Source organism: Trachurus japonicus, chromosome 17 (genome assembly GCF_045865225.1).
Source record: "Trachurus japonicus isolate A0001 chromosome 17, Traja_1.0".
NCBI classification, from domain to species: domain Eukaryota; kingdom Metazoa; phylum Chordata; class Actinopteri; order Carangiformes; family Carangidae; genus Trachurus; species Trachurus japonicus.
In genome coordinates, this window is record NC_140923.1 from 15,513,108 (window position 1) to 15,657,286 (window position 144,179).

The 144,179-nt window shown below is 41.7% G+C and overlaps 3 protein-coding genes across 3 annotated transcripts in view; all 3 read left to right on the top strand.

Annotated features, from left to right (window-relative positions):
* Window positions 1–3,108: 3,108 nt before the first annotated feature.
* Window positions 3,109–38,185, top strand: myo9b (myosin IXb). The gene is made up of 41 exons (XM_085805915.1): window positions 3,109–3,219; window positions 4,271–4,969; window positions 13,014–13,108; window positions 13,311–13,373; window positions 13,622–13,721; window positions 14,825–14,925; window positions 16,320–16,443; window positions 17,378–17,467; window positions 17,672–17,788; window positions 17,909–18,043; window positions 18,481–18,602; window positions 20,510–20,651; window positions 21,007–21,196; window positions 21,822–21,897; window positions 22,348–22,440; window positions 22,575–22,614; window positions 22,733–22,855; window positions 23,056–23,136; window positions 23,232–23,342; window positions 24,021–24,143; window positions 24,530–24,679; window positions 24,889–25,034; window positions 25,543–25,887; window positions 26,851–26,932; window positions 27,204–27,401; window positions 28,440–28,543; window positions 28,664–28,737; window positions 29,117–29,301; window positions 30,209–30,316; window positions 30,433–30,603; window positions 30,694–30,735; window positions 30,833–30,944; window positions 31,032–31,105; window positions 31,214–31,406; window positions 32,102–32,230; window positions 32,818–32,923; window positions 33,013–33,144; window positions 34,476–34,599; window positions 35,913–36,007; window positions 36,095–36,219; window positions 37,838–38,185. Exons 1-41 carry the CDS (start codon window positions 3,109–3,111, stop codon window positions 38,125–38,127), a joined length of 5,721 nt encoding a protein of 1,906 aa, XP_085662041.1. The 3' UTR covers window positions 38,128–38,185.
* A 1,508-nt stretch (window positions 38,186–39,693) lies between these two features.
* Window positions 39,694–61,045, top strand: slc71a1-2 (solute carrier family 71 member 1-2). The gene is made up of 12 exons (XM_085803897.1): window positions 39,694–39,954; window positions 43,699–43,794; window positions 46,693–46,755; window positions 48,073–48,200; window positions 49,497–49,611; window positions 49,774–49,992; window positions 51,779–51,892; window positions 54,474–54,545; window positions 54,806–54,918; window positions 56,756–56,853; window positions 57,677–57,834; window positions 59,775–61,045. The coding sequence occupies exons 1-12, from the start codon at window positions 39,871–39,873 to the stop codon at window positions 59,985–59,987; spliced, it is 1,473 nt and encodes a 490-aa protein (XP_085660023.1). The 5' UTR covers window positions 39,694–39,870; the 3' UTR covers window positions 59,988–61,045.
* Window positions 61,046–78,278: 17,233 nt separating this feature from the next.
* Window positions 78,279–144,179, top strand: part of insra (insulin receptor a) — a 78,517-nt gene continuing 12,616 nt past the window's right edge. Inside the window, exons 1-11 of the mRNA XM_085806002.1 lie at window positions 78,279–80,020; window positions 89,600–90,148; window positions 121,358–121,694; window positions 126,150–126,289; window positions 127,270–127,414; window positions 127,795–128,009; window positions 129,967–130,093; window positions 131,340–131,593; window positions 136,172–136,339; window positions 141,828–142,026; window positions 143,549–143,835. Coding sequence (XP_085662128.1) covers window positions 79,921–80,020; window positions 89,600–90,148; window positions 121,358–121,694; window positions 126,150–126,289; window positions 127,270–127,414; window positions 127,795–128,009; window positions 129,967–130,093; window positions 131,340–131,593; window positions 136,172–136,339; window positions 141,828–142,026; window positions 143,549–143,835 — 2,521 coding nt within the window. The 5' untranslated portion in view covers window positions 78,279–79,920. The remainder of the gene's footprint in view (window positions 80,021–89,599; window positions 90,149–121,357; window positions 121,695–126,149; window positions 126,290–127,269; window positions 127,415–127,794; window positions 128,010–129,966; window positions 130,094–131,339; window positions 131,594–136,171; window positions 136,340–141,827; window positions 142,027–143,548; window positions 143,836–144,179) is intronic.

The following is a 144,179-nucleotide window of genomic DNA, read 5'->3' on the forward strand; positions in this document are numbered from 1 at the left end:
ATGTTTAAAATAAAAATGTCAATTTGTATAGCTTGTCTTCATGATTATCATGTAATTGACCGACATAGTTGATATCAGCATTGGTTTCAGTTACCAAGGTCTGTTTATAAATGGTAGAGGCACGGCCGCCCTATAGGCCTACAGTACTCACATGTTTAAAATAAAAGCATCAATATATGATCATGAGTATTATTTGAATAGTGTAGTATTGAATGCACAAAAACAAGGTACGTTTATACATGGCACTACAGTAGGCCCAGTTGATGTTACAGGTGTAAAATTATGGCATTCACAAAGCAAGGAATTAAAAAGTTGTACAAGTATGTCTCAGTTTAAGAAAATGTTTAAAAAAGAAAAGATAAGCGTCTACAAAAAAGAAGAAGGAGAAAGAGAAAAAAAGAAAAGATAGATAGACAAGTGGTGTCCGCTGCTATTTTGTTTGTTTTCCTGTCACTACTATGTTTCATCGTCTTTAATATTTTGAAATAGAGTATAACATCGGTGTTGAAGTAAGCCAATGTAATTATAGTGACAGAGAGGGGCAGGTACTACAAGTTTTCTTCATCCTGCTCCTTTTCATTCATGGTGACTACAGTATGTGTACATTATGTAAATATGTGCAACCATGTGTAGAATGTATACCATGAATGGAATAAATCAAAATGAATGAATGAATGAATGAATAGTGTAGTATTGAATGCACAATAACAAGGTACGTTTATACATGGCACTAGGCCCAGTTAACAGTTAACACAGTCCCTGATCCATGTCTGTACTGTATGCAGAGCCGGCCCAAGGCATAAGCGAACTAAGCACCTGCTTGGGGGCCCGTGACTATTGGGGGGCCCCCAAAGGCAAGTCACTTTTTAAAATTGTAGTGCGTAACTTTTGTCGATCCTTAGAGAAACACTGCATATTACAAAAAACTTTTATTATCGTTGCATTTCAAATTGTTGTTGCACTTTTCTGTTGCAGTAATTTAAAACCAAATCTTTTAAAAAGCAGATGATGTGTTTACAGTAAATGCATTGTCTGTTGGTTTATTTTGTTACTTTTTGTGGACCTTTAGGTGACATTCAGTATATCAATTTGAAGATTAAATGTAAATCAACCCCATGGCATGCGCTTTTAGTTGAATTTGGTGCCATTTCAGAATAAAAACCATAGATGGGTAAAAACCTGCCAGGATATGATGATTGATGAAATAGTATTATTGGCAGTAATAGAGGGCACCAAAATAAAGATTTTGCTTAGGGCCCCATGGAGGCTTGGGCCGGCCCTGACTGTATCAATCAATCAATTTGTTTATTTCGGGCATGTCAATTTAAATCATCATCATCACACTTCATCTTAGTTCAAATAATACAATACACATGGCCGAAAGGGAAAGCGGGAGAAGCAAAAGCTTATCTAGTCCCGCCCCCATTACCCACAGAATAAAAAATCTTTATCATAATCTTTTCTTTTCTTTTTTCTTTTTTTTTTCTTTCTTTTTTTTTACATTTTGATATGTGCTGGGTTTGGGGGTGTTGGCTGTAATACCTCCTGCATGCATCCAGCAGGGGGCGCCCCCTCACCTCCTCACACAGGTAACAACCATAGACTGTAAAAAGAGGAATCCGAGGGGATTGCAGTTTTTTGAACGCGGAAGTGAGCTTCACTTCTCAGACCGACAACTGCCCCCTTGGTAACAACCAGAACCAATGAGGTCAATTAGAAACTATCGGCTCGTGACCGACGCTGCTGCTGCTGCGGTGTTTTAACTCAACGCCTCTCGGTGTCAAAGTGTCTTCGTCTCTCTCCGGTGGTGAAAACTGTTTTATATCTGCAGCTGTTTCATGCAACTCCCGTTAACTTACCGACAGGGTGACATCTTTACAGTCAGAGGAGGGAGCACTATCACTTTATTTCCCCTCCGTCGACGTGTGTGTGTGTGTGTGTGTGTGTGTGTGTGTGTGTGTGTGTGTGTGTGTGTGTGTGTGTGTGTGTGTGTGTGTGTGTGTGTGTGTGTGTGTGTGTGTGTGTGTATGTGTGTGAAGAAATCTAGGAAGTAACGTGCGCCTTAACTTTTCGACCGGGACGACGAGGAGGGGACGTCAACTCAAAACCTCAATATCTCTAAAAGAAACCGTGATTTCCTGGAGGAAAAGACGACGACGAAATGCAGGGAATTAACTTTTTCAACATTTAAAACCGTCGGCGTGTATGTGTGTGTGTGTGTGTATGTGTGAACAGTTTGTTGACTCACCTTTATCTGGGAAGCTCAGGTGAAGAAAGTTTTTTTTTTTTTTTTTTTTGCCTTTTCCTCTTGAAGTTGTGTGACTGGAGTTGGTTGACGCTGAGAAAGAAAAAACAAACTACTTCTGCCTTCTCTCTCTTTTCGCTGTCAGGAATATTTTTTGGGACTTGTAAAGATGAAATGAGTGTCTTTTCTCGAAAGGTAAGATTTAATTTGACTTTTTTTATTTATTCAGTTTCCCTCTTGTTACTACTGTTTGACATGTTTCACCTGCTGGGCGGAGGTGAATTGTTATGTGGACTGTTGTTGTTGTTGCAGTAGCCACTGTATATAATGAAGGGTGGAACCAAAAGTCTTGTTTCTGTGTCTCAAATGTTAGTTCTTAGTTCTTTTATTTTGCACAATTTAAAAGAATACAACATAAAACATAATAGATAATAATGAAACAGTGCAGGGAGAGGTAAAAAAAACAAAAACACGGTGGGCTCATCTGAAGCCTCCACCTTATAATAATATTAATGTTAGAGTTTAATGTACAAAAAGCACAAGATAGATAACATGATTGGAAAAAATAAATAAAAATAATAGTGACTAACAACAATAATATAGAAAAGTCAGTTTTCACAGTAAAAAAAACAACTAATTTTTTGAATGTAAAATTAAATTTGACTCAGTTATTTGTACTTGAACTGAATTTTCACTCTCTGTCTCTTCATAAATTGGTCTTTGGTTACATTATGTGTTTATGTGTGTGTGTGTTTGTGTGTGTTTATGTGTTTGTGTGTGTGTGTGTGTGTGTGTCCAGTGGGAGCTGACAGAGTTGGGGCAGTGAGTTATGCTGAAGCCTGCCTCTGCCTCTGTGAATCAAGATGAGCAGCAGCAGCAGCAGCACTACCCTCGGTGATCAGGATGAGGAGGCCCGCGTCGTGCAGATCTACCCCCGGGTGTCCCAGGACACGGCCGCCTACTGTCCCCTGCAGGTAGGGGTGGGCGATATGGCGATATTAGAGCGTGTAGACGATCTGCCAAAGTGCAGAGATCGTAGGATCGTCTGGGGCTCATTCTATAAACTGCAGTTCTATGCTGCAAAGCGCAAACAAAGGACATTTGCAAAGAAATAACAACAGTTACTTTAGTTTGTATTTTTATTTGACACTTTTCAATCAGCTATTTAGTGTTTTGATATAGCCTACTTAAAGCAGAAGTAAGCGATCCGGTGGTTTTGGCTAATGCTGCGTTCCAGGCAGGCTTTTGAAACCGTAAATTACAGCTTCAAGTCACAACTTACGACTTTGTAGCGTTCCAGGCAACCCACTCGTGTTTTTCCGACCTGTTTTACCTGTGAAAGTCACTATAACGGCCACTCGTAACTTCCGACCAGCTTCCGACCCGTGAACTCGTACCAGATCGAACTGGTCCTACGACTTCACAGGTCGGAAAAACACGAGTTACGAGTTTCCTTGAACGCACCATAACAGTCCTCGTCCCTACGTCGCCACATTCACAGCGTCCCTTGGCTGCACACACAGCCCTGCATGCCGTTCTCTCTCCTCATTGGATAAAAACTGTAGGATACGAGAAATGTTTTCTCTTCGGCTCAGAGCAGAGCAGAGGGACTGACAGACCCGTGTTTCCGTCCAAACACTCTATGTAAGTGATTGCTGTCGGAAGATACAACTATTTAAGACTTATATTAACACAAATATATCACTTACTTCTGCTTTAAAATCCTGTTAAAATGACTGTGTTGAATAAAACAAACAGTAATGTCTTCATTAATATTTTACTTTCATGTTTATTGAAAGCTACCTTTTATGTTGCAAGAGTGCACTTTATCAGAGTGTTGTTGTTTACCTTTTACTATGTTTACGTTGTTTGCACATGTTGGCAAAACTGCAACTATTTAGATTAAAATCTGTTCAGAAAGGTTCTTTGGCCTAAATTGTCTGTTTTTCTTTTTTCGATTTAAGATCGTGATGAAATCGAAATCGTGACTTCATTTTTTTAAAAATCGTGATATGATATTTTTGCCATATCGCCCACCCCTACCTGCAGGTCAGCGCCACGGACACGGTGCGGTCGGTCATCAGCAACGCCGTGGTCACTCTGGGGCTCGACTCCAGCAGCACGTCGTCGTCCTACCGGCTGCTGGAGGTCAGGCACATCAGCGGAGAGGAGAGGCTGCTGGGCGACGGCGACCGCCCGCTGGAGCGCGTCCTGCTGTGGCCGCCCGAGGCCCAGCGGTGGCACCCGCAGAGCAAAGGCTACCACTTCATCCTGCAGCAGCAGCAGCACGGCGGCGGCAAGGAGGAAGAGAGCAAGGTGGACTACGACGACCTCTGCGACCTCCAGGCTGTGACGGAGGAGAACATCCTGGAGGCTTTGCGCCAACGCTTCTACAAGTTCAAAATCTACACCTACGCCAGCAACATCCTCGTCGCCATCAACCCCAACAAGTTCCTCCCGGTTTACTACAACCCCAACTACGTCAAGATGTACGAGAACCAGCCGCTGGGGAAGCTGAGCCCTCACATTTTCGCCGTGGCGGACGCGGCCTTTCGCGCGATGCTGAACAGGCAGTCGAACCAGTGCATCGTCATATCCGGGGAGAGCGGCTCGGGGAAGACGGAGAGCAGCAGCTATCTCATCCACTGCCTCACCGCGCTCAGCCAGAACATGTACTCCGGCGGGCTGGAGCGGGCCATCCTCGGAGCGGGGCCGGTGCTGGAGGTACGTAGGTCCTCCAACGACGCCCCCTTCCCCCCCTCCAAACGATTTCACATATCAAAAAGTTAAAAAAAAAAGATATAACATATAGAATCCAAGACAATGTGAAGGAGAAATGCCAAAAGAAATCCCTCCAGGGGCTTGTAGGGTGGCATTCTCCGACTGCAGCTCTAAGCTACTGCGCATACATTTGTGAAGTACAAAAACAGTTTATACATAATAAATACAAACATGGTTCAACATTGTACAATGCAATACAAAAGCTTGACAAAAATATCCTGTGAACTTCTGTAGAAGCCAAAAAGAATAGAAAGAGTTAGTAATTTCAGTTCTGTGTCACCATCCGAGTGTGAAATCAAACACACACACACGATTATCATTATTATTATTATTTCATAACACTTAGATCCTGAGGTAAAAAAAACTAATGGTCAGTGGAAAATTCTGACCATCACTGAGTTATCGAACATTTCAGTCATTTATCAAACATGTATTCTCCCCAAATCCTCTCAGCCCAACGACTGCTGCAGCAGTTTGTTTGTTAATTTCACATATCAAAAAGTAAAAAAAAAATGATATAACATATAGAATCCAAGACAATGTGAAGGAGAAATGCCAAAAAAAAAACCTCCAGGGGCTTGTAGGGTGGCATTCTCCGACTACAGCTCTAAGCTACTGCGCATACATTTGTGAAGTACAAAAAACCGTTTATACATAATGAATACAAACATGGTTTAACATGATTTAACATTGTACAATGCAATACAAAAGCTTGACAAAAATATCCTGTGAACCTCTGTAGAAGCCAAAAAGAAGAGAAAGAGTTAGTCATTTCTGTTCTGTGTCACCATCCGAGTGTGTAATCAAACACGATTACACACGATAATTACTATTATTTCATAACACTTAGATCCTGAGGTAAAAAACTAATGAGTCAGTGGGAAATTCTGACCGTCACTGAGTTATCAAACATTTCAGTCATTTATCAAACATTAATTCTTCCCAAATCCTCTCACCTGTTAAGATTTAATGCACAATGTGAATATAGTTTCAACACATTTGATTAGACGAAACAATTTAAGAAGATATTTTAAAAGAAATTGCGATGGCTGTGGGAAATTTAGAAACTTCCTTTGACCTATTTCAAGCAATAAACCCCTTAAAATTGGAGCTGCAACTGATGACTGCTTTCATTGACACCGTTTCCTGTTACACGCATCATCATTTCCCCAGAGCCAAACATGACGTATGTTGTGTTGTTTCCAACTAACAGTACAAAAAAAAAACAGTGAGAATGTTTGACATTTTTATTGGTTTAACAATTAATCCGTTTATTCATAAAAATATTGCACCTTTTCCTGGATTTTCAGAAACTAAAACATAAAGTGAATGTTTCTTGGGTATAATTCACAAGTTTCAAGATCCATCCGTTGACTGTTTATCAAAAATAACAGATATTTCAGCTCTAAATTGTCTTTACCCGTCAGTTCACTATAAACTAAAATGCTTGTGCTGACGTTTCCAGTTTAAACTCAACACTCGTCTGCTGAACATAGCCAATATGAAGTTCCTGCTCTCGTTTTTAGATATGATAATCACTTCTGTGCTAAAAATCCAAGAAATTATGACCTTTATACAGGAAATGCAAACTAGAACCATATGTTTTGCACTTCCTGTGACAAAAAAAAGTTGTGTAATCAATAATGACCAGGAAAGGCTGAGAAGGACAGTGGTCTTTTGTACGTTTTATATCTCTGAGGTAAACTGCATCATAAAGGGTCGTAAACGTGTCCGTGTTCAACAAACACGGCGGCGGCAAACCTGTGCTCGCCAAGTTACAAATACGAGCGTTTTGATAGTTTGTCTTTGCTCTGCTCCTCTCACATTTTTGATTTTCCTCAGATTTAAAAGCACCAAAGTGCAAAACAGCGACTGTCAAGTGGGAAATCACACATGGGTTTTTTCTTCTTTACCACAAAGCATCAGTTTCACTCTCACACATTACGTTAAATTATGTCTCCGTTAGTTTCTGCGGCTGTCACAGTAGCTCTGCCAGTGAGTAACGCAACGACACATTTGCCCACATGTTGCTGTGATCTCTTGCTTTCTGTTTCACTTGTCTGTGCAATTATATGATGCATGTTTTAAAAAAAAAACAACTGTCATGAAACTAGGCCGCAAGCTTGTCTGCGGAAATACCCTCCTCCTTAGCAAAGATTGTATTTTATAAGGGTTAAGAAGATGCATGTGCCAAGTGGGATCAGCAAGTGGCTTTAGTTGGTTTCACTTCATTTAAAATATGGTGGTCAGACACTAAAGCAGAGCGTTCATGCTTGTTTATCAAAGTTGTGCTTTTAAATCTTGGTTTAATCTGCTCTGGCTGCGGGTTCATAGTAACTGTACCTGTTGAACCTGAGTATTTCAGTGCATTCCCTGTCTATCAGTAGACAATCTGAACTTTTACACAACAATCCGGGTCCGCTTGTTACAAATCACACTCCCACACATGATCCGATGAGGCCAGCCCCTAATTAGACAGTGACTAAATATGGATTCCTCCTCCTCCTCCTCCGTCCAAACAAGTCCAACAAGTCTTTCCTTGACATAAGCAACAGCTTAAGTATTTGTTTCTGTTAAATGAATGATCTCAGTGGCATTTTTGTAACTCTGTGTATGCTACTGGAAGAGAAAGAGGCTTTTGACGCGAGGAGGAGTGAGAGTGGCCTGTTGTCTGTGTTGGTTTTAAGTCGGGGAAATGAGGAACAAGCTTTTCTGTGCACAGAGATATCATGCTACATCAGTTAGTCTGAGGTTTAACCAGAGGAAACTCTGTGCAGGCGTTAACACCAAAGCTGAATATCAATGGAGGTTGATCGGAGGCCTGTTTCCAAGATTGCTTCTGTACTAATGAGGATCAGTCGGTCGGTGTGTTTAATCAGCAATGAGGGGTTTTTATAGATTTGTAATTCACTTTACTTGTTTTTGTCATCTTGGGATTTCCTCATGAATCACACCCTGTGATACTGGTTCCTTTTTTTTTTTAAAATCTGAAATCAAGAAGCGTGGCGACTTTTTCTTTTGCTGTAACTTCTCATCAAACGTTATCTCACGGAAACGGCAAATGATTTTGATCTCCCTGGTGCCAGAAAGCCACCACTGACTCATCTTATTGAGCGCTAAAATGCAAGTAATGAAGGTATTAATGCGTGTAGAAAAGAGAAAAAAAAAAAGAAAGAAGATTTACAGTTTATTGCCCAGCATGTGATGGCACGACGGCGCTCTCATTAGGTACAGTTTTAGGTTTTGCCCCATTGATCTGATTGAGTGGTTGTTGCAGCAGCTTTTTTTTTTTTCTCGGTGCCGCTGATCAGGAAGCAAAGTGTTGCGCTCCACAGGGGGAATGTGCAGGGCGTTGCCTCCTGAGGGAACACCAGAAAGAGAGGAGAAACAGGAACGTGTCAGAACAGGCTCGTCCAGTCTGCTGGCAACCCAACACAACAGAGTAGAAATCACCTCCTCTCTCTCTCTCCCTCCCCTCCTCCTCCTCACCCTTTGTCCAGCTGTGTCTCAATTCAGGGATCATAAATTCTTTCTGGTCTGAATTTGAGGATATTTGTTTCCATTTTCCGCGTCGAGAGCCGTATTCGGTTCCCGTTTACAGTAAAACGCCTCTCTCTCTCTCTCTCTCCTCCACATTCGTTCCATCGTGCATCATTTGCATCTGTTGATTCTGGTTGTGTTGCTCGGTAACAACAAGAACAACAGCAACAACAACAAAGCCAGAGACTATCACATCATGATCATGTCACTTAGCTGATCATTGATAAGTGGGAAATAGAAATACTCCCTACCTGTTGTTTTAAATCCCCCCCCCCCGAGACCTTGTGAGATTAGATCGCAAAATATGTTTTCAGTTTCTTTTTTTCATTTAATCAACATTTATGTCTCGTTATAATTGTTGGATATTTTACACCTGTGGCAAACTTTTTATTGAACAATTTTAACACTATGTTACAAACATTGTGGCTTGCCATTAAAGACTTTTTAAAGAAGAATATTGTAGGCTACAGATAAGTAAATAGAGAGAGTAGAAGTCGAGGACAGGAGATGAGCTGACCTACAAAGATAAAGTAAGCAAAAAAAGTCCAGACATTTTCCAGACCCAGCAGCGGGAGCTCATTGCATTAGATGACATATGTGAGGAGAGTCTTGCAGTCGGAAAACATAATTCACAGTAACACCTTGTATGCGAGCAAGCAAAGTTATGTCAGAAAGAAAACCGATAAATAGATGCTCGCACTTTATGTGTGACGGCTCATAAAAGAGCAATGTCTCTAAAAATGATTCAGCCATTCTTTTGCACCTTCAAGGATTTTGAAAGTTATTTAAATGTAACAAGGTGAAAAACTCAACCATTGCTAATGGGACACGTGCAGACGTTGGATGAAAGAGTGACTGCAAGGCATTTGTTTGTGTTATTCATCCGTTTCTCATGTTAGTCACAGGGCATCACAGATTAACAGGCAGCCAGAGATGTTGCCCACGAGGGATGTGAATGTTGCACTGCTGCTAAAACCCCAGGGTTATACTGACGACTGCTGCTGCTTCATCCTTCTTCTAGACAAACTAAATAGAGGGAAAAGGCCAGAAAAAACATGAGTGTGACCAACTGGGACTGATCGTCGTCCCCACATTTCCCTCCAGCAGCATAGCTGAGGAGCAGCTTGTTTAGACTTCTGTTTGGGAGTGATTAAAAAAGGAAATCAAGTTTTTCCAGCAGAAGTCTCTCCAGGTCCGGAGGTTACTGAAGGAAGGCTTTATTTCCCAGGCATGCAGCCACATGTCTTCACTTATGTCATTGTCCAGCTCTAGTTTTTTTTTCCCACTGTTGTTTCACACAGTCCTGTGCAGTTTCCTTATTCAGTGGTGTGATGTAATGGCATAATTTTCCTTTATGACTTTTATTGTTTCCTCAGTCATAACATAAATAAATAAATGAATAGATACGTGAACAACAGTTGGTGGCTGTCTTGGATAATAACCTTTTGCTGAATTTGTTTTTGAAACAAATAGTTAACCAGTCGGCCATCACCTGTTGATGAGAAAAAAATTAGAAAAAGGTATCGTCGTACTTCGTCCCAGTTTACCTCTGGTATTTCCCTCCTTGCTGGTAGTTTCTGAAGCCAGATTCCTGGTAATAAATAAACCCCTGGAGCTTTTTTTTTGGCCTGTGAGTGGTCTGTGCACATCTGCCTGAATGCATTATTTGTTTAGATCTCTGTGAAGGAGCGACAGTGAGTTATTCTGAGCTGGTACATCGAGGGATAAAGAGAGAAACGGGTGTTTATCCATGTCACACTTCAGAGGCTGAAGGATGTGATTATAAAGGTGGATTCAACTCCTAAACTGGGAGATGGCAAACACCTGTTTCTCTCTCTCTACTGCATGCCATCTTTAGTTTTTTCTCTCTCCGCATTCCTTTCATTTTTCTCCTGCCGCATGTACATCTTGCTGTAGATAACTTTGATCGATCTGGTTGAAATGAAAAGGCCATGCATGAGTTAGGGGAATCCCACACTTTTTGAGTATTTACAAAGGTTTTAAATAGAGAGGAGCATTCCTGTCTCTCAGGGCCGTACCTGCCAGCGTGTGCTGCTTGCTCGGTACAGTATGCAGAGGCCGTCCTCTCTCTCCACTCTCTGCAGATGCGTCGGTCTGGCGTGTTAAGACACGGCTCTCAGCATAGCTCGCATAGGAATGAAGCACACGCGGTTACATATAGAAGCAGACATCGCCTCAGTTTGCGGTTTTTTTTTCTTTTCCCTAGAGAGCTCTGAAACTTAATCACTCATAATCCTGTATGTGTCATTTCACCCATTGACTTTGCCTGGGTGGAGTCTGCTGTGCTGTTGGTAGTGAACCTTAGACACTGTCTCTGTTGTGGCACTGACTGAATAACAAATGCAACAATGCAACGTCCCTGCAAAGTCCAGGACGAGCGATTATCTTATTTATGGATTATTCTGTCAAGTGCAAGAAAATAATCACAAAAGTTTTTCAGGCTCCAACCTGACATGATAAGGTAACGTTGTTTGTCCGAACAACTGATAAGGCCTTTGCTTTACAATAACAGGGCTGAAACAAATTGGGTGATTCATGCATTAGTTGATCGAGGTCGAGTAATTTCAAATCAACCATCTTTACTGTTGTGTTTTTTCTTTATTGTGAACTATTTCATAACTGGACTTTGGTCTGTTGTTGTTAAGTTTTTGGACTGAGCCATTAGTCAATAAATTGAGAAAATTATCTATTGATTGATTAAGACACAGACTAATGCTTAAAATCGTCACATTTTAAGATGTGGGAACCAGCTAATGTTTGGTATTTTCACCTGATAAATACCTCATAATGAGTCAGCTATTAGGACAGTGCTCTTTATCTGGTGTTGGACGAAACAACTCAGATTTCCTTGTCAACAGCTGGTGCATTTCCCATATATTATCCAGTGTTAACAGGACCTGCAGTAATTGGGTTGTTCACACAGAACAGACACTGAAATGTTTAAGACTAGACAGCGATCAGGTTCATTACTGACACACTGTTATCCGAGCAGACATCCAACGACTTGAAAAGGAACTGTGGAAGTGTAATGTTCAGCTCCTTTGTGTTTATTCATTAGCTCTATGTCACTCGACAAAAGGCTGCCTCATTAAACTTCTGTTTTCAGTGCTTGTGGCCACTTAATCGTGTGCATGTTTAGATGTGAGTCTCCTGGTTTGACTGCATTGCTGATTGTAACGCTGAGAATGCAGCAGCACGTCGTCTGCTGATCGAGACCACAAACCGTGCACATATTTTACCTGCCGCTTTGCTCCATCTGCTCTGTGCCTGTCCTGCTTTAGAAGAGATTTTAAGATCGTTTTATTGTTTTGTTTTTTTTAAATCACTCGGGAGACACGCACTTGAATACATGTCAAATATGCTTTTAAAGTGAAGTCCTGCTTGACAGTTCAGGTGCTCAGAGACTGACCTGCTGCAGGACCTGAGGATGGCACAGTCTCTACTTACCTTTAAAGGGACTACGAGGAATTTCGGAAAGCAAAGTGTTTTCACACTACATTTCCCATGAGCCTCCGTGCACATGGTGAAATTCGGACGCAAGCGAAAACATTTGCCAAGAATGTTTTCATTAATCAAGAATGAAAGTCGTAGTTCCGACCATAAACGGCAGCGTCTGGGAAACCGAAACTAGGAAATGCTGGGTGAGCCGACCACTAAATAATAATATCAAAATAACTATAAAGACAAAACAATATATTTATTGAAAATGGACCCGTTAACAAGTGTGCGTAACGTAGATTTAGAAAAAGAAAAAATGTCTGCACACTGCTAAATAAAGCTCCCAATTTTTTTTTTTATTAATCGACAACGTTTCGACCACCTATGGGTCTTCTTCAGGTCATGACCTGCTTTATTTAGCAGTGTGCTGACATTTTTTCTTTTTCTTTCACTACTTTTTTTGTCCTGCACCTGCCTACTAGTTGGATGCGCGTGCACTTTCCTCCTTTGCTTAACGTAGATTCATCCACATTAATATGAGACTCTTTTATAACCAAAGCCAAACTCCTCGGGGTCTCTTTAAAAGAAATATAAAGACATATTGTTTTTATTTATCCATATATTCCCTTCTGTTTCACTGATTTTACTGCTTCTGCTTTATAAATGAAACTTGATTTGATTTGCACTCATTGACCATAAACCATCATTGTATTGTCTCATTAGTCTCGATGCTGATCGGTCTCCGTGTTTTGCTGCAGACTACGCTCAGTACAACATAAGCTCACACTTAGACCAGCTTGATTTTTTTTACTGTTACATAAGATACATAAGCTCTGCCATCCACAGACCGAGCTGCTTTACTCGATAGCTCCTCTGTGCAGCAGACACTCACACTGTTTAGGTCCGGGTGCCAGCGTCTGTGACAAACTTGCCTACAAATTTGTCTGTTTATTTTAGTGAAAACTTGTGCTCCCTGCGTCTCCAACAGGCCTTTGGCAGCGCAAAGACGGCAGAGAATAACAACTCCAGTCGCTTTGGGAAGTTCATCCAGCTCAACTACCTGGAGAGCGGTGTCATCAGAGGGTGAGGAGCAGTGTATATATATATATATTTTTTTTTCTGTACTCCTTTAAGGCTTCTGCACAGTTCAGTTTATCTTGGTTGATATATTTGTTTAGTTTCACAGTTCATTTTTCTTCTTATGTCATATTTGGATAATGTTGGCAACCTCAGCGGAGCTCCTCATGTTTTGTTGACATTCCCTTCTTGTTCTTGTCTCTTACAGGGCCGTTATTGAGAAGTACCTGCTCGAAAAGTGCCGCCTGGTGTCCAGAGATAAGACAGAGAGGTATAATGAAGACTCAACTTAAACTGCATTTCATATCCTTTGAGAAACATTCATAATTCACAATTAAATTCGAACATGGAAATTTGTCTCCACTGATACAAACCTTCACCGTCACACCATCGCAATTTTTGCACCTGCAGTAAAAGAGGTCACACACAAAACACACGACTTCACATGCGGCGAGTTAAAATGAAACCGGCATGAGACCTAATTGTCTGTATCTGCACTCTGCAACCTCTGATCCGCAGGAACTACCACGTCTTCTACTATCTGCTGGTGGGCGCGTCCAAAGACGAGCAGGGGGAATTTCATCTGTTGAAGCCGCAAGATTATCACTACCTCAAGCAGGTACCTTTGATCCGCGCTCTTTACAGCAGCTGTGATAGAGGACAGGGAGTAAAACATGATGTGTCATTACTGTAGGTGTTTTTATAGAAAGAGAACCAACATATCCTGAAACTCACCACAGTAAATTATAGTATGTCAAAGCCCATCCCTGTGTAGTGAATAAACAGACACAAAAAAGTGAAACTGCTTTTCAGAGCACAGTGCACCTGTTTTTAGTGTTTATTAACCAGTTTACATACTAGAGCTGCAACAATTAATCGAACAATAATCGATTATTAAATTAATCGTCAACTATTTTGATAATTGAATAATCGGTTTGAGTAATTTTTTAAGAAAAAAAGTCGAAACTCTCTGATTTCAGCTTCTTAAATGTGAATATTTCTGGTTTCTTTGTTCCTTTATGATAATAAACTGAGTATCTCTTTGGTTTGTGGACAAAACAAGACATTTGAAGACGTCATCTTGTGGTTTGGGAAACACTGATTGACATTTTTCAACATTTTTTAACATTTTATTGACCAAAACAACTAATCAATTTAATCAACAGATTAATCGATAAAGAAAATAATCGTTAGTTGCAGCACTAGTACATACTGACTCTTGTATGCATTTACACCTGTTTATTTTTGTCCTTTTGAAAACGTTTTTCCCTATTGGTCTCCATCTGGTTTCTGGTTTGTTTAACTTAGCGTGACAATACAATGTGGTCCCTTACCATTCCAGCTGAGGACCTGTTGTTTGCATTTTTGTCATTTGTAGCATTATTCATAGACGTATCCGTTCCAGCTGAATTCAAGGGTCATGGCTAATGTGCATAATAACCTGTTTTTCTTTATGCTTTGCCTTTGCTCAGACACATAAAATGTAAAGAAAGTGCAAACTTGAAGCTGAATGACATGCCAACACCTTGCAAATGTAAACTAATGAAATCAAGTCAGTGCATGCATACATACTGTAGAATAATAACAAAGAGGTTTACAGAGAGAGAAAGTACAGTACAAACGTGAAAATCCCTTTAGATTAACATGCATAGACCTCTGTGGCGGATGCTCAACATTTACCCCCCCCTGTCTCCCCCTGTATCGTCTCTCATTCCTCTGCAGCAAGACCTCCAAATAGACGATGAGCAAGAATTTAGGAAGGAGTACAAGAGGCTGCATCAAGCTATGGAAATGGTCGGCTTCCTGAGCTCCACCAAGAAACAGTACGTACAAACAACACGACTGAAATGCTGCAGGCAACTGGAGCAGTGTGTGTATATAGTTTTGAAGAATGGTCAACAAAAGAGTTATTGCACCCTTTTAGGAGGTGCTTGTATAACCACAAATGTCACTTGGAAATGTCCAGAATAAAAACAAAGTGTTTCCAGAAAATAATTACCTCATCAAGGGGCAGAGCTGCACATGCCAGAGGGTTAAGAGCAAATATTACTGCAATACTTCTCACTAACTTGCTCCTCTAACTAAAAGGGTGAAGAAAGCTAAGACATTTCATTCTGTTTCACTTGTCCGTCAGACTTGTGTTCAGCGGTTTACATTGACAGTTATGAGCTGGCTGCACCGATCTATCTAAAAGTCGCTGGAGTGCACTGTTACTGAACAATGTCTAAAAAGTTTCTTGCTGTCAGTAACAGGTCAGAGCTTGTCAAGGCAAGCAGGAGAAAAATGCACCAAGCATGTCGGCAAGTGCCTGACAGCCTGGGGACACGGCGTACACGTAACAGCGCTCGCAGCATGATTTGTAACCTGTTCAGCTTGGTGCCTCGATCTGCTGCTGAATCACCACTCTGAGGCCGTAGCTGTTCATGTCAGGATGAACTAACGAACTGAACTACTTGTTCCCCAAAGGAGCTGATGATGAGATAAATCATTGAAGAAAAGTAGAGACAGTAAAACGTTGATGTCATCAATTATTCACTACTCATCGCTTCTATCTGCACCTCTAGAGGAACTTGCTCACTGTCAGAACTGATGTTTGTATCAACAGAGAAAAGTCTGGTGGAGCAGACGCTGTTGTTATTTTGGCTATAAATGCACGAGTTTCACAACAGCTCAGAGTTATTTCCAGCCGACTGATACTCATACTCATACTGAACTCACAGCAAGGTAAACAACAGAAAAAGAGATAGAAACAAGATTATAAAAGACACAATAGTCTGTAAAAAAGTAGATATGAGAATGTAAGGAGAAAAAGTCAGTCATAATAAAGTTACACTGGAGTCTTAACCAGAAATCAAATCTGAAATAAGGTTGAAACTGGATTTTTTAATCTTATCCTTTCAAAAAAAAAACTTCCCTGAGTAATAACTGTGTATTTGAGAAGTTCACTGCGACCCTGTGAAGCTATTTCAGGGAGAAACCTTCAGTTATTTTAACCTTACTTCATTCTAGTAACCAAGAAACAAACACAAAATCAGTCTGACTGACCAGTGATCAAATGTTGAGTCAAAAAATAAACTCTCCACGCTCCATTTGATTCTTGTTGATATCATATCATCGCATTCGACTGTCTTCCTCGCCCTCATCGTGCTACGACTGAGAGAGAGAGAGCCTCCAGCCACTTAAGCCATGTGTTTGTGTGTGTCTTTGTACCATGCAGCATATTTTCCATCCTCTCTGCCATCCTCCACCTTGGAAATGTGACGTTCACCGCAGCCGAGGACACTCAGGACCTGGAGGTCGGACCTGCTGAAGTCTTGACGACGCTATCTGATCTGCTCAAGGTTTGTTCCTGCAGCCGGAGTTAACTATCGACACTTCACTTCCAAGTGTTGTGTTTTTACGTGTTATGTCAACAAAACTCAATGCACAGTCACTTATTTAAAACTTATATAAAATATTCTCAGTGAGCAGTGAGCAGAGCCACTTCCCTTAAAGCGATAGTTCACCCAAAATTCAAATTTCACTCATTATCTACTCACCCTCATGTCGACTAAGGGCTGGGAGAAGTTTCCTCCGTGGCTTCTCTGAGTTACAGCGGGGCTCGGCGCAGCACTGCATGTCCATATGACGGTTGCGAACAGAGCTCACTTTTCTTCGTCTAAAAAGACACACCAAAAAACATCCAAATACCTCCATAGTCCTCGTCTGTAATGTCCCTCTTGTATTGAAGCCCCGACATGAGAAATTGTTCCGAAAAAAATTAAATAAATCTATGTTTTAAGCTTGTTTGTAGCGGAAGCTCCCAGCACTGCTCTTCTTGGTCCGTCCAAATCTTGCGCGATTTGCACTGATGCCGGTGCAAATCGCGCCATTACAGGGACATTACAGACGAGCACTATGGAGGTATTTGGATGTTTTTTGGTGTGTCTTTTTGGACGAAGAAAATCGAGCCCCGTTCGCGACTGTCATATGGACATGCAGTGCTGCACGGAGCCCCACTGTAACTCAAAGAAGCCACGGAGGACTCTGAAACTTCTCCCAGCCCTTAGTCGACATGAGGGTGAGTAGATAATGAGTGAAATTTGAATTTTGGGTGAACTATCCCTTTAAAGAAGAGCAGTTTTATCAACACACCTAAAATAACTTTCTCTGTTGTTTAAAAACAGGTGTCACTCTGCAGATTAATAATGTATTATTTTCCACATTAATAATGCATTATTGTATTTTTGAATCCTCTCCCTCAACAGTTTTGTTTCTGCTCTTGTTCATCACCAGGTGAAGAAGGAGCTGCTGGTGAAGGCTTTGACCACGAGGAGAGTAGTGACCGCCAAGGCCTCTGCTGTTGCACAGTACACACTACAAGAGGTATACAGTTTAAATTCTCCACTATTTAATAATTAAATATAATGATATACTCAAATCATCAGATCTCAAGCAGCAAATTTGTTTTATTAAACTTTTTTTAATTTCAGTTGAGAAAATTGTGTTTTGTATTTTGATCTCATTGTGTTTTTAATATGAAACTGAGTCGATTTTAATTTGCTCTGTTGGATGTTTTTGCGTATTCAGGCCTTTAAAGCGCGAGACTCCATGGCCAAGTCTTTATACAGCGCTCTGTTCGACTGGATCATCCTTCACATCAACCATGCCATGTTCAACAGACGAGACATGGAGGAGTCGGTCTCTGTAAGTCGCTGATTAGCACTGATGAAATTCATTATCACATTGCCAGGAGAAGACTGTCTCTTTTCTTGTTGTGCTGGTTATGAATTTTCCTTTTCCTGTCATTTTTCAACTTTTTTTTAGTGTTTGTCCCTCGGCGTGTTGGATATGTTTGGATTCGAGAACCTCCAGACAAACAGCTTCGAGCAGCTGTGCATCAACTACACCAACGAGAAACTGAAGTATTACATCAACCACAACATCTTCAAGCTTGAGCAAGTGGGTAGAGATATTTTCAGCTTTTCTGTTTTTCTGTTTTGACTTGCATTACATTTGCATGGACTTACCAGAACTGAAACTTTTTATCCACTCGTCAGTGCCTGAAAATACTTTAAATATCCAACAATATCTTAGATTATACTGTATATTAATAAATTTGACTTACATCGCCTTAGAGACAGACATAATATACTGCTCCACCATTTTAGTTGTATTTCCTTTTCTTAGATCCAGTTGGCAATATGGAGTCTTAAAACCTGTGGGAAATATCATACTGTGTTAACTCTGCTCTCTATGTTTCTCTGTGTTTCTATTCCAGTACGGGCCGATTGGCTTTCGCTACTGCTATATTATGCTTTATCAGATGCCACAGACTAAAATTAATTAATATAAACTTCACCTGATGATAAGACTGTCTTTAACAATTCTTCTTTCAGGAGGATTACGTGTCCGAGGGCATCACTTGGCAAAACGTCGACTGCACCGACAACAGCGGCTGCATTCAGCTGATCAGCATGAAAACAACCGGACTCTTTGACCTGCTGGATGAGGAGAGCAGGTATGTGAACACAAACATTTAATATGGTGAAGTGACCGATAAACATTTAAGGCGAGACACCCCAGGCAAAAACACTGTTTTTTCATGCACTGATCAATTTTGAGATTTTTGGCTATTTTTTTTCCTTAACATGTATTCTTTCATAAAAGTCAAACAAAATGGTAGAAAATCCACATTAAGGTGGTTATTTTACATCATTTTGTCTCTTTTGTTGGTAGATTTCTCCTAAATTCGCCAAAAGTTAACATGCTACTGTGACATACTGTGCTGTGCTTGTTGTCTGACCCATGTCATGTCAGGTATCACTGTAAAGCTCTTTCTCTCCTGAACAATGATGTAGGCTTCAAAAATTGTCATCTCCTCCATATCCGCAACCAATCGTAAAAGTACAATTTACATTAACAACCTATGGAATTTTACAGTACAAGTCTTTAAAGGCTGTTTTCTCAAAATGAGTTTTTCCTCAGACTCTGAACCCGAAATCTCAACTTCAGCAGCACTTACAGACACCAAACCTTCCAGTTTTATTCCTGTCTATATTCTGAAGGTTTTTACAGAGGGGATTGTTGATATATCATTCAGAGCCTGATTTATACAACATTTTATTCCTAAAAACATGGCGAAATTGGATTTTTTAGGGCTGGTGACAGTATTTTCTCATTTACACTACATTTATGAGCCTCCGCGCACCGTGAAATTCTTCGACCGGCGCAAGACAGACTCGTGTTTTCATTCCTCAAGAATTAAAGTCAGAGGTTCGAAGACGATCAGATACCGTCATAGTTCCGACCATAAACAGCGATTCGGCGGCGTTATTCTCATGACTCGCCACGAAACCGAAAGTAAAGAAAGCTGGTCGGCTCGCCCAGCATTTCCGCCACCACTAATAATAACAAAATAACGATAGAGACAAAACAATATATTTATCTAAAATGGGCCCATTAACAAGTGTGGGTAGCGTAGATTCATCCACATTAACGTGAGACTTTTTTATAACCAAATAGAAACTCCTCGTTGTCCCTTTAAACAGATGGAAGAATCATGGATATTGTATTGTTTACACTACCTGTCAAAAAAAAAAAAGTCACCGCTTGGATTTAACTAAATAGGTCAAAGCCTCCCATTGGATAATTACTGCATGGATGATTATGTTTCAGCTGGCAACAACTTATTTTAACCCTGACTGATGCAGTCTCATTTCTTAAACAACCATGTCAGAAGACACATCCTGTGGTCGTGGAAAATACAGTATGTTAATCTGTTTCAGAAGGGTCAAATTATTGGCATCAAGCAAATAAAACATCTAAGGAGATTGATGAGACTAAAATTGGGTTACGCAAGGATAGTATAGAACCATCATCTTCAAGGAAGTAATGTGGTCCAATGTGACCACAGAGTCCAGACCTGAACCCTGTTGGGAATCTTTGAAAAATTAATACAACTCTGGATGGAAATAAATGTTGTGACATTGCAGAAGCTTATCGAAATGATGCCACAGCGAATGCGTGCCGTCAAATTTAAAGGCGGTCTAACGAAATATTAGAGTGTGTGACTTTTTTTTGGACGGGCAGTGTATTATTACAGCAGTGTTTGACATTATTGTCTCAGGCTCTTTTGTGAAAGAGTCACAGTTATTATATTGTTATGTAACATATGCTGTCAAATAATATTATTTATTACATCCAATCACTAATATTTATTATATTACCGTATCTTCAAATTAATAACTTCAAATTTCATCATCAGTTTAGTTGTCAGAAGCTCATAACCCAGTCAGTCTGTTCAGTTGAACTTCTGTTGCTGTTCACATGCTCTGTTTTTCTTTTCTCTTTCTTTTTTCTTTCCCCAGATATCAAATGTTGAAATCAATATTTAGTTCTTCTCTCTCTCTCTCTGTGTGTCCTCAGCCTCCCTCAGGGCACAGATGAAACCCTGCTGGACAAGCTGAAGCAGCAGCATCAGGACAACCCACTCTTTGTAACCTCTCCTAATACAACGCTGACTTTTTCCATCCAACACTTTGCTGGGAGCGTTGAATATCACATCAAGGTGGAGTTATTTGCCCCACACTGGAAACATTGCATACATATACACACAATATTCTTCAGTGTAAATCACAATTTCCCCGGCTACATTTAAATTCAGTAAACATACGTTCGATCATTCCTCTGTATCAGAGTGTTGGTCTGCGGCGGCCTTGATAGATAAACCAGTGTGGGAAAACCCTGAAGAATCTGTGTGAACCAAGTGAATGATTAACGCTGCTCCCTCCTCTGCAGAGACTGTGGATTTATTGTGAAGTTTCTAACGCTGAATGATGAACGTGGAAGCGCCGTGGATTCGCAAGCAACAGTAAAAACTATTGCATTGCATATTGATGATGATGATTGTTGTCGTTTTGCAGGACTTCAAGGAGAAAAACACGGAGCACATGCGTCCTGAAGTCGTCTCTCTGCTACGGAGCAGCGAGCGAGCCGTCCTGCATCACCTGGTCGCATCGAGCCCGGACGCTCTGTTCAGATGGGGCGTCCTCCGAGCCACCATCCGCATCCTCACCGTATTCAAATACCTGGGACGCCAGCGGGCAGAACAATGTAGGTTACCTTTTTTTTAATTTATTTTTTTAACCTTTATTTAACCAGGAATAATCCCATTGAGATTCAGAATCTCCTTTGCAAGGGGGTCCTGGCCAAGAAAGCAGCACAGTACATCCACATCAAGTACACATTTGGACAACATCAACAAAACAAACATAAAAACAGCTAAAACAGTAACAGCAAATCACATCAATACATTATAATCACCAGCTGCGTTCGGTGAGAGAACATGTGCATTCAGTAGTCAAATGATCCTAGCTTTAAAATCTTCCATACTTGGGAGATAATCCAATTTAAGATGACTCTGTAATTTATACCAGGACGAGGGTGCGAATGCTTTGAAGGCACTTTCCCCAAAGACAGTCCGTGTACGAGGAATAGTTATTAGTTATTAACTGATTCTCATTTACAAAATGACTTGGGTTTTTTTGTCAGTGTAACAAATTACAACTCGACTGTGGATATGTAAAGCTGATTACAGCTAGCTTATCAGGAGTGACATGTTTGTTTAGCTTGACCTTTTCTGAATGACTCAACTCTACACCATCAACTTTATTTTTTCTTATTTATTCTTTTGAGTAATTGATTATGTACAATGGACTTGTTGTATTGTCACAAACAGTAGCTGCCAGACGAAGCTCCCGCAAAACCCTCAGAGAGTTGAAACAGCGCAACAGTACTATGGACCGACTGTCCAGGTAAAAACTACAATACTGTCACCTTCTTTTTGTTTTCATTCTTCTCCAACCAAATGTGTTCTCGGGTTTCCCAGGTTTAATTATAAAAATGCACAAATACAAATACAAATCTCATCAGAAATAGAGATAGGTGAGTCTTTCTTCAAGCTGTATGGTAGTTCATCCCAGCAGTCTGGTGTGAGCACTGGAAACCAGTCTGAGTTGGACATTAGCCAATCTTTTCCCCGATGGGGCGACTCTGTTATCAACTCACCTAAGGAGGTTAAACATCTCAGGAGCTTTGACATCATGACCTTGTAGATGAAGACACAAGTATGCTGATAGTGTGTCATTGAAATGTTTGTTTACGTTTTTCAGAGAGAAAACGATGAACCAGAGTAAAAAATGTTGTAACTTACCATTTCTTACCCTTTGCTATCAAAGTTAAAATACTTCTCTTTACATTTACAGCACCAGTCTGACTCTAGATTTCTCCTTTGATCACGCTGACGAACATCCCCTTGAAGTGTTCGAAGACCTCTTTGCCAATTTTGAAAAGAGAAAGTAAGTGGGCCAAATGCGTTTAATTTAAGCACATTGATTTTGACCTGTCATGCTGCTTTAAACTTTTTTCCCTCATTATATTTCCAGAACCATTTGGTTTTCACAGAAACTCATTTTGTCTGTATTTTCTGCAGGAAGAGCAGAGGTGGTCGACAGAAGCAGGTCATCCCAAAGGTAAAGCGTTAACGGTGCAGCGTCAGTGAAGCTCAGTGCTTTAAAAAAATCATCTCAGAAGTAGAACTGGCTCTCAGATGTATCTCATTTCTGTTTCTGTTTTTGTTTTATCAAACAGAACCTCATGGATGTGCGTTCGCTGCAACATGTTGTTGGTCTCACTGCACATGACCGAACCAGCAAATCCATCTTCCACCCTCACCAGAGAAAAAACCTGCCCACAGTTGGCGCTCAGTTTCAGGTTTGTCACTTTTGCTGATTATTATCAATCTGAAAGGAAAGAAAAGTGTCCTGATATTCATTTTCATTCATAAAAGTAAAGGTCTACCTATATATAAAATACATCGCCCTCAAAAAAGTCCCAACTATGCATTTATGGTTGAACAAAATTGAGCTTTTAGGTGCTAATTATTATTACCATTATTCTCATGTATCCCACAGGCCTCGGTCAGAAAGCTGATGGAGACGATTGAAAAAGCCGAGCCTTTCTTCATTTTCTGTATTCGCTCCAATGCCGAAATGGTAATGTCATGTATGAATCTGTCCTGGTAAACTTTAAGTCCCTCATCCTGGACAGGTAAACATGTTTGATCCCTGTGGAAATGTTGTGTTTACAGAAGGAGCTGCACTTTGATGATGAGCTTGTGCTGCAGCAAATCAGGTACACGGGCATGCTGCAGATGGTTCACATCCAGAAGTCTGGCTACAGCGCCAAATACACGTTCACGGTGAGATGAACATAAATATCCAGATATGTTAGATATTTAAAGGAATTTGATATTAAAGCAGATATCAGTGGAATGTTTTTGTTAATATAAGTCCTAAATAGTCCTATTTTCCGTCAGCAATCACTTACATGAAGTATTTCAGCCTAAACACGAGTCTCTCCGTCACTCTGCTCTGCTGTAACCCGAGGAGAAAATTTTCCTTGTGGGATACAAGTGTTATCCAATGAGGGGAGAGAACGGCATGAAGGGCTGTGTGTGCAGCCAAGGGATGCGCGTGAATGTGGTGACGTAGCACGAGGACCAATTGATGCCTGACAAGGGCGGGGGCTGCTAACTCATGGTGCGTTCAAGGAAACTCGTACTTTGTGTTTTTCCTTCCTGTGAAGTCATACCAGTTCGATCTGGTACGAGTTCACGGGTCGGAAGTTACGAGTGGCCGTTATAGGGAACTTTCACAGACAACAGGACGGTAAAAACACGAGCTACGGGTTACCTGGAACGCTACCAAGTCGTAGTTGTGACTTGAAGCTGTAACTTACGGTTTCAAAAGCCTGCCTTGAACACAGCATTAGCCGAAACGGCCGTGCCGCTGTTATCTGCTTTAAATGAACAAGTAAGACTTTATGTCTGTCATGTCAGTTATTTGCATTCCTGATGCTGTTTTTCTCTTGATAACAGGAGTTTGTCGACAAGTTCAGGGTGCTGCTGCCAAAAGGAGCGACTGCAACTCCCGAGGACATAACTCAACTGTTTGAGAGGATGAAACTGGATAAGTCGGCCTACCAAATAGGAAAAACCAAGGTTAATCATGTCGCTGTCTGTGATTTATGATTATCATTATAACATGGCGCTGTGAGGATAAAAGTGGTGTTGATGAACAGGACACGTGGGTCATTTATCCGTGTCTCTGTAATGGTGTTTGGATTTGAAAATGTTAAAATGACATGCGGTTCTTTTGTGAACATTAAAACGTCTCTTAAGCTAAACTGCTTTACTCTCACATAGCCATGAATCAGAGAGCGCTGTCGGCTACTAAAAACAGCCTGGTAGATTTCATGCTTTAGTCATAAAAACACAGTCACATCAGTGATGTACATAATAAAATATTACACCGACTCGACGGGACAGCCGGGCCTCGTGCTTTGATCTCGCCTCACGCCTCGTGTGCCTCCCTTTCATCTACTCAGGTGTTCCTCAAGCAGAAGGAGAAGCAGCTGCTCCAAGAAACTCATAACAAAGAAGTGATGCGTCGAATCATCACACTGCAACGCTGGTTCCGTACCTGTCTGATACGAGTGCACTTTCTGCAAAAGAGAGACGCCACAGTCCTCATACAGGTACGTTTTATATAAGAACAACAGCACATTTAAAAAGGTACTGTAGGAATCTCTTCAGGGAAACCAATTTCACCCACACATGCATGAAAGTTCATTAAATAAATGAGAGCAACAAAACCACACAGTCCTCATCTTCAGAGTGAATAAAGTGGATAAAGTAAAACAAAAAACAAATAAAGACTTTGACACTAGGATTTCTGTTGCTTCAGAGGTGCTGGCGTCAGTTTTATGAAGATCAAAACCGAGCTGCCACGGTGATCCAGACGGCCTGGAGGACTTCCCTGAAGAGGCCAAACGACCAGCATGAGGAGGGGGGAGACGAGAAAACATCGAGCACCCGGTCTGGACGGGACAGGTATAGTACACACACGCCACAGGACTGTAGGAGGACCAGCTGCTGCTGCTGCTGCTGCACACGAGATTAATACACAGATTTAAAGTCACTCTGTTAATTGATTTTCCACCAACACTCCTGCATTTGATGTTTAATGTGTAGCAGGATATTATTCTGAGAAAATATCGCATATCACTATTTTTTTAACATGTTTTACACAGACAAGTGTTTAATCCAGTACTTTTATGAGATTATTCTTTAATCTAGATGGATGGATGGATGGATGGATGGATGGATGGATGGATGGATGGATGGATGGATGGATGGATGGATAGATAGATACTACTAGATAGATAGATACTACTAGATAGATAGATAGATAGATAGATAGATAGACTTTATTGATCCCAAGCTGGGAAATTACGTAAGTGCATTTCAGTAACCATATAACAGATTTTTTTTTTTACCATTTACATTATGGATGCAGTTTCTGTGATCTCAGTCTAATGTAATAGTTCTTTCATTACAGCTTGACAAAAAAAGAGTTAAGGCGGCAGCACAACTTGGACCCCAGCCCCAGCAGGACGCAGCAGGTCGACCCAGTCAATGGCCAGACGGCGCAGAGGGACCAGAGCAGGGAGAGACGAGGATCCCCTCCGCCTCTCAACAGACCCCTCTCTCTCCCTTCGGACACGAAAGTTAGCGGCGGCGATCGGTCCCCCAGCCCTAAGAGCAGCTCGCTCCAGCGTTACAAAGACATGGGGGGCATCAAGGAGAAGGCCGTGAGGTGGAGGGAGCGACAGAGCGAGGGCGAACCGACAGACGAGTCCAGCCCAGAAATCAACCGGCGAGGAAACAAGAAAGATGAGTTTCAGTAAGTTTCCATTGTGTTTCATTAATCTTAAAGGGATAGTTCAACATTTTGGCAAATTCACCTATTGCCATAATCCCTACAGTCATAGCAGTAGGTTCATGACCTTTAATTATCGGTGCATGTTGTTGTGAGATCAGCGGGGCAGAGACGCGAGCTGCTCAGCAACAATGGAGGTGAACAGTACAGGTCCCCTGTCCCTCATCAAACTCATCAAATACACAATCCAACAGCTCCAGAACACTCTGGTGGACAAGTTGTGACCTGCACATTCACCACACTATGAGATAATCATGTAACATTATATAACATTACGACACATGAAGCAAATATTCTACTTATGCTTTTGAAATCACTCCGCCGAGCAGCCGTGTCTGGGAATGTAGTTTCGGCCGCATTTGCCTCGAAAACAACTCTGTCTCGTAATGTTACATTATTATTTCATAGTGGATTGTGTATTTGATGAGTTTTGAGGGACAGGGGACCTGTACCGTTCACCTCCATTGTGTTCACTGAGCAGCTCACGTCTCTGCCCCGCGGATCTCAAAACAACATGTGTAACGGAGGTCCGCAGGTGTGCCACAGTCACGAGGTACCAGTAAGGAGAAGTGACAGGTTGTACTGGAAGTAAACTCACTCACCCATAAAAGACGTGCTAACCAATTTGCCAAGCGGTTGTCAACCTCTTGGCGAAACGGTTAGCATCGTCGCCTGTGGTGCGGGAGGCTGCGGGTTCGATCCTCGCTCAGGGCAGGTCGCAGAGTACACACACACACACACCGGTTACACATGCACCGATAATTAAAGGTAATGAACCTACTAATATGACTATAGGGAAATGGCAATAGGTGAATTTGCCAAAATGTTTAACTATCCCTTTAACACGTGTTTCTATGTTTCTGTGTAGAGTCTTATCTTAGTCCGGCAGTAATCCACAGCTCTGCTCTTGTTTCCATCTGAAAACAGACTCAAAGGGAAGTCCATGTCGGTAGATGAACTGTCCAAGATCAGCTCATCAGGCTCCGACAGTTCACCTTCTGCCAATGAGGTAACCTTTGTCCAAGTGTTAGGACACAACCCACGGCTGTGTGACTGCATATTTAACTTCAACATTCAATCCTTTTTCTTGTTCCTTTGCTACGAAGTTGTTGGTTTCCTTTACAAGAACAAATGTGGGATTTGGCTTCTCAAAGTGCTGTAGTTGTTTGTACTTGTTGGTCTATGTGAAGCAGACAAACCCACGACAGAAGGTCTGCACACATGAATCTAGAAAAAAGGCCTCCCAGTCTGTGCCTCATCACCTCTCCTGGCCCAATTAGGTCAGAGTGCGCCTCCGCAAGCAGCCCAAACGCAAGCGGCGCTTAGCCTACGCCCGCAGCGGTTTGGTGATTAACTTTGGGGGCTCCAAGGAGAAAGAGTACTGGAGCTTTCCGCTGCCTCCGATCAGCCCCAATGTGGTCGGCATGAAGAGCTCGGCCAGTAGCGTGGACGTCCGGGGCCTCCAATCCCAGGTCAAGGTACTGACCAAAGGGACATGTTGACCGACAATGACCCTCCTGTGCATGTGCAAGGCCCTGCATGTGTATGTCCCACATGGTCTCAAGGTTTCATTGTTGCGAAACTTCACGTTTCTCTTCCGCAATGCAGCACGATGAAAAAAAAGAGAGCTTTCAAAAGGAGGGAAATACTGAAGCCGTTTCTAAAGCTCATTTCTGATCTTTTTTTTTGTCCCCTCAAAGAAATGAGCCGCAGGTCAGCAGGTACAGATGAAGTTGCTCTTGAGTTAGTGTGTTTGTAGGTTTTTTGTTAAGTTTTTTTGTCGTTGTTGTCTTACAGTTAAGAATCCTTTAATCACAGAGGATTTAACAATGATTATGTATATAGTACGCACACGCCAGAAATCAAGCATGAATTTGATTAATAAGGAAACTATTGTTGAAATCAATGTTAAATTAATAAACGTTTGTTGCGTCTATTGATTTATCAGGCCGCACTGTCTTTTCAACCATATGTGGCAACTTATGTCAAATGACATTAAATAAATATACAGATCAGTTATTGTACTTTAAATAATGTAAACAGCACTGGAGCAGACTTGTAAGGTTTATATTATTGGGGACAATAACATCTAATAATATAATTATGGTTGTATACCTTTGTCTTACTAACCAGTTCAGTAGAGTAGAGGATCTGAAAGAGGGAAGTGATATAGCTGTTAAAATGTGAACTAATTTTTGCTCGTACTAATTAAAGAAAAAAGGTGAAAGTTGAGGTGACAGCAAGAAATAACGTAGCTTTGCATGATCAATAAATATGGTGACGGACTATCACTGTCATGGTAACATTTTATCATGCTCATGGGGGTGTGGTGTGGTGGTGGGAGTCTCTCTGAAGACACGGGTGTGGCCACTGCAGGGGAACATGGTGGAGAAAAAACACTAACACTGTGACCTGACACATCTGATTTTACAGTGTTTTTTTTAGATTTTTACATTCACAGGAGTTGATTATGTTTCAAGTTGAAGCATGTTGCTCATGTTCTGATACTTTTGCAGATGAAACTACAAACCGATGGCGCCCGGTTCAGCCTCCAACCGAGGTCGAACAACGAGGACTCTAGACAACGGGGGTCGACCCAATCACTCGTATCCCCTGAGAAGTAAAACGCTTCTTTCAGTTGAATAATGAGTGTTTCAGAAGCAAATTTATTGTCATTGATATTACTAAATATAATGCAGAGTGAGTGGAGTTAACACATTTTTCACTCTTTTCTCTGCAGGGTTTGGTTTCTCAGTAAATTCCTGCGGAAACGGGGGCCCAAAACTCCCCCAAGCAACGATTCAGACAAAACCAGTAAGTTAAAGATTTCAAACCCTGGTCTCAAAAAGTAGTGCATTTTAATTGTACACTTATAATGGGCTGTAATATAAACATGTGTGTAGTATAAGGAGGAAACAGTGACATGGTTACAGCTTTTTGCATGTAAATGTTATTTTTTCTTTGTCTATCCACTAGCCTATTATATCATATATCATATACCACTGGTATTCAGACTTCCTCTGTTGCCATCTGGAGGTTATTTACTCAACAGCAACAACTACTGTCAAACTTAGTTCTTAAATTAAATGGCAGTTTTTCAGTGTCCTGTACAGTACATCACTAGTAGATATAATGTTTAAATCTCACATCAGACTAATGATGATGGTGTTGTCTCTTCCTGTGTGACCCACAGTCACTCTGCCCAGCTACTCTCCACATCCCTACCACATGCCCAACCAAAGCAGCGGGAGGGTGAGTCGGACCCCGACCATCCGAATCAGCCGAGCCACGAGGGCGATCGAGTGGAACACGTCTCTGGACCGAGAGATCACCGACCCCAAGGAGCTACGAAACCTGGACGAGTTCCTCGGAAACCAGGTGAGAGGAAGTAGAAGTACTGTCTATTAATAGCATTAATAACTTACAAATGCTGCACAGGAACTGCAGACTTCCCTAGTCTGAGTCTATTTATACAATTTTAAGTTTATATTCATGTGATTTGTTTTATAATGACCTATTTATGTACTGTATCTCTTCTTCTCCTAGTGTCAGTGTTGGGGAGACTTAAACTACATGTACATAGCTACATAGAACTACAATTTGCTACATTCACTACATTCATATTTTGTGCTGCGTCAAGTATTTCAACTACTTTTTGGGTCATTTTTTGTAGTTTAACTGCTCAATTTACAAATAACATGAACCAGAACCGACTGTCTGATAAAAACTTTGAGAGATGCTCATGTGTCGTGTCAACAAGCGATTCTGCCCTGGCATCTAGTGCTAGTGCCGTAGTGTTAGAGCCTCTGAAGTTCCTGTCATGGTTTTAAACATTGTTATTCAAGAATATGGTGTAGAATATGTCTATTGTCTACCTCTTTGTATTTTTTATTACATTTTTTGTTGACTGATTTACATTTCTGATTTACAAGTGGGTGTTGGGGTTAGGATTTTCATTTTCTCTTTATATTAACCCACATGTTTATGGTGAACCTACAGTATGTTGACCAAAAATGTCAGCTTTTTTTCTTTAAAAGAATAAAACTGAGTTGAGAGGCATATTTCTGCTGGCATGTGAATTTTTTGTAGGCTATTATATTTTGTTGATTTATTTATCGCTGAGTTAAATGAGTATAAGTAGCTTCCCCAACACTGCCTAGTGTTTTCCTGTGTTCTTCTGCTATATTATTATTATTCATTTGTCTCCAACTTAGACATATTTCTGGCATTTTGTAAAATATTTCCACCTGGCTTTGCTCACTATTTTCCTCACCTTTTTTATCAGGTGAATGACCTGCGATCAAGAGTAAAAGAGCTGTCGCAAACAGAGGGCATCTTCCTCACAGCCACCATGCAGTTCAGAGAGACCATCAAGGGCATGTACTCCGTCCAGGTGAGTCGGCGTCTTTCACTGTACAGGGAAATAAATCAAAGCTGCATCTAGTTTTTTTTTTTTGGAAAGTAAAAATGGTGACTCACTGAAATGATCCGGTTTGTTTTGATCAACAGAAGCCACAAATCGCCTACAAAGATCTGATGAAAGGCTACCACAACAAAGTGACCACGCTTGCTGCACCCAAGAAGAAGGCAGAGGTCTCGCTGGTGGTCAACCTCTTCCAGTCGGTGCTGGACGGCTTCATCAGGGGCGAAATGAAACGAGTGGAGTCTGAACCATCCAAGGTAAATCTGTGAATTCAATCAATCACCACTCTGAGAATGAAATTTATCACTTTCCTCACTCTCGTCTCTCACTTCTGGCTTCTCTCTCAGGCGACCAAGACGACAAAGACAAGGAGGAAAAAGGACAAATGTGTAAGTTTAATATTATATGCACTATAAGGTTTCCTCATTATGAAGCTAAGATTTAAAAAAAATCCCAATGTAACGTCTGCACACCATGTGTCTCCAGTTTGATAGTCCTCTGGATCACCTGTTCAGCACGTACCAGGTGAACATCATGCAGTCGTGCGACTTGTGTGGCTCCTACATCTGGGGGATGGAGAAAGCCTACATGTGCAGTGGTGAGTTCAAGCAGCTGCACGACACAAATATAATGGAATTTAAAAACGTACAATTCATTTTTTTTCTCTCTTATTTTTCCATTTTAGCGTGCAAGTTAATCTGTCACAAAAAGTGCCTGGACAAAATCATCACAGACTGCTCAACACGATGCGCCAGGAAGGTACGACAAACGGACATTTGTTGGGATCTTACCGCCAATCGTCTCAAAATATCCCAATATCCACAAATCTCTCACGTTTACTTCTCTCGTCTCTCCGCATGATGACAGGATGACAGTGTGCCGGGCTCGCTTCACTTCGGTGTGCAGGTGTGTGTCCTCACCAGTAAAGCCAACCCTGTGCCCTTGGTGGTGGAGCTGCTGCTGATGCACATAGAGTTAAACGGCCTCTACACCGAGGGCATTTACCGCAAGTCGGGCTCTGCCTGTCGAGCGAGGGAGCTCCACCAGATTCTGGAGACGGGTAAGAAATTTCTCGATCTTTTTTTCTTAATACGGTAATACAGAATAACTGGCTCAACTTGGTATGGTTTTCTGTTTATTATTAAGAGCCAAGATTTCCTTAGTCTTATCTATCACTATAACGGCCACTCGTAACTTCCGACCCGTGAAGTCGTACCAGATCGAACTGGTACGACTTCACAGGTCGGAAAAACACAAGTTACGGGCTGCCCCGAACGCACCATAACTTCTTGTCAGCCGATGGAGTTAGCAGCCCTCGCCCTCGTCATGGATCTATTGGTCCTCGTCCCTACGTCACCACATTCACGCGCATCCCTTGGCTGCACACACAGCCCTTCATGCCGTTCTCTCTCCTCATTGGATAAAACTTGTAGGATACGAGAAAAGTTTTCTCCTCGGCTCAGAGCAGAGGGACTGAGAGACCCGTGTTTCGGTCCAAACACTCTATGTAAGTGATTTCTGTCGGAAGATATAACTATTTAAGACTTATATTAACACAAATATATCGCTTACTTCTGCTTTAACCATTGCAAATTCTATATTTGAATCGTTTATGATAGTGAAATTCAACTCTGTAGACTTAGAAATAATTTCAAAGACAACTGATTGCCCTCTGGGATATAAAAAGATCTGTTCTTTTCTATTAACTTAGGTAATGCTACATTTTGTTGTGTGTTTGATGTGTTGTGGTGCCAGATCCAGAGTCGGCGTGCCTGGAGAATTACCCCATCCACACCATCACGGGGATGATGAAGCGATGGCTCCGTGAGCTGCCTGACCCCCTCATGACCTTTTCCCTCTACAACGATTTTCTTCATGCTGTGGGTGTGTAAATGTTGACAGTGTTTTCATTTTTCAAAGTTGAACCGTGACAAGTACGGCCCCTGATGGATGACTGGTTTATGAATCTGTTAGAAGGGGAGATGGTAACATATGCAAACAGAATCAGGCGGTTAGATGTGTTAGATGTGTGTGATATCTTAGCTGATGACTTTTATGGAGCTGTGATCAGTGTTGTGGAGGGAAACACTGTGTAAATTGTTTTATATAATACAAGATGTCTACAAGTTTTAGAAATCCACTTTGCTCCTCATACACAACAAACATAACCGTGTAGGAGCTGTCCACTCCTCTTCTTATCATGTCAGGTGCTACATGAAGTTGGCTGTCATTGTGATTATGGCTGTAATTTATTATTTATACTATTAATTACTCTACTGATTATTCTATTTTTGTAAAGAAAGTCAGAAAGTAGTGGATAGAATTGCACCACACTGATGTATTTAGTTTTGTCCAACCAGCAGTCTAAAACCCAAACATATTATGATAATCAATATGAATATGAATTGTCTGATATGAACATTTATTTTAAAAAGTTGACAAAATCATTCATGTCTGTTTTTTTCCTCCAGAGCTGCCAGAGAAAGCTGAGAGAATAAGAGCTGTGTACCAAAAGGTTGATGAGCTGCCTCCTGCTAATTACAACACATTAGAGAGGCTCATCTTTCACCTTGTCAGGTAGGAAAATTGTTTTTAATTATTATTTTATTTCAGTGTATTTGTGTGTGAGCAACATCCTTAGAGACTTTGACCTCTATGTCGTTTAGGGTTGCTAAGGAAGAAGAGCACAATAAGATGTCACCGAGCTCTCTTGCTATTGTGTTTGCTCCGTGTATCCTTCGCTCTCCTGATGCTGACGACCCTTTCCTTGGTATGAGGGACGTGTCCAAAACTACAACGTGAGTCATCGTCATGCACATTCTCCACATTCTCCACAGAGGTTTTGCAGTGCAGCTTTAACCTCCTGAGACCCGGCAATGCATTTTTGTACACTGTAGTGCACATCATATTCAAACCCATTTCTCTCATACTAAACATATCACCTTATTAAGTCCTGTTGTTCACTACAGAGGACAACTGGCCCTTTCCAATGATATCTTGTGTGGGGGGGTGTGACCTTGCAAACTTCCTGTGCATCTCTTTTAAAAATGGCCGACATCGCAACAAGCAGATTTTATGGGAAAGAGTACAAGTGAGCATGAAATTTACAATTTTAAGTATTTTGAGTCCTATATGTTGATTGTTTATTATAAATAAGCATCTCAGCAACACTGAAGTCAATTTTCAGAACTGAATTGTTTACTTTTCATATGAAAAAAAGCAAATTTTACTAATGTACACTGTAGTGGACATCGGGACTCTGTACTTGTGTTTCCGTCACATTTCTTTGGGAACAGCTCATTGACAGAGGCTGAGTAAATTCTTATATTCTTAAATAGTTGAGGGGGATTCAGAAATTGATTTATCAGAGGATAACAGTCCATGGTAAAATGATAACCCTGTAGGAGAGTGTAAAAGTTCAGATGAGGAAGAGCCAGATGAGGGAGATCAAGACACAGAGCTGACGTGGTGCACCATTGGTTTCTATGGGCCGAAACCAAAACAAAGGGTTTTGAGGTTTTAAATCAGTGCAAAATTAATGCCCATGGAAATATGCTCCAGAAAACAGGTACCTTGATTTTGTTCTTGACTCTAAATAATGATTAAGCAATGAAAACTGTTCATGGATGGACAACAAGCCTTTTGTTGAGGCATTAATCAAAATAGCATAAGATGCAACCTGTTTGTCTTTTGCTCTAAAACGTCTGAATGGTCAATGAAATACCATCTCTAATGATGAAATCACAAAGATAAATAGTGTAGTTGATGAAAAAGAATGAAAACCCTATAATTGACATTAGTTTTTATAATATATTACTGTATTTTACATGATAATTCTAGTCTTTCCATGTACATTATAAGCATCAAAATATTACACGTTTGAGAACAATATAGTCCTGTTGTACACTACAGTGCACAGGTTATAAAATTAAAATAAAATTAAAATTTCAGATTTTTTTCTTTGCAATTTGTTCTTTACCATCCCAACACTTAATTTATGTAAAAAAAAATCAAAATCAAAAAACTTTTTTTTCCTGGGTCTCAGGAGGATATAGCACTCTGCTGCTGCTGCTGCTCTGTAATTATTATGGAGATGTGTGTATGTGTGATTTGTTTCTGTCGTCTGCAGGTGTGTGGAGATCCTGATCTCTGAGCAGTTCAGACGCTACAAAGAGAAGATGCAGAATATCCAGGAGCTGGAGTACGCAGAGGCCTTGGCGGTCAATCAACTCAAATTAAGAAGGCAAAACACGGTGAGAGGACATTACAACACTGATCTGATGTCTGTGGTCTCGGATCGAAGATCAGCTTCACTCTGACAGCATAAAACTCTCTGACCAGATACCTGAGAGACATTGTGACCACATTTCCTGCAATTAATCTAGCAGATGCATTGAATTGCAATACGTTTGTCAGTATATGACTGAAACATTACAAGGATACATATTAAGTCAAGACAACATCGACCTAATGGGATAAGAGAGAGGATTTAAAGCCCCTGTACAGACTTTTCATTTAGTGTTGATTTTGGCGGCCCCTGTGGACGAAAGCGGTGGTGTTTTGCCAGAATGAAGACAGCATTTCCCACTGTTGTGAAGACGTTTGTCTTGTGTAGATTTGTTTTGGAAATGTCGGAAAGAAGACGGGACTTGCTTTTTTTTTTGTTAGCAGCGTAATGTATCTATTTGTATCGTTTCGTCAGTGGTCCGACCCGACCATGCCTTCCAGAGGTATAGAATTAGACTACTTAGAAATAGCGTATCTTCACACTGATGGGCTCAGACTTTTGCGTATCCAGTTAAAAGCTCCGTACAGGGGCTTTAAGTATAACTGCTCACAGAAATGTAAATTAAAGCAGAAGTAAGCGATATTTTTGTGTTAATATAAGTCTTAAATAGTTATATCTTCCGACAGCAATCACTTACATAGAGTGTTTGGACCGAAACACGGGTCTCTCAGTCACTCTGCTCTGCTCTGAGCCCAGGAGAAAACTTTTCTCGTATCCTACAAGTTTTATCCAATGAGGAGAGAGAACGGCATAAAGGGCTGTGTGTGCAGCCAGAGCCAGTCTGGTGCAGCCAAGGGATGCGCCTGAATGTGGTGACGTAGGGACGAGGGCGGGGGCTGCTAACTCCATCGGCTGACAAGACGTTATGATGCCTTCAAGGCAACCCATAACTCATGTTTTTCCGACCTGTGAAGTCGTACCAGTTCGATCTGGTACGAGTTCACGGGTCGGAAGTTACGAGTGGCCGTTATAGTGACTTTCACAGGTAAAACAGGTCGGAAAAACACGAGTGGGTTGCCTGGAACGCTACAAAGTCGTAAGTCGTGACTTGAAGCTGTAATTTACGGTTTCAAAAGCCTGCCTGGAACGCAGCATTAGCCAAAACGACCGGATCGCTTACTTCTGCTTTAACTACTGTCACTTCAAACTAAATGCTCAGAATAAACTAAACTAAATCTGTAACTTGTTTGCAATTAGACCAGTTATTCTAAATGAATATAACTTATAGTAGAAAGTGTGACAGCTCTCACTCAGCTTCCACTACTGATCTGTGTGCAGGTTGTTGAAAAGCCTTCGGATGTTCCAGAGGAAACACACGATGATGAAACAGAAAAGACGCTCATCGAAAGAATCAAGTCCATTAAGCAAGAAAAGTGAGTTGAGGATTCTTTTTTTTTTGGTTAAATGCTCTTCAACGTGACTTGAGTTTGAATTAAAATATCTTGTGCTGTCTCTTCCAGGGTGGACCTGGCCTGCAGGTTACCTGACCTGGAGCAGGAAAACTCTGACAACGACAACCTGGACTCGTCGTCGTCGATGAGCACAGAGAGTTTAGAGGACCGACTGCGGAGCCTGGATTCGGAAGGTCAGTAGGGAGGTAAGGTATTTTCACCTTCCTCTGGGTTTGAGAAAATACCGCAGTGATAAACCTAATGTAGTTAGGTTGTATTTTATGTTACAACACTAGTAGTTCACAGTAGATAGTACTGTAGCTCAGCAGAAGCAGATAGCAGCTTCTCCCTCTGCATGTGCTGACAGTAGATCTAAACCAATGCATGACAGAAATAACAGGTTGTTTTGCATCAGAAGTGTTTATACCTGATCATAGTGGCCACACTTAAAGGTTGGGAATAGAAAGGTCATCCTGCAGAGCTCCACGGTTCCTTGTAGTCTCAGTACAATTAATCAAACAAGTGAAGAAAAAGGCCAATACTGTCTTCTTGTGAACACTGCACGGTGTTGCACTAAGGTATAGAAGGTAAAATGAAACAATCCTGCACAATTTGTCCTCTCAATTTCTCATTCTTCAGTTATGACAGCAGAGAAACACTCTGAATCCTCCCCTGGCAATGTTGTTCAAAAGTGTGCACAACTATCGCCATGTTGCATGCTGCATGTGCATCTTCTGGGTATCTGTAACATCTGGGTTTTAGCAAAACCTTAATCATGGCCATTCATAAAAAACATAAACATCTTATTCATCATGCCAGGTTGGAAAACACATTTTGAAAATCCAAAGGCACTTTTTGTGTTTCAAGCATACTGAGGCCATGAGGAAGTTGTCATAGGACAGTAGATGTTCGGCCTCTCCATATTCCCTTATATATATCTATATAGAATAACTGGCCGCATATGCATAGTTCCTTTTTGTTTTCTGTTTCTGTAATTAAGCTTTGTGGTGAAACCAGCACAGGAACTTGTGGTTGACAGCCCTGCGTACTACAAATCTCATAGCTACATTTAAAGCTACAACAACACACCCACTCAACTACATCCACCCACATACTCCACCAATCGGCTTCTGCCTGTTCTCAGCTCGCAGCTGCACATCTCGCATTCATTGTATTGTTGTATACTCTGCTCTCATCAACACTATACTGCTACATGCATACATTTGTCAATATTTCATGCTTAAAAGTTGTTTTAATGTGTATTTCATTATTATTATTAGCCGTTTAATGTATTGTATTCAAACTGGGATAAACAGTGCATACATTTCAAAACAACACAAGCCGCACAATTGTAGGCAAGAGCTTTTGCTCCGGTTCATAGAGGGTTGAATTAATTAGAAAACATGTAGCTGAGCCGCTCATCATCTGCTGTCATGATAAATCTGCTAACATAATCAACAACAATGACATTTTTTGATATTATAGGAATGTTACCTGTCCAGAAGAAGTGCAGTAATCAGAGAGGTTGTCTACCTGTATGTGCATTAGTAGAAATGCCAACAGGAAAGGTCTCCATCTGTCTCTAAAAACACCTGTTATTGGCCAAAGTCTCCCACCACATACTAGTTTGTTTGTTTTTTAAGCCTAAAAGCAGAGCTAAGAGGTGATGCTAGAAAATTACTGCCTATACCCCAAGTGAAATTCACCAATTTTTACTGGTACAACTGTGTAAATGTGACAAAAGTCTTGATTTGATTTGACCAGATAACGTTTTTTTACTGACTAACCTGATGTTGCTGCTGCTGCTGCCAGGAAAGACGCCGATGAGATTGAAAACCCAGAAACCTGTCTGCCCACAAAAACCTCCTGACCTGGCGCATAGAGTGAGGAGTCTGATGGCCGAGGCGGACGATGAACAGACGGGGTTCACATCAGGACAGAGGACAGATGTTACTCAATTGACGGGCTTCTCGCCCTGCGGCCAAGACGAAGACGAATCCCCAACTGACAAGCCTCCGGTCGCCAACAAGACTTTCAGCGGGAGCTTCGACGACCTAGACATCCCCTTCATCGATGAGGATGAGGATGAGGATGAGACTTGAGCATAACACCACAAGTTGTAATGACTTGATGATTTCCCAAGTATGTGTTAATAGAAGACCTGTTATGGCAAAAAAAATTAAAAAAAAGAACCAAGCTCTTTGTTTTACAGACTTTTCCATTTGACGGTGCTGCTATGGAAACAAAGTGCTTTGAGAATTTATAATGTATTTAACCGGGGAAATCACATAGACAGATGGTTTCCTCCCTTCTTTTATAACAGATCTGAAGAAAGACAATCAGCAATGACCAAGCACACTATAATCACTGTACTATATGATTTTATAGATTTTTCAGAATTGTACAGAGGACATTTTTAGAAAAGGTAGGTATCTGGACCACTTCTGTGAAACTTTGTCTCATCTTTGCAGAAAAGTGAGGAACAATTCAAGATGCATGTACCGCCTTTATCAATGGACCATGTTCTGAGGCTGACCACTATGGTACTAATGGCAGTTTATTTTGTTTGTGGAGGAAAAAAAAATCTTTTAAGTGTACCTAAGAAAAAGTTATAGCATTGTACTTAAAGTGATTCCACATTGTACAGAGCGTGATGTTGTCATAATGTTGCCTGTTAGACTGACTGAAAATATTTCCTTTACTGTTGTTTTTTTGCAAAGCTGCGCAGTTTCAACAAGTAAACACTTTGTCCATATATGTAAGTTTGTTACTTTTTAACATGCATGCCTGTGCATTTTATAAGGGCTAGGAATTATGTATATCGTGGTGGACATCCTGTGATTTTGACTTTTTGTCACCAATGGAAATAAACTGACCATTTTTTGAGTCTCTCTCTGGCTGTAACACTAAAAGATTTATTACACAGTGTCTACACTATATAAACACAGATCAAAGCTATACTAAGTGTATGAAAATATACTCAGTTATTTTTGAAATATTTTAGTTTTGAACCATGTCTCTCTTCACATTTTTCCTGTTAGGTATTTTTTTGTCAAACAGAATATTTTGGATTAATTCTGCTTCCAAGTACACATGGAAACCTCCAAACTTATCATATTATTGAGTCAACACCTCTTTAACAGTTTCTAGAGAAACAGCCTTGTCCACCTCAATGTGAGATGAGCTGCTTGATGAGTACTTTAAATAGGTGCTAATGCAAAAATACATAATAGCCTATATATATATATGAATGCATTCATTTAAATGAGTAAATACAGTATTGTTTTTAAAAGATCTAATTCAGGACTAATTCAAATGTTGGTAGTAATTACAGGATCTTTGTTGATCTTAAGCGTGTTATTGGGCTCCAGGCATTTTCTCATTTACAGTATATATAATATTAGTGAACTGCGTTAATTGTGTTCATTGAAGTATCTGAACATCTTGTACGTTTCCATCCGTATAAGGCATTTCCTCTTTGTTACCCGCGGTGTGACGCTCACATTTCACCATTTGCGGATCAATCGCAGCTAGGTTTTTTTTCTCTCTCCCCTAAACCAATCAAACGCGGGCGGTGGTTTTTGGCCTTTCCCGAGACAGCCAATCAGTGAGCGGCGCTGGGCGGTGGGGGCGGGACTTCATCAAGTTGAGGAAGTGGCGTTGAAGTGAGGTGGGGATGAGAAATCATCATCTAGTTAGCTCGCTGCTGCTAGCTGATGCTGCCTGGAGCTGACTGCCGAGGTTTTATTAGCTAAGTAGCCGGAATCAGTATATTATTATTGTCCTTTTTTTAACAGGCGCGGCGATGATGACCCTCTGACACCAAGAATGGACATAAGTTAACAATGACGGGGGAGAAAAAGAAGAAAAAGCGGCTGAACCGCAGCATTCTTCTTGCAAAGAAAATTATAATAAAAGATGGAGGAAGTGTGAGTTAAATATTTATTTATCTTTGTTAACTTAGCATGCCAGCTAAACCAGCTACCTGCCGCTGAAGTTAGTCGCTAGCCTTGTTTATTATTTCGTTAATAATAACAGCAGTAGTACGAAGCGGCATTTTGGTGTCTCGTCCCCAGCAGGTTAGTATTAACTGTAAGCTGTTAGCGCCGAGCTAAGTGGCTAACACAGCAGCATCGGCTAACGTTAGCGGCCCGTGTTATGTTGCGTTCGAGACAACTCGGAAAACTCGGAATCTCCCGGTTGAAAACTCCGATTGACGAATTAAAAGCGTTCTTTGGTTCGAGACGCACCACGACTAGAACAACCAATAAAACATGGGGTACCGGGATAGACTTTGCATCCAAAGTGCTTCACGTTTTGGCATTAAAAACATTACAAAGGGCACCAAACAATTGTAAAAAAAAAACAAAAAAAAAAACAGAACGTTATTTTGGCATTTGAATGCAATGTAAGCGATGTTTACCGTTGACGGTGTGGTTCTGCACGGGCGCAGATTGTTGTATGACGTCAGACAACTGATTCTCGAAGAAGTCGGGGTAGATTTCTTTTTTTTTTCCCGACTTGAGGCGGCGTTTGATTGCACTTTTCAAGTAGGAGAGCTGAAAGATCCGAGTTCTCGACGTGTCTTGAACGCAGCATTAGCCGGCCGTTTACACGTCAGCTCGGCTAACAGCTAGCTGTGTTTTTCTTCGCCGACCGCCCTCCCACAGGAAACCGTACACCGAGAATATTAGTTTATTTACACCAAAAAAAGACAGTTAACGTTGACGGCACCTCGTGTTTGCACAAATATTGGTTGGGAAAAAAATATATAGGAGTGACAGTGAACCACAAACTGATGCTAGGTTAGCATTAGCTCGCTAGCATATGTGGTTAACGGGGTTTATGTTTTTACCCTGTTGCAATCGACAGGAAACGTTTCAGACTAAATTTGTTCCATTAATTTGAGAGAGATGAAGACCACGACCTGTCCGAGAGAAACGTAACAGATGCTTGGTCGTCGAAAATGTCATTTTTAGAAAGAGTACTTTTGAGATATTGTGGTGTGGCAACTGGCAGCTAACATAACTAACACAAACAACGAGGCAGGAAAATAAACAATACTTTTAAAGGCCACATTTTTAATAATGACTAAATGGTATGTAGACATAAATACCTATAAAAGACACCAGCGATCCTATAGCTGTATATGCTGAATATATACTGCACAATAGTGGTAATGCAAATTAACACACTTTAGTTAAGTAGCCTATGTCAAGTGTATATTTATACAAAAGGAGAAAGAGAGAGACACACAAACCTTCAGATTAATCTCAATTGTACAAGATGTAGTATAGTAAGTGATGTGTATATAAAACGGTGAAACATTAACATTTAAACATTATTTTAGGTTGAGTACAAGCAAATACAAGGTTAAAGATCAACATCCTTGGCAGGTATAAACAGACTGTCACTGCTCAGGCTCTTGTCAGCTGTTTGCTGTAGTGTAGTGTAGTGTAGACTGGAACTGCTCTATGTGCTGTCTCTTACGATTATTATGGTGTTGAAGTATGGTTAAACATCAGCCAGAGCCTGACCTTTCCGGTACATTTATTCACCTCGCTCTGGTTCATTGACACCTGCAACACAGCTATGATGACACCATCCTGTGATGTGAAACTTCCTGGTTAAGCTGACGAGCACGTTATCATTGTGAATGATCTGCAGTCACTTGGATCATTTGGACGTTGGAAGTGATGATTGTCTCAAATTAGGCTGTTGGCAAGGAGTGAGTATGGTAGGATTGTTATAAATACAGTGAGGCGGCAGTGCTGCTGCTGCTTATGTAATCTGTTGGACAGCCATGCCAAACATGTTGGATATCCATATGAAGGCACACAGAATGATAATCATAATGAGCAGAACAAGAAACTGTTGTTGGTTTTTTTTAACAGTAATAGTCCTGTTACTCTGATGACAGCAGCCTTACATCTTTCTACACCTGGCATTAATCCAAAGAGGTCCTTCACTCGTATTATTGTGTTTTGCTTTACTGTATTACAGCAACTAGGGCCTGACCACTCAGCCATTAAATATTTCTCTCTCAACAACATCACCCCCCTTTGCATCTAATAGGCTCAGACACTCACTAGTTAATAGCAAAATGTGATTTCTAAGTATGTAGATGGGCGTCGTTTCAAGAGAGGAAGTTGCAACATTCATACAGTTTCAGATTGTTCCTCATTGTTTTCATAAAGCGGATGGTGTGACGGTGACCTGACCACCATACACTCGACGTGGAACAAAAAGCTTCACAGTAGTTCACCCGATCTTTTTCCTCAAGCAGCCGTATCCAGTCCTGTAGACGGGCTGGATGCTTTCCTTCCCTCCACCTCAGGGACACGACAGACCGCATGTCCGAGTTAAGGACCGGCTAGTGCCCCGGTGAAGTTAGCCCCGGCCTACTTTACAGTCTCTATGATTCACACCTCGCTGTGTTTCCTGCCAGAGATCCCGCTCAGCAGCATCCGTGCGCTCTCCATCACTCTTTTCTCTCTCCACCTTACACACTTGTATAGATTTTACAATGCCGCAGTGAAGTGACTTCCTCTCTTGGGAGAAGGTTGTTAGGAGAGATAAAAAATGGTCTATTTGTGTTTTACTCATTACAGATATAGGTCTGTATTTAGAGTGACCTAGTAAAGTATAGCACAGAATACGCTGCTATTTTACCGATTAGAATAAAGTGTATGATTTCAATGAAGAAAACTTAACCTGTTTTGTGAATATTGAGTAAAATACTTACTTAGGACATGGTACTACTGCATAAATGAATATCTTGGAGTATGAATCGCCTAATCTTGCTTTATATTCTTGTCATTACGCTCTCAGTGCAGTGTTTTTGTAATCAGAGTTAGGCAATATAGCAAATAGTGCAGATGTCACGTAAACAGCTTAATCACGTTGTCTCGTTCACATTAATGTCGTAATTAGACTAAGTATGACGGGATTAATGGCGCCATGGTGCTTGAGTTGCTTTCAAATTACTCTCGTCGTGTATGCGGCTTAATCGCTTTTTGTTTTCGTCTCGTTTCGATTTCTCTCCATCACAGACCTCATCTTGTAGAAAGCACACAGATAAGTGTGTTGGAGAAAGAGTTAAGCAAAAATAAGTGGATAAATGTAATGTTTATATGTGGGAGCAGGGATGCGGCTTTCTCGTTCATGTTAGAACGGATGGCAACAGGTAGCATCCAAGTGTAGACGCCGTGTATCCAGCTGCTCTAGCCCAGACATCACATCTCAAATATGCTCAGCAATTCAAATACGTAATTATACGACATCACATGAAATAACATATCATTATCATCCTCATTATAGATTTGTTATATGTGAATAATGTAAATTCCCTAATTAAGACTCCACCGTAATCATGTGTCATGCAGTGATAACTTTATTTATATACAGTAAATACTGAAATAAATGGTTGTAATCATTGGGTTTGTGTGTATTTCCGTCCTTGCAGAGTAAAACATAAGTTTCACATCTTCTTTACACACTCTTACCCAACTGCGGTTTGTCCCACACTGGGTCAGGTGATGCACACAACACTATCATTAGGGCGAATGCTAAATGGATTGCACTTAAAGCTTTATGTCTTACGTTTATGGGATGTTGTTTTGCTTCATGTCGGCTGAACATCTTTCTGTCTCTTGTCTCTTTTCTCCGTACAGCCTCAGGGAATCGGTGAGCCCAGTGTTTACCATGCTGTGGTGGTCATCTTCCTGGAGTTTTTTGCATGGGGTCTCCTCACCACCCCGATGCTCTCGGTAGGCCCCGGTTACTCTTCTCCACGTCGCTGCCGCCACGCTGTTATGTAAACTGACACAACAGTTTGTAGTATATTCATAACGCCTACACCTCTCTCCTTTCTGGAAACCTTTGCCAAAGAGTGGCATTTCCCATTGACTGAAATCACACAGGGCCCATCAGTGTCTATGAATAATTGAATCCCTAATCAAATGAGCGAGAGACCCAGGGTGACGCAATTTTGTTTGTGTGTGTGTTGGCAGATGTTTTGGGCAGGCGTTAATGGACTGAGAAATATGAAAAGGGCATCAAACAGTTGTATTGTGCGTGCACCACTTCTTTTGTTGAAAGGGCTTATCAGGGGAGGGGGGGGGGGGTCACTGGTTTGTGTTTGCAGGCCACAGCACAGATGCCAGGCAAAACCGCAACGCACGTTTACCTCCACCAGAGTGACGTGGTTGAAGCGTTTTGCTACAGGCAACTCAAACAGCATTGTTTAAAGGATTTTCATTCCAAAATGTGCAAAATGTGACCCGTTTTAAAAGTTGAAACGTTGCCACCAGGAAAAAGACGGATGATTGTTCCCTTAAAACTATTTTTTGAAGTACAATCACGATGACTCATATCAACGCTGTGTTTAATTTTGTACCAGCAGGGATTGTATACTAATAATTTCCCCCCTTTTTATAACATTTGTTTTTCATTTCTCAGTCCAACTCTGTGTTTATTGAATTCCTGTCCAGTTTCTTTTATCTGTGCAACATTTCTCCTGCAACAAAATTTACTTTACGTAGAAACTGGTATCTAAAACAAATGATAAGCAAACATCTGTGAGCCACATGACGTGAACCAGACAGGCTTATGCAATGCCTACTTTTTCAGCAGTGTCTTGTTTGAAGGGGCGGTTGTGGTTGTGTGTGTGTGTAACTGTTAAGCATTAATTACTGGGGGTTTGTTGCCCTCGAGATCCCTGGGCGGAGGCAGGATTTGCATTTTGGACTAATCAGAAGGCGCCTGAAAATGAGAGGGACTGCTTCACTGCTCCCAATGAGCACGCTGCTTCATTAGTATCCAGCAGCAACAGTCTTCAATGAGCATTCACAGTCTGTGTGTGTTGGGTAACTGACTCCCAGAGGAACAGAGGGGATTCTCAGCCATGCCATGAGCTTTCCCTCTGCACCCCTCAACAATAACCAGATCCTGTTGTTCAGCGTCGGTCAAGCTGCACATGTCCCAAATTAAACCAAGGCTTCATGTCCACACACACACACACACGCATGCAAACACGCACACTGGTGTCAGTGACACTTACACACAATATTTGCTGCACACTGACGTTATGGACTTTGAACCAAACATCCGATTGATTTTCAACCATTTGAACACCCCTTGTTCCTCCTGTCATTTCCATGAAGAGAAAGTGACAAACTAACAGAAAACTTCTCTTTTTTAAGAAGAGAAAGAGAGAATAAGAATGGCTCTGATAGATAGATAGATAGATAGATAGATAGATAGATAGATAGCAAATATTCACATTTCCTTTTCATTCATGATCCTCATAAACCATGGCCTGCCACCTGTAATGACAGATTCCAGAGATTCTTTGATTGTTAAAAACAAACAAACAAAAAATAAACAGCAAATTTACTTATTGTACATGTGCAAGTACCGTAGATGAAAAATTTACTTGCACCATCTCTGATTTTAGGGGCAAAATGCTCCCAATTAGAGGCAGTCTGAAGCCCATAGATAGATAGATACTTTATTAATCCCCTAATTATGTAATTCTAATTGGGAGAAAAAAAAATGTAGAAATTCTTTGCAGCCCTGGAAAAATGAAAGGAAACATGTTCAATAGCTAGAACTGCCAAGTGAACCCTCAGTAAATCTCCATCTTAATTATTTTGTGTAATGTAAATCTATGCAAAAACCAGTTTATAAAAAAAAAATCATTGTGCAGTTTTTAGGGATTGTGTAATCTTGGTGATGTGATGTGATTGATAACAAAAGATTTTCATTCAAAACTCAAGCAAACCTTTGTCACAGAAAGTAGATGTAGTAATATGATAATATTATGCTACAATAAATGATCCGATAAAATCCAGGTTTTGGAGCCAGGACTTATCGTAACAGTCACTGAGTCGGGTCATAAAACTTTCTCGACTCTGTGGCTCCACACGCTCATTATCACTATAATTTCACCGTTATATTAACCAACAGATTAACCACGTGTCACTGTCCACCCTAAACAAAACAAAGTGAAACAAACGGTGACTGAAAGTACTCAGTCGTCCAGTCTGATGATGATACCCATGAATGACGCTTGTTGTAACCATGACAACGCCTGGTACAGACTAAAAACCGTCCACTTCGCCGGCTTTGAGGAGCGTTCGAGCTCACTTGACCCCTCAGGTGTTAACAGAACGACACAAACTTTGCAGCCTCCCACCGCCGGCGCACACAGTCACACAGTATGTCACGGTGTTAAATGTGTTATGGACGAGTTTCTGCCCCTGAACAACGAAACCAGTCGAGGTCGCAGCAACGCACTGACAGGGCTGAAAATATGTTTTAAATATAAACTCAGATTGATGTAGGTGGTGGCGACATCCTGGCACATTATGACCAAAGATCATATGTGAAATAAACAGGACTGTTATGTTAATCTGCAGGGTGGTGCTCCCATTTAACTGTAAAAATATCTGCATTTAAACATTTATAGTTTCTATTTTTCCTATTTATTAAATCTTTGGTTTATTTTCTGAATTTAACCTGTTATTTATCTGTCATTTGTTAAAATGTTGAATTTCTGTTTTGTGCATTCCCTGCACTGTGTGTCCTGCCATTTTAAAAACATGTTACAGTTTAACAGTGTGGATGAGTGGGTTCATCTGATCTTATCTGTGTTTGCTCTCCAGGTATTACACCAAACATTCCCCCAACACACATTCCTGATGAATGGGCTTATTCATGGTGTCAAGGTAAGAGACAACAGTATAAACCCAACGGGCAAATAGCTTCAATGTTCTGTCCCTCATGATGCCAGTGTAACGGTAACATGGGAATTGATAGAAGTCACATTTACATATTATGTTATCTAATGAGGGATCAAACAAATGATTTAACTGCTTTGTTTGTGCACTGTTAAGTTAATGAGAATTTGTTTGCAAATAGTGAAAAAACACTTTGTTTTAGTTCAAATGGGCCGTTTTCTCAATTAATTTAAATATTATCAGTGTTTAGTGTCACAGTGTGAGACATTGCAGCTGTTTCAGGATTTACATCTGCTATCGATTGACAGCCTCCTTCAGCACCGCGGGTTTGTCTTTCTTCTGTTTGCCCATGGAAGATTTGCTGAGCGAGTGTGTTCATGTTGAGAGACGCCCTGCTTGACACTCAGTGTACAAGCTTTTCTGTAACTATAGCAGCCAGGTTCCCCAGCTGGACGCAGAGTAGCGCAGCCGAAGCCCCTTTCAGGGGTCAAGTGCACCTGAGCAGTGGTTATTCAGGAAGGAGAGACCGTCCACAGAAAGCTGCAGAGGACGTCCTGTAATTATTTCTTTGTGATGTCAACGCAACAAACTTCTTAGTCTGTGATGATCGAGAAATCAACAGGAAATTAAACTGGTTTGATAAATATTGTGAGTGAAAGCCAGAAACCATTGATCATGGTTATTATTTGTTTTGTTTATGCAGAAAAGACTAATTTGTCATACTAATAAAATGATTAATGACTACAAGGGGAATATAGTGAAGTCTAGTGAGGGTTTGCATTTGCACAAACTAGAGCCATTTTTTTTAAAGATACTCTGTACAAAACTGCAACTTTCAAAACTGTCCCTGTGAACTTTGGATGTTCCTATTTTCCTGTTGATGAAAAGGAAATTAGAAATTTAGTCGACTGGTCTAAAAGTAGGAAAACAGTCAAAATTGTGAGATTGCCAATGTCAACACTCAGTCAGACTTCATTTGTATGACATTTTTCGTACAAAAACAGTGCAGCACAAACAAATGGAGCTGTGTTTACAAGATGTCGTCTGTCCCACTTCCCTCCTTACTTGTGTGCGACATCCCAACATTAGCATGGAGAGCGTAGGATTTCCACAGACCAGTGAGCGTTTACCGGTTCAGTCGACGAGTCGCTCGCATCTCTAGGGTTGTTGCACTGTAGTAACTTCACTCAGGTTATCCATTTTAAAATCTCTGTAGGACGGATACTTTCCTCCCTCAAGCATCTTTCTTATTCCAATCCCTTGTCCTCCTCTCTCTCTCTCTCTCTCTCTCTCCGTCCCTCCCAGGGTCTGTTATCATTTCTGAGCGCTCCTCTGATCGGAGCGTTGTCAGACGTATGGGGACGCAAGTCTTTCCTGCTGCTAACAGTCTTCTTCACGTGTGCACCCATTCCACTGATGAAGATCAGCCCATGGTGAGTTACACTCATCACTGTGTCGAGACAGTTCCTTTTATTGTTGTTAGTGCATTATGTAGCGCTTAATACAAAAATATATAAAAACACTTGAGATCTATTATCTACAACAGATCACCAGTTGTTGAAATGGTCTATGACCCCCCAGGGGTCCTTGAGAGGGTTCAAGGGGGTCCCCAACTTTTTCTTGAAATTTTCCCACTTTTTTCTAGAAGTGTTAATTTTCTTTTTTTTTTGAGAATTCTTTTTTTTTTTTAAGAAATTTTACCACTTTTTTTTAAGATGTAAAAAAAAAAAAAAAAAAAAATTAACCTTTTTTTTTTTTTTTAGATTTTTTTAAACTTTTTTGGGGGGGGAAAGAAATTTTACCGCTTTTTTTCTAGACAATGTTTTACTTTCTTTTTTTTTCGGGATAATTTTACCACTTCTTCCTAGAAATGTTTGAATGTTTTTGGAGAAATTGTACCACTTTTTTTCCAGAGAATTTCTCTATAATGTTTCCAAAAATTCACACCATTGGCCTTAATTTGAATGTACAAAACTTTACTCAGTCTCGGAACAAATATTTGTGTATTTCTGGTGTTTGCTTCAAAATTTTGTCCAATGGGGGGTCCGGGGTCTAATTTGTGTCAATTTTGGGGTCCTTGATGTAAAATAGTTTGAGAACCACTGGTCTATGAAAGGTTAAAGAATCAAATAATGGGCTTTATGCACAGCTCCACTACTTCCTGAAATAAGCCAGCTCGTTTATTTCCTGTCTTACATAATAGGACCAACTGATTAATCCAGGTGTGTCTGACCATTGTTGTGAGGTCAGACACACCTGGATCAATCAATTGGTCCAGTAATGTAAGACAGGAAATAAACGAGCTGTCTTATTTCAGGAAGTAGTGGAGCTGTGCATAAAGCCCATTGATTTTCGTGTATTGATTCAGCCCATGGTGAGTGCAGACATAAAGTTACCCTCATCACTGTGTCGAGACAGTTTCTTTTATTGTTGGTGCATTATGTAGCGCTTAATACAAAAATATATAAACATACTGAAATAGTCTATGAAAGGTTAAAGAATCAAATCATTGATTTTTGTGTATTGATTTTTGGTTTTCTTCCAGTTTTGTCTCTCTACTTCCTGTCTAATGAAATCAGTTTACTTGCCAACAGTGTTACAAAATAAATCAAGTTATATTGGTTATTTGACAACTCTGAATTAGAAACGTAATTGTCAGCTATAGTTTAATTTTGTAGTTTTTAAGAACGTTTTAGTTTGTGCTGATAACTCTCTTCTTCTTCTCTCAGGTGGTACTTTGCAGTCATCTCCATGTCTGGCGTCTTCGCCGTCACCTTCTCTGTGATCTTCGCCTACGTGGCCGACATCACGCAGGAGCACGAGCGGAGCACGGCGTACGGTTTGGTAAGCAGATGGTTAACGACAACAGATCATCACAGACAGTTGAACATGTGCAGAGGCCTTTATCTTTCTTTATAGATAACCACAATGATTATCAGTGAACATTTTTTTTTAATCTACAAGCAGAAGATCGATCACTCACCTCGGTTCACCCTCTTCTTCCAGGTATCGGCGACGTTCGCAGCCAGCCTGGTCACCAGCCCGGCCATCGGCGCCTACCTGTCCGTTGCCTACGGCGACACCTTGGTGGTGATCCTGGCCACGGCCATCGCCCTGCTCGACATCTGCTTCATCCTCGTGGCCGTGCCCGAGTCGCTGCCGGAGAAGATGAGGCCGGCGTCGTGGGGAGCGCCGATCTCCTGGGAACAGGCGGACCCCTTCGCTGTGAGTAAACACCGTGATCTGTATCGCCCTTTTTTTTTATCGGCTATGACCCAAACAGCATTTTAAAGGGATAGTATCATTTTTTTAAAGTGGGGTTGTATGATCTACAAATAGCCCCTAAGTACTTTAATTGCAGTAGAAGACTCTCTGCACTCCTCACGTTAGCAACGCCAGCCCATAATAGCCCTGCCCAGAGATTTACAACATACAGTGTTGTGAATGGACCCAAAGAAACGGCCTATTTTCGCAGCCTAAAAGAGGTTTTACCTGAAAAAAAAAATACACAGTTCCATTGTTCGCTATAATATAATTTTTTCCAGCCCTTCAAAGTGCAGGAAAAACGCAGTTTTTATTTGGACCTAAGTTACCAACTGCTGATCGGCGGGCGCTAACCCTGGGCGGAGGGATACGTAAGTTGGTTAGGTCCAAATAAAAACTGTGTTTTCTCTGCACTTTGAAGGGCTGGAAAAAATTACATTATAGCGAACAATGGAACTGTGTATTTTTTTTCACATAAAACCTCTTTTAGGCCGCGAAAATAGGCCGTTTGTTTGGGTCTGTTCACAACACTGTATGTTGTAAATCTCTGGGCAGGGCTATGGGCTGGCGTTGCTAACGGGAGGGGTGTAGAAAGTTTGCTACTGGAATTAAAGTACTTAGGGGCTATTTGTAGATCATACAACCCCACTTTAAAAAAATGCTACTATCCCTTTAATTACAGATAACATCTTCTTTATTTTATCAGTTATCTGTGCTCTGGTTTGGATGCAAACATGTTCAAGGTTGAGCAGCTGAGACAAAGGTTTTTTGTTCACAGTGAAATGAACCTCGCCATCTTCCATTACACACAGAGCACACTTGATGGTGCTGCAAATGATGTGTAATAGCAGGTCGCTGACAGACAAATGTCTGAACACATTACTCTCATCCAGTTATTGGTTCCTGCATAGCAACTCAGTGAAACATAACAATATTCCCCGACTTGTAACGGATTGATTTTTAAATTAGAGAGTAATGATGTTGGTTCGGCACTGACGTACGTGCATGTTGATCTGCTCTCCTTGTTCTCCTTGAGGAGGAAAATTAGATTTACATGAAGAGGTTCAGACAAACACTTAAAGGGATAGTTCAACATTTTGGCAAATTGGCCCATAATCCCTATAGTCATAGCAGTAGGTTTGTTACCTTTAATTTAATTAATTAATTGAGACAGAGTTGTTTTCGAGGTAAATACATGCAAAACTGCTGACATGCGCATTTGTGCATTTGCCTCGAAAACAACTCTGTCTTGTAACGTTCTGTTATTACCTCATAGTGCGGTGAATGTGCAGGTCACAACTTGTCCACCAGAGCGTTTTGGAGTTGTTGGATTTTGTATTTGATGAGGGAAACAAAGAAATCCCATTAGCCTCCGTAGCGTAGCTCTGAGCAGCTCACGACTCTGCTCCGCCGGTCTCAAAACAGCTTGCACTGACAATTAAAGGTAACAAACCTACTGCTATGACCATAGGGATTATGGCAATGGGTCAGTTTGCCAAAATGTTGAACTATCCCTTTAAAGAGTTCAGTTTTCAACAGGCTGAGTTAAATTCAAGTCTGTAATCCAGAGTCTTTGATATCCAAAGATGGATATGTTGACATAAGAAGAGTATATGCAGATGAACGCTTTCACTTGTGTACTTAACCTCATCATCAGTTTAAAAGTTTAAATATTCACGATTACACCAAGTCATAGCACTGATGAACTGCTGCTCATGTTTTAACTTCCTGCTGTTCTCTCGCCCAGTCTCTGCGTAAAGTGGGCCAGGACTCCACGGTGCTCCTCATCTGCATCACAGTGTTTCTCTCCTACCTCCCCGAGGCCGGCCAGTACTCCAGCTTCTTCCTCTATCTCAGACAGGTAACAAAATATTACTGGAGTGCACACAAACGCACGTCATCACACTAACACGTGTCTGCTATTATTAAGGGTGTTAGTGGGACGTAATGTGGATAATACCAGCCGTGACTGTGTGTGTGTGTGTTTGTGTTTGCTCACGCGTACTTATGAAGGGTGTGGTCCGACTGATGTGTGTAATGTAGTAACAACTACTGTGTGGTCGTGAGTCAGGACGTCAGCATGTTGACAGGGCTGTGACCCCATCGCTGCAGCTTGGAGTGGAGGATATCGACTTTTTAGATGAAGTTGTGGTTTCTTAGAAAAGGACAGAATGATTTTAGGATTAATATGTGACCACATTAACATTGTACTTCTGCCATTTGTGCTGCAAATAAAAGGAGCAGAAATAGCCACTGGAAAGCTGAGGGAATAATCTGAGTACAGCTGGAGGGGGAAATTTGCCGAGCAGACACTTTCACCTACATCGGTTTTAAGATTGGATCAGCAGGTTTTGCTGAGCAGCCTGTTCCCGGTGCTTTATTAAGTAGAGCAAATTCATTAAGTGTCTCGGCAAAATGCAACCACAGGAGAAACGACTGCATTTGAAAACACAAGTACTGTAGCCAGAAAACGGACAGACAGCTTCGTATTCTTGTTTGTATATTTATAGACTGGTAGCATCTGGAAGCAGCTGCGAGCGCTGACATTGATGGACAGGGTGTGATCGCCGCGTTTTGTTTTTTTCCCCTCTAAACTGCTTAAAGTGAGGATTACACCAGCTGCAACAGGTCCTGGAGACGCCCACTGTCGCTGGAAACACAGCTAGTTTTTATCACTTTGTCTGTATACAGCTCTGGAAAAAATAAAGAGACCACTACTCCAAAATGTTCTCAATAAATCAGCAGCATGTATGGCAGCCATCGATTCCAGTGTCTATTGAACTCCAACACAAGCACACCTCACTCTACTTAGCTGATCACCTGAACCAAATCATATTTAATTATGAGGAAGATTATAAATAAATAAAAACACTGCTGGGATTATTCCACCAATGTTGATTTCTAAACTCTTCCTAAGTTTAAAAAGTAGTGTTGTGGTGTTTTAAAATGAATATGAACTTGTTTTCTTTGCATTATACAAGGTCTGAAAACACCAGAATTTGTTGAAATTTGTTATTTTGACCTGTTGCCATTTTCTGCAAATAAATGCTCTAAATGACAATATTTTTATTTCCCATTTGGGAGAACTTTTGTCAGTAGGTTATAGAATGAAACAAAAGTGTTCATTTTACTCCAGAGGAACTGATCATTTTGAAGTGGTCTCTTAATTTTTTCCAGAGCTGTATCTGTGGCAGCTTGGTGATGTTATTACTGTTATTATTATTTGTATAGTATTAAAAGCCTCCTCTTGAACTGTTTAGCTGTTTCCTTTGTTCGTATTCATAACCATGTAAATCTATTATTAAAACTATGTACTCCTTTTCCCTGGGAATAGCTTTAATGTTGGATTTTGGTCAAAAAAAAAAAACATTCTCAAAACGAAGGCTGAGCTCAAAGCCTGTAGTGGTCAGACCTCTGAGTACGGGGCTGTTATGGGTCATGGTGTCGACATGTTGACAGGTTGTGGTGCCTCCAGTGAGATGGTCTCCAGTCGGCTTTGTGTAAACAATGTCTGACAAACCGGTCTCGCACACTTACACACAGATCTTATTTTATTCTGCCATCGTGAAGGAGACAAAGCGCCTCTGGAGCGCCGGGCTAACGTTACTCTCCACACCTTCTTGTCCTCAGGGTTCTTAAAAAGTCTTAAAAGGCATTGAATTCATTCATCTAAAAATAAGGCCTTAATTGGCATTAAAATGTCTTAAATCAATTTTTCAAAAGTCTTAAAAATGTTAACACATGATAAGTGGTATTGTATGGTTGTAATTGGTCTCAAATCTCAAAATAATTGGTAGCATTCCGACATAGAGAAGTTAGTGGCGGCCGTCAACGCTAAATTTCTCACCGGGTTTTTTTTTTCCAGACTTTTTATGCATTTATTTTGAAAGGACAGCTGGAAAGAGACACAATCCAATGTTCATGTAGCAGTCACTTTACCTTGGATCACATAGGAAAGTGGGTAAAATTGTCCCTAACCCTATGTAATTGATGTGGTTTTTTTTTTTCTTTTTTCTGCATTTGTGTTTATTATGAAGTCGGTCTTAAATTTCATTTCAAGTGGCTTTAAAAAAGTCTTAAAAAGTCTTAAATTTAACTTGGCTTAAGCTGTAGGAACCCTGTGTCCTTTATCAGATCCTTCTCCCCATTCATTGTCATAATTATACACACACCTCTCGCCTGCTGCCCTATTATTGCCGCCTGTAAATAACGGGCAGCGTATTTGACCTAAATACACCAGAGGGGTAAAAAGAGAGAGGCACTTTTTGTCGTTACAAGAATAGTAAACAACAGCGTGTGTTTTACAAAAGGCCACAAACAGAGACCTCCTTCTCCTCTATTGTGTTACTCTGCTTTCTTAAGAGAATTAAAATGGTAAAAGCCTCTGGTGTCGGGCTGCAGTCGTGTCCTAACCTGTGTTATCTCAACCGTCTCGCCCCCAGGTCATACGCTTCTCATCAGAGACGGTTGCTGCCTTCATCGCTGTAGTGGGGATCCTGTCGATACTAGCTCAGGTACTTTGTGATACTGAGCCACCTTCTGTTCATTCATATCTGGCTTCTTTATCTTTTAACTTTTGTTCTTCTTCTTTATCTTGTTTTATTGAGCGTTTTTTCCTCTTTTTGAAGAACCTGCCATTTGTTTATCTAACAACTGACTCATCGGTTTATTTTTAAAATGACAGTGAAAAAAAAAAAAAAAATGCTTGTCACAATTTCCACAAGTCAAATTTCTCTTAAATAACTGGTGTAACCTGTGTGCTGTGTGTCCTCAGACGGTGGTGTTAGGGATCCTGATGCGTTCAATAGGGAATAAGAACACAATCCTGCTCGGCCTCGGCTTCCAGATCCTCCAGCTGGCGTGGTACGGCTTCGGCTCTCAGCCCTGGTCAGTAACACACACACACACACACACACACACACACACACACACACACACACCTGTATCTGCAGCTTTCCTTTTACATTTGAAAGACAGGGTTCTTACGGATCCTTAAAAAGTCTTAAAGGGCATTGAATTCATTAATCTAAAAACAAGGCCTTAATTGGCATTAAAATGTCTTAAATCAATTTTTCAAAAGTCTTAAAAATGTTAACACATGGGAAGTGGTATTGTATGGTTGTAATTAGTCTCAAATCTCAAAATAATTGGTAACATTTCGACATAGAGAAGTTAGTGGCGGCCGTCAACGCTAAATTTCTCACCACCACCAGCTCCCGAGTCAGTGTTTTGTTTTTTTTCCCGGACTTTTTATGCATTTATTTTGAAAGGACAGCTGGAAAGAGACACAATCCAATATTCATGTAGCAGTCACTTTACCTTGGATCACATAGGAAAGTGGGTAAAATTGTCCCTAACCCTATGTAATTGATGTGGTCAAAGTCTTAAATTTAACTTGGCTTAAGCTGTAGGAACCCTGGAAAGAGCGGCTGATTCATTTACTTACCTGTCGGTGGAGCTCAGACTCAGTAGGTCGGACCGATTTCACATAATGAGCCAATAGACGGAAAAATGTCGTTACTCAGCAAATTTAATTTCCAAGAAGAGACAGGAAGTTCCTCTCGCGAGTCAGAGCGTTTCCTGCAGCTTGGTGTGAAACCGCAGTCCTCGTCTTGATATCTCAAAATCTGTTAGTGGTCTTTCACACATCAGTACACATTCGAATCATGCGTTACTCAAAAGAGCCTGTTCCTATTTCTCTTCGTTATCATTTTTAATCCAAAAGAATCACAAAAAAACCTCAACATGGCTGATGACTGATAATGTTTAAATGCTTTTACCAGGCACATCTAAGGTTATCTTTTGCTTCTAGTACAAGCAGTTTTTTAATTTGTTTATTTTCTTATTAAAATCATTTTTAGCAGAAACTAATGAGATCAAATCTAAAGGTGGAGACATGATTTGAATCAATGCAATCTCAATCTACACAGCACTTAATCCTCTGTGATTCTCAGTTTTTTAAAATTTTGTTTTGCAAATTAATTTGATTTAAATATATTACGTCACTGTATAGCAATGCCCAACAGCTTCCTTGTTGTTTGTCGTTTGTTGTTGTTGTTGTTGTAATCCCCTGACTAACCACTAGAGGGGAGCACAGCCACAGACAGTCAGGGAGCGGTCGCAGAGAGGTCGAGACACTGTCAGCTGAAAACAAAGACGTCAGCATAGTGTTGTAACTTGGAAGATTTTGTCAGATTCATAAAGGCTCACATGGTTTAATGTGTGTAGATTTTACTCTGTATGTATGTGCTCATTTGCCTTAAAAACCTAAAATACAAATTATAAAGCTGCTTTTACCAAACACCCACCAGCTACTGATACCGGTCACATTGTCAGTTTAATTTCAATGAGATCGTAACAGCTTCATCAGTCTCAGTAGTTTTTGTTTTAGTCTGGAGGGCAAAGACAGAGCAGCAATAATATCTATTGATCCTGAAAGAAAACCTCACAACAACCACAAAACATCACCTCCTTGCTCCTCTCTGCTTTGCTCAATCCCCCTGAAATTGGGTTAAACAAAGGTCAAGTTGGCAAAGTCAAGAAGTGACTCTTGATTTAAAATTACCCTCAACATTTTGACATTTGCTTAATATTTATTCAGATACTTTATTTTTTAAACTTAAGACTTTGACCGTAATTAGATAAACGACCTTTAACTCATGCATGAATCTATTTTTTTGAAAGGTTAAATAGCATTTTGTCTGTTGTTGGTTGTTGGTTGTAGGATGATGTGGGCGGCCGGAGCGGTTGCAGCCATGTCCAGCATCACGTTCCCTGCCATCAGCGCAATTGTGTCCCGTAACGCAGACCCAGACCAACAAGGTGAGTCTCCCAACTGTCTGTTGGTTTATGTCGGTCAGACTGGGATTATTATACTTACTAGATTGGGCTGAATGACTTAATGATCTGTTATTCTGGACCGTTTTATTATGATATATGATCGACTTTCCAGATTGATCGACTCAATTAGGCCTACATCATTAAAAGTTGCTGTATTTAGATAGATTTAGTTTGATTTCTATAGTTTAGTACTGTACTTTCCGGACTATAGAGCGCACCTGAGTATAAGCCGCACCAGCTAAATTTTAAAAGAAAATACATATATAGGCTGCACTTGAATATAAGCCGCAGGTTTTCATGTTGTAACATGAGATATTTACAGAAGGGAATTGTGCAAGTCCGCTCTTTTCCGCCATTTTGGTTACGCTCCTCTCACCTATGTGCATTTGTTGACAACGAAGCCGGCGAAAAATCAATTAATGGAGCGACCGGATAACATTACTTAACATATACAATGTTACGGCATGTGTTTGTGTGGTCTTAACCGTCATAAACAAAAGATTACGGGTTACGGAGCGCATTTGTGTGCGGTGTGCAGAGATGAGAAAGTAAAAAAAAGTAGCGGCTTATAGTCCGGAAAGTACGGTAGTAGGAGTGTGTATCTATTTACATCTTTTGCAGCTTCTGTATTTATCTTTAAATCAGAAAATGGACGTCTTATAGATGATTTACACATTCAGATAATGTTTATGTCTGTTTATTTTGACACATGACAGTGATTCTCATTCAGACTGAATGGTATTTTATGTGTCACCTATCAGAAACTCTCCTGACGGTGTCTGTGTTTGTGTCTGTGTGGTTGTAGGTGTGGTCCAGGGGATGATCACAGGGATTCGGGGCCTCTGTAACGGACTGGGTCCCGCTCTTTACGGTTTTGTCTTCTACTTGTTCCACGTGGAGCTGAGCGACACCGATGGCTCTGGGAAAGGTGCCAAACCCAACATGGCCAACCCCACTGATGAGGTGAGCAGCACGTAGGGAAAAACTGTCACTGCAGTTATGTGGGACAAAACCTCGGTGTCATCTTCGATTCTGGATTTAAATTCTACAACAGATCGATTCGGTAGTCGGCACAAGCTTCTTCCATCTAAGATCCACTGCAAAACTCAAATCATTCCTGTCAGCCAAAGATTTAGAAACCTTGGTTCACGCTTTCATTTCCTCCCGACTAGACTATTGTAATTCTCCCAATCAGCCCCGTCCTGTTTACAGTTAATCCAAAATGCAGCAGCAAGACTCATTACTGGTACCAGAAAGATCAACCATATCTCTCCTGTATTGATCACACTTCACTGGTTACCTGTTAAATATAGGATTAATTTTAAGATACTTTCATTTGTTTTTAAAGCACTGCGTGGATTAGGCAAGGCAAGGCCGTTTTATTTGCATAGCCTGTTTTTACAAACAGTTTGTCTCAAAGGGTTTTACATGGCATCTTAACAACATCCTCTGCCCGTAAACCCTCGCATCGACTGAGGAAAAACTCCATAGAAAACCCTTTTAACAGGGAAAAATCAGAGAAACCTCAGGGTGAGATTAGTACCAGATTATATCTCGCAACTCCTCGCCACCTACTCCACCTCTCGTCTGCTCAGATCCACCGACAGGTCACTGGCTGCTGTTCATCCCACCTACAAAACTAAAAACAAGAGGTGACGGGGCCTTTTCAGTTTCTGGTCCCAAACTATGGAAAAGTCTCCCACAAACAATCAGATCTTCACCTTCCATAGACATCTTTAAACTTGAGCTAAAAACGTATCTCTTCTCTTTGGCTTTTAATTCAGTCTCATGAGAACTTCCCATCCCATTATTCCCACTCACTTGTTGTTTTTTGTTGAGACCCTGAGGAGTTTGCTTTTTTATTATAAAAGAGTCTCATATTAATGTGGATGAATCTACGTTACCCACTTGTTAATGGATCCATTTTCAATAAATATATCGTTTTGTCTTTATAGTTAATTTGATATTATTATTTAGTGGTCGGCTCGTCCAGCATTTCCTAGTTTCGTTTTCCCGGATCGCTAGTTGGCACCGTTTATGGTCGGAACTACGACGGTATCTGAACGTCTTCGAACCTCCGACTTTCATTCTTGATTAATAAAAACATTCTTGGCAAATGTTTTCGCATTCATCCGTCTTGAGCCGGTCCAAGAATTTCACCGTGCCCACGGAGGCTCATGGGAAATGTAGTGTGAAAACACTTCGCTTTCCGAAACTCCTTGTTGTCCCTTTAATGTCTCTTTGTGTCTGTCCTGTCTTTGTTTGAATTAATCTTGTATGTAAACAGGGAATCCGCGGGGTCTTGAAAAGTATTCAAAGGTGATAAATCAATTTTGGGAAAATTAAGACCCTTAAAAAGTATTAAAAAGTCTTTTCACAACTTTATAAAGTCTTCAATTTTAAAGGTATTTTTTCTGAATTAGCTGTCCAAGAGTTTGAGTCCTAAAACATTGTGTAAGTGTGTGAATTTATTAGTTTTGTTAAAAAACAAAGATGAACCGGTTAATGAAAAAGAAAAGAAGACTTTTTTTTTTGTTTTTTTTTGAGAGTGGAGCAATGTTTTTTTTTGATAAACTTTGCCTTTGATTTATTATTCCAGCCTATTTTGAATTCTGTTGTATCATAGTCGTCTATAGTCTTTATCACAAAAACTAAAACTGTTACGTCAAAAGTGTCACTGATGTAAATGGTTACAGTTTGAAGCGGTGGTGAGGTATTAAAAAATAATGAGATTTTCTTGAAAAAGTCTTAAAAAGGTATTCAAATGAACTTCAAGATTCCTGTATATACCCTGGTAAAGCACTTTGGCCAACACCTGTTGTTTTTAAATGTGCTCTAGAAATGAAATTGAACACGTTGCACGTATGGTGAATATTTCTTCTCCTCCTCCTCCTCCTCCTCAGAGCGCCATCATCCCAGGTCCTCCCTTCCTGTTCGGAGCGTGCTCGGTGCTGCTGTCCCTGCTGGTCGCCCTGTTTATCCCCGAGCACACGGGGCCCGGCATGAGGCCCGGCGCCTACAAGAAGCACAGCAACGGGGCGCAGAGTCACTCCCACAGCCCGCAGGGCAGCGGGGCGGAGGGCAAGGAGCCTCTGCTGGAGGACAGCAGCGTATAACCTCAGCTAACGGGGGGGGCAGACACCCTCACTCCACCCCAAAAAGAAAAAAAACCCCTGCACATGGACAGATAACACACATTTTTACCACACGGACACACTCTGGCACCTCAGGCACACATCAGACTGGCGTGCCGTGACGACGAGGGTCTTGGTGTCTGTGTGTTCGTGTCCACAGCACAAAAGTGGGCAGTCGTTCCTTAGCAGCCCCCTTTTTGTTGTTGTTGTGTTTTGTTTTTTTTAAAGCAGGCTATTGTGAGGACTCTCTAAAGACCCTGTATGAAGAAGAGAGTGTGAGTATTTTTTTCGGGCTGCAGTGGAAAAAGGTGTGTGTGACTTGGCTGCGCTGGACTCTCATCCTTGGTTTCGATAAAGCAGTGACGGAGTGGAGCACACAGCAGTTCTTCTTCTTCTTCTTCTCCCCTCCCTCCTCCTCTTCCTCCTCCTCCTCCTCCTCTTCCTCCTGGTGCATCACACAACCGCAGTGATTTTGTTTAGCGTGTGAGTCGGGTTATATCTCAAATGTTACTAAATCCCTGTGTGATTCTTCATATTCCTCCGTAGCCAGTGAAGTGGCGGCGACTTTTTGTGGGTTGAGCCGCTCGCTCGTCTCAACGGTCTTTTCACTCATTAACTTCTGCTCTGATGCGACCGCAGCTCCGTTAAAGCGTCCAAGAAGAAGGGAACACAGTTTTTCCTCTGTGTGTGTGTGTGCGTGCGCAGCAACTTGTAAAACCTGTGAGAGAGAGAGAGAGGGAGGGAGAGAGGGAGAGGAGTCTCTGCAGACCAGTGTCTCGAGTCAGGGTGGGTCAACCAGTTCACATGTGAAAAGCTTCGTAAGACCACACTTTGTTCAAAACGTCACAGAGACAAGTGTGCAACTGAGACCACTTTGTTAGCTGAAACTGTTTTTCAATGTTTACTTGCCATTCTCTAGATCAGTAGTACAGTTTGGGTTGTATATTTTTCTCAGTTCAAACTGAAGGCTAGTTGTGCTTCAAGTTTTTATTCAAGAAACAAATGTTGCCTTGAAGTGACTTAAGATAAATATATATATATATGTTTATATATACATGTATATATATATATATAGACATTACGTAACCTGTATGAAGACCGAGGTCTGAGAAGGCTCTGTAATCTTACGCTATCGCTCCCATCGGAGCCGTTACACACTTTCTATTCCTTTGTTTTCTCGTCGTTCCTGTCACTTAGTTTCCTGACATTTATCATCAACAGGGTGAAGGCTCACAGAAAAAACATACATGGTGTTCTTTCTTTTTCTTTTCTTTTTTTTAAAGCCTCTGGACCAGTAGAGAAACTAGAGCGTCGCTATCAGCGCGTCAGTGTCGGCACTGACTGTTAATGAGGAGACTAAATTAATATCATTAGCTTAAACAAAGATATCAGTGATGCTGCTGCAGTGGAAAATTCAAAGGTTAAGTTTCAACGGCAGCAGCAGCGGTTTAAAAAAAAAACGTTTCATGCAAGCAACCCCTGACGTTTAAGATGCCGAGTACAAGGCACAGCATGTAACTTCAGACAGATGGTAGAAATCTCAGATGTGAAGCACCTCGTGGAGCTGGCTCGTATCTCACTAACTCACATTGACCAGGCGGCTGCAGGCGTCCACGTGGGGGCGCTGTTTGTCAGAGCAGTTTAACAACCAGAACAACAACCTGCAACAACCTGCACCACATGTAGACGGAGAGAAGCATCAGCTGTTGTTGCACTCATCAGATGTGACAGCTGCTGATTTTTTTTAATTTAGTATAACATATTTTAGTTCACAAACGTGGAATTAACAGTGCTTCCCTCTTAATCGACCAAAATATGGTAATAAATTAAGTAATAATAAAAAAAAAACATTAAAAAAGTAAAAGAACCTTTCTCACAACAGATTAAAAATAACATATTTTTTGTCCACATTTAATAAGTTGGATTTAACAAGGTTGGTCAGAAAATATGATGCTGTGAACAAAATAAAACAAAAATCATAACAAAACTTAAAAGAAAAAACTTTGGGTGTCGGACAGTTGTCAACGTTGCATCATGTTTTTCTAGTCAGTAGTTGTTGGTCGTCTGTACCTGCAGGTGTGAACTTGACCTGCTGCAGCTTCCCCTCGCTGCCAGCAGGTGGCGCTGGTTGAACACGCAGCTGCAGCTCTGTGACTGGTTGGACTCGGCTGCGCCTGGCTTTCTGTTTTGTTTTGTTTTGTTTAATTTTTTTATTTTTTATTTTGGTGCTTTGCATCAGTGACACTGTGTTTCCTTTTTGTTCACATACTGTGTTAACAGCTGGTGAATTATTCCTGTCACAGTTTTGAACAGTTTAATTTATAAATGCCTCAAGTGCATTTAAATAACCAAATTATAACCTGATACGGATTAGTAGCTAACGGTGGGTTTCACGCTGTTTAACATCTTTCTCAAGTGAAATGTGCGTCATGTTTTTGTGCCAAATTTTTTTTGGGGTTGCTTTTTCATACTGTGTGTGTGTATGCGTGCTTGAGTGATTTGCATTTGTTTTTTTTGTTTTCTCTTGTCTTAATTTCTTTGACTGAGAATTTAAGTTTTAATGCTATTTTTTTATATACTTTTAAAACGTCATCCAGTCATTCTCTTAGGAGTCTTTTTTTTTTTTTTTTCCAACATTGTGGCTATAGATGGTAAATTATCGAATGTCCACCGTGTTGTTGTTTTTCAGTTTCCATTTTAATAACAAGCATTTCACCGTGGTTGGTTATACATTCAATAAGCTCAGTCACTTGAATGTTCAACAACGCCAAGCTGTACATGTTGACCACACTATTCCCTCAACTCACCCGTCATATTGTTTTTATGATTTCAAGGGGGGGGGGTTGTTACTTAACAGGAAGCTGTATCTGTTGATTTAATCTACGAAAAATATCATGCTTTTATTTTTTATTTTTGTTTTTTTTGTCTTTATCCTTTATTGGACCAACAGAGTAAATTCAAATCCTGCTTCAATTGGTAAGATTCTGCACCAGCCCCATGTGCACTCGTACAGCTTACACGCAGATGACTGTAATTGTACAAGCATCACCTGTACGTACAGTAAATGTATATATTTATTGCTCAAGGAGATGGCCACCTCTTGGTCTGTTTGGTTGTATGGTGCAATTATTATTATTATATTTCTGAAGACTGACCTGCTAGCCACTCCTGTTTTTAGTATGTGGTTTGTGGCCTGAACCCCCTTCTCTGTGTGCCTAAATTTAGCCAAGAAACGAGTATGGCAACATAAGTAAATGGTGGTTATTATGTAAATATGGGAAACTAATGACAAACTATTTATTAAAGGTTTATTGTACAATGAAATGTTTGCGATTTGCCTCTGTGGGGTTTTGGGGTGTGTCTCAGAAGTTGTAAAAATCGAGGATCCTGGATCTAATTGCCGCTAAATCCCATTAGATCCCATTATAAACAAGTTTTCTTTTTTAGCTTTCAGCGTCGACTTACTGTTCACTACACCAGACTTTCAGTTTAATGCTGCAACTTTGTTGGTCGATTGTTTAGTAATCCCGCCGTTCAGAGTTGTCTCGCGGTGGCTCTAATGCTTTTCCTCCACCTACACACTGCGTACAATACATTCAGCTGTTATTAATGCACAGACCTAAGCTCATTTACTCTCTGTGCTCTGAGCCTTTCTTTATTAAAACCATATGGAGGCAGTTGTTAAAAAAAAAAATCTGTGCAGGGTATCTGCAGGTTCAGGGAGTGTGTTGGCTTAAAAAAAAGTGCTGATTTTAGTTTCTGTCCTTCTCCCTGTGTTGACCTGAGACTTGGGCCTTCCAGTGCTGAACCATGCATTTGTTTCAGTTTCAGTCCCATTGATTGTAGTATTAGTAATATCAATACTATGAGGGTTAGGGTTATTGATCTGCCCACCACTGGCATGATTACCACATATGTGCATCATCATTATAAACTTTTACTTTAACACTTTTTTTCTTCCTCTCAGCTGCTGATTAGACTTAAAAGTTCATTCACACATAATTGACCTAAAAGCAAATGAGTTATGGAGTCTTTTTTTTTTTTTTTGCGCCTTCAGCTTGTTGGCACTGGAGCTGATATTTGTTTCATGTCACTTTTACAGGAGGAGAGCTTCTCAAAATACCGTTTCTATTAACCCCAGCTCATTTCATCCAAGTCATTAAATATTTCCTTAACATGAGCCGACATGCTCCTACATGAGACTGAGTGTTCCCACGTCACTCTCGCTCTTGTATTTGCATTTTAGGGATTCAGATTCAGGTTTACCGTCACAAACGGTGCCAGCTCTCAATAATGGGACTTTTTTTTGTTTTGTTTTGTTTTGTTTTGTTTTGTTTTGTTTTTTTGCTCTACATTTACTAACTAAGGTCTGCTTCACTGTGGAGTTTCCTTCTCTCTGCTTGAATATGATGATGTACGCAGAAGTGTCCAAGTGGAGCAGCAGGTGTTATGTGGTCTTAACCTGGGATAGAAGAGATAATAATAAGGCTCTTAGCCATAATCCATGCCCATTGTTTCCCGACGAGCCCTCTAACAGCTCTAGGCACTGCGGTGGATTTAGTTACGATGGATTCATCAGCAACAGCAACACAACAATTGGTTGCCTCTTATTATTGAGCGTCCATTATAACATAGCTACTGTACTATAACTATGGCATGTGGCCCTCAGCGGTGAGTCGACTGTGTAAGCGACTTGCTACTGTTTTATAAGAACTTGTAGACACATGTTTGACAGCCAACGTTTTCCCTTGTTAAACACACACACAGTGCTAAAAAAAAAAAAAGGAGCAGGCGACGCTCTGACTTGCGGCTGTAGCTACACAACACATCAACAAACTAAACTGCAGGTTCCAGCTTTCTGGGAATTAGAGACGCACCACGGCCTTGTCAGGATTAACAGCTCTCTGGCAGCGAAAGCAAATGGGCATGTTTTAACAAGAGCAAAATTTTTTTACTCAGCGCTCGAGTTAAGAGGAAGGTAGCTGTTCAGATCACTTGCAATGAATCCAAGGCACATGGAGCCCCTCAGTGTTTCCCAACCTCTCGTCGCTTGTGTTTGTGCCCGTGGTGGTGGTGGTGTTTGGGGATGAAAAGGGGCCATCATGTGACTATTTTGGGGGGGAGCTGCTGGAATGTATTGTGATGCAGAGTCGCTGTCATTGCACATTTACTTTCCAGGCTTCAGTTAGGTGCATGAGAGTGGAAGAGTGCTTACATGTTTGAAAAACCACCGGCCTCCTGGACTTGGCTGGAGGCCAGACGCAAGTCCACACACACACACACACACACAGAGCGCCGTTACTATAAATGTGAGTGTCCATTAACCTCCGAGAAGGGAGTGCATCCATCCATCAAAAGCCCTGCCTCAAAACTTAAAGCATTGTCTTTGCAAAAACCCTGGAAATGGCAGCAGGAAGAGCTCTTTCTTTCTTTAGAGCAGCAGCACACACCTCGAGCCCCTGCAGACGCACTTGGGAAGGGGAAGTGGGGCCCAGAGAGTGGAGGAGGAGGAGGAGGAGGAGGTGGAGGTCCCACTCCCACTTCAGCCCCCCCCCCCGACACACACACACGGACGGCAGCATCTTTTCCTGCCGTGGAGAAGGAGTGTTACCGGCTCTGGCGTCTAGGAAGAGCCCCGGGATGAATCATGTGTGAACCTCATTGTTCTTGCAGTCAGGCAGGTCTGTGTGAACCTCGGTCTGTCACTAACCTCTGCCACAGCGCAGCCTGCTTTCCCATGATCTATATGCAGACCACCAATGTTTCCTCCTAGGACTTCCTGGCACACGTGGTGGATGATTAACTCAGGCCTAGGTGTGGTGGTGGGCCTCCCAGAGGACTTCACACAAACACCATGCAGGACTCCACGTCAAAAAAAAAACTCCTTGACTCTTTCCTCCAAGGCCACGCTTTTTTTTTGAAAATGTTACGATCAATCTTTGCAACTCTGTGCACTCACTTCTCAGATACACTCTCAAAAAGTCTTATTTCTTCAAAACTAATCTCTTTCCATTTAAAATAAGACTCATCACCTAAAAATGTACTTGTTTTTAGATAATTTCCACTTTTTTTTCTTTCTTGTAATAAGAAAGAAAAACTTGCTCCACTATCAGATTATTTCAAGTGAAAATATGCTTGAAAGAAGTAAAAATTGCCTAAAAACAAGCTACTTTTTACAGTTTTTCTCAATCGCTTTGGTGCTTTTCTCACATCAATCTTAACATTTGCACAACAGTTAGTGCATTTCTCATAACAATTATTGTCCCACTGTATCTTACAGTAATGCCTGACACAATGACAGCAGTGCAGTGCAGATTGTTTAGTGCTGAATTACTGTCCAATACCACACATACCTGTTGTTCCTTACTGTAAATGTTTGAATCATTGAATTCACAGTGCTTCTCCCAACATTTAAAATTAGTTTGACAGATTTTGAAAACTAGTTCAACAATTTTGTATGTAATGACTCAAGCAATGAAATGAGGACTATTAGTTTTATAGAGAAAGACTATTCAGTGTTCAAAAGTATAGTTCATTTTGACTGACATGACATAAACAAATGATAATGTTGTAAAACAGAAAGCAACTGATACATGTCCAAAAGCATTTGCAATTTGTTCAGAGGAAGGAGAAACTGCTACTATGATGTGGACAAATGACTACATGTTGTGGAGGTTGAACTAATAGTTATGAGAACTTTCATTCTGATCGGAGAATAGCACCAAAGCGATTGAGAAAAACTGTAATGTGATGAGTCTTATTTAAAGTATAATGAGATTATAGAAATGACATTTTGAGTAGAAATAAGACAAATATTCTTGGCAAGATTTGGAGTTTTTGCAGTGTATCTCCCACAGACACTGTGGACCGAGCCGGTGTGTCACAGTACGTTCATAATGAGCGGTCGGCCTTATCAGCGTGAACCCTGACCCTGTTGTTTCTGCTGTCAAACAGGGTGTTACCTACATCCCCTATATGTTGAGGTAAAGGTTACACGGCGACGTGTGGCTGTTATTAATGCAGAGAGCGGCAGAAAAGTGCAGCGTCTGGCTTTTATGTAAGAGCACTTTAATCTCTCCCTGCACTGAGGTGATCATTTCCAGCAGATTTATGTCATTACAGAGAGAGAAAGAGAGAGGCATTATAAACCAACACACCTGCGCTGCTGTGAGTGACGGCTAAAGCCCCACATCGTCGTCGAGGTTTTTGCATCTACTTTATATTCCTTCCTACCTGTTTTCTGCAGCTTTTCGAAACAGCTTTCAGCTCCTCGCACTGCAAAAACTCAAAATTTTCCAAGAATATTTGTCAAAATGTCTCATTTCTAGTCAAAACTAATCTCTTTCCACTTAAAATAAGACTCATCACCTAGAAGTTAACTTGTTTTTAGATAATTTTCACTTGTTCCAAACAAATTTTCACTTTAAATAAGTAGAAAAATCTGCCAGTGAAAGCAGGTTTTTTGTGCTTGTTATAAGGAAGAAAAACTTGCTCCACTATCAGATTTTTCTGCTTATTTCAAGTGAAAATATGCTTGAAAGGAGTAAAAAAGTGTCTAAAACAAGCTACTTTTAATATGATGAGTCTTATTTTAAGTATAATAAGATTTGTTTTGACAAGAAATTACAACTATTCTTGGTAAGATATTTGAGTTTTTGCAGTGCGTGTGGGTTTTTTTTTACCCTCGGTGGCAACTTCTTCTTCCACCACAAGTTTATTAGATTTGTGGTAAATGAATGAGAACATTTGAAACTACCGTCATGGTCTTTTAGAGGACAATTTGCAGTCATCCTTTTAATCAGTTATCTAACAAACTCATCAAGTCTGCGGTTGAGCCGTCACTCCATCGACCTATACTCTACCTGCCTGTCACTGCCGATCAATTCAAGCAGCCGTCCAGACTCTCCCTCCTCCTCCTCCTCCTCTCTCCTCTCCAACGCACAGTGTGACGACAACTCCACTCTCCCTAACACTTTGACCTCTGACCCCAAGGCGGCGGCCAGGGGGTCAGGATTAGAAATCACAGGTCAGAAAAACAAACAAACCTCTTTTTGAGTCCCCGGGAACAAGCGGTGTTGTCAGCGTTCAGAATGATCATGTGTTTATGACTCATGTGTTTTTGTGTTCATCTCATCTGAGCCTCAAAAACACATCAATAGTTCTGAGACATAATGACCCTAATCTGACCAGAATAACAAAGTGGGGTACACAACTCGCTCCGGTCACACACCGCCTCGGTCTAAAGAGACAAAATGGACTCAAGATGAGTTGATTATATTTGTTCAAGGTGCTTTTAACATCTAGAGCCAAAAAATAATGGGTTTTAATCAGCTCTTCATCCATCTATCTATGTATCTATGTATCTATGTATCTATGTATCTATGTATCTATGTATCTATCTATCTATCTATCTATCTATCTATCTATCTATCTATCTATCTATCTATCTATCTATCTATCTATCTATCTATCTATCTATCTATCTATCTATCTATCTATCTATCTATCTATCTATCTCCCACTAGTATTTCTATGTAGTCTATAGGCTTTAATCTCATTACAGACCTCGGCCCTGCAGCCCGCGCCCTCACTCACTATGGGATTATGCTTAAGATATAGAATTCACAGCGGTGCAATTTAGCCCTGCTTCCTCTATAATGCAAGATGTTCCTGCAGTGCATGATGGTCCAACCAATCGGCTCAGTAGCTAATTACTCTTGCACTGTTGCTGACCTTTCTCTCGCTCTTGTTGCTCTGTTACAGTAAGTGGCGCCTGTTGGGAAAAAAAAGGGCCTGTTGCTCCTCAGTTTTCAGTTTCAGACGTGTTGTTTTTGTTGCTGTTGTTGTTGTTGCTGCTGTTGCTGCTGTTGAACATGTGAGCGTCTTCCTCTCATTACCCACTGTGGTAAATAGACTTGATTACAGAGTGCTGATGATGATGAGCTGCTCTCTCCTCTTTCACGTTTCTCTGAACCTCCCAGTGAATCAATTCTCCCTGTTTCAGCGGCAGAGAGCAGCTACGTTCACGACCACCTGCCTATTCTACTGACAAATTAAAAAAAGAAAACAAAAAAAACAGCCTGAGAATATTTTAGATTCAACTGATGATTGAAAGTGCCTGTCACAGACACAGCTGCCGCAGAAATCCCGTAAGAGCAGCTTTGTGGTTTTCCAGTATGATCTATTTTAGTAGAATAAACAACAGGACGTGATTATCTCCCACCAAACACACTGCGGCGGCGGCGGTCGCTGCTGCTGCTGCTGCTGCTGTTGGCTTCATGGAGGATGTGAACAGAACAGGTAGTGAATTAGCAGTTGTGTGTGTGTGTGAGAGAGAGAGAGAGAGAAATGGCATTGTGGCACCCAAACAGACCAGGAAGAGGAACAGTCTTAGATATTTTGGGCTCGGACGACGGTTGTAAACATGGGTGTGAAATACGTAATCCCAATGTTTTTTTCCACGACTCTAGTGCCTGAGTGAGTGTGAGAACAGCCACAGGATCAAAAGGCAAATGTATTGTAGCATAAAAGGAGCAATCAATCAAAAAAAAACTACACCAGGTAGTGACGGCTTTCCTACTCTGAGGGACTGGTTGGACACAGTTGAGGAGATATGAGCTACAATATGGAAAGACTCACATATACTATACTGCGACCATATATTAATTTATTCACTTATTTATCCTCTTTTTCTCTTCTTCTATCAACCCATCTTTTTTTCTTTCCCTTTGTTTGTCTTTTTTCACTTTTAACTATATGTGTCCATCTGCTGGGGCTATGTGCCAAGGGATAGGGGTGGGGGGTTGGTATCTGTTCTGGGGTATGCTGAATTTATATATGTAATTACTATTGTATAGAACACTAATGTTTTTCTAATATGTAAAATTCAATAATTGTTTAAAAAACAACAACAAAAAAAACAACATATATACTCCAACAAGTGGAATTCAATGCTAAATAGGACAAACGGACAGTGACAAATCTCACTGCAGAGACGCCACCAGAGACTAGAAACATTGCATTATGACAACAAAAGACATGTATCCCATTGACACTGCTGTTTTTTCTCATTTTTCCTTAAAATGAAATAAAATATGAGTTAAAAAAAAAAGAAAAACTACACCAGGATCTCCAAGCTCCTTCACCTTCAACTACGAACAGAAGGACAAAAGTTAAAGTCGCTCTCTCCCTCTCTCTTTTTGCTCTTTACACAGATTGACATTGAAGGATTTTAGGTTTGGGTCCTTTTGGTACTTTCCTCAACGCCATCATGTGATCTTGAATTGAATTGAGATGAAGGTAACAGCCAAATTAATATTTAAGTACGCAGGACAAAGTCTTCCTAGTTGGACGTTTGTTTGTTGTGGTTACTCCTTCTTAACCATGTGCATGTGTGTTTGTGTGTTTTATGCGAGGTACAATCAGTCACTGACGGAGACAGAAAAGGTTATGGTAATGGTATTTAACGCCTGCTTCTACTCCGTTTTCATGTTGGTTAAAAACTCTTAAACCAAAAACTTGTACTGCCTTAGAAAACACAACACGACACATGACCAAAATGTGAAGCCCATATGATCGTCTGCACAGCTACCTCAGTGTTTAAATGATTTTTACTGGACAAACATGTCAGTAAATCAATTGGACGTGTGTGTCTGAAGCATTGTTCTTGCTACTTTAACAAAATCAAGTGAAAAGCAACATCTCAACAAAACCAGTCATCCATTCAACGCTGCATTAGAGGCTGTGGAGTTCGCCATGTGACCCCGTCCCTGCGTTTCTAACAGTGTAACTACATTATCCGTGCTTTCTCACCAGTTATGGTTTTGCCACCAATTTGTCTTACTTCTTGTCAAAAATGTCTCAATTTTAGTCAAAAATAATCTCTTTCCACTAAAGATAAGACTCGTCACCTAAAAATTAACTTGTTTTTAGACAGTTTTCACTTGTTTCAAACTCATTTCCAATTGAAATAAGTAGAAAACTCTGCCAGTGAAAGCAAGTTTTTTTGTGCTTGTAATAATAACAATAAGAAAAACTTGCTCCACTATCAGATTTTTCTACTTATTTCAAGTGGAAAATATGCTTTAAAAAAGTAAAAAGTGTCTAAAAACAAGCTACTTTTTAAAACGTAAAGAGTCTTATTTTAAGTACAATTAGATTTGTTTTGACTAGAAATGACATTTTGACTAGAAATAAGACAAATATTCTTGGTAAGATTTTGAGTTTTTGCAGTGTATCGACTCACTGTATTGTTGATTTAAGCAACTTTATTTAGAGTTTAAAAAGTTACTTGTCTTAAGAAAAGAGTTGAATAGAATAAACTTTATTGTCCAGCCTGCAGGCAGGAAAAAAACTGTTGTCGGTCTCAAAATAAACACGTCCACAAGTTACATCACATGATGTTAACACACAGGAAGATCTCACACGTCCCAAATCATCTGCTAATGACGGACCGGGGCCTGAGATAAGACTGTTTTTGTCAACAGCGTCTAATTCTGGATCTGATTTTTATTCCTCCACACATGGTCACAGCACAGGAAACGACAGTAAAATGATGGCAGCCAATCAGAGAAGTGATCCTTGAATAACTGTTTTGTCCTATTGGACTTGAATCAAGTTTAATCGAAGCTGAAGAAAGAAAACTTCTTCATGGCCGTTATGTAAAAAAAACAAAAAAAAAACGCAGATCATTTCAATTTAATTGTTGTTGATTTAATATGACTTCAACAGAAATCTTTGGGTTTTTGAAGTCATAACATTTGACTCAAGACAGTTGTAAAAGGTGAAGCAGCATTTAGCTGTTATGCTGCACACAACTGGAACAAACTACCAGCAGAACTGATAAACTGTAAACACTTTTAAATCCAGGTTAAAAACATTTCTCTTTTCATGTGCTTATAGCTGAGCTCTTTTTAAGAACTTTAAACTTTATCTATTTTATTTTATTTTACTTTTTTTATTCTTCTTTTAACTCTGTTTTTTGTTTTTATGCTATTTTCTGTTCTTTCTTTATTTCATTTTATGTTTTGTCTTTATGACAAGCAGATTGAGTTGCCTTGGTATGAAATGCGCTATATACAGTAAATAAAGATGCCTTGCCTTGCCTAAAAACTATGTATCTATTCTATCTATAGAATAGATGAGTAATTGCTGGAGGATTGGGTTAGACTTTAGACTTTTTATTAGGGAAATTATTTTTCACATGACCTTTTCATTACACCACAAGAACAGAGCAAGCACACAAAACACACATAGTAGGCTACAACTCATTAATCAACAATCTAGAAGAAGAAAGAAAAAGTCCACACTCTGGCCTGGTTGTCTCGTCTGCCCCTCAGTGCCCTGGATCTGCGTCCCGAGGGCAGAGGGGCGATGTGGGTGTTGAGTGGGTGTGTGATGCCCTGTACTATTGAGGATGGTAAAAACAAGATTGGTAAAAACAAGTTTACCAAGTTGGTAAAAACAAGATTGTTTTTTCCAACCTACTGAAGCCTAAAACCCCCAAATAATTAAGTTTTTCTCACATAAGACACAGAAAAAGCAGCTCAACCAGAGCTCACTTGTGAATTTTTGGTTTAGAAAATCATAGCTGTATCAATTTTTCATCAATAGGGCCTATCAGTTAAATTAATCAACTTATTGTATCAGTTCTGCTGTTTATAAACTCTTGAACATTTCAGATCTAAATTTCTCAGTCAATCTCAGACTTCTCACTCTATTTTAAGTCTTTCTAATGTTTTTATTTTGGGGTGGTTTTATTTGTGTAGTTGTCTTGTTAATGTGTGTTTTCTTTGTGGACTCGCTATGTTGAATTACCCCTCAAGGGAGAAATTAATCATCTTTGAATTGAACATCTGGACCAAACCAAACAAAGCTTCAGTCCTGCTTCAGGACTGGAGACTTCTCTGGTCGTTCTTTGTTCATTTTTTTTTTTTTGCAACGAACTTTAACTTTAAAAAAAAAAGAAAAGAAAAAGAAAAGTAAATTGAAAACATGGCTGAAGGACTCAGATCTGCGCTCACAGTAAGAGACTCTGACTTGCAGACTGACTTCACTTGTCATCACTAGTCGGAAACTCCTACTTCAGGTTTAATTCATAGTGATAAACTAGTGTCGTTTTTCTGTTCTTGGTTTTCATGTTGTTTCTATTTTACCTTTTGTTTTCAGATCCTCCCTGTGAGTTTCATTGTGTCTGTTGTTCACGGCGACTGTTTCCTTGACAACCACAATAAATGTATCATGCATTGTCCATCCATGTTGAATATGAACTACTTAACTCTCTATTCCAGCTTCTTTTCATCTTTCATTTCATTTTATTCCCTTGAATCCTATTTAGAGGTGTTTATTTAAATGTTTTCATTGTTCTTTTGTTGCTTTTCTTGATGCATTGATGAAAAGCACTTGGAGTTGCTTTGCCGTTTGCTTTATTTATTCTGTTTTGTTTTATTTATTCATCTTTTATCTAACCACAAAGGTCATTTTTTTCCTCTGCCACACAGTCCTCGTCAAGATGGGCAGACAAAAAAAAAAAAAGGTGACATGGAGAAGGTACAAATGGGAACTGCCAACACCACGAGAACATATAAAAGCACAGAAAACACACATACAGAGATCAGGGGCTAAAAAAAAAAAAGAATCATGGTAAATTATGGCACACGTTGAAAGCATTAACATAAAGACTGACTCTATTTAATAATATCGTTAAACATATCAAGAGAGGGTACAGATGCCAATTTAAGTTTGATGCCTTGCAGCTTATTGACTGTGTATGTGTATTTATGTGTGTGTGCGTATATATATTTATATATTATACATTATTATATGTTATAGCAATATATATTTATATATTATACATGTTATATATATAGCCTACATTGGGATTTAATAAGCTTTGGCTTCTTCCCACTCCTTTTGAACATAAATAAGTGTTAAGTCTTGTTGTTTCATTTTGTGTTGTCTTGTATCTATTGTTTGTTTTTATTTTGTTATTCTTTTATTCTGTGTTCAAATAAACTTTCATTCATTCATTCATTCATTCATTCCAAACTCGTGGTGCATGAAAGGAAGAGGCAGATTTATCCAGCTCTGTTTGACACTGGTTTAAATTAGAAAAAAAACTAATAATCTCAGCCGTATTCTGTGGCTTTACATCACTTGCAATATTAAATTCATTCCTAACTAAGCCAGACCGCAGTAACTACGCAAACAGTGAAACTGAGAAAAATGGCTTTAAAATTTTTTGATTGGCCTTCCAAATGTGTTGTAGCCTAGGTAGATTAGTGAAAATACACAGATTTGACAGGTTTTCATGAAGTAATATCATGCAATTAAATATATGACCACATATTTTACATTTTACCCCTAAAAAAGCAGATACTGCGCTCTGGTGCCCTTAAACAGATAGACAGGTAATGCTCAGGCAAAGTGCAGTAACTACAATGTTGTTGTTTTCTTCCAGCTTTCATTACTTAAAGGTTATAGCTACAACTTTTTCAGCAAAAGGATTAATTTAAAAAAAAATAATGCATCCACAGAATGTCTAGAGGGGTGCAGAATAAATGTGAATTTTTAAAAAATAGTAAATAAATAATTGTTTAATACATTTTGGCGGGTCCGAAATATATAAATATTTGCATCTGGTTATGTTGGCAACGTCGGGATGGAATGATCTCTGTGGCATTAAATTAAATTAAACTTGTAGCTATCACCTTTAAAGCAGAAGTAAGCGATCCGGTCGTTTGGGCTAATGCTGCGTTCCAGGCAGGCTTTTGAAACCGTAAGTTACGGCTTGAAGTCACGACTTGCGACTTTGTAGCGTTCAAGGCAACCCGTAACTTGTGTTTTTCCGACCTGTTGCACCTGTTTTACCTGTGAAAGTGCACCATAACGGCCACTCGTAACTTCCGACCCATGAACTCGTACTAGCTCGAACTGGTACGACTTCACAGGTCGGAAAAACACGAGTTACAGGCTGCCCCGAACGCACCATAACTAGTCCTATTGGTCCTCGTCCCTACGTCACCACATTCACGCGCATCCCTTGGCTGCACACACAGAGAGGACTGCCCCTTTATGCCGTTCTCTCTCCTCATTGGATAAAGGTTGTAGGATACAAGTAGAGCACTGGAAAAGAGAGTAACGACACGCATTGGTCCAGTGGAAGCGCCTCCTGATGGCGGAATATGGGTATTGCAAAAGCGCCCAAGAACTGACAACTCTGCATTGTTGGTGAATGAGCAAGTGTGGTATTTTCAATAATTTAAGGACATTTATAGATCACCCACGTTAATAGCATCATTGAGGATCCTTTACAGATAAATATTAACACATAGGCTATAATAGGCAAGTAAAAAAAAAAAAAAAAAATAGTTGTCTACATTAATGTTTCAATCTACATTTTGTAATAAACAAATTATAAGTGTAATTTGATATGACCAAGACACTTAAAAACAAAAACACGGCCGTTTTCATCAATTTATAAGCAAGTGGGCAACACACATACATTGGAGTGAATGAGTTTTCTGGGCGCTTTTGCAATACCCACATCCTGCCACTAGGGGCGCAAAACCCCCCTTACCACGGGAGTCAATGGTGTCGCTACTCTCTTTTCCAGTGCTCGTCTAGGATACAAGGAAAGTTTTCTCCTCGGCTTACAGCAGAGCGGAGTGACTGACAGACTCGTGTTTGGGACCAAACACTCATGTAAGTGATTGCCTTCGGAAGATATAACTATTTAAGACTTATATTAACACGAAAATGTCGCTTAATTACTTTGGCCACCTCAAAAATTATTAATAATTTGACAGTACGAACTTTAGTGAGCTAACATTTAATGTCCAGTGTTTAGCTAATAACACATTAGCTTCGGCAGGTTAGCACAAGCGCATAACACATGCGCTTGTGCTAACCTGCCGAAGCTAATGTTAGCTAACTGCAGCTGGAGTACAGGGAAAAAGAGGCAGAGTGCAATAACTGCGCACTTACTGCGGTTTGGCTCAGTGTTGAGCGTGATTTTGTGCAATTTTTCATACCTCATATCTCTAAAATTGAGCAAAATTGACCGCTGACATTTTTACACAAGATGAAACATTTATTGACAAGTTCAAGTTTAAAAACCCTTACCACGGGAGTCAATGGTGGTGTCGCTACTCTCTTTTCCAGTGCTCGTCTAAAAGTTTTCTCCTCGGCTTACAGCAGAGCAGAGTGACTGACAGACCCGTGTTTCAGACCCAACACTCTATGTAAGTGATTGCCGTCGGAAGATATAACTATTTAAGACTTATATTAACACAAAAATGTCGCTTAACGTTACTTCTGCTTTAATTACTAACTTTGGCCACCTCAAAAATTATTAATAATTTGACAGTACAAACAAACTTTAGTGAGCTAAATTTTAATGTCCAGTGTTTAGCTAATGTGTTATGCGCTTGTGCTAATCTGCCGAAGCTAATGTTAGCTAATGTTAACTGCGCAGTTACTACGGTTTGGCTCAGTTTTGAGTGTGATTTTGTAGTTACTGCAATTTTTCATACCTCATATCTCTAAAACTGAGCAAAATTGACCGCTGAAACAGACAGTAAAAACATTTTACAAGATAAAACATTTATTGACAAGTTCAATTTCACAAAAAACTCAATTTGGACATTTCCCGTAGTTGCTGCGGTCTGGGTTAGCCGGGCTGGCCTCAGCTCTGCATCCGTTCACCAGTGATGTGGAGAATTTTATCTTAATTAAAATGATCTGTTTTGGTTTTTACGCTCTCGGGTCTCAGGTCTCAGTAAAATGAGCTGCTTGTCCACCCGGCCTCAGACCCCTGAGAACCAGAATCATAAATGATAAAGACACAAATATCAAATAAAAACTGAATTCAAAGCAAAATATAGGGTGAATTCAGGTATATTGGGACATCAGGTAATTTGGGACAGATAAGGAAAAACCATGCTTCCACTTGCCTTGAATGGGCTATGGCAAAGTTAAAGGTGCTGATACATTCCTTTGGATGTCTACATTAAAAGTCACATTAAATATTTTGGGTGACATCACCACACAGGGGGGTGGGGTCAGCATCAAACAGGAAGCTGACCCCAAATATCAGGAGGTAAGTGAATGTGAATGTGAAGTGATGTTCAAAAATAGGTCAGAGTGTTTTATCTCTTATTATGTCATGAGTTATCTTTATTTTATATATTTATATTTAACAAAATATAAAAATAAATGTATTTTTAAAAACATGCTTGCTTCTCCTGAGGTCAATAGTCTGCTCACAATATGTTTTAGGCTATTAAATCTGCTGTTTGTTGAAATGATATGTATATTTGGTTGATTTGGTTACAAATAACGAGATTATAAACAATACACAACATAAAAATAATAGGCTATAGGCCTAATATACATAAATAAGCAATCTATTAATGTCTTTTTTTAATGTAATTGCAGCTCCATGCAATATCCCATTGCACAAGCCTGTGTCCCAAATTACCAAACCTACTGTCCCAAGTTACCAAACAAGTTGCAAAAAAATAGTTTTGTGTCAAAACCTTTAAAATAGAGTGCTGTGCTCTCACAAAATAATTTTAGCACACAATTGTTTCACATAAAGAATGCAGACACCTAGAGGAATCCAGACACATCTCATTTGTTGGGTTATTTATTAATCTTGATGACAAAAAATGGCTCAGAAAGTGAATTTACAAAAATGGTCCCAATATACCTGAATTCACCCTTTGTATATAAAAATAAAAAGTTCTTATTTACAAAATGTGCAAAATACGTGATGAATTGATAAATCGTCTCAGATCTGCTCTCTCTGTTCTGTTCTGCTCTCCACCTCCTGGTTAAAAACCAGAGATGATAAAGCGTTTTCATTTGCTGGCCCTGATCAATGGACTTGATTAAATCTATAACAATCAGATCTTCTCAAATTACATCAAAGAAACCCCTCTCTTCTTTCTTCTTTAGCCTCTTAATTGTCAACATCTGACCACACTTCCTTTTTGTGCAATACATAGCCTTTTTTTTTTTTTTTTTTTTTAAGTATTATTAATTTACATAGGCTTTATCCTCTTATTTCTGCATGTGCTTTTTTTTTTCGTCGTTTGATTGTTATCATCATAATTTAGTGTTTCCTGTGCTCAGCTGTCTTTACATTGCAAATAGTTTTTTTTTTTTTTTTACCACCTGACAGTGGGATCAGTTTGTTGTGTAATCCAATAAGCTCCAGTCCGTATTTCCCCTGAAGCCCATCTGGCTCACTGGCAGGGTTTGTTTACTGGCGGAGAGGCTGGGAAGAAGGGGATCCTACAGGAGACTGTACAATCTACCTCTGTCTGTGCAAGAAGAAAAAGAAGAAGGAGAGGAAGGAGGAAAAGAAGAAAAGGAGGAGAAATAACAAGAAAACTTTAACCTAGCCTATATATCTCACCTATACTTTTCTCTTATTCTCGTGCATGCGGAGTCGACGTCGTAGCAGCCTATTATAGCAGACAGCTTGGACACAACTTGGAGCAAACATTTGACTTTTTTTTGTTTGCTCTCCTTTCTTCTAAATACCTGATAAAACAGAAAAAAAATTAAAAAAAGAGAGGACAGTGGAGTTGTTAGTAGTGCTGCTTCTGCTGCTGCTGAGCCAACGACGGACGGACGGACGGAGGGAAGACGGGACCGAGGAGCGGAGTGTCTGTCAGCTTCACCCCACAGTCCTCATTCAAATCTCGGCATTGACTGAGCTGGAGTTGTCGCCACCACCACCACCGGTTTGGAGCTTCGGCGAAAAGAAAGAAAAACAACCCAAAAACACACCGTATTATTTCACAACAAGCAAGGGAAAAGAAGTCAAAGAAGAAGTCAAACTGTGATGGTTTTTTTTTGTGCTCGCTGGAGGATTTGAGAGGATTTATTATTGTTATTATTCACGAAAAGACACGCTAACGTTACGCCACGCATGCCACAACAACCACCACCACCACCGAGGCAGCAGCAGCAGCAGCGAGAGGCTCCCTCCCAAAAAAAAAAAACCCTCCTGAATTAACTTCACGGTGGTTTTTTTTCACGCACGCACGTTTTTTTTTTATACCCCCATGCGTGTTTTTCTTTTTTGTGATTTTTATAAACAGCATACATGTGCATCATCACGGCGGTATGCTGCCTATGCGTGAGATTTGTCAAAGTTAAAATTTATTGAAAAAGGAGAAGGAGGAGGAGAAGGAGGGAGGGAGGTCGTGTCGTTGTCAAGCAGCAGAAGCAAAAAAAGCAAAAAAAAAAAAAAAAAACTTCATTCACTTGTTGTGGCCTGGTTCAGACTGGAGGCGGCTAATGTGGCTAAGCGAGCTAGCTAAGTTAGCTAGCTAGCTAGCTACCAGCGTTAGCTTAGCTTAGCTCCCTTTCTTTTAGCTCGGGCCAGCAGCAGCAACAATAACAAAGTCGGTGGGGTGTTTTTTTTAATTTTTTTAAATTTTATATCCACGCCACGGACGGACGAGCTCAACCACAGGCCCAATTTAATTCAATTCAAGCAACAAATGCACTTAAAGAAGAAGCGGACGAAGCAGCACTCGTGTGTCGTTGTGCTTTGACGTTGCTGCTTTTCTTCCATGAGGTGGCTAATAACTGTTAGCATCGGTAGCATCATCGGTGCTAACGCCTTGTGTGTGTGTGTGTGTGTGTGTGTGTTTGACTGAACTGAACTGAACTGAACACGTTGGACTCGATCCTCCGCCCATCTTCCGGGATGTCTTTTATTTATTTTTTGTTTACCTGTTGGGCGCACGCCGCAAAACAAAACCAGTTTCCTGAAGCTTGTTTCCACTCTTTTATAGTCTGAACTGGACTTGAAACTGTGTCCTGCTGCTGCTGCTGCTCGCTGTGGATTATTATTATTTCTCTCTTTCTTTCTTTCCTTTTTGAACCCCAGTGCTGGATGGTGTCTTATCCAGAGTCAGTGATGTGTCGCCGGACTTTGTGTTTTGTTTTGACCGCCGTCTGCTTTGTGATGAGCTGTCATCGAGCGACTGGAGAGAGTAAGTAACACTAATTAACTATTTTTTTTTATTGTTTCGTTTGTCTTTATTTAACATTAAAATGTAGTTTTACTTGTCTCATTAAAGTGACTGTTTGCTGCAGTGAACATGATGATGCAGCCTGCTGAGAAGTCATAATAATAAATAGCTGACCCACACTCATAATTTGATTAAAAAGATAAATACTATAAGTCATAGTCTGTCCAATATTGCACAATTTTCTGTTATTTACAATGAGATTTAAAATGATTGCAGATTTATTACCTGTTTTAAAACACTGGGTACATACATTGAATGAATTAATAATCTTTTTTTTCCCATTTTCATCGAAGATCCATACACTTTCAGTTCTCAAATAATTGTAAGAATAATTATTAGATCCTACTAAACACACATTTTAAAGTGTGTGCTGTTTCCAAATAGACAAAAAATGAAAAATAAAGATGAATAACCCATTAAGAAACACTATAAACAAATGAATGAGCAGTGAAGACACCCTGCTGCAATATTATCATACAGATATAGTTTTTTTTAATTGTTATTTGTTTTGTTTTGTTTGTGTTTTGTGGCTTATTTGATAAATGCACGTAGGCAGCAAGTTGTAGACAGTCACTGCATTGAAGGGACAAAGGTTAAAAACACTTATCTGCAAATTTGAGTCTGCACAGGGACTGTAAACAAAATGTTTTGTCCCAAATAAGTAAGTAGTCTGAGAATTCAGAAGAACTAATTGGCTGCTATTGTAGATTGGGAAGCCTTGGCTTGTAGCTGTGGTCAGTGCAGGAATGTAACAATAAGCCCTCTTTACAGCCACGGACAATCCCTTTATATTCACCAGCCAACCAGCCTGGGTGATAAGAATGAATGAACACATTTGCACTCACCCGGAGACATTTTAACGTTTCTCAGACACCACACTCACTGTTTAACACTTCTTTTTTTTTAATTATTATTTTAAACAAATTTTAGTTACACTTTGAGGAAATGTAGGCTATGGCAAACCTGTGGAACTACTCGCTTGTTTAAACATCTGTACAGTAATTGTGAGTTTAAACACAGACATCGACAGAGATCAAACTTCAGGTAAACATTACAATTTCCATACGTTTGTCCATATGCTGTATCAGGATTTTCTTTTCTTTTTTTTTAAAACTAATCATATGATTTGGTGAAGGGTAACTGTGATTTATAGGTGTTAATTTGTCAAAAAACAACTCTTTTTTGTTTTCTTTACTGCATAACTTATGATAGTTGGCCATTAGTTTGTGTTAATCCATCCATCATTGTTTTGTTTTCGATATTAAATACTTATTAAAAAGATCTGTCAGGAAGTTAGACCAATTCATTACCAAGATATTTCTACTGATTTATCTACCCATCTATCTTATCTCTTTGTTTAATCTTCCAATAACAGTGAAGAACTACTTACACAGTATCTTGCAGCGCCAGATGACGTCACTTTTAAATGTCTGGGTTTGTCCGACCAGCCGTCCAAAATCTATTTGAGATGCTATTTGAGAAGATTTTTTGGCATTTCTGCTTGAAAAATGGCCATTCATTGTGTGTACAGCTTCTTGTAAAAGCCACAGGCAATTTAGATGAGTGATTGACAAATGTCTTTGTACATTACAGTAGCTCTGTGGCACAATTTCCAAATATAAAATGCTCATATACTTGTATTCCTATTAACTTACAGTTATCTAAAATGTGTTAATTCATTAAATTCTCTGTTGTCTTGCACAAATCTTGCACATGTAAACAACCAACAGTGTTTTACTTATTTCATGTCATATGAACAGGAGCTCCTCCTCTTCAGCATGACAGGTTTGCCCACTGTCTGTGCAACTCACACACAGTGTTTAGCTTCAAAACAGCCATACTGCCCCAGCACATGGCTGTACTGTAGGTTGGGTCGCTGCTGGAGTTTCAGCAGCCGCTCACTCAGTCTGGGTACAAGAAAAAAGCACAGGCCTGCTGCGCTCTCACCTTTTGTCAGATTTTAAGATGAGGGGCGAATGGAGCGATGTCATCAAACCAGTTTGAGCGAGAATTTTAAGACATAAATCAAAAGCAAGTTGTGTAATTGCTCCGCAGCCGCCGCCACCGCCCCCCTCTCCCCTCTTCCCTTCCCCTGCCCCCTCCTCCCCTCCTCCCACTCCTCTCAGACTTGAGCGTGAACCACAGAAGGGAAGAGTGGAACCTGGGCCTCACACTGGCCGATTTCATAAGCCACGACTGACTGACTGACTGACTGACTGACTGACTGACTGACTGACTGACTGACTGACCGACCAGTGTCGAAGTCAGCTCGCTGGTCGCTGTCCAGCTCAGCTTGATGGAAAAATTCACTTAATAATGGAAGCTTATATTTAGCGGTGGCGTTAATTATTATTAATTTATTCAGCATCGAGTGGCAGCTGAAAAATATGAGAGGAGAGCCAGTCTTGTCCATGTACGTACGTGTCGTGTGCCTTGTTACATGCGGCATATTTCATACTGGCCCCTGGTCTGGGCCTCTCGTCGTGTACATTCAGCATGTTTCTGCTGCTGCTGCTGCTGCTGCTGCGTGACTTTGGAAAGACACAGTCAGTCGTAGTTGGTAAACTCCTCTTACTGCTGTTTTTATTTAAGTTGTCTCTCAAGTCCTCAAAGAATCCTCAAACCACCCTGAGGAAAACAAAAAAAATCATCTACTGTAGGATGAAAAGGATTTCCAACCTGTTTCTCAAGTTGTTCTGCTGTTTCCCAACACAGACGTTAACTGTTAATGACATATCTGTGCTCAAACTTTTTGAATATGCCACTATTTCCTGGGGCTGTTTGCCTGTTGGATTGTAAAACCTGTGGCATTTCAGGTTAATTCTGCTTTTAGTTCATGTATTTGAGTGAATTTTTAACATGTTAAAGTTATTTACAAACTTATATTTATGGTATTTGGTGTATTATCATCTTATCTTATGTGTGTGATTGTTTTATCATAAGTATTGTGATGAATGTTGCCCTGTCCTCTTGCGCCATGAGCTCACTGAGGTCACATTTGTTGCATTGGCTTTAAAGTTACTAAAAGAAAAGTATCATAAGTTATGTTGTCATAGAAAGTAATGTGTTGATATATTTTTCTTCTTATAAAAAAGTCATTTGTTCATTATCTGGATAGGAAGCAAATGCAACTTGGGAGACAATGTTGAAATCAGTGAGTGCTTTTTTAATGTCAAACATCAAAAGTAATTCAGTTAATGTAAAAAAAAAAAACAGCCTAAAACAAAAGAGTTGCCTCGTGAACCGTTGGAGATAATAAGAGGCACGTCCTGTGGTTAACATCCAGCTCGGTTCACCTCAGGTTCTGCGCTGAGGTCTCAGGTGGTTTGGTTGTCACACTGCAGCGTACGATAACATGTCACTTCACCAAGAGTGTCGAGCAGCAGGGGCTCGCCATGAAGCCGGCGAGCAGCTTGTTGCCGGGCGCCACTCAGGGCCACACAGCAGGTCTTGTAGGTGGGCAGATCTCCAACGACCTGGCGCCCTTGATTTACGCCTCCCGACAAGGAGAGCAATTGTAAGGTGATGAAACTGTCACCTCCCAACCACCTCTTCAGAAAACACTCAAACAGAAACAGTGCACACACACACACACACACGCACACACCGCTGCTGTCTCAAGTACCAAAGTCACGAGTGCCTTTGACGTGAATACAATAGAATGATTTTTGCACTTGTCACCCTCAGAAATGGCCGTCTAATCCGGGTTGACAGGTTCACGTCTTGGAAGTTATACACAAGCTGCCTGAAAACGGAGTATAATCAGACACACCTGCGCTCTTTCACTTCACGTCGACCACACACACACACACACACACAGGCGTCTCGTCGAGGAAGCCTTGTTGTGTGTCAGATCTTCACCCTTGACACCGTGCTCCTGTGAAAAGGAAATGTGCTTGTTATTGTGCTCTCACTCGTTAAAGGTAATGATTACCTCCGCTGCCACCGACGCTGTCCTCGATGCCCACGCAAACAACACTGATATGCGTTATGATTCAGCCCGTCAATTGGAGACTTTAGCATCAGTTGTTGTTCCGGCCTTGAAACTTGCCACTTTTAGTGTTGAATTACGCCGCCGTCTCGCAGGGGTTTTGAAAGTCACAGATGTCCCAAGTTTGAAAAAAAAAATGGAGACAAAGAGAAAAGATTGGCTTTGGATGTTTTTTATTTTTACATACCGTTGGTTTGTGTTTTTTTGCAAACCAGTAAAGAAAGAATGATGTGTAAGCAAAGGCAGCTGGTGGGCAACTGAATCACCAAATGATCCTTGGTCCAGAGCCATTTATCCACAGGATACACATCGCACAATCCCAAGAGGGAACTTTGTGGTTTTTTATACGCTCCCTCTTTTACTCGATTGCGCTCTATTTAAAGGCCGGGGCCCTGAATTACTCTGGTTTAATTTTATTCCCCCAGCCTTTTGTTCCTTGTGATATTGTTAATGTGCTGGGCTCGCCATGTTACCCCCTACCAAACAGCTGGCACATTCGATATCCTGCCCCCCCACCTCCACCACTTCCCCCCCTCTGCGCCTGCCTAGAAGTCATTTATAGGAGAGTCTATACTGTCGAGGACGGCCTTGACCCTCTAGCAATTTCCCAAGAAGATTGTGTCACTGAGATGTAGTAATGTCACTTTCCAACTGCTATAATATTCTGTCCCGTGCAGCTAAAGAGATGACAAACCGCTTATTAACTCTAATTACAGCCAGGAGCCTTTTGAAGTTGAATGTATGCAACAAGTTTCTTTCAGCTTTTAATGTTCAGTGTTTGCAGAATACCTTAAAACTGTGTAATGATTAGGTTTTTTACATCCCTTGTAGAGTGGATTACATCACATGCCAGTTTGGAAACAGTGTGTGTGAGCATGTATCTTGGTGACCTCGGCATTTTGTGGATTTTGCGGTCTGGTTTTTTAAGCCTAGGTTGGAAAACAACATAACAGCGAAACCTTGAAAAGGGAAGTGTTGCAATCACCGAGTGTTTGTGTTCCTGCGTGCTCATTGAGGCCTCGGTTCTCTGCGAGGCCTCAGCGATGATGTATAGTATATACGCCATCAGTTAAACAACCTACAGCCCTCACCTATACTCCCTCACAGGATCAGAGGCGTTGGTGTCCGTCGATGCTTGCAGCAGCAGAGAAAGCGTTGTGGATTTGTACATTATTATGCCCAGGAGCAGGTAGTGGACAGACGGTGAAGCTCTGACTCCTTTTAGTATAGTACAGTACTCAATACCTCAGAGTTATAATTGCGTACACGTTGATTTAAATTTAGAAACATCTTGTGACCTAAGCCTGACTTGCATCAAGCATTTTCACAATGGTATCTATCTGGATTTATTATCCGGACGACGTGTCATCATCGCCGCTGCCTTTACGTTTGGCATTACGCGATCTTGTTTACAGCTTGTCTGCATCGCTGTTCAAGACTGCGGCCCGGGGGGAAATTGTGCAAGAAGTCAGCTGTCTGTTAACATTTTAATCTTGTGGGTGGAGGTTACCTCCACCAAGTGTGATCACAAGTTGTATGGATTTCCATTACGCATGATGATGATGATCACAATCTGACCCAGACCACCTTCAGATGTCAGGTCATGCATTGGGTCCAGGCTGATCTGGCTGCATTCATTTATACTTTGCAAAAAGGTGCAAAGAGATATGCAGACACAGATTGTATTCTGTTATACTTATGTAAATGAGCCCTAAAAGATAATGTTGGTGGTGTTTTATCTATTAATAGTATTCTGCAGGCTGTGGTCATCATAGTACAGGAATGTATCACCCAGTGCAATTGGTTGATTTTGAAATGATTAAGATTGAGATTAATGTTTTATACTACTCTACTGTTTCCCCTTGTTGGAGAGATTTATCAAGACTTGAATTGGTCCTTAATCTTGCAGCTGTCCAAGGTTTTATAACCTAGTATCATTTCATCCATAGCACTTTAAGGACTCCTCTTCCCTACAGGCTGACAGTTAAAAGTCACATCTGACAAAGGCTGTTCAGTGATTGTAGATAACTGCACCTTGAGTTTGGATTAATGTGGCAAACTACGATTTCCAAGGTCAAGAGTGAATCATAATAGACTGGTTTGTGTCATCAAAGTAACTATACGTACGTAATAATATACAGTATATCTTTTGCTTGCACGTTCCACAACTTGTCGAGGTTAGCAGGATAAATTAATTGATGACTCGGCACCGTTCGTTGTATCTGTTACTTACTACTGCTAAAAAAGACAAAAACAACACCAACCCTAACCTTTAAACTTTGAATGTAAGCCATGCTGTTATCATTGACAGACCTCTCTTTGCCCAGAGTGTTGCTGAGATGGCAAACCATCACACTGGTCCTTTTTAATCAACCCCTTAAAAGTTCATCTGTCTCCGAGGAGCAGGACGTGATAGAGATGGATAGAATCCAATGGCATCAATCAATAGATCCGCTCCTCTAATGACTCTAATTGACAATTCGGAGCAGCACCATTGCTGTGTTTGGCTGTCGGGGCTCAAAGTGAGTGATGCATGGATGGCTGCAGCCGGCCTTGTTGCAGTAGTAACCTTTGTGTTTTTTTTTTTCTTTTCTTTTCTTCCTCTTCCTCAACAACGCAGGGAGTATTTAAATTCTGGGAAGCACCTAGTTTGTTTTGCTTGAGTTGTGTCATGTCATCACAGACTGAGCTGTTTCACTCTAAAACAATAGAAAAAAACTTTTGTTGTGTGTGTTTTTTTTTTGCAGCAAAGTTCCTATTTCTGCCAAAGTTTTGTTCCTAAACTAAGTACTCGCACATGGAGAAGTCAGCGCAGCCAGTTCTTTCTCTGCTGCTGCTGCCGCTCTAAAATTCCTCACTTACACACCAGGGTTGCCATGTTCCAGTTTCCAATGTGAGCTACTATCGGTACGGCTGGAGTGTATTAGATTCTCTATTGGGAATGTGGTGCTAAAAATACAGGCTGAAAGTGTACACTGATAGGAGCCTGGACTCACCGCCCTGTTATGATTCGCCTTCTCTCCACAGGGTCACTCAGTACTCTGCTGGCTGACTTTACTGCAGCTACACAACCACCGTCCCCTTGTATTGTTTGCTGCCTGCGCTCCTTTTGTTCGTTAAACTGTTTTGTTTGACTCCGTGTGGGGGGTCTTGTATTAAAAAAAAAGAAAAGAGCCAGGCCGTTTACAGTTGTAAATGTGCTCCTTGACAGATCTACAGTAGGCTTCATTTGCTCCTCTGGCGTTTTTGTCGTCAGTTTGATAGGAAATGTTTCACTTGGAGGTGGATGTGTGAAGGTTTGTGGCGTGCCGTTCATGCTTATACAGTTCGGCAAAGCTCCCAACACCACAAAGAAGTGGAGCTGTGGATCTAAATGTAGTTTAAAAAGAGAAATGTTTCTTTTTGATGAGGGCAAGCTGCCTTTTAATAGGCTGCAGTCTAAAGATGTTTAGCCTGTATTTTACACAAACCCTCAAAGCTATAGAGGCCGAACTCTGGGTAATTGCTGCAAAGTGAGCTTTTGGGTTAAGGTCATGGAATGAAAACCTCGTTGTTTGGACACTCAGCGATTGGACACTGTGTGTGTGTGTGTGTTTGTGTATGCAGGTTGCCTTGTACTGTTATGCAACAGAAAGTGTAAAATGAGCTGCTGCCATAAAGAGGTGCACGCCTAGCTGTTATACTTCTTCCCCACATGGCTGACCAGTTGGCCCGATGCGCCCATCTCAACGGTGGGTTGCTCGGTAAACAAATACAGACCTCTCACCAGGCAGCAAACCCCTCCAGCTGCACCCAGGACTTGTGAACTGTAAAGCCGCCGGGGCTGGAATGTCCCACGATGCACCTGCAAAAGGGGAAAATTTCTTTATGACCGTCATTACTTGTGTTATGTCACACAGACAGCAAATGCTCAAGAGGTTCGCTGACTTCCAGAAGTGAGAGAGCTGAGAAAATCCTCATTACTGTCAACGCCCCTCATGCAGAACTCCCCGAGGTTGATATAATGCAGACGGTTTCACTGTGTTATTATCTAACAGCAGCTGAACTGTTTAGACTGATCAGGAACTGAAACAATTAGTTGGTTGATTAATTAGCTCATTTAAAGAATTAATTGATTAAACAATGACAATTTTGGAAAAAACAAAACAAAAATGTGATTTTGTTCTAGCTTCTGAACTAAGATACTTTGGCCCCTTCTCTGTTATAAATATTACTGAATAATATTGAGTGCTTATATTTAAATATTACTGAAGTTTGTGCTGTTAAATTAACAAAAGTAATTTGAGCTATAGTGGGTTTTGGTATTGATTATAGTACATGTGATATTTTGTGTGGTGATATTTTATTGATTCATGGATGCATCTGTATGTATTGATCTCTTATTATATAAATTGTTATGTACATGTGTACCTTTTTATGACGGTATTGATCAGTCTGTGTTTGACAATTCCACTTTGCTGGAGGAAAAAATGATTGAAGTGAGAGGTGGAGACCGACCTTTATCTTATTAGACAAAATGGATGTAGACAGAGTTTTCCTTGCAGGACATAATTTGCAGTCATGATATGTCGCAATGTGTCACAAAGTATGTTATTGGAAACTCTGGGCATTGCAAAGTATCACAAAATTGCAACGATATTGTATTCTGACTTATTTGTCTTATAACAATATTGTATTCTGGTGATTTCAACTGGTAGCTTTCATTGGGCTCAATGATTACTTGGGAAAAATCAAAGATGAATGATCTGAAACCACAGATCTACGTAAACCTCTTGCGCTGCTTCATTGTGATGTAGCAGACTTTGACTGACTGAGACAGTCGATATGTAAACCGTCTGCGCAATTGCATAGTTTTGGGAATTTCTCATCAAACCAGTTCATATGTCTGGGTGAGCACTGACAAAGCCACAAATCTACTACTGCTGCAATACACAAGCGTAAGTGCTTCAATTCCCCTCACAGACAAATATTTTTAATGCATTAGCTAATGTTTTTTATGGTCTTGAGTTACAGAAGCAACTCCACAAATCAACCAAGTGTAACCAAGGATGAGCACAGCCTCACGCTGATGACAGCGCTCCATATTTGACAGTGGCGCTCTGCCAGATATGTGGTTGCTAAACAAAATGTCATTGAAGATGGTCTGGTCTTCATCAAAGGCGGAGACATAACCACATATTTTTCAGAAGAATATTCCCTCAAATTACCAAAAGATCTATTTTTTCTCCTCCTCTTTGAGACCGTGTCTGACTTCTTCAACCCTGTTTTTCCAGTTTGCAGAGCAGACGTCTTGCCTAACGCATCGGTCACATGCAGCAGTTGTAATCTGCCAACAACTGCGCCAGATTAATTGTCTAAAGGGAGAGCAGTCTCTGTTCACATCCAAGAGTTGTACTATTTCTGTTGTGCTGCTGTTTTGTTGACCACAGGACTTAACGGTGCATCCGAACCTGTTCACAATGAACCGTTTGAGCAGCGTTTAGATTCTTTTTTTCTCGTTTATCATAAATAATTGATATTTAGTGTCTCTCCTATTCTTGTCTCCTCAGTTTGTTCGAACAAGGACATCCGGAACAATGTGACCAACCTGCGGTCGCTTGAGAACTGCACTGTGATCGAAGGCCACCTGAAGATCTTACTCATGTTCAGGACCAAGCCAGAAGATTTCCGGGGCCTCAGTTTTCCCAAGCTGAGGGTGGTCACAGACTACCTGCTGCTCTTCAGGGTTTACGGCATGGAGAGTCTCACCGACCTCTTCCCCAACCTGACAGTCATCCGAGGCAACAACCTATTCTTCAACTATGCCCTGGTGGTGTTCGAGATGCTCCAGCTGCGAGAGATCGGCCTCCAGAGCTTGATGAACATCACCCGAGGAGCCGTGAGGATCGAGAAGAACCCCGACCTCTGCTATCTCTCCACCCTGGACTGGTCCAAGGTCCTGGACTCGGTTGAAGACAACTACATCATGGCCAACAAGAACGACAGAGAGTGCGGAGACGTGTGTCCGGGGGCGGCCATCGGGAAGACGACCTGTCAGACGACAACCATCAACGGCCACTTCAGCGAACGCTGCTGGACGCAGAACCACTGCCAAAGAAGTAAGCAGCCGTTTGTTACTGTTCTCTGACACTCGTGCAATAATAACAGTGATATTTGTGCTCTGTCATCACTGATGGTAGAACTGAAATCTGCACACAAAAGCACCAAGCACTACTTCAAAACCATATCTTCTGTTATTTAAAGGGATAGTTTAACATTTTGGCAAATTCGCCTATTGCCATAATCCCTACAGTCATAGCAGTAGGTTCATTACCTTTAATTATCGGTGCATGTTGTTGTGAGAGCCACGGGGCAGAGATGTGAGCTGCCCAGCAAACGCAGTGGAGGTGAACGATACAGGTCTCCTGTCCCTTAAAACTCATCAAATATATAATCCAACAACTCCAAAATGCTCTCGTGGAAAAGTTGTGACTGGCACATTCACCACGCTATGAAATAATCATGTATAATTATATAACATTACGAGACATGAAGCAAATTCTCAGAACTGCTTAAGCTCACTCCGCCCTGCAGCCGTGTCTGAAATGTAGTTCCGGCTGCATTTGCCTCGAAAACAACTCTGTCTCTCCTAATGTTACATTATTATCTCATAGCGTGGTGAATGTGCAGGTCACAACTTCTCCACCAGAGTGTTTTGGAGTTGTTGGATTGTGTATTTGATGAATTTGATGAGGAACAGGGGACCTGTACCATTCACCTCCATTGTGTTCGCTGAGCAGCTCACGTCTCTGCCCCACTGATCTCAAAACAAACATGCATCGATAATTAAAGGTAATGAACCTACTGCTATGACTATTTATGGTGAATTTGCCAAAATATTGAACTATCCCTTTAACTTACTCTAACTGATATTACAGACGATCTTAAACGCCTCTCTCTGTATAATTTCTTTAATAATTAATCGGTCTATATCAATGTGACATACAGTGAATTTTCACAATCAATACAGCGACTAGGCCTGGGACGATAACCAATTTTGCTGGACGATATATTGTCCCACAAATTATTGACGATAAACGATATTATTGACACATTTTTTTGAGAACAAATTAAAGCAGATATCAGTGGCAGGGCCGTTTCGGCTAATGCTGTGTTCAAGGCAGGCTTTTGAAACCGTAAGTTACAGCTTCAAGTCACAACTACGACTTGGTAGCGTTCCAGGTAACCCGTAGCTCGTGTTTTTACCGTCCTGTTGTCTGTGAAAGTTCCCTATAACGGCCACTCGTAACTTCCGACCCGTGAACTCGTACCAGATCGAACTGGTATGACTTCACAGGAAGGAAAAACACAAAGTACGAGTTTCCTTGAACGCACCATGAGTTAGCAGCCCCCGCCCTTGTCAGGCATCAATTGGTCCTCGTGCTACGTCACCACATTCACGCGCATCCCTTGGCTGCACACACAGCCCTTCATGCCGTTCTCTCCCCTCATTGGATAACACTTGTATCCCACAAGGAAAATTTTCTCCTCGGGTTACAGCAGAGCAGAGTGACGGAGAGACTCGTGTTTAGGCTGAAATACTTCATGTAAGTGATTGCTGACGGAAAATAGGACTATTTAGGACTTATATTAACAAAAACATTCCACTGATATCTGCTTTAACCACTAATATAATAATAATATTTCATAATAATGTAAGTAGACCCTTTTAAATGCGATAAACTTTTATTTCTCATGAGTATTTTTTTTTTAACCATTGTAATTGGAATGACAAGAACTTATATAGCTACCATCCTAAATAAATAAAATAAACAAAAAATAATAAACAGTGCAGCTCTTCTGTCCAATAACGTTATACACCTGAAGCTCCACTTTTCATTCAAACAAACTAATATGACTTCCACAGGTGTAAGATTTCATCAATGAGACTAGCATTTATCTCCTAAAAAGTATTAAACCAGCCGGCGGTAAACCTCTAAAAACCTGCTGATAAGTTTTAGTTGTTTGCTCCCCCAATGACGGAGGTTGACCGGCCCGTGAGCTGCTGCAGACTGTGGGAAGCCCCGCTCCTCCTGCTCACTGCTACCACATTAGCTCCAAAAACGTCAGAGGAAATCTCCCAACAGGCGATATGTGGATAAACTGACCACAGACTGGGGCTCTAAACTGTGACTTTCTCGCATGAAAAAATATTAAAACTTTATAAAGTGACGTGTTAACAGCGCGGCAGCAAGAATTACGGTAAAATAGCTTTTTAGCTGCTTAGCTTTACAGCTGGCGCTGCCGGTTGCTGAGAAATGCATTCTGGGAAACAAAGATCCTGGATGACTGAAAAGAGGGTTCACTCCTTTCATTCTGCTATGAAACAAACGGCCCAGGTGCTGAGACCGATGCACAGAGTGAAGCCTCTTGTCATCCAGCCTGGTTGGAGGCCAGAGACCAAAACAAATACGTGCGCATGCACATGGCGATTTATCGAGGCCGGAAAAACTATCGAGTTCATTTTCATTTATCGTGCGATTAATTGATTTATTGATTATCGTCCCAGGCCTAACAGCGACTGAATGTTAGATTCCCTCTTGGAGCCGTCGTGATGCATCGTATCTCCGCCCTGGTTCGGTGCTAAACGCCACTCAGTGGTTAAACGATCAACTGTTAATTACATTTTGACCGATGGGCTCTTTGTATCTTCTGGTGTACTGTTAACTAAATGGTTTATTGACTGATCACTAATTACTTGCCGCTGTTACATTACCAACATTATAAAACCACTGGAAGTAACCACATCAACATTTCCTGCCAAATAACTCGCTCTCCAAGGCTTTCAGCCGTATTTTATGGGCTTCATCAGTCGTCATCATGTTCAGGTTGAGGCTGTGATGCTAAAAAAGTTAATGAACTTTTTCCACTATAACTATTTAAATAACAACTTTAGTAAATTCCCTACTGCTGCTGTTAATGTCATATGATGTTTTTTTTTCTTTTTTACCAGTGGGTAGTCACATTTCCTTGTGCAGCTCTTTTCAGCTACTTTCCATCAACACATCATAATTTCCATTCCACTTTGCTTTTACCACACATCTAACCAGTCTTAACGTTTACAGAGTTCAACTCTCCAATTGAACCAAATAAAACCTGATGTGGGTCACTGTTTAAAACAAAAATAGTTCTTTGTTCAAGTCAGATTTTAATGATGAATCGCAGCTTTAAAGCTGTTTTGTAAAAAAAAAAAAAACTTTGGTGTGTCCCGTTTTAGTAATGAAATGTCAGAGCTGTGTCATGTGCTCAGGTTTAGTAAAGTAGGCCAAGTTCTGTGTCAACGCAGCTTGAACCGTACTCTAATGTGACGCAACGCCTCACCAGTTAGTCTGAGTGTTTACTCTCAATAAACTGTAGTACTGTCACTGCTCATGCTGCGTGGCGGAGGCGAGGAGTGACGACCGCGATGGGCTTCATGGCACATACGAGGGCAGCCTGTTTGACATGTGCTGTTTTCCCTCCTATGTTCTGGCTTTTTATTGTAAAACAACAAGCCCGCCCCCTTTTTCACACTGTTGAAAAGGTTCAAGTTCGAGTACGGAGGAGAATTTTGCGCATGGGTGCCGTCTGAACACCCCGGCTCGCACCGTTGCGCAACACTGCGTACATTAACTTTACAGTTCTTTTGAAGCAGTCGCTCTTCAGGTCTGTCTTGTCCAGCTCTTATTAATGCTTGTTGTTTTGGTGTAACGGGTACAGCAGTTTCTGCATAGGGCAAGGAGCAAGAACCAGAAGAGTGCTATTAGTATTAATAGTTTTTTTCCATTAATGACTCTGTGCTAGAAGTGAATGCTTGTAGTCATCACAAATCCTTGAAGACATTTTTACAGAATAGGCCCAGAAGGCCAAGGTCAAACTGTGGTAATGTGGTGAATGTCAAGGCGGAAGTGTTATATAAAAAAAGAAAAAAAAAGTCTCACATAAGATATGATCTCCTAATTGTGTGCCATTTTCTGCGGATGAATTAACACCAGATGCTGACTGGCAAGCGCTCATCCCCAGCAGTCATGGGCTTGCATTCGGCACGGGCAGGGCCTGTGGTCTTGTGGTCTGGGACCTGCGGTTTTTTGCCTACTTTCACTAAAGCATGAAAAGACCCGTTAAGCCCCAGCTCCAACCACAGGACAGAGTGCAAGGCATTCGGTGTTCTCTTCAAATGTACCCTGTTGGTGCTTTTTATAGACCAACTGTAGCTCCGAGAGCGAGCTGCTTGTTGCATTCTTTCTCTCTGTCGGTCCACGGCTGCTGCTGCTGCGACTGTAATGATTTTTTATTTTAACACGGCTTCAGACTAACTTCCAGTACCACTAGTGCTCCCCACAGACACGTTTTAGGAGAACAAGCACAAAATTTAGGAGCAACAGTTAAACTTAAACGCAAAGCCTCCATCTGAACTCTATTACTGATGAATGCTCTGGTAATTAACTGACTATTTGTTGCCTTACCGGAGCATTTACACAATCTGAAGTTGTGCTACTTTTACAAATGTAAACATTACATAACTTAAACACTGGATGTGCTGGCCAAACTAAATATGCTGTCTATGCTTTTTGATGCATAGACAATTTTCTTATTCTTTGGTTCTGTCATGAAGCACAGAGAAGTGAAATCCTTCTGATCTTCTTTTTTAATGAATGCATGCGGATGAACTGCAAACATGCTGCGTCACTGCTTTAAGTCGGATCCACTTGAACTCTGTTCTGTCAACAGTTCGATGCGACCCCTGGATTTAGTGAAAAAGGCAGCAGCTCTTACTATTGTCGTCGTGCTTCCTGCTTTGGAGGCGTTGCACCTCAATCAGTGCATTTGGCTCGACATAGTTCGCGCTACGTGCCGTCGCTGTTGTGCTTCATGTGTGTTTTTATGTGTTAAAGTTTGTGATTGAGTCGGAAAATGTAGTTTTGAGCGTGTGCTCTCTGCTCTCTGCACAAAACCACCTGTTGATTCCTCATCTGAATGTTCCTCAGCCGAAGTTCAGCGCTGTGGTGTCACAGCAGGGACTCGATGATGACGACTTCATAACAGCTTCAACCTTTTGGAAAATATTTTGTCATGCTGTCACAAAAAAAAGAGAAATCAAAGTCACCTTGTCAGCTTTTTAACCCTTTCATGCACAATAGATAGAACTCAAATAGAGAGTTGAACAACTCAAAAGTTGTGATGTCGTTGTGCTTCGACTCTTTAGTGTTGCAGAGGACAGGCAGTGGTTAAGTGCAGTTGGTGCCAGGGGTGACTGTAGGTCATGCACACTTTTCTGTAGTCTGCCCACCAGCAGAAAACAAAGCTGCAGAACCACGAGGCTTGGCTTAGCTCCCGTGTTTGGAGTCACAACCCATTTCCCTTCCCTGCTTCTATAACAGGGGTAATTTGAGCTTCTCCCAGAGCAGCCACTACTAATTTCCCCCTCCTTTTTACACCAAATTGGGTGCGTCCGTTCAGCAAAGTGGCAAAGCAAGGTTGCAGGAGATGCTCATTATCAAAGCTGATTAGATTTGGCTTACAGGCGCACACAAACACACACACACACACACACACACACACACCATGTCAGCAGCTGTAATAGCAGCAAACACAAGAAGGCATCGTCCTCGAGCATCATTGTCATTTCGGAAATGTAGTCTTTGAAATTTTGCACAAATTTGGCCCACAGTGTTAGAGAGAGAGGCACAGACACAACTTCTCCTCAGACCAAATACACTGCTGCTTACATTTGGGAACTTATGGATACTTCATAAAACCATAACTGTTCATTTATTTCAGTACACATCCGCACCAAACGACACACTTACTGTAGTTCAACCCCCAAACACTGCAGTTGTCTGTCTTCCCAGGAAGTTGTGCTCTCTCGCCGACGTTTATCTGCATAACTGCTCGGTGATATCTCATCTCACACACACACACACACACACACACACACACACTGTCCAGACTTTACAGTATGTAGCTTTCTGCTGGGTTCGTTCCCAAGGATCCTCCTGTTTGTCTGCCTCTCCTCTAGACGCCCTCTGCAGCACCGTGTCCTTGGCCTCTGTTTGGACTACATAGACGGCCCAAAAATGTATAACACGACAACACACATAATTGGGTCCAGAGACAGAGCACAGTACGCATTAAATGTTCCCCTTCCTGATTAGTTTAAACTGTCTGGGCTTTTTGGTGTTCAGCCTCCAAAAAGGAAGTATTATTGTTAATAGTCAATATTCTTTTTTAGCATCTAAAGTCTGTTGCATAAACATAAAACAAAACAGGCCGTCATTTCCTTTTTAAGATTGAGTTGAAATGATGAGCTTGTGAAGGGAATTAAGTCTATTTTCTTTTAATGAAGTCCTATTTCTTACCAGCTCTGTTGAGGATAATGAGCATTTGATTATGGTTTGGTAACGGCTTTTTTTTGGTGCCACAGCTTTTTTTTTGGCTGTTATCGGTTATCGGCTTAGGCTGAGCTGTGAAACCAGGCTGACGGCTGAATGAAATGTTAACTGTTGAACTCAATAAGAAATCAGGAGCTTATCTGCTGACAAAATGTCCACCTGTCCATCAAATTTAGTATTTTTTTTTCTCCATTAATTATTTTTAGGAGCCATTTTCTGTTATAGAGTTGGCAGTAGTGACAGGAAGGAGAGATGGGGAATGACTTGGAAAAGATTTGGAGAAGTTGAGGTTCAAGTTCGGTGCCATAAAAACCCACTTCTTATTCAAATATGTGGAAAATGTCAGTGGAAGTAAGAATTTGTTTTTCTTAGTATTTTTATAGCACACACGGCACGTTGGATTACTGTGAAATTGAATCCAATAATGTTGTCTTTTATTATTCTTGCTTAGTTCATTACATTTGTGAATATAATTTCTTCCCTGTTACTTTTTAACTTTGCCCTGTGAGATGCTTCAGGTGAATAAGAGGCTTTTTCAACCATTTATGAATTGAAATGTATATGTAGGAGGAAATTTGCTTTTAATGTTGTTTCCCCAAGACATGCATTGTATGACATTATAATGATTGTGGATTATGCGCACAAGTGGAGTTTCTGGTCTTACTGGTTTATACTGGTGTTTTACTTCAAAAAGTGAAGAGAAATAGTGATATATGAGAATTGGCCATATTATCCCTGTTGGTTTTCCATCATACATGGTTGGTGTACTTTAATTTCATGTCATTTCTTTATTTTCCTTGTGTAACTATGAACAGTACCAAACATTAAAAACACCATACAAATGGACTAGACAGTATATACAAACAAAACAAAATAAAATTGTACGAGTACAAGGAGGGACAGGAAGAAGCAAAGTTATCATATCCTGCCCTTACCTTTACAGTCTCATACAAGTATTAACATTTTACATGTGTGTGTCTCAACAATCCTTTATAAATAAAAAGAAAACAACCAAAATAGACAAGTCAACAATCATTAATAAAAAACAAACTAGACAAAATTTCAAGAAGAAATTAATTTTTAGATCTTGTCCAGCTCATTTCTACACACACGGGCCCATAAAAAGCTGTTTATAGCTGCATTTGATCTCACTCACCTTTAATGCTTCATCAAGGCCGTTCCATATAATATAATAGGGCTACCCAACTGAGATGCGCACGCTTTTTGTGGTTGTACAGACAACAGGATGTTTTAACATACAGTGTGTCCTCTCAAATAATTGAGAAATAGAAAAAGATAAATTGATTTATTTGATACCAAAAGAGGTTTTTGGTTAGAAGTCTAAACTTAAACTTGTTGAACCCTGCAGAATCCCTGCTGGAATAAAACTGGCTAAATAATGAAATGAAATGAAATCAGGCGCTGGTGGTGTTTGTTCTCTTTATGGAGCCGTTTTCTGTTGCAGCAGCCAGATTTCTCCACCGAGCTCAGGGCAAATAACACATAGTAAACGAGTATCTATTTCCCAGGTGGCCGGTATTTTACACTCATTATTAAAAGTGATGTTAATTATCTATCTACCCTCCGTCGGAGATGAGACTCACATGGGGGGAAGGGGCGGCTTTCACCTCGGTTTAGACCTGTTACATGTTTAATGAGGTCCCATAAGGTGGTGGAGAGCTGCTCTTAGTCGCAGACACCTGAACCTCCAGGTTTGTCGTAGGACGCACGCCGCTGATGCTGTAATTGGGTTATTGTTGCTATAAATCACATCCGAGCCGGGTCAAGTGATGATCCAGTGCCACACCTTTTGATATTGAAGATCCTAAATTTACTCTTGGCTCATGTCACATTACATCTGTCCTCCAATCACGAGATGGGAGTTGGAGATTTGTCATGGTTAAGTGTGTGTGTGTGCGTGTCTGTGTGTGTGTGTGCAATACAGACATGAACTATAAATCAAACAGGGACGTAACCTCTGCGTCTGTGTGTGTGTGTGTGTTTGTCTGTGTGTGTGTGTGTGTGTGTGTGGACAGCTATTGTTTAGTCTTGCTGCTAGGAAACAGCAGAGTAACACTGTGGTGTAATCGTGGATATGAACACATCAGTCATTCACTCCGGCCGGATCGGAAGGAAAAGCGAGGTCACCGGTCACTACGGAGGTGAGGAGGGAGGAGAGGGGGGGTGAGGGTCCCACTCCCACCGTCTCACCGCTGCGTTGACCCCCTGCTCCCCTCCCCGCTCTCTCTCTCTCCCCGTCCCGTCGACCTTGTCACAACGTCCCCGCACGCACGCAAGCGGCCGACGCTGGCGCCAAACCGCGGTCCTTTTCCACACCGAACAATGTGCAGTTGTAGAAGTTCACGGAGCGTTCTTCCCAATTGTTTCCTGGCTTTGTTGGTCTGCTTCCTCCTAGAGGTTATGAATGGACACGGAGACCCGGAGAGATTTTCTTGGTACGATTATTGTCAGAGAACCAATCACGATTATTATATTAAATAATTTTACAACATATAACACTATGAATGTGCACAAAGTGATTACATAGTAAGTAGGTTCGGTCGCTCGTCAAATCTTATTAATCGGACCGAATAATATTATTGGTCAGACTTTTCTCAGAATTATATGAGAATGAAAAAATGATGAGTTTTTAACCCTGTTGGGTTTCTCTTACATTTTAATGTATCATCAGATTATTAATAGCATTTTAACTTAGACAAAGAAATGTGCAGAAGTTCCAGAAAGGTAAGAATAGCTTTAATGGGTCCATTTTCAATAGTTTTGTCTTTATAGTTATTAGGGCCCGAGCCTGTGTCAACGACCCAGGGAGGTCCCTATTGTTATTCGACATGCACATTAGTCAACGTGCCAGCCGACGAGTAACAACAAGTAAGCAAGCAAGTAACCAAGTACTGCATAGACCTGGCGCAAAATATCCCAGATATTGTAATGTTTATTATTATTAGGGCCCGAGCCTGTGTCAACGACCCAGGGAGGTCCCTATTGTTATTCGACATGCACATTAGTCAACGTGCCAGCCGACGAGTAACAACAAGTAACCAAGCAAGTAATCAAGTACTCAAGTGACCTGGCAGCAAAATTCCCCGAAATGCAAATGTTTATTATTATTAGGGCCCGAGCCTGTGTCAACGACCCAGGGAGGTCCCTATTGTTATTCGACATCCACACCGATCACCGACAAGCAACAAGTAACCAAGCAAGTAATCAAGTACTCAAGTGACCTGGCAGGGAAAAAATGCTATCTTGAAATGCAAGTGTTTATTTTTATTATTATTATTATTCCGCGACTTTGAACCCCGATTTGACCCCTTTGCCAAGACGAGAAACGGACGAAATTTGGGACACACGTCGGGACCTGAAAAAATTTCGATCTGATGCTATCGCCGTTTGTGGGCGGGGCAAATTGGCACAACAGCGCCCCCTTGAACTTTTGACCCCCGGCCATAGGGACCAAAAATTTTTTTCCCGCAGGCTGCCCAAACTTGTTACACAGATGTATCATACCCAGACATGAAAAAAATTTGTTTCGTGCGAAGCCCAAAAACCAACAGGAAGTCAGCCATTTTGGTTAGCATATATTTTACGCAAAACGAACTCCTCCGAGGGATTACGCCCGATCGGCTCCAAATTGGGTCCAGAACATCGTCAGACCTAGCTGAGCTTATCTTGTGCTCCGCAGGTCTGTAGCTCAAAGGGGTTGGCCTCTGGCGTGCCCCGAAGTTTGGCGACTGTTTCGGTGCTCGCCATGTAAATACGAATGGCTCTCATGCCCACATACTTGATCGTAGACGCTTCAAACTTGGTGCAAAAATCTATGGCGAGACCCTGAACGATCCGACATATTATTTGCCGACGTCGCTCATAGCGCCCCCCGGTGGTAACAGGAAACGTACAAAAATTCGTAAAAAAAACGTAGTTGACCAAATCGACTTCGTTACACTTCTAGTACATGCAGACCCGGATGGTGAAGCTACATCATGAACGCTTTGACCCTACGAGCAACGGCGTCCGTGTGCCGCCGCGGCGAATGTGTATCATCCCAATTTAAATTTCGTTTGCCTTTCACGCGCACATACTTCGTCGTAGCCACTTGAAATTCAAAGGACATGACGTTGGCTCCTGCCTGAACGTTTTGATGTATCGACTTCCTGTCTGGCTCATAGCGCCCCCCGGTGGTAACAGGAAGTACGCAAAAATTCGTTAAAAATCCATACTTCACCCGATCAACTTCATTCCACTTCTAATACATGCAGAACCAGTTGCTGAAGCTACATTATGAACGCTGTGAAGATACGACGAACGGCGTCCGTGTGCCGCCGCGGCGACTGACGATTTTTTATCGTACAATTACGTTTGCCTTTTTCGTGGCTTTAACGAAGTCGTGTCCTCACGAAATTTCATCCACGGGTCAAGAATGGCGAGCTCTTTCAGCGGATAGAGTCGTTTCCCATGGGCGTGGCTAAATGCCTCAATAGCGCCCCCTAGAAGTTTTTCCGAATTTCTCCATAGACAAATTTCGCTTACTTTGTCGTACACATACGAAACTCGACACACACGTGTATCATACCCAAACATACAAAAAATTGAATTGGAGCCACGCCCTAAACCCAACAGGAAGTCGGCCATTTTGGTTAGCATTTCTTTGACGCAAAACGAACTCCTCCGAGGGAGTTCGCCCGATTCACTTCAAATTGGGTACGGCACATCTCCAGACTGAGCTGATTACGGCTTGTGCTCCGCAGGTGTGTAGGTCAAAAGGGCGTGGCTGCTAGGGCACGGCCAAGTTGCCGAATTCAGCTAAGAAGTTTGCAATGCTATCACGCCCACAGATTTGATCGCAGCGGCTTCAAACTTGGTGCACATGATGAGGGCGTGACCCTGAACGATCTGACATATTATTTTCCTACGTCACTCATAGCGCCCCCCGGTGGTAAAAGGAAGTGCGCTAAAATTCATTAAAAATACATAGTTGACCCCATCAACTTCATTCCACTTCTAGAACATGCCGAACAAGTTGGTGAAGGTATTTCATGAACGCTATGACGCTACGGCTAATGGCCCCCTAGTGGAGGCGACAGGAATAGCGCTCCATCGTGAACTGCCACCTCCCACGGATTTTGCCCGATTGACTTCATATTCGCTACAGATCATCAGGAGACCGAGCTGGTCAAACACTATTAAAAGCTTTTCTCTACGTGAAACGGCGTGGCTGCTAGGGGGCGACAAAGTTGGTCAACTGCTCGTTTAGTCGCCATGCTATTACGTTTGCCTTCCACGCCCACATACTTGGTCGTAGTCACTTCAAAATTTCAGTACATGATCAGGGGCCCGCCCTCTACGCCTACATTTGATCGTACGCTAGCTCGCTCAATACGCCCCCTTGTGGACACAGGAAATGTCGCGTTTTGCATCGACATTGTCCGATCGGCTCGAAACTTCACATGTGTGATGAGGTCACGACCCCGAACGCAACGGCCCACATCCCGTTACCGCCCCCTGGTGGACGAACCGTAAACCTGCCGTAACTCCATCGTACGTTGTCCGTTTTGCTCGAAACGTCACGTGTTCGACGAGGGGACCGCCCTCGACGCAGCCGCCCACGTCCGGTTGCGCGCGGGGGTTTTCGAAGAGCGGCCCGGGGGTAGCGGGGACGCCGAGTGGCGTGGAGCGAGGGCCCGTCATAGCCGCTTGCGGCTTTAATTAGGGCCCGAGCCTGTGTCAACGACCCAGGGAGGTCCCTATTGTTATTCGACATGCACATTAGTCAACGTGCCAGCCGACGAGTAACAACAAGTAAGCAAGCTAGTACTCAAGTACTGCATAGACCTGGCAGCAAAAACCCCAGATATTGTAATGTTTATTCTTATTATTATTATTATTCCCGTTCTCCCACTTCGAACGCTATTTCGACCCCTTTCCCAAGCCGAGAAACGGCCGACATTTTAGACGCACGTGGGGCCTGTGGCAACTTAGCGTTCAGTGGTGGTTTCGCATGTGGGCGTGGCCTATTGGCGCCACAGCGCCCCCTAGACCGCGCATAGGGAATGAGGGTCTGCGTCACCGATTTGTCCGAAACTTGGTAAACTTATTCATCAACCCGAGATCTTCAAAAAATTTGCTATACTGACATACCCTAAAACCAACAGGAAGTCGGCCATTTTGCTTCAAAGTTGGTTTACGCGAAACGAACTCCTCCTAGGGGTTACGCCCGATCGGCTCCAAATTGGGTTCAGAACATCGTCAGACGTAGCTGAGCTTATCTTGTGCTCCGCAGGTCTGTAGCTCAAAGCGCTTGGCCTCTGGCGTGCCCCGAAGTTTGGCGACTGTTTCGGTGCTCGCCATGTAAATACGAACGGCTCTCATGCCCTCATACTTGATCGTAGACGCTTCAAACTTGGTGCAAAAATCTATGGAGAGACCCTGAACGATCCGACATATTATTTGCGTACGTCGCTCATAGCGCCCCCCGGTGGTAACAGGAAACGTACAAAAATTCGTTAAAAATACGTAGTTGACCAAATCGACTTCGTTACACTTCTAGTACATGCAGACCCGGATGGTGAAGCTACATCATGAACGCTTTGACCCTACGAGCAACGGCGTCCGTGTGCCGCCGCGGCGAAAGTGTATCATCCCAATTTAAATTTTGTTTGCCTTTCACGCGCACATACTTCGTCGTAGCCACTTGAAATTCAAAGGACATGACGATGGCTCCTCCCTGAACGTTTTGATGTATCGACTTCCTGCCTGGCTCATAGCGCCCCCCGGTGGTAACAGGAAGTACGCAAAAATTCATTAAAAATCCATACTTCACCCGATCAACTTCATTCCACTTCTAATACATGCAGAACCAGTTGCTGAAGCTACATTATGAACGCTGTGAAGATACGACGAACGGCGTCCGTGTGCCGCCGCGGCGACTGACGATTTTTTATCGTACAATTACGTTTGCCTTTTTCGTGGCTTTAACGAAGTCGTGTCCTCACGAAATTTCATCCACGGGTCAAGAATGGCGAGCTCTTTCAGGGGATAGAGTCGTTTCCCATGGGCGTGGCTAAATGCCTCAATAGCGCCCCCTAGAAGTTTTTCCGAATTTCTCCATAGACAAATTTCGCTTACTTTGTCGTACACATACGAAACTCGACACACACGTGTATCATACCCAAACATACAAAAAATTGAATTGGAGCCACGCCCTAAACCTAACAGGAAGTCGGCCATTTTGGTTAGCATTTCTTTGACGCAAAACGAACTCCTCCGAGGGAGTTCGCCCGATTGACTTCAAATTGGGCACGGAACATCTCCAGACTGAGCTGATTGCGGCTTGTGCTCCGCAGGTGTGTAGGTCAAAGGGCGTGGCTGCTAGCGCACGGCCAAGTTCCCGAATTCAGCTAAAAAGGTTTAAATGCTAGCACGCCCACAGATTTGATCGCAGCAGCTTCAAACTTGGTGCACATGATGAGGGCGTGACCCTGAACGATCCGACATATTATTTTCCTACGTCACTCATAGCGCCCCCCGGTGGTAACAGGAAGTGCGCTAAAATTCATTAAAAATACATAGTTGACCCCATCAACTTCATTCCACTTCTAAAACATGCCGAACAAGTTGGTGAAGGTATTTCGTGAACGCTATGACGCTACGGCTAATGGCCCCCTTGTGGCGGCGACAGGAATAGCGCTCCATCGTGAACTGCCACCTCCCACGGATTTTGCCCGATTGACTTCATATTCGCTACAGATCATCAGGAGACCGAGCTGGTCAAACACTATTAAAAGCTTTTCTCTACGTGAAACGGCGTGGCTGCTAGGGGGCGACAAAGTTGGTCAACTGCTCGTTTAGTCGCCATGCTATTACGTTTGCCTTCCACGCCCACATACTTGGTCGTAGTCACTTCAAAATTTCAGTACATGATTAGGGGCCCGCCCTCTACGCCTCCATTTGATCGTACGCTAGCTCGCTCAAGACGCCCCCTTGTGGACACAGGAAATGTCGCGTTTTGCATCGACATTGTCCGATCGGCTCGAAACTTTACATGTGTGATGAGGTCACGACCCCGTACGCAACGGCCCACCTCCCGTTACCGCCCCCTGGTGGACGAACCGTAAACCTGCCGTAACTCCATCGTACGTTGTCCGATTTGCTCGAAACGTCACGTGTTCGACGAGGGGACCGCCCTCGACGCGGCCGCCCACGTCCGGTAGCGCGCGGGGGTTTTCGAAGAGCGGCCCGGGGGTAGCGGGGACGCCGAGTGGCGTGGAGCGAGGGCCCGTCATAGCCGCTTGCGGCTTTAATTATTATTATTTTTATGGTTCTCCGCGTTTGAACACGATTTCGACCCCTTTCCCAAGCCGGGAAACGGATGAAACTTTCGACGCAGGGGGGGAAGCCCGAAAATTGCGATTCAGTGGTGGTCTCGCATGTGGGCGTGGCCAATTGGCACCACAGCGCCCCCTAGACCGCGCATTGGAAATGAGGGTCTGCGACACCGATTTGTCCGAAACTTTGTAAAGATATTCATCAACCCCAGAGCTTCAAAAAATCGCATTACCGACATACCCGAAAACCAACAGGAAGTCGGCCATTTTGCTTCAAAGTTGGTTTACGCAAAACGAACTCCTCCGAGGGGTTACGCCCGATCGGCTCCAAATTGGGTTCAGAACATCGTCAGACCTAGCTGAGCTTATCTTGTGCTCCGCAGGTCTGTAGCTCAAAGGGGTTGGCCTCTGGCGTGCCCCGAAGTTTGGCGACTGTTTCGGTGCTCGCCATGTAAATACGAACGGCTCTCATGCCCACATACTTGATCGTAGACGCTTCAAACTTGGTGCAAAAATCTATGGCGAGACCCTGAACGATCCGACATATTATTTGCCGACGTCGCTCATAGCGCCCCCCGGTGGTAACAGGAAACGTACAAAAATTCGTTAAAAATACGTAGTTGACCAAATCGACTTCGTTACACTTCTAGTACATGCAGACCCGGATGGTGAAGCTACATCATGAACGTTTTGACCCTACGAGCAACGGCGTCCGTGTGCCGCCGCGGCGAATGTGTATCATCCCAATTTAAATTACGTTTGCCTTTCACGCGCACATACTTCGTCGTAGCCACTTGAAATTTTAAGGACATGACGTTGGCTCCTCCCTGAACGTTTTGATGTATCGACTTCCTGACTGGCTCATAGCGCCCCCCGGTGGTAACAGGAAGTACGCAAAAATTCATAAAAAATCCATACTTCACCCGATCAACTTCATTCCACTTCTAATACATGCAGAACCAGTTGCTGAAGCTACATTATGAACGCTGTGAAGATACGACGAACGGCGTCCGTGTGCCGCCGCGGCGACTGACGATTTTTTATCGTACAATTACGTTTGCCTTTTTCGTGGCTTTAACGAAGTCGTGTCCTCACGAAATTTCATCCACGGGTCAAGAATGGCGAGCTCTTTCAGGGGATAGAGTCGTTTCCCATGGGCGTGGCTAAATGCCTCAATAGCGCCCCCTAGAAGTTTTTCCGAATTTCTTCATAGACAAATTTCGCTTACTTTGTCGTACACATACGAAACTCGACACACACGTGTATCATACCCAAACATACAAAAAATTGAATTGGAGCCACGCCCTAAACCCAACAGGAAGTCGGCCATTTTGGTTAGCATTTCTTTGACGCAAAACGAACTCCTCCGAGGGAGTTCGCCCGATTCACTTCAAATTGGGTACGGAACATCTCCAGACTGAGCTGATTACGGCTTGTGCTCCGGGGGTGTGTAGGTCAAAGGGCGTGGCTGCTAGGGCACGGCCAAGTCCCACGAAGCAGCTAAGAAGTTTGCAATGCTATCACGCCCACAGATTTGATCGCAGCGGCTTCAAACTTGGTGCACATGATGAGGGCGTGACCCTGAACGATCCGACATATTACTTTCCTACGTCACTCATAGCGCCCCCCGGTGGTAACAGGAAGTGCGCTAAAATTCATTAAAAATACATAGTTGCCCCCATCAACTTCATTCCACTTCTAAAACATGCCGAACAAGTTGGTGAAGGTATTTCGTGAACGCTATGACGCTACGGCTAATGGCCCCCTTGTGGCGGCGACAGGAATAGCGCTCCATCGTGAACTGCCACCTCCCACGGATTTTGCCCGATTGACTTCATATTCGCTACAGATCATCAGGAGACCAAGCTGGTCAAACACTATTAAAAGCTTTTCTCTACGTCAAACGGCGTGGCTGCTAGGGGGCGACAAAGTTGGTCAACTGCTCGTTTAGTCGCCATGCTATTACGTTTGCCTTCCACGCCCACATACTTGGTCGTAGTCACTTCAAAATTTCAGTACATGATCAGGGGCCCGCCCTCTACGCCTCCATTTGATCGTACGCTAGCTCGCTCAATACGCCCCCTTGTGGACACAGGAAATGTGGCGTTTTGCATCGACATTGTCCGATCGGCTCGAAACTTCACATGTGTGATGAGGTCACGACCCCGTACGCAACGGCCCACATGCCGTTACCGCCCCCTGGTGGACGAACCGTAAACCTGCCGTAACTCCATCGTACGTTGTCCGTTTTGCTCAAAACGTCACGTGTTCGACGAGGGGACCACCCTCGACGCAGCCGCCCACGTCCGGTTGCGCGCGGGGGTTTTCGAAGAGCGGCCCGGGGGCGGCGGGGACGCCGAGTGGCGTGGAGCGAGGGCCCGTCATAGCCGCTTGCGGCTTTAATTTTGATATTATTATTTAGTGGTCGGCTTGCCCAGCATTTCCTGGTTTTGGTTTCCCAGTGACGCTGCCCCGCAGGTCATGGGAATAACGCCGCCGGATCGCTAGTTGGCATCGTTTATGGTCTGAACTACGACAGTATCGGATCGTCTTCGAACCTCCGACTTTCGTTCTTGATGAATGAAAACATTCTTGGCAAATGCTTTTGCTTTCCTCGGTCTTGCGCCGGTCCAAGAATTTCACTGTGTGCGCGGAGGCTCATGGGAAATGTAGTGTGAAAACTTATCCGCTTTCTGAAACTCCTCATAGTCCATTAATAAAAGATCAATTATTAACCCTTCAGAGGAAATGTTTGAAGTTTTTTTTTCCTTCTCTTAGAAATGCTGCACTAACAATTAAATTCCTACCAATTCAGCGTTACGTTAAGTAAATTGACCGTAATTTAACGCGGTTACTGTGTATTTACCTTTACTTTGGACAAAGCCAGGTGCATATCCTGCAGGTGATTTCAGATGTTCATATCAGACATATTTCCTTTTTTTATTATTTCCTTTTGCTGCTATTTCATTGCAGCATGTTCGACAGGTTGGCGAGCCGTCATTGCCTTGATAGGTTTGTTTGGAGGGAATCAGTCGTCCTCTGCCAAACTTTACCACTCGCGCACGTCTCTGTCTGCAACTGGCAGGGAACGTAAACAAAGTTACACACACACGAGGTTGCCGTGTAACTTTGTTTTCGGTATTCAGGAACCTTTAATAACGTTTAATACCGCGATTAATTGTGAAAACAAGTAACCGTGACATCCGTAGTGGGGACGCCGCCGCTCCTCGGTGTCTCTGACATGTTGAGGCCCAGTGCAAACCAATCTCAACAGCCTGGTGGAGCTTATGTATTCATTGCCTGTAGCAGTGCCTCTAAAGCATGAACTGTGAAAGCCAAGCCAGCCTTGTCCTTCTCCCATCACATGAATCATTCCCACTGTTTCTATTTCTGTCGACCCCCCTCCACGCCTCTTACTCCCCCATTCATTCCCTGTCTTGTATATAGTATTAAACCTTAAAGCTTAAATCTGTAGCTTCCTGCACGGTGTTTTGCTGCTCAACTGCAGCGAGAAGTAAACAAAACTGTGTTCAGACTGCAGATCGAGGTGGTGGAAAGTGGCGACATCAACAGCTGCTCCGCTCAATGAAAATGCCCCCGAAATTAGATAAAGCTTTGGTTTTCTCACAATGTGCAAAATGCATTCGCCGTCACATGTCATCAGTGTTTACCTCCATATTATATGTTACCGGACTGCAACATCCATTCAGATAAACTTGCACAACCTTCGACCAAACACAATAAATGCTAGTACATATGGCCAGCGTGTTTATTATACAGTACAGGATATTGATTTTCATACTGTAGGTTCTTCCCAAAAGAAGCATTACAACGCTGGCATCAAGTTTGGATTCTTTTCTTTTATTTATTCATCTCCAGCGTGCAGCAAATGCTTCTGGATGAATAACTCAACTGTGTAGTGCAGAAAACTTAAAAAAACAAAAAACAACAAAACTTTATGTGCAGCCCTTCTCAGAACCAGTTTTACAAAGAGCTTCGCAGAAAAAAAACTGTAGGAGCATCAATCAAATCGTCTGGAGCTGAGATTTAGAGCAAGGAAGCAAAAGAAAAAGAAAGCAAGAAAGAAAAATAAAGCAGCTGCCGAGACTTGAAACACAAAGCAGCTTTTTGTGCTGCACACAAGATTACAATACGTGAGACAACATAAACGTCCGAAAGTAAAAAACAAAACAACCCAATTAGTAGAATAAGATCTTACTTTGCATTATAAATTCTGACCTATGTCTTCTTGTAAAAGTTTGTTTCACAGTCGCCAAGAAAAGAGAAAAAAAGAATCGAACAAGATCAGACAAATCTGCACAAGTCATAAAACTCTGCCCCCTTTCTTCCCCATCCTCGACAGCAGCCCACTCTCTTCATGGTTCATTATCTAGAGACCGCTATTCTGCTATCCTAAAACCAGACCCCCCCCCCTCATCCCCTCCCCTCCCCTCCCCTACACACACACACTCACCATGAGTCCTTTCCTTTGAGCTGACTTAACTGCTCTGGCACTCAGTCTTGTGGAGCTGCACCCTGCGAACCCTCGGCGTTCAGCTACTGGAGCCATTCCCAAGGAATCCCAGACATTTCAGGCATTTGTTAAAGCTGGGCCGACAGGCGTTTCTTCGCTGCTGTACGCGCTCACACTCAACCATGGCCGTTCGATTTACAGCGCCTCACTACTGTTTTGCTGCGGGTTTGATCAGACCCACAAGAAAATGTTGTGTTTTTTTTTGTTTTTTGTCTCAGTTACGCAACTTTGATAACAGATGTTTAATCAGTTTGTTTTGTCTTTTCCTCCATGAAACAAGGTGATTTGTGCAATGTGGGTAAATAATGGGTCTGTTGTCATGGCAATCTGTTGTACCTGTATTTTTCTTTTTTTTCCTTTCCTCTCCCCCGTTGACCCGTGGTGGTTTACGTCTGTGTCTCCAGTGCAGAATATCACTGTTGTCTGATGAGCAGCACAACACCTCACTCCACAAAATGGGAGTGAATGATGGGTCAGAGCCAAACCTTCACATTTTTATTTTTATTCTGTTTGTACTCAGGGTTGCAAATAAACGAAAACCATCACACACCGAGCCTCTTAAAATTGGTTTCTTGGTGAAGGTAGTCGATCCAGGGACTCAGATGTTATTGGTTTTGGCATCTCAGTGGTTGTGCTTTTTTTTATTCCAAGTAAAGCAACAAAAACCAATTGTGAAATGTTGAAGTAGAACATTTGAAAATTTTGGTTTGTATTATAAAGCAAATGGAAGAATATACTTTTTTAAATAAGTAGTTATTATGGAAACTGCTCCTTTGTGCTTTCTTCCTCTTGTGATGTTTCTCAAAACACCACTATCTAATCAGCTGCGTGGCCCCATTGTTACACCTTCTTCTGTGTGAGGGGAAAATAAAACAAAGTATATAAAGTACAGCTGCAATGATTGATTAGACACTTAGTAGAAAATTAATTATTCAGTTCGATGTACGTCAGTTCCAGCTTCTCAAATGCCAGGAGTTGATGCTTTGTTTGTCGAATGACAACAAATCGAACATGTTCTGGTTTTGTATTTGTCACGATTTCCTCCTGACACGTTAAAGTGATTAATCTGGAAAATAACAATTGAGGCCGATTATGAGTAATGTATTATAATATAATTAAAACAACTGCACCGTTTGTGGCTCCAGAAGGAGCTGCTGTGTGAAATCTGATAACCAAGTGATCAGAGTCGGTTGAATACAACACACCCAGATCTCCAACCAAACTGTCAGCAGTCTGCAGAGCTGCATTGTGGGTAACAAGGGGATAAGGTTTTGATAAAGTAGAAAAGGTGCGTGGCAGAAATGAGTCACTCCTGGTTCTGCTGCATCAATTTTGGTCCCTTTTTTGTTGTTTGGATGTCCGTTATGAGTTTTAATGTTGTTGTTCTCACTGGTCACGTTTTCCCCCCAGATCTTCTTTCTATAAAAAAAACAAAAAAACCTGTTGCTTTCTCACTTTTCCTTTTAGTAAATGAATTAACCAGACTGAGTTAAGAGAAAGCCCTACATCAAAGAAACTTTAATTGCGTATAGATTCAAGGAACCCTCCTGTGGGATCACTCTCTCCCCGGCTCACATTTGTTATTGATATGTGTGCGTCCGCCACCGCTGCAGTCTGAGAAAATGAATAGCGCTGGTTAATATTAAGATTTTGAAAAGAGACAAAAGGCGACGTGACGCTGCATTAATGACAGAAATGGATCTGATGTCACGACGCGTTAGTCAAAGTCATCCACTGAGGTGGTCATTGTTTCAGCCTGACACCGAAGCCTGGAAGGAAATGAAGATTCAAGGCTGCGGCGTGCGTCATTTGCCTGTCGAACAGGCGGCGTAATTGCCCATCAATGAGTGCACAGTGTTTATCATTTCTATTCCAGTCACGGACAGACTGGATATCCTGCCTTCAGATGACAGCGGTGGCAGCAGGGCAACATTAAAAACAAAAAGTGCTTTCCCATGTTGTTTGTGTGTTTTCGGCCCATTAACGGAGGCCAGGGTCGGTTAATGAAGTTGTTTACGGTTGCTGTTGCTGCCCGAGTCGTCCCGGCCGAGCCGCGCTGCTGCTGAGTCAGACCAGTTGACAACGGGATACTGGGAAAAAAATGGGACAAATAATCCCCAGGCCACCACTTTTTTTTATTTTTCTTAATAACATTCAGGTCACAGTATTGATCTTTTTTTCCTTGACGCACTTGATTTAGATTTAATATGAATCAGACTGGTGACAGGTTCTTTCCGTGTCTTTTTTATTATTACTCATCTGTCTTTTTTGTAACGTGAAGACGTCACGGTATTCAATTTTCGTTCTGACTGGTGTCTGTTTGTGCCCAAAGTCAGTGAGATGACAGGACACATTCATGCTGTCAGTTGCTGTAAAACAATACCAGTAGTGTCAGTTCAGACTAGGTGGATTTCATATCCTGCTCATCTATTTTCTTCAATCATGCATATAAAATGTCCAAACTCGACAACAATGTGCACAAACAATCCAACGCCCTGAGACACTTTGAATTTACACCTGCAGTGATAAATCTCAGCTATTTAACAGTTTCCCAGAGACAAAACTCACATTTGATGTTTTTGTTCAAAGCCCAAAGACGTTATGTTCACCAGTGTTTCCTGTATAATACCAATAAAACCAGAAAATACTCACATTTGAAAAGCTGCGTTGAGCCGATTTGAATTCTCGCTTGGAAAATGAACCACAATTTTAATCATTTAAATGGATGCAGATTAATTTTCTGTCAGTCCATTTATTGATTAATCCACTAATCATTTTTACTCTATAAAGATTTAAAACAACCAAAGAACATATCGTCAGTCAACAGTGTTTGATCGATCAATCGATGGTACGAGGTTCGAGGTCGTAGTTTTCAGCTCCTTAATTAATTCCTGTCTTTTATGCCTGCAGGGCCTCCCTCCACACAACCTCGCAACTTTTTCTCATCATCGGCACAATTTGATTCAGATGTTAATCTTGATTGCCTTCAGTCGACAGAGCTGGAGGCCGTTTGAGTCACAACAAAGTCATTAATTAATTGTGTAATCAAATATCCCTGGGCATGGTCAGTGATTTGCTTTTATGGAGAATTTAAATCAACATCTCGACTCAAATGTCACACACTCCATTAGGGCTGACCTCCAAAAGTCGACTATTCGACGATTCGATTCGGAGGGGTCTGATTCGACTATGAACCTCGTAGTCGAATCTAACCAAGACCGTACCATTCTGACTATATGGGGGTGCCCACGGCTGCTGAGCATAAATTGTTACATAGAATGTCTTTTTTCGTTATAAAAAGCCTATTTTGATACAAAATCTGCTTACTTTCTGTTAATAAAGAGTTCAAAATGATGTGTGCATTTAAACGGTAGTCTTAGCTTCTTGTGTATTAATAAATCACCCACTGCAGTTGCACAATCAAATGAGCGGAGGTTTTTTTTTTTTTTTCAAATGAGTGGAGGTGAGCAGTAGGACCGTCAAAGTCACGGTACTCAGAAGTCACTGCAGAACACTCACGGAGTGGCAAAAAGACGAGAGGCAGAGCTGCCAAAGTTTAAAATCAAGGAAGTCTGACAGTCTAACTTTGTCAGCATTTATCATGCATGATGACCTAACAGCAAAACATTGTGAGGATACATCTGACTTCAATCACGGAAAATAAATTAACTCCAGCGGTGATTTTTTTTCGATGGATCAGCTGTGTTTACAGTTTCAAGTGTCAATAGTTCTGATGGTTAGACAGATGAATTAGTCTCTAAAGTTTGACATGTCAGAGTTTTTTTTTTTCCCGACTTCCGAGTTGTCATGAACGCACCATAAGTGTCGGGAGTCACAGCTGTAATCTCGTCCCTCTGCAGCCTGTCTGTCTCTCTGCCGGTGCCGCGGTCACACTGTGTGTGTAGGATTGATTAACGTAATGTACGGATTGTCGAGTCCTTCTGACCTCCGTTTGTTTTGATACTACATGTTTTACCCGGTTTCTCTGTGTCCACGACCACCGCTATCCTTCACCACGTTGAGGGATGTTTGATTTGCCACTCACAGTCCGAGCAGGAGCGTTGTCCAGGGCAACGTGACATAAACGCATACCCTGGCTCACAATGGCTACTAAAAATCATCCAAAGTGTGGGAAATGAATAAAGGTATTTGTTTTACACCTACCATATTTTTTGGGTGGTTTAGCTCTTTTGTTTGAAACGGGAAAAAGTCGCAAATTTGCTGCTATCTTAAAAAAAAAATAATAATAAAAAAAAGGTTCGACGATCAGTCGACTATGGCAAAATCTGACGAATCAGATTCGACTATGAAAATCCTTAGTCGAAAACAGCCCTACACTCCATTATATGATGCAAAAGATGGGTTTAAAATAAATAAATAAATAAAATCAATTCCAAAACCGTTTTACCAGAAAAGGAAAAGGCCAGTGTGGAAATTGCACCAAGCAGAATAAATGACTTTGAGCCATAACTTCTGATGGTTTACTGAATGGATTAAAAACAACACCATCGTTGCGGTGAATGAGTCACAGGCTCAGCGCCGTGGACAGGTGGTTGAACTGAACTTGTACCAGCAAGTCTGTGGTGGTGACAAAACCAGGGTGGATCCAAGAGACACCAACGAAGTCGCTAGAAAACCGTGCAAAGAAGAAAAAAATAAAACGTAGAAGCTTAAATTTGCATATTTACCCGAGTGAGAAATTTCCCCAATTGGGTGCAACAGCTGCATGCAGATGAGGTAATGAGCAATAACCACTGGTCATTGTACTTGTCTTGCGTGTCGAATCAGCATTTTCTGCTGAGATCATTATCGATGGTTTCATTTGATGAAACTAATCATGTTTTTGTTTGACTGCAAATTGAACATGATTGGGTTTTAGAAGCTGTTTAGAAGCTGAACACACCACCTCGGTTTCTTAGTGTTTTTTTTTTTACTCTTTTTGCTCTTTTATAGACTGTTATGATCCTTCAAAATGACAATAATCATTGGGTACATCTCTTGTGTGCATTTACCGCACCAGTAAATGACTCTTTATCGCCCCTTTTTCTTTTTATCTTTGCTGTGATCTGGTGCGAGAACGCCATATGTCATATTTGAAACATACGTCAAACCTCAATGCTCAGTTCTGTGAGTTGATTGTTAGATAAACAAAGTGCACATATCACCATTTTTTAAAAAGCACCACTGTATTTTGTCCTTACTCAGATTCTTCTTCTCTTCTGGGCCTTCAGCAGAAACCTTCTTTCATAAGAAACTAAATACTACCCTTGTCATGGCCGTGGAATTTTAATTACCAACCAGCGCACCGCCACAGTCCTGTTTGGCATCTTCTGGGGTCTAATATGATCTCAACACAAAACGCCTGAATGTGCTGTTGTTTCATCACTGCCTTAAAAGGAACCTGGAAAAAGTCACCGCAGAACGATTTTAGGGAGGATTGTGGTTAATGAAATGTACTGAGGCTCTTAATTTCAGGCAGAAGTCCCAGAGTTTTTAGGGCGCAGTGTCGTTTGGTACGATCCTTGTTGCTCACATGAACTCATGTGCATTTTAATGTTGCTAGAAACAACAACAAAGATAGGAAACTCTTCCTGCAGCAGAACAAGAAGCAACTGTTGTGAACTTTATGAGTCATTTCATGCAAGTGATGTGGATTCTTTCCGCCTTTTTTGACACCCCACGTTGTCGAAGTCTTGGCGTTGGCTGGCAGCAGGCTGCACGCATCTGTTTCTTCACCTCGCTTTCCCAAGCTGGCAGCGGCTTTGACGGCGCATATTCATCTCTGTCACACTTAGGGCCCGGAGTGCTGCTGGTTTGTTGTTGTTGTTGTGGTTGTTGTTGTCGTTGTGCGTGTCGGGCGTCAAGGAGGGATCGAGCGTCTCATTGTGTGGCTGCTGCCCCACCTCATCCAAACGAAACCTCCCGCTAATGAGATCAAGAGCCAGGCATTTTCTGCATGTGATCCCGCTGCTGCACTTTGCTCAAACGGCATTTCAGGAGATCAGTCAGGGCCTCGGCCACTGTGCCAGAGAAACCAGCGTAAGAAGGATAAAGAGTTCAGAGACACACATTCAAGCCTCAAGACTTTTTTTTCTTTTTTTTTTTAAAGCTGTATCAAGTCATGAACAGGCCTAAGTCCAACTGCTGACTCAGCACTTGCCTCCCTCCCCAAAAAACCCCATTGATTTACTGTTGTCAAGTGATTTTTTGCTCTGCACAAATACTAGTGGAGATGCTGACACGACCGAACTCAAACCGAGCAGAGCAAATTGACACAGAAAAAAAGACCTCTGCTCTTTGTGAACCGTGTTAGCTGCAGGGTCCGTAACAACAACGACGACGACAACAAACGGAGGGGCCCGTGTTTTAGAGATTTGCATGTTTTTACGAAGAGAATGACAAACTCCTTGCAAACAGCCTCCTCGCTCGGCGTCCTTCCTCGCTTTGGGAGATCAGAGATGGCGTGGGGTGGCCCCCCGCTCAACGGCACTCAGGGCCTCCACCTTGAAAACATTTTTGACAAGCGCACACAAGAAGAAACAAGTCTATCTCCTTCAGTGTGGTCACCGTTGTTTATTACGATACATATATATATATAAAAGCCTCTGTGATGTCTGATAGTGAATAATACAGCTAATTTAGGATCAGCTACCAGCATTGATTTCGGCTCAGCGCTCGCGGCCAAGTCATCTGCTGGCAAACATGAGCGAAACAAATCTTTTGGACAGTGAGTGGTTTGTTTTGGTGCTTGCATGAAAGCGACGGCCTGCTTGTTCTCTCAGGTGGCGCTCGGCAACAACATGTCTGAAGCCTGACATCAGTCACTGAAACGGACCGACCCACAATAAACCTGTTTTCTTCTTTTGCCTCAGTCGACACCTCTGTGAAAACATCTGACACGCAACACATAAATAAATATAAGAGCTCAGAGCTGCAGCCAACAATTATTTCCATTGTGAATTATTCATGTAGTGTATGAAATGGCAAAAAGAAAAATAGCCTTCACAAGTTCTTAAAAGTCTTCTTTTTCAAATTTAAAACCCAAAGATATTTTATTTAAATGAGAAATGAAACAGAAACAAATGAAATCTGGAATGAGCAAATATTTTCATTGTTGCCCGATCAAAGAACTGAAATAATTAATCACTTGCCAAGACTAATTTTCTTTTGATCAAGTATTAATTTAAGTCCAAATTAAACTAAAACAAAGTGCAGTTGCTGGGCTTCAACTGAGTTTTTTTCCCAGTATGTTTATCAGTTAGTAATTTCAGTAATAAAGTGATAAATTAATTGTTTAGTTTGTAAAGTGTTAAATTAGTAAAAATGCACATTACAAATATCGAGGCAACAACAAGTTCTTCATGTCTTGTCTGACCAACGGCTCCAACACCTGAGAAATGAAAACCAGCAAGTACTCAGTAATCAAAAACTTTTTTTCTCCAATAGTTAATTGATTGATTGATTAAGCTCAATACAGCGTAATGCTTTGTTTATTTATGACCTTATTATGTTCTCTCCTATTATACGTATTACGTGTGTTTAGTCATGATCGTCCATTGATTAATAATAAAAGACCTGCAGCAACAGTTGATGGATTTCACTCTGAAAAGATTAACGTCGGTTTAGTGGTGAAACAATTTAATCAGACTTTTATTGAGAAATGTTCTGGATGAAAACAGATCAGCAAAGTGTTTGGAATCAACTTTAAATGTTAAACTAATTTCGGTCAGTTTGTCTGCAGTGCTATTCAAACACATCTCGATCTGGATGGAACATTTTTCCAGCTGTTCCAGACCCAATGAAGTCTGTAAGAAAAAAAACAAAAAAAAAACTCCTAATGAGTTGTAGACATGATGAGGCATGATGCATGACCCGAGGCACGGAGCTGCTCAGTCGCCTCAGCGCCGGCCGGCCGGGCCGGGCATCTGAACTGAACCCACTTCTACACACAGACAACGTCCTTTTTTGGAGAGAGACGAACGAGGTGCTCTGAGTGGGGGAGAAAAAAAGTCTTGAGTTTTAAAAAGCTTGAGGGCTTTGTTCCTCCTCCGTCCACTAAGGATACAGTATCTGTGCAGGACGATTTTGAAGTAATCAGAAGTACCCCAGTGTGACCTAATGAGACTAGTTCTGCATTAGCTTATAGCATAAATGCATCGGACTCATGGCAGCAAAAGAGGACTGAAAGAAAGCGGCGGTGCAGTGAAGTCGTCTGTGCAGCTCACTTTACTTCACTTCAGCCCCAGCCTGTTACTATGTGGCTCTCATGTCGGTTTCGTACATTCCTCCAATTGCTGCTCCCGCCGCTGCCGTCTGACTGGCTGAGAGATAGAGGGATAGAAGAGAGAGAGAGAGAGAGAGAGAGAGGGGAGGAACACAAAGGGTTAAACTGTGCGCCTGTCTTCCTTGGAGATGGGAGAGGCCGTTTGAATGGCTAGCTCCTGCAGCTAGCCAACACATTGGCTAAGGCCGAGGGTGGATCTGCTGCTGGGCCTGTGCTGCGGCATGGAGTTCCCTCGCTGCAGGATCGGGATTCAGCAGGAGCAGCAGACAGCACAGCTTTGTGTGCATATGTGTGTGTGTGTGCATATGTGTGCGTACATCATGCATTTGAGGAAAAAAAAAAGTTGAAGGGCATCTTATGAAATGAACTTTGGTGGTGCAAGTAAAATGAGATTATTATTTTTTTTTTTGGGAGGGGGGGGGGGTTTGTTTTTCCAGTGTTGGTTGGAGATCATCTTCAGTACGGTTTGTAAATCCCATTGTGGGGCAGATTATTTAGACGCACAGACTGACGCAGATAAAAGGTGGTTATATCATTTGTTTTTCTAGCACTCTGCCCCCTTTTACCTCCCCCACTCCCCTCTCTCCCTCTCTCTCTCTCTCTCTCTGCCATTCTCATATTGCTGCTGCCGCCCGCCCCGAACATACACTTCTTCTTCATGCGCTTTAAGAGCCGTACCTCTGTTAATGTGAGAGGACGGGGGGTCCATGTTGTTTTTGTTCTTTTTAAGGGCTGACCTCACGACACTAATGAAGCCGAGCAGTTTTGGACACATGCTCGCTGAGTCACACTTAACAATAGAGAGGAGAGAACTGCAGAGAATAACAACTTACTGAGATTTTATTGTCAGTCACTGCACAATTTGGGGGAAAAAGCAGCAAATGCCAAATTAGTTTTCTGCTTTTTTTTTTTTTTTTTTTTTACATACAGTAAAAGCGTAAAAAGTTTGTTCAGGCCCATTAAAGACGTACACGCTCACATTTTTTAACGACCTGACCTGTAACCTGCCCCTCACCTCAACCCGCTCATTATCTCCCGTGCTGCTGAACGATCTTAATCTGGCCCTTGTGGATGAGTGGCTAATCTCCCAGTAGGCAGGTCAGTCTCCTGTATTTACCCCTGAGAAGCCTCCACCTATCCTTGCACACTTGTCCTCACACCTAGAGTGAGACAACAACAACAACACACTCATATAATAAACTGTGGTGGACACACACACATACGCACACACCTGCCAATCCTGAGACTCTGTGTTACGCAACGCATTTATTTACAGGCGAACACGCATGCGCGGTGAACAAACAGCAGCATACAACATACAGACTTGAGTTTAGTTTAGTTTAGTTTAGTTTATTTAAAGTGTAAAATCACCATGGTGCAACATGGTCTCGGTACACTTTACAAAAATTAATTACAATAATAGAAATAGCAAGTCACTTTACACAACAGTTTACAATAAATGATCAGAAAAAATACAGGCCAAATAGGCGAACATATAGCCTACTGTGGAGGACAAGCAAAGAACGTACAGGGAGATAAATAGGACACTCAAATTTTGCCAAAACATTGTGTAAGAAGGTGCTTCTTAAGAAGTGTTTTAAAAGTTACGGTGGAAGTGGATTGTTTGATATGAAGTGGGAGACTATTCATAAGTAGGGTGCACGGTAGGAGAAGGCCCTATAACAGTGTGAGTGTCTCTGTCCTTAAGTTGAACACGTTTATGTCCCAGAAACTGAAATCACTGAACCTTTATTTGTTTTGTCAGGACACTGTATCTTCCTGTAAGTGTTTTATTTTATTTATTTTTTACTGTGTGCTCACAAAGGGGCAAATGTGTCCATGTTTCTGCAAGCCCCAGAAGGCCGTTGTTTAAATTTCCCTCAGCTACTTGAGGTGATGTGGGACTTGTTTACACGGTGGTTTTGAGCTGCATCGTCATGTGTCGTTGTTGTAATGATGCAATGAGATTGTTTTGACCGCATGAATTGCGACACAGTGCTTTTTGACACCAGTGTCTGCTCCTGTTAAGGCTTCAACTGAAGACTTTAAGTTTTATATCTTTGGTTAATCTGTAATCTTTATTTCATCTCATAATAACAATGTTTATTTCGTTTTCCAGAGGCCAAATCTCTTAATAAAACTCAATAAAACAAGGATATTAGATTCATGTGGGTTGTATCGTACTTGATGTATTGTCTTTGAATAAATTACTGTTATAATACAAGTTATTTTCCTAAAAAATCTTCATAATGGCAACATGGACTGACAGAAAAATGGGAAATGTGAATAAGGTGCCCCAAATCCCCAAAATTAGTCTTTCAAACAATTATATTTTGGGATTTCCTGCTTAATGTTGAGAGTCTTGCACCAATTCAGAGTAAAATGAAGTGAAAACAGTCAAAAACACTTATTTATTAGCAGTGATCAACTAGACACTTTGATGTGGGAGTTTCTCTACCCAAGCAGACGTCCTGATATGTACTTAAATAAAGAAAACAAACATCGTCCTCATTATTATGAGTCTTTTCCCATGTTTCCCGGCTCTTATGTAACAGCTCTTGCCCAACATACAGTACTGTTTTGTTAGTTCATTAAACAAGCCCCAGATCTGCAGAGCCGCTCGCTATAAGGACAGGAGGGAAACGGGGCAAAGCCATCCCGCCCGCACGTGTCTCTCTTGCAAAAAAAACACCGTGTCCAATCGTTTTCTTTCCTCGCCGTCTCACTTTCACCAGGCCTTCTGGATAAGTGCCTGTCTTTGTCAACCAGTGTCGGACCCCCGCTGTTTTGTGTTCACTCTGCGCTTGTTGGCCGGTGGCAGATGGTTCTCTGGACCGCTGGCTAGAGCAGCGAGGATGAATTTGACTCCTGCTGATAGAGAAATATGACCATATGAGATTTCTGTGGCGTTTAATGTATAGAGAGACATACTGTCATTGAGGAATGATTAAGATCACCGATGTCCTCCGGCGGGTGATAAACTTCATAGTTTCTGTGCCTCCTCTCTTCTTGTACTTCAAAGTGGACCCTTCATACATAACCTTGTGTTTTCATAGTTTCTTGTAGGGATCGACTGATATGTTTTTTTTTTCAGGGTCGATACCGATACCAATTATTAGTAAACAATGAAACAGATAATAACTCTTCATTTGCAATTTAGAATAACACACCTGCAATTAGACTGATAACAGTATACTGGTTGTTTTTTGTACACTGTGACAATCTTGTGTACATTTTTTGTAGAATAACACAAACTCCAACACAAATCTTGGTTCAGTGGGGACTTGAGGCAGAGAGGCGGCTGCATCAGAGCTAAATTGCTTATTTTATTGGTTATCGGTGCCAATAATTGGTCAATCTAGAGCTGCAACAATTAATCGATTATTAAATTAATCGTCAACTATTTTAATAATCAAATAATTGGTTTTCTCTGATTTCAGCTTCTTAAATGTGAATATTTCTGTTTTTTTTGTTACTTTACGACAATATACTGAGTATCTCTTTGGTTTGTGGACAAAACAAGACATTTGAGGTCATTTTGTGGTTTTGGAAACACTGATTGATATTTTTCAACATTTTTTAATATTTTATTGACCAAACAACTAATCGATTAATCGTTTAAAATGATTGAAAGATTAATTGATAATGAAAATAATCGTTAGTTGCTTGCAGCCATAGTTCAATCCCTACTCTCTTGTAATGAACTTCTCTCCTAACTTGACACTGTTCTTCTTCTTCAGTGTGTCCCGTCCAGTGTAAACACCGCGCCTGCACCAGGGACGACCAGTGCTGCCACGACAAGTGCCTCGGCGGCTGCTCGAAGCCCAACTCGGCCGATCACTGCGTGGCGTGCCGCGGCCTCCAGCAGGAGGGCAACTGTGTCGACCGCTGCTCCGACGACCACTTCGTCTACAAGGGCTGGCGCTGCGTGTCCTTCGCCTTCTGCCAGGATCTCCACAACAAGTGCAAACGGGAGAAAGAGCGCAGCAAGAACCCCGACTGCCACGAGTACGTGATCCACAACGGCGCCTGCATCCCCGAGTGTCCCTCCGGCTACACGACCGTCAACTCCTCCGCGTAAGTGGACACTCGTACACCGGTTCGATGGGCTCTCGATGAGGCCCGAAGGAACAGCGTTTGATCAGTGACGCTGGTTTAAATGTTCGTCATGCATGCACACACGCAAACACACGTGTGCGTCAGAGTTTTGTTCGTGGCGTTCATCCAGGAGTTCGTCTACAAGTTAATTCTTCTGTGTTTGTTTAATTTTTCCTAAAATCAAACCGATGCAGGGTGATAAAAATAAAAAACAGTGCTTTAATTCAGAAATGCATTTGGCCTACTACAGACAGATTATTATTAAAGCAGAAGTAAGCGACATTTTTGTGTTAATATAAGTCTTAAATAGTTAGATCTTCCGACGGCAATCACTTATATAGAGTGTTGGGTCTGAAACACGGGTCTGTCAGTCACTCTGCTCTGCTGTAAGCCCAGGAGAAAACTTTCCTTGTATCCTACAACCTTTATCCAATGAGGAGAGAGAACGGCATGAAGGCGCGGTCCTCTCTGTGTGTGCAGCCAAGGGATGCGTGTGAATGTGGTGACGTAGGGACGAGGGCGGGGACTGCTAACTCCATCGGCTGACAAGAAGTTATGGTGCGTTCAAGGCAACCCGTAACTCATGTTTTTCCGACCTGTGAAGTCGTACCAGTTCGATCTGGTACGAGTTCACGGGTCGGAAAAGCACGAGTGGCCATTATAGTGACTTTCACAGGTAAAACAGGTGCAACAGGAAGGAAAAACACGAGTTACAGGTTGCCTGGAACGCTACAAAGTCGTAAGTCGTGACTTGAAGCCGTAACTTACGGTTTCAAAAGCCTGCCTGGAACGCAGCATTAGCCAAAACGACCGGATCGCTTACTTCTGCTTTAAAACTCCCAGGAATCGTTTGATTACCTGATTGGTGCCTTTGACTCACAGGTGCTGATCAAAATGGGAGACAAATGGTGGGAATAAACAGATTATTGTTTTCTTTGATTGTAATCTTCAAACACAAACATACAGTAACTACGTAGAGTTGCAGCAAATTGTTGATGAATTGATTAGATGTTCAACAGAAAATGAATCAGCAACTACTTGATTATCATCAAACCATTGTTGATGCTTTTCTTTGTGACGTAACAATTGAATATCGTTATGTTTTAAACTGCTGCTCCAACAAAAAAGCACATTTGAACACGTCACTGTGCACTTTGCATGTCATTTCCACCTTTGCATAGACTAATTGATTGCATGAGAAACTGATCGGCAGATGAACAGATACTGGCACCAGCAGAAGGTTCCTCCACCCCTCATAATGTTAGGGTATTACTGTAGTTTTGCTTTTGTCACTGGGTGTTTTGTAGCAGCACAGAGTGACGGTGCAGGAACTGAAGGTCAGACAGCGCTGTGTGTGTGTGTGTGTGTGTGTGCTGCTGCTGTGTACGCATACACCACTTCTGTGCATGTGAGTGAGACTGCAGACAGCTGGGTCAAAGTGGTGCAGCGCAGCAGGAAGGCTGGCACATCTGTGTTTCTGATTTTGACTCCGTATCCATCTGCTGCATTTTTTTTTTTTTTTTTTTTTTTGGTTGCCCACTTGCTGCACAAAATTGATGGTTGTTTACCAACTGCTGGTGTCTGCATTGCAGTGTGCGAGCTATAGGCAACGTGCAAGTGTTCCCTTTTCTGTGCATGTGTGATTTACAACCTGTTTTGCGTATATCTCCGTCGCTGCATCTGCACAGACTTCCCTCCTTAAAGAGGGGTGTAGCAGCTCTGGTGCTGACCTGGCAGTGACCTTCACCGGTTTGACACCTCTATTGACCGTGACAGGCGGCCTGTTGATTAGCGTGGGCGTGCCCGCGAGCGCAGACACTCCAAACAGCCCTAATCACTCTGCTCGGGCGGAGCGCAGGTCGAAGCCGCAGCTTCATCCATCGCGACCTGTCGTCCTTCTTTGTAACAACATGGCTAGTTGACCGGCTCGCGGTGAAGCATCAGAGGAGTCTGAGACATTCGGGACACATGGGCCGTCAGTTCCCTGAGGTGCTGCTGCTGCTGTGCCTCGACCCCCCGTGGCTGACTGCAGAGAGATGGAGGGGTGCAGCAGCGTGGTCCAGACGATGACAAGGAAAAGTGGCTGTGCTCCTGCTGCCGTGTTTCTGTCATCATATGTTTTGCCAAGTACCTAAGCTTCAAGTGAGCCACTTGCAGCTTCACATTCATCAGGTTATGTTCTGTATTTACACCTTAGAGCAGAGGTGTCAAACACAGGATGAATTTGCTAAGTGTGAAAATTACAGAGAAGACAGAAGAGGAATAACATTGTTGACATTGAATGTAGAAATTTCAGTTTGTTCATAATGCGTTGTGTAAAAGGGTAGTTCATTAACTGTAACATCTTAATTATGCACTAAAACAAAGGGAAAAAGTCACAGTTCTTTTTATTTATAGGTTATCATGTTATTATTTTACTGGTCTGGCCCACTTGAGATCAAATTGCGCTGTTTGTTTGTGGCCTTAGAGGTTTCTAGTGGGACTCTCTGAGCAGATGTAGCTTCACTAGAGCAGATTAGGGTAAATGACGTTGCTTAGCTGCATCCCAGTAATTAAGGAGAAGGAAACAGTGCTGCTGATTTTCTCTTTCAGCCCAGCAGGTTCAAAAAGCTTCAAATACGGGCGAGCTAGAGGTGCAATAATTGAAGTTTTACTGATGTAGTATAATCAAACACTCAGAAATCTGAACCATTACGGTATATTTTATGCGATCGGCCTGTATTTCACAGGTGTTGCATTAGGTGGAGGAGGTATTGCCTGATGAAGGGCTCCACACTTCATATCTTCTGAGTGATGCTTGAGCGGTTTTAGTCAGCAGGAGCCTCTCAGATGTCGATCTGCCGACCTGAGGGGGGGTTTAAATCAACAATCCCCCCTCATCTAACCCTTTAGGCTACGATTGACCTGCATTGAACCCGGTTGTGCTCATATCTCTCTGCCTTTTCACGCTGCCTCTCTTTCTGTTCCCCTTATTGCTCACCGCTTCTCTGTGGCATCTCCCTCCCATTGCTGGCTTTAAACTAAGCTGTGGAAATGAAAGTGCTCTGCGGATAAGCGGCGTACTCCGCGGCGTTATGACTGTCTAGGCTGAATGTGCAGATATGGCACTAGGAGGGAGAGGGGGGTCAAGATAGTTCACACAAGTTATGAAGCACATAAAGAAACAATAACCTTCTGGTATTGACAGCACACAGACACACTTTTACAGCTAGTTTTGTTTGGGTCTTCTTCATATTAGATGGGCTGGTTATTTACATTTCTATTTAATATTCATATATCGTATTTATTCTAGACGATACGATAAAAAACCACAGCACATTACATGCCACCCGCTTCTATTATATGGCTTTCACAGAAGAAATACCTCATGCTTTTGTAACGACTCTGCCAACTTACTCAACTGTTGCTGAACTCAGTCATTCTCACCTCATAAACCAGCCAGCGGCAAAAAAAAAATAAAAAAAAATACATGAACACATGTAGTACTTAGGACAATGACCCACAGCAAAAAGCCCATCGTTGTCTAATCCTTGGCTTAACCCCCTCAATTTGACACTGTTTAAAAAAAAAATCTCTGCAGCATGTGTCTCCGCTGAAAGACGTGTGATCAGGCCGCTGTGGGAATCTGAGCGGTTGTGCAGAGGTCGCTGTGTACTTTGGATTTTAACCTCATCAAAGTTTGTACTTTGTCGCATTATGAGTGAGTGTGGGGATTGTACCGACGGCTTTTCAGGAAATGGGTTAATATGGGTTGCACACAAAGGCACGGCCATACTGTATGTACCTGTTATGAGAAGAGACTTGTTATGAAAACATTATATAAGCCAACTCGTTTAGCTCGGTAGTAAAGGTCAAGCGTAACTTCAGGATAGTTCACTTTTAGTCGAAACAGAACAAAACAAAAGTTCAAACTTCCACTCTCCGCTTAGTGCTCATCTTTTATCTCCAAGTTGTAAATCAACACACATTATTATTGTTATTAATATTATTATAAGGGTTCCTACGCAAGTATGGGAAAGTATGGAATTTGATTTTATACATTTCCAGGCCTGGAAAAGTATGGAAAATGGAAATTATTGTATGGAAATATATTTATCTTAATACTTATCTGGGTTTGGTCTTATCTGAAGTTATCTGGGTTAATTATTTTTGTATGTGCCACCTATAGCTACAATCTCCTGGAAATTATGTGGTTACATAATGGCATACACATTCAGAATAATGAAAACAAATGATTAGTTGCATGATTTTTTTTATATAATGCACAACTATTTACTTTAATTTTTTACCGAGAAGTCTGGAAATTAGGGACTGGAAAAAGTATGGAATTTGGAAATTTCAAATGTGTAGGAACCCTGTATTATGTTGCGGACCACATTGTGTTGAATGGTCTTTCTAATCAGTGTTTATTTATTTCCCCCTTATGTTCAACAGGCTTAACTGCACTCCCTGCGCAGGGCTCTGTCCCAAGGTGTGTATGGGTCTGAAGACCGTGGACTCGGTCACCGCTGCTCAGGCTTTACGCGGTTGCACCGTCCTCAACGGGAGCCTGGTCATCAACCTGCGCGGAGGAAGTGAGTATCTGTGATTTGTCTGGCAACGGATACAGATAACAGTGAAGAAAGCTGCACATTGCACTCACAATCAAGCCAAGTCAAGTCAACAAAAGAACAGTGTATAGATAACTTTTAAATTTAAATACAGTGAATAACGAAAACAAATCCATTTAGATTACATGCAGACAATGTACTCGCACACAATTGAATTGAATATATTGAGGGATAGCCCCTTGAGATGTAGCATTTCATTTTCGAGGGGGTCCCTAGTACACATACAACATACATACAAACATACATTCCACAAAACAGACAGTACAGAAAACAAAAGAAACAAAAGACAAAAAAAAGAAAAGAAAAACAGTTAGGTAAAACATATGCTTGCACTCAGCTCACCCACAACCCCTGTCCTCAAATGGTATACGGAGAAATATTATACATACATTAAATTACACTCAAATTAAAAACATGAACATAGTTAGTTAGTAACAGCAGCACATCATTTCCAAATGGCAATTTCGTTGTATTGCTTTGTTTTACAATGACAATACAGCTTTAAAATAATTTAAAACTTCTCTTTTTATTAAGGTTCAAGCAGTCCACATATTATCCTTTGTATATAATTTCTGCAGAACCATACATTTTTCCTGTGGCATGAGTTACTCAACAATTATACATAAACATAACAAACCAAGTAACACATCTTACATAGAATACAAACAAACCAGAGTCGTCCATGTTGTATCACTTAGTGAGCAAACTTCAACTTTAATGCCAGTGACTATAAACACAGTTATCATTGACAGTTATTTTTGTGTCCGAACAGGCTTTATCTTGTTATTTATCTTTTCCATATACAAAGGGAAAAAAAACAAAGCCAGATTTGACAACAAAGACAGTAGAGGACGGTTTGCTGCCAACTTGACTTCAGCTCCAGTGCGCTGTGGGTTCAGAGGTCACTTCAAAGCTTTGTGTCTTTTTTGTTTTTTTTTCTGCAGACAACATCGCGGCTGAACTGGAGGCCAGCCTGGGCCAGCTGGAGGAGATCACTGGCTACCTGACAGTGCGACGTTCCTACGCCCTCGTGTCCCTCTCGTTTTTCCGCAAACTCCGAGTTATTCGTGGAGAGGAGCAGGAAACCGGGTGAGACTCCTCCGTTCCTCCGAGTCCCGTCTCATCCTCGCCATCTCAGAGCCTCCTCCTGTAATTATGAGTTAAAAGCGGAAGGACTGACCTTTTCAAAACGTCTTACTGTGGTAGCTGCTTTTGGTTAGACTTTTTTCCCAAATCATATATGAGGCTTCATTCACATGAGGTGGTAGACGGCCGTAGCACAATGGGCTGCACTTACAGTAGGAACGGCAGAGGATCGACATGATGCAAATTGTAGAGGAAGCATACAGAAATACTTTTCTACTCGTGTTGCTCAAGAAACATCCTCTAAGCCGAGTGTTATACAGTATGCAACCATGAGAAATATGTTCATGTAATCTTGTGTGTGTGTTCTCCCCCCCCCCCCGCAGATATTACTCGTTCTACGCCCTGGACAACCAGAACCTGCGGCAGCTCTGGGACTGGTCCAAACACAAGCTCGCCATCCTGCAGGGGCGCATGTTTTTCCACTACAACTCCAAACTCTGCATGACGGAGATCCGCAAGATGGAGGAGGTGACGGGAACCAAAGAGCGGCAGCTGAAGATCGACATCGCCTCCAAGACCAACGGAGACCAGGCCTCATGTAAGAGAGAGCCCTCCTCGACTGTTGTAGCAGGGGTTTCTATGGCAACTGGAAACACACACACACACACACACACACACAGTCGTCCCTGGTACAGATGCAAACATAGACATAGTTATTGTTATGATGGTCATTTCCTGTCCCCGTGTGTGTGTGTTTGCAGATGTCTCCCTGCCAACCTTTTACCGACATAGTTCAGTAGGAACAACCAACAGACCAAAGCTCTCACAACGCGGTGATGTGATGGTAGAAGATTCGTTTTTTTATATATATATATATATATATATATATATATATATATAAGAGGCGTAATTTCCAAAGACCTGTAGCTATAATCTCTAATTATCTGTTTGGTGTGGCTCAAATAGAAATGATAACCAACCTAAAAAAAAAAACAAATGTATCTTTCTAATACAGCAGCAACATTTAGAGATGTTACTATCCCTAGAATAAAAAATGAATGAAAATGAATTTACAGCCACAGGTAATAAAAAAACAAACAAAAAAAACTTGTTGCTGATTTAAAGAGACTTTCTGTCACTGAGAGTCATTTGTCTTCTGTTGAGATGAAGACAAGGGTATTATCTCACTTTCATATGTTTTTAATATGTGTCTCTTCAATTACGTTACATTTGCATGAGAGAGAGGGACTGGGAGAAAGAAAAAAAGAAGAAGAAAAGAACAGGACCAGGCAGTTGAGTCGGGTTGGGTCCAACTTGGACTCGTCTCTTTTTTGCTGCAGATCTTGGGTCTGTGTGTGAACATGTCTCACACACAAGTGGAGCTGTTGCTAACTCCAATTTAGTGGTGTGTGATATTCACCAGAGGAGGAAAAAAAAAGTGTGTTTTTGAGGTGTGTGAATAGGAAAATTCAGGTCAAATCACATAAAAATTGACTCTTTCTCTCTTTCAACTTTGACTGCTCACTTAATCTTGTTACTTGATCTCAAGAGAGTTCCTCAGGTGAATTTAAGACCGGTTCTGAGTGTCCACTGGGACATCGGATGCACAGTGGGTTTGGACAGTGCTCCCACTGGTCTGTTTTGAATCATAAAGACTACAAAGACTTCTATCTAATGCAAAGGTCTGTGCCTGATTAAACTGAGCCACTGAGATTCACAAAGCCAGGCCAATATATTTTTTTAATTTATTTTTTTATCAAACGGATTCTTACCGCTGCATGTTTCTAGTTTTCAATAAGTTCCTTGACAAATATGATGAAGTGTCGACCATCAACAAAACTGTTTTCAGGGTTTAAATGGCCTACTTCAGCTGTCCACTGATGATGTTTTGTTTTTTTTCAACTCTCTTTATTGATTTTTCTCGTATTTTAACATAATACACAACCGACAGTAATAAAAACACTATGCTCATTTTCACGTTTACACATGAAGCTCATTATAGTTAAATTAAATGATTAAATGATCTGGAAACAGAAATAAACAGGTCACAGGGGAATATGATAAAGGGGATTCATTAACACATTTCTTTCCTTACATTGAGGTGTACGTAAGAGCACTTCTACAACTTTTCCCTGGTCGAGTTTAATCCTGAACACTGTTGCACTGTTGAATTATTAACTCTGCTCATCTCCAGCCTCTTGGATTGTTATTTTTGCACCACAGTTATGTAATTCCTGTCCAGCCACACTGAAGGCAAAGACAGATGTTCACATGTGCACCTAAAGTAAACATCATTTTGCTTGTCAGCTTAAGACACATTTTAATTTAGAAAGGTGGCGAACAGTCTCTTATCTTAACCTCATCTACTAAAAGTAATTGAGCAGGAGGAGGAGGAGGAGGACGAGACAGCTCCAGGACATTGGGTTGTTAAACAGATGTTTCTCCACTAACGTCTCCCAGTTACAGCAATTTAACAAAAAAAAAACCTCACTGATAATCTGCTTCAGCTGTTTATTGCTTTTAATTGATAAATGTCCCCTTTTTTTTTTTTCCAGGCGAGAATCACGTGTTGAAGTTCACCCAGATCCGAACTATGAGTGATAAAATAATGGTGAAGTGGGAACCCTTCTGGCCCCCAGACTTCAGAGACCTGCTGGGATTCATGGTGCTTTACAAGGAAGCGTAAGTTAATTTTCAGTCATCATCCGTCAGCCGCGGTCGCAGTCGCAGCCAGACTTGGATCTCTGCCAGACAAATATTGTTTTCAGCTGCTCGAGCACTTTGTCAGATAAGAAAAGTAGAAACATGCTGATCGGTTGAGATGTGGTGGATAAGTGATAACGTCAATTCCTGTTTCACCGACTCATTTAAAACACTTGCAGAGAAATCGTGACAACGTGTAAGCAATCTGGAAACAATCTGTGTTCTAATAGATCAGATAAATATTATGCCGAAACATTAATCTGTTGTTTGCGTCAAGTCATCAGTCGATACAACTGTTGTTTTTTCCCCACAGAGGTTTCGTTTAACCGCACACATATTCATAAATACTACATACTGCTACTACTCAGCTAAGCCTTCGTCCAGGAAGCTAACGAGGCATTTACAATATCCACATTTCACTGACTGTTTAGTCAAAGACACTTTTCTAACTCCACACATGCAGATTGTATTTTTTTGTTGTAAGCTTCACCCGGTTTGGAGCCACAAAAGGCTTGATGCAACCTTTTTTTAAAACCTACTGTAGTGCTCCTTAAGACCTGTAAACAGCCTTTGATGTGTAAAAGATGTGCATTCCCCGTTTACGCTACAACTTTGTTGTTATAACGCAGAGAACGGCGTGTGAATTCCTCGTTTACGTGGGTGTTTTACAGTCAGAGTGAGTAACAAGAGTCGCGGCTCTGGTGCTTTTACGGACGAACCAAAATTTAAACGATTTGTTTCACTGTGGGCTGAGGATGTCTTTGATGTGTGATGGTCTCGTCATCGTATTATTAAAGAAATCTGCATAGATGCAGAACGAACAGGCTGTGCCGTTTTCTTTGAGCAGGCGTAGTCATTCCCACCCACTGATCTGATCAAAACAAGTGAACGTGCTGGTTGCACCGAACCTAATTTGAATGAATAATTAGCTCTTGTTTGTTCAGATCCATCTCCTGTGAGTGACACGCTGCAGAGTAGACACAGAGATAAAATCACTGAGTATCCTCCCTCTGAACCAGCAGCATCTTGAGCGTCGCTCTGGCCTTCGCCGTGTTTACACAGCTCTCTGCCTCGACCGACCGCTCCAATAAATACAATGATAAACTGCTTGAAAACATCAAACTGAAACTCAATATCCTTCCTCAAGTGAAATACAATTTAGGTCTACATATAAAACAACTTTTCATTTGGATGCTGATATTGTTTCCTCCCCCGACCGATGCAGACCCTTTCGGAACGTAACCGAGTTTGATGGGCAGGACGCCTGCGGCTCCAACAGCTGGGTGATCGCCGATGTGGACCCTCCGCGTCGAGCCTCCGAGGGCGACAAAGAGCAGTTTGAACCGGGTCACCTCATCCTGCCGCTGAAGCCCTGGACGCAGTACGCCATCATGGTGAAGACGCAGCTCTCGGCCTCCGACGAGCACCAGATCCACGGAGCCAAGAGCGAGATCATCTACGTCCGCACCAACGCCACCAGTAAGAGCGATTCAGATTTGTGTTGTTTTTTATTAAAGGGATAATTCAAATTTCACTCATTATCTACTCACCCCAGGGTTCTTACGGATCCTTAAAAAGTCTTAAAAGGCATTGAATTCATTAATCTAAAAACAAGGCCTTAATTGGCATTAAAATGTCTTAAATCAATTTTTCAAAAGTCTTAAAAATGTTAACACTTGGTAAGTGGTATTTTATGGTTGTAATTAGTCTTTGCATTTATTTTGAAAGGACAGCTGGAAAGAGACACAATCCAATGTTCATGTAGCAGTCACTTTACCTTAGATCACATAGGAAAGTGGGTAAAATTGTCCCTAACCCTATGTAATTGATGTGGGGTTTTTCTTTTTCTTTTTTTCTGCATTTGTGTTTATTATGAAGTCAGTCTTAAATTTAATTTCAAGTGGCTTTAAAAAAGTCTTAAAAAGTCTTAAATTAAACTTAGCTTAAGCTGTAGGAACCCTGCACCCTCATGTCGACTAAGGGCTGGGGGAGAAGTTTCAGAGTCCTCCGTGCCTTCTCTGAGTTACAGCAGGGCTCGGTGCAGCACTGCATGTCCATATGACGGTTGCGAACGGGCCTCACTTTTCTTCGTCCAAAAAGACACACCAAAAAACATCCAAATACCTCCACACAGCTCGTCTGTAATGTCCCTCTTGTATTGAAGCCCCAACATGAGAAATTGTTCCGAAAAAAATTAAATAAGTCTATTTTAAGCTTGTTTGTAGCGGAAGCTCCCAGTGTTGCTCTGCCAGAATCTCGCGCGATTTGCGGAGCCGTGAACTGGGTGTCAATGCAAATCGCGCAAGATTTGCACAGACACAGGCAAAGCAGTGAACTGAGACACTGGGAGCTTCCGCTACAAACAAGCTTAAAACATATACTTATTTAATTTTTTTCGGAACAATTTCTCATGTTGGGGCTTCAATACAAGAGGGACATTACAGACGAGCTGTGTGGAGGTATTTGGATGTTTTTTGGTGTGTCTTTTTGGACGAAGAAAAGCGAGCTCCGTTCGCAACCGTCATATGGACATGCAGTGCTGCGCCGAGCCCTGCTGTAACTCAGGGAAGCCACGGAGGACTCTGAAACTTCTCCCAGCCCTTAGTCGACATGAGGGTGAAATTTCAATTTTGGGTGAACTATCCCTTTAAGAACTTTATATATATAGTTCAAACCTCTGGGCCAACCCCCACCCTCCTCGTTGTTCAACATTACAACCCCACAATGATTCTTCTTGAGCAAAATGTGCCTTTCTGTCGTTTTAATGACACTACTAATGTTTGAAACCATCAGTATCCATCAGCACTTTGCTGCAGGTCCCACGACAGCAGTTTGTTGTTAAACAGCATGTGAATATGATGATAATGTCTCTCCCCCCGAAGCTGTGTGTTTCCTCTTTGGTGATGTATACAGTATGTTTGTAAAACTCAGTAGAAAGAAATGCAAAGCAGAAATGAGCACAGTATCTGCAGGTCTTGACAAGTTTCTAAAGAAGCTTTGACTTCAGTTTCCACATTAGAAAAATACTATAGCGCTTTAAAAAGTCTAGGAATTCACCTACTGAAGTCGTTATGGGTTATAACACGATAGTTTTAACTGATTACCAGTTTAGTTCATTTTCTGGGTCCAAGTGACATTAATATAGGAATTAAATCACTTAAATGTCATGATTATAGCCGCAACAATTAATCGATTAATTGAACAATAATTGATTATTAAATTAATCATCTACTATTATTATGATCGAATAATCGGTTTGAGTCAAAATGCTCTGATTTCAGCTTCTTAAATGTGAATATTTCTGGTTTCTTTTGTTCCTTTATGACAATAAACTGAGTATCTCTTTGGTTTGTGGACAAAACAAGACATTTGAGGACGTCATCTTGTGGTTTGGGAAAGACTGATTGACATTTTTCAACATATTTAAACATTTTATTGACCAAACAACTAATCGATTAATCGTTTACATAATCGACAGACTAATCGATAATGAAAATAATCGTTAGTTGCAGCCCTAGTCAAGATGATAATAAATAATTCTAGGCCCTACTGATTTACCATCATACTTTTGTTGGAAATATGATCGTGACCAGGTCTTAAAAGTCCTAAATGTGACTTGAAGAACCCTACAGAAACCTCGTTAAAGCACAGCTTATGGTTACAATAAGTTCCCATTGTGGAAAAAAGACCTGTGCGTGCACTTCTGAGTCACAGATTGTCCAAAAACTTCACCGACTTATTTTTAGGCTCGTCTTGAATCCACATTTCCTGCGGTGTTACTATCATTGACGGGTGCAGTCGGTGTTGGTGTGTGTCAGTCTGGCCGCTGCCAAATGTCCTTGGCACAGGAACAGGGAAGAGGAAGGCAGATGGCACGATTGGCCCGCGGTGCCGCCGGCCTGCAGGCCAACGCCACCACCACCAGCTCGTCGTCGTCGTGCAAGGTGCCTGCTCTGCTGCATCAGTCGGGTCACGCAGCGATCACAAACTCGCTTCCCCAGACACTCAGAAACTTCACTGCCACCCGCAACGTGTCTCGTGTGCACTTTGGGTTCGTTGTACTCACGTTGGCCCGTCTAAGTGGCTTCCTTTTTACACAACGTGCATTTCCTTCCTGATAAACAACAAACATCAAACATGACAACCCTCACTCAACATGAAACAGGCTTCCAGCAGCAGCAGCAGCAGCAGCAGCAGCTCCAGCCAAGGGCGGGCTGCTGCTGCTGCTGCTGTCGTCTACCCAGCTCTGGCTTCCCGGTCTGTGTCATGTCTAACCAGCAAACCTCGTCAGAAGGGCAAAGCTGTCATTACCAATAAGCTTTTGCTAGTGAAACTTAGTCTGACAATGCGGTCGGACCAGTGTGTTGCTGCACCGTCATGAAACGGGGACGACATAATCATGCTGTGACAACGGAGCTCAGGTCCCTGCGTCTCCTTTAGGCTTCAGTCTTGACATCTGTTCTCCTGCACACGCTTCCTATAAAGCACAAATGTCAGCATTTAAACTTATGTTCAGTGATTTATTTCTATTTTTTTTATTAGTCTTCTCATAAATGTTGCTCCCTGTTCGCCTCCCACTCAGAAATCTGATTCATATGTCAACTCAAGAGACGTCTCGTTGTCGACCGTGGGACATAAGGTGATGCCAGTCAGTGTTGAAGCCACACGCAGCTGCTAACCGCTGTTTCTTCTGTTCTTATCGGCTGGCAGTGGTTGATGCAAAATCAAAGATTAAAAAAAAAAACACATTTCGATGCACATGATAAACAATAAGGAGCATGTGGCTCGTGGCAGTTCCCGTCCTCACGCGCCAACTCATGTTTGTTTTTGTGTTAGTGTGCTTTTAAGAACCAGTTAAGGGCAGAAAAACGTATAGTTTTGCGACTTCATGAAGAAAAAAAAATGAAAATGAACACAGCTCATTTGAATTTTGTGTTTTCACTGTAACATTTTGGAAATATACAAAATACCACTGCTGCTAAAACTACTGAAAACAAGAACTGAAACTTAACAATGTAAAACCACTGAAAAAGAAGGGGACTAAAACTAAAACTACACAAGGCACACAATAAAACTAAAACTTAAATATAATTATACACCACAAGAAATTCCTGCAGCTTTTGAAGAAAGACACAAATGTGCAAATTATAATTTAAATGGCAAAGCTCTTTGTTTTGTTACTCTGAGTGCAGAAAAATACAACGCTACACAAATATTTTGTTTATTTTGTCTCTGCAACAGTAGACTGAATGTGAATCGATCATACTCAGTGTTCATGTTTATATCACAAATGCTTTTCTTATGAAGGGGCATGCAAACATGGAGAAGTGTAATTACCAACCAGGGAAACGGGGGGAATACCAAGAGCAGGCAGCTGCTGGCCACAGGGCAACACCCTGCCAGGAAGTGTCATATGAAATGCAAATGGGATTGAAACAGTGTTTCTCTTATGCTGTTTCTGATAAATGCAAACGATTAATTTATCAGCATCTGCTCACTGTGATAATGTAGCAGCAATATTTACAGTGAACTAGATGTTTCATTACATGTAATCCCTCTAAGTCTCTAATGAATTACACATGAGGGAAACAGGCCTTTGTTTAAAACCTGGAGATCCACTCGTGATTTTATTAGTACCATCAGTAGAATGACATGTACTCTGAACAATAACAACATACTGCAGTTGACTGCACTTAATTAAAGACCTTTTGTTGATTTATTTTGCTTACAGGATCAGCAACAGTGTTATTAAAGTGGCTTCTCGTGTACATGTAGATCCTAAATGGGTTTTCATGACAGGAGGAGCTCGTGCACCAATTAAACACCTCAATTCTTAATATTTTCATTCATATTTTAGTTTAGTTGGTTTAAATGCTGTTGGTTTGTCCACTTTGCATTCATAAATGTTTTTTGTTGCACAATTAGTTGTAATTTATGGGTAAATAACAGAATATATGTTTTGATAAATGAGCACTTGGACACACGTATGAACACATTTTCTGGAGTTTCTCCTCACTGATCCAACTTCCTCTGTGTTTCCGCAACGTGTCTCCCCAGAACCCTCCGTCCCGCTGGACCCCATCTCTTCGTCCAACTCCTCGTCCCAGATCATCCTCAAGTGGAAACCTCCCAACGACCCCAACGGCAACATCACTCACTACTTGGTCTTCTGCCAGCGCCAGCCCGAAGCCAGCGAGCTCTACAAGTTCGACTACTGTCAGAAGGGTGAGCCACATTGTTGTGGTCGTCCTGTTGTGGTGTCTGTCTGCTTCATGTTTTTTTTTTTTTCCGTCCAACTGTCTGAGAATGAGAGACAAAAACAGAACAAAATCTTTTGCCAGCTCTCTGTTTGTTGATGACTTGAAGTTGCTCCAGTCTGCTCATAGGATGCTCTGGTAATGAATGTGATCACTTTCACTTTGACTAGTAATTCATATACACAACAAAAACCACACAACCATAATGTATAGCGTCCACTAGAGCAAATCTAACCTTTTTACTACAAAACAATTAAGTCTTTAGTCTTAAAGCAGAACTATGCAGGATTTCGGCTGTAATTATTGTGGCTCAGAGACACTGTGATGGTTGAGTGACCTACTATGAGGTGAATGGGGTCTAGGCCAATGCGCCCACCGCCCCTGTCATTACCCGTTTGCATCGCTACCCGATTTGTGACAATACTGGTCTGCGCATGCGCAGACCGGCCGCCATCTTGGACAGCTGCCTACGGCAACTCCACTTGGACAAACTTCATTTGGGCACTGCCTGATTTGCGTACAATCGCAAGTCTGCTTAAAGTTCTGTAAATTTAAAATACGGTACTGTGAAAATGATTTTATAAAAAAACGGAGAAAAAAACGCGGACGTCCGTCATAAGACAGCCGCGGCAGACTCGTTTATTCAGTGAGTGTTGTGGTCAGGCCCGGACTGGCCATCGGGAGAACCGGGAGGTTTCCCGAAGCGCCGGCCTATGATTGGCCTGCTGGCCTGCGTCTCTCTCTCTCTCTCTCTCTCTCTCTCTCTCTCTCTCTCTCTCTCTCTCTTTTTTTATTTTTAAGTCTGCTGGTCAGCCGGCCTCATGTACTGTCCTGCTCGCTGAGCTGTCGGACCTGGGTCTCTGTCACTGTTGCGCTGTAGCGCTGCCACACAGAAACACCAACAACAGAGAAGAAGACAGAAAGCTTCCCCGCACGATTCAAACTCCAGACATTAGAAGTGGATTAAATGTTGACTGGGAGTCGTGTCAGTGCAAATGTGATGATCGATAGTGATTTAACAGGCGAGATTCAGCTGCGGTGTCCGAGGGACCGACTTAGTCAGACGCTGTTGTTAAGTTACGTCCATAGACTGTTGCTAGGCTACACAGCGGTGTGTCTCGGTACAGGTAGAGCGGTTGGGATATGACGTCATTGTTTCAGAAAATATCCGTTTTGGGCGTTTTCGGACCACAGATGTGCAATGCTTCATAAAAGAAAAGTCCAGGTGCTTCAGCTGGACTTTGAGAGAGACTTCACCCGAAAATGTCCAACCCAGTGGAAAGACGCTGTTCTTTAATGGCCACACCGCCGCATACAACTCTTCCAAAGGTAACGCTAAGCCTCTTTTAATGTGTTTTGCCCGCCGTGGCATTGTTTATAACACTTAAAGCTGAGTGGGGTTGTGTCCTGTCTGAATGTATGCTGCATCTGGCAGTGTGGTCTATAGCTTCAGTTGTTTGAGTGATGCGCAATGGCTGCGTGCGTGCGTAAAAGAGAGATGGCACAAGGTGTGTGTGTGTGTGTGTGTGTGTGTGAGGGGGGGGGGGTGATTTTCACACAACGTCCGACTCTCCCAACAAAAATCCCGCCCCCCCCCCTCTCAGAAAATAGTTCCGACGTCCATGAAGATACCTCTGCAAGTAAGTTATCTAAAAAAAACAACAACAACAACAAAAAAACACTGGTTCTTGTCAGAAGGCTTTGAGGTCCAGGGACCTGGGTCCTTGAGGCTGTACACTTTTACACAGTAGGCTATAGGCCCTGGCCATGAAATTAAACAAGCCACTTTTTTATTTTGCTGTTATCATTCCATTATTATGTATATGAATACAAGGGCAAATTAAGTGAGACATAGTCTACACTATCTCACTGTATGAACTATAGTGTATGGAAAAACACTGTAAGCATGTGTTTGCTATTCAAAGGTCGTGGTGATGGTGATGATGACATGAGTCCTGTGAGTCCTGCTGGTACTTCAGGAGAGCAGCTGGCAGAAGGTAGAGAATCATTTCTAGAGCAACAACATGCAAGTTGCAGACATAACACCAACAGGCACTGCCATTTGACATAAATGGCTCTCATTTGTAAGTAAGTAAGTAACATTTTATTTATATAGCACTTCTCACAGAGAAGACTCACAAAGTGCTTCACAAGATACATAAGAGGGAGTTACAATAGTCGAGGCGTGAGGCAGAGATGGGGACTCGAGTTTGCGACTCGAACTCGCGTCGCAATCTCGAGTCGCACCCACAGAGACTTCAGACTTGACTTGGACTCGTGTTTTGAGACTCGTGAACAATCATTATTTTTTTGGCTCGTGCCTCCCTCCTGACAGGACGACCGACGATATATATATATATATTTTTTGCCGTTAACACACCATAGCAGAGCAGCGGCACATGGCCGGTAACGTTACACAGATGGAGGTTAGATCTTCATATTGAACTCCTACAGAGTGCAGCCAAACACCAGTGTCTAAAGAGAGAGGAGCAGCTCCTCTGACAGCGCAGTCAGCTGCTGCGGGTGAGTGACAGGCGACTGTGAACTGGCTTCTTTTTTTTTTTTTTTTTATAGCGGCACCGTCCGTAGCCTACATGTGAGGTACAACGTCCGTTTTTTGTCAAACTTTCCTTCACGGGGACTAGCTGCTGCATAACTGGCACATATCAGGCTACTGTAGGCTAAATCCTCCTGTTTATTTATGTTTTTGCTGCGAAATATGACTGAAGGCCCGTATGGAAGTCTGGACGTGTCGACACGCCCCCACGAATAGACTGAGCTAATTAAAAAAATAATAACAACAACAACAAAACACTGGTTCTTGTCAGAAGGCTTTGAGGTCCAGGGACCTGGGTCCTTGAGGCTGTACACTTTTACACAGTAGGCTATAGGCCCTGGCCATGAAATTAAACAAGCCACTTTTTTATTTACTGTTATCATTCCATTATTATGTATATGAATACAAGGGCAAATTAAGTGAGACATAGTCTACACTATCTCACTGTATGAACTATAGTGTATGGAAAAACACTGTAAGCATGTGTTTGCTATTCAAAGGTCGTGGTGATGGTGATGATGACACGAGTCCTGTGAGTCCTGCTGGTACTTCAGGAGAGCAGCTGGCAGAAGGTAGAGAATCATTTCTAGAGCAACAACATGCAAGTTGCAGACATAACACCAACAGGCACTGCCATTTGACATAAATGGCTCTCATTTGTAAGTAAGTAACATTTTATTTATATAGCACTTCTCACAGAGAAGACTCACAAAGTGCTTCACAAGATACATAAGAGGGAGTTACAATAGTCGAGGCGTGAGGCAGAGATGGGGACTCGAGTCTGCGACTCGAACTCGCGTCGCAATCTCGAGTCGCACCCACAGAGACTTCAGACTTGACTTGGACTCGTGAACAATCATTATTTTTTTGGCTCGTGCCTCCCTCCTGACAGGACGAGGTGAAAAAAGCAGGACTGGGTTATAGTTTTTATGTGTTCATCAAAGAGCATGGACCGATCAAAAATAACACCGAGGTTCCTAGAGCTGGTGCGCACTAGAGCTGGGCGGTATGACCAAAAATTTATATCACGGTATTTTTCATAATTATACCGGTTTCACGGTATTTGACGGTATTTATTTTTTTTCATGCATGACTGGGTGTTAACCCCATTTTCTAATAATTTAGAGAATAATTACTGCAGTAAATTGGCTTAGAATGACCTATTTTACTGTCACGAGGAGTGAATATTGTCGAAGAACAATAGTATCCAGACTAGTATTAACACAGGTTTGAATGGTCCCACAAAATGCTGCTGTTCACAAAGAGGTGGCAGTGGCACTCATAACTGTAATGAGGTGAAGGAATCAGAATATATATATAATATATATATATATATAGTATATAAATAAACATTTCTTCACACACAAAAAAGTCCAGACAGTAGGGCTACTGCTTTGCAAGTCAGTCTGGCATGGGGGGACTGTGCTCAATCAGAGGTGTGGCTTCAGATCATAACTCCAACAGGTTGAGAGCCAGAGGACTTCTCTCTGTCTGTGTTAACTGTGTGTGTGTGTGCGCGCGTGTGTGCCAATGCATGTAGGTGTGGGCGTGAACGAGCGCGTGTGGGCGAGGCCAGGGTGGCCTGGTTACATGACTGACTCCTGGCCTGAAAAAGTCTCCCAGTCCAGCCCTGGTTGTGGTAGTTGTGATTGTTTGTGGTTGTCGTGGTGATGAGGCCGGTGAGAAAAGACGAGAGTAAACACTGGCTGAAAACCGCACTTGCAAGATCAGTCGTCCGTCTCGGTGTCACAAATCTCGTCAATGGACAGAACTATCGCGAGAAACCGCCTTACGGCAGTACGAGGTAAGAACGCAGATGACGTCATGCATGTCATGAATCGTTATTGGTTTGAGTTCGGAAAGTCGGAGGAAACCATGGAAACATGAAATGTTCGTACTGATGAAGTTCGGCTTGTGGCTAACACGGAGCTAATGCTAACATCTGTGTCTTTGTGTCTTTGTCTGTGTGTGGCCGTATTAGCGTTAGCTCCGTGTTAGCATTAGCTCCGTGTTAGCAGGGCTTAGCAAACACCGCTCTCTACCTTCAGCAGTAAACACGAGCACGTGTAGGGAGCGGAGGAGGTGGGCGAGTTGTGCCTCCCAGAACTGTGGGGGAGCTCCGGAGAGGGAAAAAAAAGAGAAACCAACAAAGGAGCGAGCTATTTCCGGCCGACTTGCATAGTTCTGCTTTAAGTCTTTGCTGTGAACTTCAAGACAATGCATTTTTTTTACATTTTAAAGAAAAATTAGCTGTAGGAGCCTTGACAGGAAATTAAACGACACAAAGGCAGTAAAATGTTCAAAGGAGGGTGTTAACGGTGAAGTTTTAGACAAATGAAACGGGGGGGAAAAAAAGGTGACGTGATTTGTGGAGCGGTTTTATCTCTGAGTGCAGATTTCTTTTTGTGTTTTTAACCTCTGTTAAAAAGAAGAAAAAAAAACCTGGTACTAAGACAATTAGGATCTTCCCTTCACTCTGGCTCGGGTTCAGACAGCGTTCAAACATTTATCTAAGTGGAGTTATTCCTGTCACAACCTGACCTGCGTCTATGCCCTGCCATCACTGCCCTTCCATATTAGCACACAACCGAGCCCGAGCTTCCCTCTTTTGAACTCCCGTAACTCCCACACAACCAGAGAGATGGGGAGTCTGCGGGGAGGTCATGTCACTAGTAATTTATCTCCACCGCGGAGGGTGAGGACCTGGGGATGACAGTGACAGACCTGCCCCTCTGGCGTGTGCGTAGGAGAGCGTGCGCGTGGATATTTGTGCTTCAGACTGTGTTATGTGTCTGTGTTAATCTCAGCTGTCATCCTATTCTTTCTGATTGATTGGGGGGTTTTTTTTTTTTTTTGGGGGGTTGTTTTTTTTTTTCTTTTTTTTTTCTTCGCCCACCAGGGATGAAGTTGCCATCGCGGGTGCCCACTCAGGTGGACAGTGACGAGGAGCAGAAGTGGAACCAGACGGAGGAGCAGGGCCAAGGGACGCGATGCTGCGCCTGCCCCAAAACCGACAAAGAGCTCAAGAAGGAGAAAGAGGACTCGGAGTACCGCAAAACCTTTGAGAATTACCTGCACAATGAAGTCTTTGAGATCAAGTAAGACAACTGACAACAGATCTGTCTTTCAACTTTAAAAAAAAAAAAAAAGCATAACGTTTGTGCTTTTTCATTTATGAACCTTGTCCTCAACATAACTGTTTTTTAAGGTGAAGGCTTTTAGATTCTCTTTTTCTTTGGTCCTGGTGTTGTCAAACTCAGTTCAGTTCAACTTTGTCTTTGAGTTGAACTTCCCACACAACAAACTAAAGTTGCATCATGTTGTGTTGTTATGCAGTTGGATCAGTACCTACCTGCATTAGCATTTAAAATATTGTTCCTGTTTTATCCATAACAAGTTAAAGGACAATTCCAGGCGAATTCAACTCGGGGGTGTATTTTCATATCATTTTAGGTCTAAAAGAATGAATCTGAAGATTTTCAGTTTAATCGCTCCTGTTTTGCGGTAGCTGCGTCTGTCCGCGCATCGCCACGGCAGCAATGAATGGGAGTGGATGTAAGTTCCGCTGTTTAGGCTGTTTCCAGCCCTCAAAGCCGCAATTTTTTTCCACAGACAGCGTCAGATGGCTACTCAAACATGCACCGAGAAGTTTATTTACTTCAAGCAAGCCGACATGTTTGTAAAACTAGATCTAATTCAAAGTCTCCCGGAGTCTCGCGCGAGCCCGAAGTTGCAGTGCTGGTGTGTTCAGGCGCAGTCGGAGCTACCGCTTGTGTCATAAACACAGGAATATCAATTCTTTACTAGCTTGAAGTGTACATTTTTTTCCACATACAGCGTCAGATGGCTACTCAAACATGCGCCGAGAAGTTTTTTTTACTTGAAGCAAGTAAAGAGTTGATATTCCTGTGTTTATGACACAAACGGGAGCTTTTCCCACTTCATGTGAACACACCGAGCACGGCAACTGGGTCTCGCGCGAGACTCCGGGAGACTTTGAATTAGATCGACTTTTACAAACATGTCGGCTTGCTTGAAGTAAATAAACTTCTCGGTGCATGTTTGAGTCGCCATCTGACGCTGTCTGTGGAAAAAAATTGCGGCTTTGAGGGCTGGAAACAGCCTAAACAGCGGAACTTACATCCACTCCCATTCATTGCTGCCGTGGCGATGCGGGGACAGACGCAGCTACCGCAAAACAGGAGCAATTAAACTGAAAATCTTCAGATTCCTTCTTTTAGACCTAAAATGATAGGAAAATACACCCCCGAGTTGAATTCGCCTGGAATTGTCCTTTAAAGTGTTGCGACAGGACAAGGGCTAAGAGAATAATATTATAATGCATCTAACCAACCTGTCCTCAAGTCCTTCATACAACATGTTCCATATACACACTGAAAAACAAAATAGTTGGTACCGCAATGGAGGGAAGAGTTAATTTCATTAATTTCATTTCAGTCATTTATAAAAAGAGGAAGAGAATTTCAAACTCTGTTTCATTTCTCACTGCAAAACAGCTTTTAATTTCTTTTAAACTTTTCCTCTACCCTCTAAATGCCTAAATGTATTTTTAATGCATTACTATGTAAAACCCTCTGAACGTGTCGTCCTCTCGCCCAGACGCTCGAGACAGCGACGCGCCGTGATGGGCATCGCCAACCGAACGCACCTGTTCCACACCACCGCCCCCAGCCCGCCGCAGGGCACGCACGTCCCCGACGGAGAGGACGAGGAAAGCTTCGAAAGCACCAAGTCTGTGGTCACGGTCCACGCCAAAGAGTCCACCGTCATCTCCAGCCTGCGGCACTTCACCAGCTACCAGATCGAGATCCACGCGTGCAACCACCCGACCGACCCGGCGCGCTGCAGCATGGCGGCGTACGTCAGCGCTCGCACGATGCCTGAAGGTAAAGAGGTTTATCATCAATACCGATATCATCCTATAACTCTAAACCTAAAACTCCCACAGTCTGTCACTTCAGCTTGGGACTGTCTGAGCATTATTAATTCATTATTTTATTAATTTCCATTTCCATTTTTTTAATTTTAGCAACAGCTTTTATTCTGAAATGTCTATTAGTGATGTTGTAGCACTTCGAGTTGCATACAGTATAACTAATTTCTCACAAATCTCTTCAAGCTGCAGTAATTAATAATCAAAGTTTATAGATAGTAATACGTGAATTGAGAAAACTAAGAACCCAAAAAACACTTTCAGCTTCTTGGTTTGGTTTTATAGCTTCACTTCTCC

Excerpts from the sequence above, each read along its gene's own strand:
- myo9b (XM_085805915.1), top strand. The coding sequence starts at position 3,109 with ATGAGCAGCAGCAGCAGCAGCACTACCCTCGGTGATCAGGATGAGGAG. Across the intron at positions 24,144-24,529 it reads ACCAAATAGGAAAAACCAAG|GTGTTCCTCAAGCAGAAGGA; the intron begins GTTAATCATGTC and ends TCATCTACTCAG. Across the intron at positions 31,407-32,101 it reads CCACCAGATTCTGGAGACGG|ATCCAGAGTCGGCGTGCCTG; the intron begins GTAAGAAATTTC and ends TTGTGGTGCCAG.
- slc71a1-2 (XM_085803897.1), top strand. The coding sequence starts at position 39,871 with ATGACGGGGGAGAAAAAGAAGAAAAAGCGGCTGAACCGCAGCATTCTT. Across the intron at positions 46,756-48,072 it reads GGCTTATTCATGGTGTCAAG|GGTCTGTTATCATTTCTGAG; the intron begins GTAAGAGACAAC and ends CGTCCCTCCCAG. Across the intron at positions 49,993-51,778 it reads AACAGGCGGACCCCTTCGCT|TCTCTGCGTAAAGTGGGCCA; the intron begins GTGAGTAAACAC and ends TCTCTCGCCCAG.